Source organism: Myripristis murdjan, chromosome 15, assembly GCF_902150065.1.
Source record: "Myripristis murdjan chromosome 15, fMyrMur1.1, whole genome shotgun sequence".
In the NCBI taxonomy this organism is placed as follows: domain Eukaryota; kingdom Metazoa; phylum Chordata; class Actinopteri; order Holocentriformes; family Holocentridae; genus Myripristis; species Myripristis murdjan.
This window is the reverse complement of record NC_043994.1, coordinates 1,669,354-1,791,249: the sequence shown is the minus strand read 5'-3', so window position 1 is coordinate 1,791,249 and position 121,896 is coordinate 1,669,354. Positions and strand designations below refer to the sequence as shown.

Below are 121,896 nucleotides of genomic sequence, written 5' to 3'. Positions count from 1 at the left end.
TGGTGACAAAATGTGCTTTTGCTGCATGTTTGAAATGTTTTGTCATGGTAAGAGCCTTTTGCAAACAGAATGTGTTATTTTGGGAAGAGCGCCTCTCATTAGGCCGATGGATTTACTGTTTTGATACCAGCGTTTCTGAGTTGACAGAGGAGGTAAAGCGATTGAAAAAAACTGTAAAGGATAAAGAGGAGGTGAGGGCTAGCTGGTGCTGAGTCTGTGGGAGAGAGGCTGAGAATATGGAAGGACATCCAGAAGAGAGCTGACTGGCGGCTTGGTGAATGACAGGCTGGCTGGTGAAATGCAAAGAGAGAGAGTAGATGTCAGGCCTCCACATGGTAACAACTAAACACTGCTATTGATGAAGTCCAGCTCTGGCTGTTCTAGCTATTACATACGTTTGAATGAGTTGTTGTGGTTGTTTCATTTTCAGCGATGTTAATTTGTTGTGTCTGATCCTGAAATACAAAGAAGCAAGAATGAATCATATGATAATGACTATCATCAGTTCTCCCAAGCCCCCATGCCCAGTGTTGTGTGTTTGTGTTTGCGTGTGTGTGCGTGCGTGCATGCGTGCATGCGTGCGTGCGAACCTTAAATAATGTGAAACCAGATCTAATTACATAGTGACTATTATAAAACATTTGGAAAATTAAACCACGTGGTCAACATTCTCTTTTTTCTTCCAGATATTGAGTTTTTAATTTCAGTTTACAGTCCCCACTGCGTATTGCTGCAAAATTACTTGTTCTTTTATGTACCTATGTCATAATGACACAATATGTGTGTGCTGGATACATTTTCTCTGTGACAGTGGACAGCGCATTTAGGCGTCTAAACGCTGAGGTGAAGGAGAACATGGCAGTGAGTGTGATGCACTGGATGAACCTGTGTGCTGCTGTTGCCTCCAATGCAAATGAGGCAAAGTAAACATGTTGTCCAGCACACATGCTGCAGCCATCGTTTGGGCTCATCTTTGAAAATGATGTAATGTACATAGTCTGGTTGGGGGATTCATTTGTGCGCTGTCACATGCCATATCTCAAACACCACTGTGATGTGTTCGACAACACGGCATTTTGATGTCAAAATACACCACTCTTCCTAGTTTTGAGAAAAATCAGACAAGTGGTGGCTGAAATATCATAGCTGATGCTGACCTTAAGTAATGGGCCACACCTGGCCCACAGTGGCTAATCGGGAGGATGCAATTCCCGGTGGGCCGGTCTGATGTTTGGGCCGCGAGGGCCGGTGTTCACTTTTTTTATTTTTTATTTTTTTGGGGCCGGTGTTCAGTCCAGTCATGGCAGTGGGTTGATGTATGCTGCTTACCGCTGTCCCTTGGCCGCCTCTGCCTCCACTGGCAGCTCTTTTTTTTTTTTTTTTTTTTTTGCAGACGCACCCTGACGTATCACGTCTGTGCACTCGGTCAGTGGTGTTTGAAAGATGGAAAATAGAAAGAGCAAGGGTGGTGCAGAGAAGGCAAGAATTAAAAAGAGGAAAGCTCTGGAAACAGACGCAGCCAAATGTGCTAAAATTGGCAACTTTTTCACTAAAACGAGCTCGCCGTTTGAAACGACACATGAGGACGATGAAACGGGTAAGGCAAGATGTTGAACTTTGCCTGCAAACCACCGTTCAAGTTAATTAATTATCAAGTCAGTGAATTGTGTGGCGCTGTGGCATATAACATAACGTTATATAATTTAAATAACAGTATGATGCGACGCCACATAACTGGGAAACTTTGTCTTACAAGGCTTTACAGAACAGTGCTCTATTGTAGACTTAACATGTAAGGTTATAATTACATGATTTTAATAATAATAGGTGGTGATCTAAAGCGGGCCGGTCTGAGGTGTGAAACTCCAGGGCTCAAAATGAGGCCCATATTACCCCCTTTTTTTGCTTTTGTCATATTATGCGTGCTTCACAAATGCTTGAACCCAGTGCGTCAAACCTTGTGTTTTATTCCAACACTGCTGGAACTGCTTGTCACACGTGTCTTTACACCCCACATTTGCTTCACTGTAACATGTTCCTATTTGCTGCTCCGATGACCTTAAATATGACGTCTTTCAAGGACAGATGTCAGATTCCAGTGTCTCTCTATTTAGTGGTCATGACTTGTTGAAAATGTGAAGCTGGAGTTAGATTTTTTCTTCTTTTTTTTCTTTTTTTTTTTTTTTTGTTCATCCAGCGAGGCGGCAGGATGTGCAGGCAGTGTTTTTGTTTAGGGGGAGTTTTTTTTTAGAAGCTGAAACAGACAAAACAATGTGGACAACGTCACTAGAGTAGAGTAGAGAATGGGTTGACCCCCACACACATGCACACAGGAACAATACAAGAACAAACACACACACACACACACACACACACACACCACCCTCGTTGTGAACTGGCTATGCAATGCAGTGACGTTAGAATGTCATTGTTGTCAATGTTTCACTATAGTTTAACGAAAAAGAATAAGAGTAGGTATTTTTATGCATTTATCAATTTGTTTGTAAGTATTTTTGAGAAACACAGAGGAAGAGAGAGAGCGAGCGAGAGAGAGAGAGAGGTCTTCTTGCATGATTCGTTTGTCACCTTCAAAGATTATTAAAATGATTGGTCTACTTAGTCTGCTAGTCTGTTTATCTATTGACTAAATCATTCCTCAAAAGTAAGGAAAGGTGAAGGCCATGATGGGGGCAGCTTTTTATTTTCCAGTGCAGCCAGACATTGCAGGGATTTGAGATGGGAAGATACACAGAAACAAACATCAACGGGCACACAAACATATTGTGACACATTTCCTGCTCTGCTCTTTTCCACTTTACCTTGTGTGGTCCCCTATATTTAGCCCGGCCCAGGGAAACCTACCAGCACAGGCAGGAAAACTAAGTTGGGAAAGAATTGAAGGAAGTCTACTTGCCATTTAGACAAACAACACACACACACTGGATCCACAGCACTAAACTGAACAGCCACAGACAGAGCCAGACAAAAGAGAGCCCTCCACAGAGAAGGCTGACAGACACCCAGCACTGAGGAGCACACAGCTGTGTTGGGGTGTGCAGCACACATGTGGGTCAGCATGTGGATCAGATGAAAGGAGGCTGGGTTTTGATGTGGATTTGAACGAGCAGAAGGTGGATCTACAGACGATCATACATGAAAGGTGGATCCATGTGGTGGACTTGCGCACATGGACTGGAATCTTTGGGTTGATTCAAAGCCTTTGATAAGGTAAGGTGCTAATGTGGCCATTTAAGTGGATCTTGTGAAGTGATAGATTTGAGTTTTCATATTCCAGCATATATTTTTATGTTAAATAGACACTGACAGGAAAATGAAATCAAATTTGAGACAGTTGCCCTTTGCTGCTATCTGCACTGTTTTGTGAACATTATACTGCATTATATTGCATGGTTATCTCTGTCAGGACTTGTTTTGAGAGGGTTTAGTCATAACTGTTTGTGCTTAGTGGTATAATGAACCATATACACCATCTAGGTGTCATGTGTAATTCTTTTAAGAATTGTTAAAATATTATTCACAAAGAAAGAGGCCAGCAAACTTTGAATACTCTTGACCAGCTTTGATCCGCTCAGTAAACTGAGGTTAGAGAATCCCTGTTGACATGTCTTGTACATTTCAACATGTATGTGTCATGTGCGATCCACTCGCTTGAATGATGATCAGTCCCATAAATGTCAGCTGAGTATAAGAAATATCCCCCTGAAGAGAAACTGGACTTACACCAAATGATTCATGAGCAACAAAAGCAGCTGGCAGCAATTCATTTCCAATGCCATGGGCAGAAAGCAGCGTGGCTCTCTGCACAATGAAAACACTTTTTTAAATGAGTTGCCTTTTTGTACTGTAACTGGAAAGAAATTCTACCAGGTATAACACTGTCTGAACTAACTCCAGCCTTCAAATAAGCTCATATTCACAACTTTGTCATATAGTCTTTGTCATATAGTCCCAGCCCCAGCCACAGGGCTGGGACAGGCAGCCCACACTGAGCCATGCTGCCCATGATGCTGCTGCTGTGCTTCCAGCTGAAGCCTCACTGCATGCTGTTAGAGCAACAGAGGGCCCAACTGGGCTGTGCATTGTCACCACCATCCTATTGCTGCAGGACATTTATTATCAAGTATTCACAATGTGCCTTTTAAAGGGATAGTTCACCCATTTAAAAAAATATTGCTGTATTAATGTATATTACTGCCCTACAGGCTGTTATGAAGGACAGTAGTGGTGCTATCTCCTGCTCATCATTACTCAGGGCTGGATTCTAGCTGGATACTCCAAATGCTAACAGTTAGCCTCCAGCTATTGAGTTGGACTTACTTACCCCAGCTAACATTCTTAGAAATAACTACTTTAATCCACTTACAGAGGAAGCAAATCACTGTTTTTTTTTTTGTTGTTTTTTGTTTTTTCATTTTTTCCACCAGTTCAGGCTGTAAAAATCCTGTTGCACACCATTAAACTCAAATTTTATTTATTTAACAATGTGAAGTGTTTATTTTTCAGAATGTTAGCTGGGGGGGGAAGTCCAATGGCTTCAATGGCTAACAGTTAGCATTTGGATCATCCAGCCAGTATCCAGCACTCAGTAACAAGGCGAGGACGAGAGCAACACTACTGTCCTACAGAACAGCTGGGGGGAAGAGAAAGAATTCTACATAGATGAACTTTCCATTTAAAAAAAATTTAATTATCACCATGAAAATCTTTCTTTGTTCACTAGATTCTATCATAAACAAATAAGTTAGAAACATGAGGAACTCAAGGACTAGGTTATTTTAGATGAGAAAAACATTCTGACAATGCAAATATCTCAACAGATTATGGCCATTTGCATCAGCATGTGACGGGCTTCTTTAGGACTCCACCTCACAAAACACTGTTGTGTTTTGAGCACAACCTGTTGTGTGGACAAGCAGCAGCACAAGTTGCATGTGCAACACTTTATTAGCATAATTATTTCAGTGGCTATCACCTGGGCAACCGCACAGAATAGATCAGTGGTAATCTGACTCTTGCCTCTGTAAATGTATGAATCAGTTCCAGTTACCTTGCCAATTTGTGCATAACAGAATGCAATTACCACCGGGCCTGAGGAATAATCCCCACTGGTTGCTGCTGAGATTTAACTTCTGACTTCTCTCTCTCTCTCTCTCTGTCTCTCTCTCTCTCTCTCATGCGGTCACACACACACACACAAACACACACACACACACACATCAACACAAACCAGCCTGAGTAGAGGTTACTCTAAATGAAAGTGACATCTGCAGACGTGCACAGATGCATCATTTTGTGAAACCTGGCCTTTAACCTCTTTGTGCAGAATATACTGTTTGAAAATTCTAATTGCTGGTGAAGTCATATGAGTCTCCACTGTCCTGAAAGTTGAATATTATGTATAATTTAAGACCCCATGCTTTTTATATCATCTGAAAAAGATGTAGCACATGTTACTGGTCATTCTATTGGTTAAGTGATTGGTCATATGTTGACTTTATATGATATCTCTGACCATAGATGAAAACAGCATGATTCATGAGACCAATTGTGGACATCTGTGTCCATTTATCTGTTTGATTAATCCTGTTTGCTGTGACCCCCCAGTGAAGGCAGGGATGCTGAGGCATGAATAACATATTACATATGGACAGAAGTGTATAGCCTTCTGACATTTGACAAAGTGGGTTGGGGTTAAACATAAAATCTTAACCCTCCCAAACTGTGCCACATATCCCAGCTGACCTGGGAATGCCTCTGGACCCCCAGGAGCTGCTGGTGGATGTGGCTGGGGAAAAGGACAGGGATGCCTTCCTCTGCCTGCCACCACCTGGTCCATGATAATGGATGGAATATAACAATTTAAACTTTTCATCTCTCCCTCCTCCACGTATCCCCCCTTTTCCAAATATTCACAGATAAAGTCCTGCCTCTACCTCCTGAGAATGAGCTCAGACTCCGGCCTGTCCTGTGGCACTGGCTGACTGATGGTCAGTTGGGCCTCTAAGGGGCTGGCTCAGGCTGGGGCAAATAGCACAAATGGCTGATTGGATGGCTTATGTCCAACTGCCTCAACCATTGCTGCATACTGCTTACATGTGGTTGCTCTTCTCCCCTGTTTCATAGGGGATTCCAAGTCCCTCCAAATATGGCTGGTAAACTAGTGAAAATCTAAAAACTGTCATCTGCATGCACACCCTCATTGCCGTGCGCTTGTGTCTGTGTGCTAACAAGTGGTTAATGCACTCCGGTGGTTGACCACAAGCTCTTGCTACCATGCCATTGCTCATTTGTTTGGCTGAACAAAGCAACAGTGGAATACATGGTCAATGTGTAAAGTTGACATAGGCTAAGCTGGGGGTTTTCAGCGTCTGACACTGAGGGCCTCCCCTCAGACAAAGATTAAAGCTTCGCTCCGTTCCTGCATGTGGTCATGTAGCAGCTATTTGGTCCTGCACACATCCAGCTGTTAAGCTAAGCTCTATTTTTCAGAGTAGCCCGCCTCCCATTTGAAAACCTCTGGGCTAAACATTATCCCAACACTGGCTGTGTGTCTGGAGCAGTGGCAGCAGCTGCTGTTACGGAAGGAGACACAAGCTGAGCTATCTAACTAGCTGGTTAAGAGTTCACTGAATCCCACTCAAATATAAAGTCAGTTAAGCTTAACAGATAACTATTTACAATATTAAAAAGAACACAAGGCAAATCAGCAAATAACACAAGTACTTCTAATTATATTAAGCTGAGTTTAGTGCTGTCCAGCTCTGTGTGAAACATGCTCTACCACACAGTCCAGGCTGCTTCAACTCCTTTTCAGAGAGGCTGTCATGTATCATCTGATCGAGATCGAGCCATAGTGAACAGACTAGTGCGCATCACAGGTGGGCTTAAAAACACACCAACTATCTGAAGCCTGATTCACCATAATAATCCAACTGTGTATACCTACATGCAGTATTCATCATGTAGTCTATATAAATTAAAGTTTAAAGGAAAGTTAAACTGAACTTTGTTGTGTTTATCTTATTTAATCTTTATGAGGGAACATTCATCACTGATAATATAAGACCTGTTTTTTAAAAAACTGGAATACAGAGACATGGGTAGAAAACGGATACAAAATGCTTTACGGTTAGGAACACTCATTTAATGGTTAGACCAGCACAGCTGTAAGTACAATAATGCAACACCACAATACCACTGTGTGTCAGCTGACACAAACTTTCAAAATAGCCCTTCTGACAACGGCCATTTTTATTTGAAATACATGCAGTGGCACTATGAAAATGTGGGCCATGTTCTTCAGATATGGGATATATTGTGGGCTTCATTTTTTAAGGCTTTGTATCCTGTTATATTCACCATTTGTTTTAGTGTCCATGTGGTTATAATCCTCTTCAAAAAATAATGGTTGCATTTGTCTGGATTCTGAATCATTAAAGTTTCATGGTGGACGGAGGAAAACATATTCCCCTAATGCCTTCCTTCCTGTCTGAAGACAAGTCATGTACGTTTACATCCAAACAATCAATCAAATATTCATAGGAGCATACTGGAACAAGTCAAACATGAAAATACAAGGTTAAAGTATTATGCCATAAATTATGTAATGCCCCATCCATAAAGACTGTCATTAACTTTAAACATTTACTTTCTCTTAGATGAACAGTATGTGTCCAGTAACAAGGGTCCAGATCAATATTCTGTTGTATGACTGACCTATCTTACATTTGACTCAAAGGGGAGCCAAGCACTAGGCAAATGTCTTCACTAGTTTCCAATCAGTGCAGTTGTCCAGCGTCCACGTTGTGTAAATAGTAAAGTGTCTTGTGTCCATCTGAGCTCCATGGGCTGTTGCTCTGTAAATGAGCTGTGCTCAGCTGCAGTGTTGCTGCGTTGCTGTCTGGAGGCAGCTGAAAGTGACTGAGCAACAACCAGCAGCTCTGAGGTCAGTGCTGCAGGTCTCTCTGCTGTCTGAAGCTCATTATCAGACAGTGATTGTGGCCTCCATAGGGGGCGCCGGCGAGCGTCCGCTCTGGTTGTCCCACACACAGGGACGCTGCTTCACCTCAGGGAGCTCAGATGGAGTCCTGCTGTCGTCGTAGATGATCTGCTCGGGAGCTTTTGCTTGGTGCATGAGCAGATCCATTTCCTCTGCAGAGAAGCCTTCCTTCTCACCTGGAGAATCCTCCATTATAACAGCAACCCACCAAGGTGTGACACACCTGGCTTTTAAAGGGGATGGGAGACAGCGCTCTGATTGGTTTACTACATGTTACACCCAAAACACAGCCAGGATTAATGAAGAGACAGAGAACAACTCTTTTGAGCCAGCAGTACTTCCTCAATGTTTACAATAAGCTTTTAATTAATTTCCCATGAGCCTCATTCCTGTGTCTCAATTTGTGACATAAACACCTTATTTTGTGGTCTCTCATCACTCTAAATAAAATGCGCCATTGAATAAACATTTTCACAAATTGTCACCATGGAAACTAGACTTTGCACTTTACACCTACATTTGATGAAGTTTAAGATTTAGACCCACACAAAGCACTATATGCCTGGATGGTGCAAGAGGCATTATTCATTTCCTGTAGGGCTCAAAGCACATCCTGTGTCCTGTGTCTTTCAACTCAGTGTAATTTCACCAGGTGCATGTGGCCTCAGGTGGCTCACCAGAAACCTGTGGTATCGCACATGATCTCTGAAATGATGCTATATTCTAAGCACCAAACAGGGCACCTGAGCTATAGCTTGTTCCTTGAAGGAGAGAGGGTGTAATCTCACAGCAAAGCAAGGCAGTCAGTCATCTGCAACATTCTGAGGTAAAAGTGGTCATTTGCAAGATGATAATGGTTTAGGAGTATGTTTTTGCTGCTATGGTGCTTTTGCACTGCACTTCCCAGAGACCACCTATCAGTCAGACAGTGTGACGTCTTTTTCCTTTGATTTTCTGTTCTTCAAGTTTGGGTTTCTGTAGGTGGCGCTCTTTTCCTTGTCTGTTCTGCCATTGCACTAACTACCTAGTTATTCTTATGTGTATTCCAAACAAATTGGAATAACACTTCTATGTGCCAGAGGATTTTTCCTGGCTGCATATATATAATTCGTTGGAATACATGTAACCCCCCCTCAAGAACATGAAAACAGATGTCAACAGGTGGAGCTGGGGAGGGAGTGGGAAAAAGCAATGTTGTGACTCTCTAGAAGCAGCAGCAGAACAGCTTGCCAAGCAACCTGTCAAGGCAAGCTGACATCGTCATTTAGAGGCCTTGAATTTAGGCGGTGAGATGATGAGTGCTTACATACCCCCTCTGCTCAAAAATGTGGGTTAGGGTTAGGGTTAGGGTTTTTATGTCACCTAAAATGTCTCCTAAAAGTTTGTCACCAGAGAGGTATTTTCACTCTCCTCTATTAAAGGTGGAGGTGTGTTCGCACGGCCCTAAAATCTGAGATTCAGACGTACCCCAGGCCAGCTGGATTTGCTACATCACAAATCCCACAGCCAATCAGCCATCAGCTGACAGGGTGCTGCTTTGCATATCATTAGTACCAGCTCCACCTGTCATGGTGCTGCTGCTATCATACCTGGAACCATTTTTGTGACCTGATTTATGACAAGACAGAAAAGGTGGGATTTGATGATACAGAGGTACATAGCTAACAGATTACAGCTGATGCATGCATGGTCTTATCCATAAGCCATACCGTGTGTGATTTTGATCCTGTTGTTTACTAAAAGCAGCACAGTCTGGGCACTGTCAGAGTCAAACCATTTAACTAACTGTCCAATGAAAAGAACGTCACCAGAGCCTGGCAGCAACTGTTAAAGCGAAAGTGAGCAAGCATATTAGTAAGCTTATAGGGGAGCGAGGGGTACAACCTAACGTTTCAGGCCAAAGGCAAAAAAATGTAGGATATGTAGGAGTTAGAGAACTCATTTTTTAATACAAGCAACATACACATCTCTGCTACAAATGAACACTTTAACTTTGTTTCTAGAACCTACCATTTCCGTGGAATTTTACCCTAGGTGGAAGAAGAGAAATGTTACAATTTACCCCACAGGTGGGGTCAATTGTTACGAAGGGAGTCTTAGTTGTAACACTTATAGAAAGGTTTGGTTTAACACAGTTTAATACAATCTCATCTACATTCTACTGGGGCATACTGATTGTGTAGGCCATCAGTGGCGTAGCGGAGTCCCCCGCGGTGCAGGGGGGTGAATGAATGAATGAATTAAGACAATCAACCCATCCCACATGGGGTTATTCTGACACCACATAAATCATAACTCTGGCTTGTAAGCCTCACAGAAGAAAAAAATCTGTTAATACACTAGTTGGAGTATCTGTTTCAATATACACTAGCTACTAGAAAGAATACAGTAGAAATCCCATAATGACAGGGGCTCACATGTTATATCCACACACACATGCTCCACCTTGTGCACGCATGTGTGCGCACACACGTGCGCGCGCACACACACACAGCTACACTACATAGCTAACGTTACTCTTATGTTAGTGACAAATATGCAGTTGTTTTTATTGCAGCTTAGTTGTAACACTGAGTTACAACCAACCCCGCTGTGTAGTCACTGGTCTCAAACCTGTCTAGCACTCGCTATGAGTTAGCTAAATGTTTTGAATCAGTGCTATGTTTTAGGCAACATGATGCTTAATACGTTGATGTAAGATTGGATTCGGTAATGCACACACACAGTTCAGTAGTCAAAAAATTTGAAAGGTAAAGAAATTCACTTACTTGGTGGTAAAACACACTTTTACGCGTATCTCCTCAAAAATGCAGCCAATTCCCCCCAAAATTCGAGCTGGGCTCTCTTACGATCATGTGACGAACTAACAGGAAGCACTTGCCGGTTGACCTCGTGCAACTACCTAAAAAGTCTGTGTTACAACTGACCCCACGTCAGTTTCTACCCCACGCTCCCCTACTGCTGGCTTGTTAGCATGTTGGTACAGAGTGTCAGTTTTGTAGTTCAGCACAATGTAACTTCTTGTATTGCCATCAGTATCACCTTTAACTCATGTCACGTCAATGATTTACCAAAACTAATTTTTCTTATGCTGTCATCAAGTGACTTTTAGATCTTTAAAACTGGATCATGTACGATTTACTGATGTCACTGTACACAGTCATCAAAATTCAAACATGATGACACTGCAGGAATTATTGAGTTTTTGTGTGTGTCTGTGTATGCACACAGATACCTCATTTGTGGTATAGGTCTGTATGTGTTTATAAGTGTTTGTTGATTTACCAGGTAATGGAGGTGCAATCCATATATTGATCCAGCAGCTCGTCCAGAGTCAGGCAGAAGCAGAGCGTCACGTGACGAGCTTCGGGCACTTACCCCTCCACCAGCTGGGAGATGACATGACATGAATTGCATCAACTGTCTGAGCAAGAATTTCTTTTTCAATGCTGAGCATCTTTTAAAAATACAGCACTGAGCTGGTTTAGTTATAACTATGTTAAAGGTGAATGACAAACTTTATTGCATGACTGAATTGGCTTTGGCAATTCAACTCCATCAAGGAATTTGTGCTTAATTGTGATCATTTGAAGCTACAGAGATTAGGATTTAAATGTATTGCTCAGACTGGCTAGTGAGAATGTGTTTGCTGAGAGCTGATACTGGCTGGATGCTCCCTGCCACTGAGGTGGACCTCCCCCCAGCTAACATTCTTGTCTTCCACACTTCTAATTGCCAAATCAAGGTGAAACTGTCATTGGAGTACAATCACAATGCTTGCATGTAGCACATCGATGAGCTTGGCCTCCATGCATATCTAATAATAGTAAATGTTTTTAGTTTTAGTTAACTGATGATTTTCCTCAATTTCATAAAAAAGGAAAAAAGAAAAAAGAAAAGACTGTGGAACTACAACGTTAACCTCTGAAAGTAGCCATAAGTCACATGTATAACTGTAAAGGGCTCTGGAACAGAGCAGCTGCAGTTGACGTACTACATCAAGACCACCAGTGCCATGATGATAGCCGACACACTGAGACTTCAAAGCTCCCACCAGCCAGACAGGCCTATTTTGAAAATGCTGCAATGGAGTGGTAAGACAGTTGTCATCATAGTCCAATCAGAGTTATCAATAGACAAATGAAAGAAAGAAATGAACAAGTCCATTATCAAAATCAAATTCAAATATATTCATACAGCACATTTGACACAGTAATGCAACCAGAGTGGTTTTCAAACACATTTAAAAACAGTGCAGGGGTGTGAAAGACAGCAAGAGTCCACACAAAAGAAAATGACTGAGAAAAGAAAGGTTGAAAGGCAGGGAAAAATACTATTTAATGGAAGATTCTGCTTCACGTTAAGGGCTGTATTTTCAAGTGGGGGTTAACCTTGGATTAGACACTCACCAGGCTTAACGCAGGCAAGGTGCAAATTTCATCAGGCGTTAAACCAGTTTGATGCAAGACAAGTGGAGTGGTGCATTTCTTAGACCCGGGCCAGACTGGTTACCTCGACCTGTGTGTGACGGCTGCCTCAGTGAACTGCTGCAGCTCCATCACATGTGCTGTCCACCGAGGTACACTTTGAAAATACCCAGTGTATTTTTTATATCTCCAGTGTAAACAGCCTCAGCATCTCAAGTGTAAACAGTATTTTGAACTCTGAAAACATCATTGTGAAGAATTTATTGTGATTTGTCTCATCAGCAGCTTTTGGCATTATATCATTATTATCATTAATATCAGTAAGCTATTAATCCCATTCTTATTTGCCATCTGAATTTGATGTATAACTTCTCTGTCTACTGGATGGTTTTTGGAGGGAATTAAGTCTTAGAATTCATACATGAGAGCAAATTAAAGGACGAATCTGATTATTGGTGTTGCAGTAGTAATGATGTCTGCATATACTGTATACAATATCCATGTGTTTATGTTATGCCAGCATTAGGGCTTATTAGAGGCTAATGTACTACTATGTGTAGGATAAACCTACAGGCGATGGCGGAGGCTGATATCTGTTCACTGATCAGATGAAACACGTGACTGTCTGGGGGATACACACATACACACGCACGCACACACACACACACACACACACACTCACAGACAAACAAACACAGAGGCCATCTGCTTCAGTCCTGCTGCCAGTTTTCTGAGCCTGAGGTCGATGTAACATCTGTCTGTAGCAGTAGACCACTCTGTTTTTTTATTTCTACACAAATCTAACATGTATGATGTGGACATCATATTTATTTAAGCTTTATTTCTGCTCTGCTACCTATTGTGCGTGTGTGTGTGTGTGTAAGTGAGAAAGAGAGAGAGACAGAGACAGAGGGTATATGTGTTCTTGCTGTAAGGACACATTAAACTTGCACATAAGGTTTGAATAATAATGTTTTTACTGTCATCATTTGGTGTAGAAATCATGAAATTGGGAGAATCTGATCTGAAGTCCTTTTCATGAAGAGAAAGGTCTGTCAGATGAGTCAAACCAGTGGTGTTGCTGGGGATTAAACGTAAATGTAAGAGCGGAGCAATCCAGCCTCCCTTTTTATTCCTCTCATCCTTGTTTGATTGACGGCACCTGCTACCCTCCACTCGGCTCAACAGATGGTAACAGTAACAGTAGCCCTCCTTGACTTTGCTTTAATCATTAGCACTGTAAGAAACACAGAAATACATTTGGAATAAGATTAAAACGCTTTTTGTTGGTAGCATCTCCTTCCAGACCACAGGTGGTGCAGTGATCATCTGCATCCTCCACACTGCGTTTTACACTGTGTGCCGTCCGCTTGGATTTGGCGGGAAACCTGCTGGGTCGCTTCATGGCATAAAAGAGGAAATTCTTCCTGCACAACCACAGCGAAAAGCTTTCTGACTCTTTGGCAGTGGAACGTGGCAATGAAAAATATCCTTTTCAGGTAGGGGGAGGGGGCACAGAAACCTAAGACTTTTATGGGAAATGCAGTCTTCATTTGGAGAAACATTAAAGGGATAGTGTACCCATTTTGAAAAAAGAAAACATCATTATTCACTCACCCTGTAGCTGTTATGTAGGACATTAGCGGTGTTATCTTGAAGGCAAATATTTGAGGAGGCTAACAGTTAGCATTTGGAGCATGCAGCCAGTATCCAGCACTACACTGCAAAAAGTCCAAATCTTACCAAGATTATTTGTCTTATTTCAAGTAAAAATGTCTATTCACTATATTTCTAGTCAAAATATCTCATTACACTTAAAATAAGACATGATCACCTCAGAAATAACTTGTCTTTAGACAATTTTCACTTGTTTCAAGCGAAAATTTACTTAAAACAAGAAACAAATTTTGCCAATAGAACAAGCAAATTTTTACTTGTTCACTTGTGTCACAAGTAAAAATTTGCTTGTTCCATTGGCAAAATTTGTTTCTTGTTTCAAGCGAATTTTCACTTGAAACAAGTGAAAATTGTCTAAAGACAAGTTATTTCTGAGCTGATCATGTCTTATTTTAAGTGTAATGAGATATTTTGACTAGAAATAAGACATTTTTACTTGAAATAAGACAAATAATCTTGGTAAGATTTGGACTTTTTGCAGTGTACTGTCCTACAGAACAGCTGGGGGGGGGAGTGAAATAGTATACAGCTGGGGGGGGGAGTGAAATAATATAAAACCCTTCAAAATCAGTGAGCTGTCTCTTTAACTAACAGCACCACTGATGTTAGACAGAGATCAATCATCTCCACATAATTTGCTTACAGTAATTATAGTAAGATATAATGAACTTACTGGTGGTATATTGTTTGGGTCAGAGTCAGACATGCAGGGCTGATACGGTCGGGGGTCGTGCTTTGGGAATGCATGTTGTCTCTGGCCGGTACTCACAAGCGTAAGAAGCCATGTTTGCTTGTGTGTGTGTGTGTGTGTGTGTGTGTGCGCGCCTCAGAGCAGGGTCTGCTTTGATTCGCTGGAGAGTGAGAGGAGGTCACATGGCTGAGCTGCTGCTGCTCCAGGCTGCTATGTTTACCAACAGGAGGTGGAGGAGAGGATGGGGAGAGGGGAGGGCAGTGGGGGGGCAGCAGAACGGAGTGTGTACTCTACCATGGGAGTCTCTACTCAGCGGCCAGTAGCAGCCTGCAGCATCTCACAGCACTGTCTGAGGGAAGAGCTGATCCTGTAACCTGCATGGTGGTGACTCCAGCTCTGTTAGAGGGTAAGAATGTACTGGCTGTGCAGTCTGGGTGAAATTAGTTTGTGGTTCAATTGTCTTTATGAATTTTTGTGACAAGAATGGCATCACTAGGCTTGCTGTGCTCTTGCAATGGAACTGAACAGATTTTGAAACCTTAAAATGTATTTGTGGAATTGCTCTTTAGCCATCAGGGTTCGTTGTGTGTAATTGAAGCTGTCTGTGGGCTGAAAGAGCCTGTGTCAAAGTTGGGTCTTGTAAAACAACAACAAAACTGAACAGGTCAGAGGATGGCAGGGCTTTAAACACATTGTCGGGGTGTGTGTATTGTGTGTGTAAATGTGTTTGGAGTATATTTGTCTGGATATCCCTGCTCCTGTGAATGTGTGTGCGTGCACCAACAAGCAGTGTGTATCACTGAAGTAGGCACAAGTACACACTGACACATCCGCAAGCCAAAGGCGGAGACACAGTGACCCATTGTGGAAGCAGAAAGCACAAGTCATGCTAAAGGGCACAGCTGACCCTAACATGCACGACTGAATTGCAAAATGAGCCAAAAAGAGGGAAAAATAAGTATATGAGGTTGTTTCTTCCTGTAGCTATTGAGATATTAATGTTTGACATGCTATAAAAATAAGAGCTTGATGTCAGCGCAGAGAGAGTTCATGTTTTAGAATAGTCCGTTTGTTGCTCTGTGAGTCATTTGTGCTTCATCCTGTCAGAGGTGGAACTAATGAGACACATTTACTGACATACTGTAACTGCAAAGCCAGGCAGTAGGCTGGAGGGGATATCGTGGTTGGTTTTGTGTGTGTGTGTGTGTGTGTGTGTGTGTTAATCTAATCTCACATACTACTGGGCCTACCAGCTAAATAGTCTTTGTGCACAGTTCTGACTGTGTGATCAAGGACCTCTCATGGTTGTGGTGATTGAAAACCTTTGAACAACACTTGTTCTCGCTATTGCCACTCCCTCTCTCCATTCACTGTCTAGCTCACTCAACCACCGCTTCTCTCTCTCTCTCTCTCTCTCTATCTATCTCTCTCTTTTGGAGCATAAGCAGAGGCAGAGCTGCTACACTGTGACCAATATAGCTGCAAAGCAAACCTTACCTTTTTGGAAAGTGGAAGATCGTATTTGACTGGGTCACATCTGCCTAGGAGGGAGCACCTCCCCAGACTGACAGGCTAGACATTAGATAGATGTTAGGTAGATTTTTTAGATTGGATATTGCACATACTTTTCCATATTTCCTGTTCAATCACTGCATACACTGCAAAAACTCAAAATCTTACCAAGACTATTTGTTTTATTTCAAGTCAAAAATGTCTTATTTCTAGTCAAAATATCTCATTACACTTAAAATAAGACATGATCACCTCAGAAGTAACTTGTTTTTAGACAATTGTCTCTTGTTTCAAGTGAAAATTTGCTTGAAACAAGCGAAAATTTGCTTGTTTCATTGGCAAAATTTGTTTCTTGTTTCCAGCTAATTTTCACTTATTTCAAGTGAATTTTCACTTTTTCCACTGGCAAATTTTGCCAATGAAACAAGCAAATTTTTACTTGTTTCAAGTGAATTTTCACTTGAAACAAGTGAAAATTGTCTAAAAACAATTTACTTCTGATGTGATCATGTCTTATTTTAAGTGTAATGAGATATTTTGACTAGAAATAAGACATTTTTACTTGAAATAAGACAAATAATCTTGGTAAGATTTTGCGTTTTTGCAGTGTAAAAGTCTAATAAATCTTGTAATGGCCGGGGAAGCATTGTTTTTTTCTGTCCGTGTGTGCCTGTATCCGTCTGCAGCTAATCTCACTTACGACTGGGCCTAGCAGCCTAATATTTTTTGTGCACAGTTACAATTTGGGCCTAAATCCTCAGTTGTGTTTTTGCCAAAGTCTGAGCACCAGAGAAGGAAAGAAAAACCTGGTGGAGATCTGCACGAGGAGTGCACTCCTCTTGTTTTGTGGATTGTTCAATTTTCACTTTTATGGTTCTAGGACTGTTATACTTGACAAATTTTTCATCCATCCACTGCATCCACTACAGAGTACCAGTCATGAAGGCCACTCGCTAAGTAGAGAATGCATTAGCACTGAGCAGTCAGAAAGCCAAGAGGAGGAATCTGGATTGTTTTCTATATGGAATTTTATTCTGATTTTCCACTTTTTTGCCAGACTCCCCATGTGGAGCTGACCAACAATACACAATGTCCTTAACTGAGTCTGCCCGTACATGAGGGACAGCCGTTGTTGAAATGTGTGTGTGTGTGTGTGTGTGTGTGTGTGTGTGTGTGTGTGAAAATCCAGGTGGAACTTGAGTCAGCTGTGTTTGGCTAGCCAGGTGACACCTTGTAATTTCATCTAATCATTTGGTGAGCATGGTAGCTTGTATGAGCGAACGTGTAGGGATGGATTCATGTATAGATGACAGAACTTACAGTTATGAAGCAGCATATTCACTATCTGGAGCTTTGCTGTTAATTTCTACTTATACTAACTAGTTGGCTCATCGAGGGGCGCTGAAGGCAGACACAAGAAAAACATGCACTTCTTTATCCACATTTTACATTGCCTCACCAAAATCCCTTGACTTTTAAATAAGAATTTTTAGTTGAAACAGCCACCTTCTAATGTTCTGATCACCATCCCTAAACCACAGAGCTGATAACTGGTTGTGTCAAGCTTTTCCTTGAGCACATTTTTCCAGCAAAGAGACTGTTTCACTCCACCCAGTTTCAAGTGATTCCAGTCATCAAAACCCAACAGTGCTGCTGCTTTTAGGAAAACTAATGTGGACGACTTTGTTACAGTGAAGGAATACTGGTGTGAAGGAAGTCTGAAGTCTCTGAAAGTTCATTTTAATATCATAGTGGAATGAATGGAAACCAACGGCTGGAGAAAGGGGAGGAAAAATGATATCGGAGTTCAACGGCTTGCCTCATGAAAAGCTTATCAGAAATATGAAGTATGTACATTTTGTAGAAATCATTCATATGGTCTTTTAACAACAGCATTACTACAATCCAGACTGAACGCCCCCATCATCAGAATTAGTATGAGGTTAATTCTGCTGTCAGCGATCAGGGTGCAGTGGCTGCCCACTCCTCCTAATAAGTGGGATGGGTCAAATGCAGGGATGGAATAATAAAAGGATAACTGAATTTAAGTAGCAGCATAGGAAATTTCACCGATTGAAGCTCCAGTGGTGGTGTGGTTCCAGCTTGGCTTGCCTGATCATGTTTATTTGAAATATTCTCCTAAAAAAAAGTGAATCATATTTTAATCATTTTAATCATGTTAATCATGAGCAACAAACAACAAACAATACTATGAACACTGCAAAAACTCAAAATCTTACCAAGGTTATTTGTTTTATTTCAAGTCAAAAATGTCTTATTACTAGTCAAAATATCTCATTACACTTAAAATAAGACATGATCACCTCAGAAGTAACTTGTTTTTAGATAACTGTCTCTTGTTTCAAGTGAAAATTTGCTTGAAACAAGTGAAAATTCACTTGTTTCATTGGCAAAATTTGTTTCTTGTTTCTAGCTAATTTTCACTTATTTCAAGTGAATTTTCACTTTGTCCACTGGCAAATTTTGCCAATGAAACAAGCAAATTTTTACTTGTTTCAAGCAAATTTTCACTTGAAAGAAGTGAAAATTGTCTAAAAACAATTTACTTCTGAGGTGATCATGTTTTATTGTAAGTGTAAAGAGATATTTTCACTAGAAATAAGACAAATAATCTTGGTAAGATTTTGCGTTTTTGCAGTGAAGCTCTATATTTTGTATGTGTGTTTCACAGACAAACTCCACACTAAGTGTATGTTGTGCACACTTTGGTGATCCTCAGAACAACACATTACATAAACTCTGTCTGATTTCTCCAAAGTCATAACACTGGCCGCTGGTGCCTGTTTGTCTACATGGGTCAGAACCTCATGAATGGCTCAGAGCCAGTCAGTTAATTTTTTGTTCACGCAGTTTACCCGAGCCATGAACATTTCTCATACAATCTTTCATTCAGTCTATTTCTACTCCGAGTGTGACCAATGCATCATGACGCAATCCATGATCACAGTGTTCTGCACACACTTCTTTCTTTAGCTGTCCTGAATGACTGACTTCATTTCTGCACCAGTCAGGTCCAGGATCCCTCTCTCTGCTCCTACCTAACAAGGCTGTTCTCTCAAAGAGGGCTTAACCCCTCACATCCCAGGAGCCTGTGCAGGGCCTCTGTTTTTAGTCAATTTACCTCACCCTCTTAATTCTCTTGGGTGATTTTGGGGGGTAATTTGTAGTAATTTAATGTTAACTTTCTTGTAAGTTAATTGTAAACATATATTTTTAATAATTACATATAGTGTTCTTGTCCTTTTTTTAAAATATGTTTTTGAAAGTAAATGTTTCACTAATTTTCAGCTAATATAATTTGCCGATTATCTGCTAGTTTTGCTTTGTAAAACTGTTTTCACAAAAAGTTTTTAGTCATTTTCTGGTCATTTTCTGAAATTTTTTTTACTAGTTTCTTGCACATTTTCATTTCTAGCTAATCTGCTCATCACCTTTTTTTCTCTTGTTTTTGAACAAAATCAAGTGGATTTGCTCAGGTTTCAGGCTGTGTTCAGACACCTTTCAGAAGCATTTACCCTGACGCTGATCCAGCCTCACTCATCTGAACATTTCAATATATTATTCTAATAAATATAAATGTAGTTTTCTTGGAATTTATATCTATTCTGGTATATATTCTGGTCATTTTTGCTATTTTTTGAAAGAAATCAAGTAAATTTGCTGTGGTTTCAAAGGGTTTAGTAATTGTACACACTCTCTCGTAAGGAGAACTGCTGCCTCCCAGGTGGCTGGATGATTAGCAAGTGACCCCTCACTTTTGCTTCTATGCTTCTTTTTACAGGAAGCTAAATCCCTCATCGAGTACACCTGCCATTCATATTGTTCCACTACACTAGTCCAAAATATTTCTTCAAATGCTCCTGCCATACCTCAGTGTCAGCATTAGATAAGATCATGCTGGTCGTCTTAACTCTGTAATTGCTCTGTGTGCTTGGACAGAATTTGCTGCAGGCAAGTGTGTGGTCAGAGCCAACACATAGACCATGATTCTCTTCCTCAGGGTCTAGGCTGCTTTCGTAACTGTATTGTGTGCAACAGCTCTGACTTACAGTCACTGATGAAGCAGCCTTCAGAGATCATGCTTTTGTTTTTTGACGTATTTCTGCTTGAAACAGCATTGGTACTGTGGGGAGGGATCGCTCAAAAGCAGTGGACGAGGTGAAGCTATGGTTGGGGAGTTTGAGAAAGAAAAGCACTTAATTATATTTGAGTGGGGGGATGGAGAGGGACGACGGTCCAGAAATCTGTGATGGTTGTACTGGCTTTTAATTTTGCCCACTAGTACAACATGAGATAACCGCAAGATACAGTACATAATTTTTAGAACATGAATGGGATTTTTCCTAGTTATTATGTGGATCATAACATGGAAAGCTGACCAGGGTCATAAGGCCAATTTCATTTTATTGTGACTTTAAAGGAAAAAAAATCATCCTGGATGCTTTTACACCATTAGATATCAGCAATTTGTGTTATGTGCAATGTTTTATGTTTGGTGTGTTCAGTGCATTCCAGGAATTATTTTTGGAAAAAGTGTGGCAGTGCAGGGCAGAAGGGAAGGGGAATCCCTTCTGTTCTCTGTTCACCTCCTGCATGGTGTAGTGTAGTGCACCTCTGCTTCAAAATATTCATGTGTCAATGTCAGCTGCTGCTCAGATGATATTAAGCTACACCGCTACTGCGACTATCTTTAAATAGTGCTTTTTATACCTGTTTGTTGTTTCAGGTTGTTTTGTTTTCACCACCCACACGACAAAAGGAAAACTTTATAAGGAAACGTGTCTTTTACACGAGTGACTCAACAGGTGAGGCACCTGGAGCATGTTGGTTAATTCTAGCAGAACACTTTGGCAGGCAGCTGCTACGTTATGATGCTAATCAGTAAAGTGAAGCAGCCCCTCTGTTTCCTGCTCATCCCACATCTTAGCCCAGGACAGGAAATACATAGAAAGTAACACATTTAATACACAATTTTCACTGCAACCGCCTCATTTTTCTACAGCCATTACCCTATGCTACTGACATTACTTTGAGAATGATAATATCAAGGTAAATATTTTACATGTAATGACCTAAATCTTACCTTTACTTTACTTTAAAATTGAAATTACACAGCTCTTTTCTTGTTGTTTTCCTTTTTGAGTTAGAAAGTATATTTGCAGGTAACTTCTGCATTAGCAATCTTGTGCCAGGGAGAAACAACCTGATAATAAGTTCACAAATAATTGTAATTACACAAAGGAAATGGTGTCCATAAATATGGTGTCTGTATCAGTCTTTTGCTGCCTTACTAATTGCTGGGGAATAACATAACATATGTCACCATTGCCATTGTTACAAGCATTTAGATGTATTCATTCTTAAAACCTACCTACAGTACTTATTTAAATTCTTTGTGCACATCTTAAGAAGTATAACTGTAAGAGCAAAATACACATTTCTTTATATTAGTGCTTGTTTGCACTTTGTTAGTTACCAACTGGAGGTTGGTCATTCCAATTCTCCTTTATGTTTACCACCATGTCACTAAGTATTACAAATAAAAATCCTGCTTTTATCTATACTTCTGCGTACAATACACATTTATCAGTGAACTCATTACAGAGCTTGACATTTGGGGTCTTGACATAGCACATGTAATTTATTTTTAGCAATTAATCCAGGAGATAAATGTTGACTTGGAGAAATCTTAATTAAAATGCATGCCATCAATCAGGTCTATGGCGGGAGTCCATTATACAAATGAACATTCATCACACATCACTGACACACTGCTGCCACTTCACTGTTGTCTGTCATTTTTTAAGATCTTGCCCGTTTACACATAAATTGCTTACAGTCGAGGAACAATGGCTTGATTCATTCTGAGTGATTCCACACACATGCAAACGGTCACATACACACACATCAACTTTTAAATGCTTTATTTGAGCCCGCAAATCAACATTAGCAATGTGATGTACTCAGATATGATCAAGGCTAAAGGACTGGTAGAGCTAAAGGTGGAGGAAGCACCTTGTCCTCCACGTGGCGGCTGTGGCAGCAGATCCAGAGCAGTATCTTTCTTGCTGCCAGCTCTTTACTGCAGCAGGCCTACAGTTCCATCAGCTTTCTTTTTCCACATTGGTCCTCTGTCCACACGGAAACAGTGTTAGTCCCCAAAATAAAAAGAATGGAATAATTTGAAAACAGCGTCTTCCTTTCGTTACGTGGGTGGTGAGAACCAAACAGTCTGAAAGGGACCTTGGATCCTTTGCACATGCGTATGTTTTGTGCAGCGGGACCCTGAGCTCACAGTGTGACTGGTCATGCAGTTAACTTCAACAACTTGTATTCATTTGTGACTTTTAGGAGAATATAAGCCTCTGTCAGTATGAACCACTGAGCCTTGTCTTTTAGCATCTTACTTCATTTTCTGTAGTTTTGGACGTTGTTACGATGTTTTTCACCGTATTTGCACTTGGCATTTCTGGGATGTCAGCACTCCGCTGCAGTCTCTCCTCAGCTTCATTGCACATGTTCAGATTGCCAAGACAGATGTGTTTTTATATTTTCAACTGATTTTAAAGGGGGGAAATTAAAAAATTGTCTTTTCCCAAGACAACCCAAAATTATATCGGAACTGGGAGATGGCAGGTAAATCCCAGGCTCCTGATTAGAGCAACTACCACCTGATACATCAACCTTTTTGTCTATGAAAGCTTGTTCCATGTAAAGGTCTAATGAAGAGCCTACATCAGCCATATGAACTATCCAGGGCAAACTGGATGAGCCATCCACCACCCTGCATACCTAGGGCTGGGGAAAAATCAATAGAGCATAGTATCGCTATATTTTGTTTAGCAATATTGTATTGATACACAGACGATACACAGTACTGATACTACATCACCAAAGCCTCATGACTTTTAAATGTAACTATAGCTCATAATAAGCTGCTGTACAAATGACCTTTTTTCATTGCAGTTGAACCACTGAATCACACATGCATGTTTGTAGAGTTATACAGCCACTGGGACTACATTCTGTTTGTACAAGCCACTAGATTTATAATGTGGTTATGATGGGCAGTATATGGAACTGTTGATACATTACAGACAGCAGCTGTAGCCTGTCTTGTAGAATGTCTTTGTATCGTACCTATGAGCAACAAAATCAATCCCTGCAGCCTGAGCCCAGTCCAGTGCAGTCTCACATCTTGTGTAGCACTGAGGAGAGGTTGCCTTCATGTCTGAGGATGGAAAGTCAGCTGTGCTCCCCTGTAGCTGATGGCAGCCTCCACAGTGTCATACACTGTGACCACTGTTTCAGAATATCACTTTTCAACACTGGTGAGCTATCCTTTAAAAACAACAAACCAGCATTCAAGTACTTCAGCAAACACTGGGTGTTTAGGATTCATACAGACACACAGACACACACACAGACACACAAACACACACACACACACACACACACACGTACACACACACACACGTACACAGGAGACACACATCCATTGCTGATATTGACACGTGCCAGAAAGTAAATGATAAGGCTGGCTGGTGACGTCTTTTGTGCCTCACCAAGGTGACCGCAACTGATTACGCACACAGCTATTAACAGGTTCCAAATGACTAGAGGCTGGGTCGCCAGCTCCTACATTGAGCTCCTAATCTCCATTCAATAACATGAATGATCTGGCTAGCTGCTGACCCTCACACACTGGCCAATCCCCAACAATCCAGCTCCTTGACAACCCCACATGACATCAACTGTGTGGACACATTCAAATTTGATGCTACTAACAGATTTGTTAGTATTGCACTGTAAATGCAGGAAGGTGTTGATGGATGTACATATACAGATCTTCCCAAAGTGGCATTGAGTTCAATTTTACAGGTATTCGAAGACGTTTTGGTGAGGGAAGCAACATGAAACCAGATTTTAGTTGGTTAAATCATTTCATTCATTTACAGGAAACTTAGATTGTCACAAAAACAGAGGGGGGACACCACTAAGGAGAAAGGGCCTGGAGTGCTGCTGAAACCAACGACCAAATCTAACCAAAGGAGGTTTCTTTAACAAAAGCTTCAGCTAACTTGCCCTAAATGAGAAACTCAAATGGGAAATACAGGGTGTTCACATTTATTACAAAAGCAAATGAATAGACAAATCTGTGGAAATTATTACAAAATGAGGAGTAGATATTGAAGTTTTTTTGCCTCATTTCATACACCTCTATATGGGCACCATTAGCTGCACGAAGCACATCAAGATGGTACTCGATTTCTTGCCATGTTCGCTGTAGCAGAGCCTCATCAATGGTGGCAACGGCATCAGTGATCTTTTGCTTCAGGTCGTTTATGTCCATTGGGATTAAAACTTTAGAATAGAATAGAATAGAATAGAATAGAAAAATGCTTTATTGTCAACCTATTGCGTGCAGAAGGCAGAAATTTGTCTTTGACTTGCATTCATTAAAAACACATTTACATAAAACATGCTAAGTACATCATAACATCACAAGACACATTCACAATACATACACATTCACAAATCACAATAGAAGCAACATTAATAACCACTGAGTACACAGAACAAATGTGATTAACATATCTCATCAATTGCTTTTGTAATAGATTTTTGAAATTGTAAAGAGACTTTGTGGACACCCTGTATAAAACCTCTCTGTCTCTTATCTCCCCAACCAAAACCAAAATACAGTCAGCACTCCTATTCCTAATGTCTCTGACATAAAACAAAGCTACATGAGGTGATATCAGTGATGCACCAAACCATCCCTGGCCCAGTCCCCAGGCGGTCAAACTAGTGCCTCAGCTAACAAAGAAATCAAGCCTGTCTAAAACCATAAGGACCATTAGTAAGACACAGGCTGATGCCCAGATAGACAAACAAGACGTATTTGTAGCCTCAGTCCCTCAGCTGAACCATGTTAACTGGAGCACTGGACTGGGTGCTCCTCCAATCACAAACACCAACGGGAGTCATCCTGGAGGTAGGAGGAGCAGCAGCCAGATCCTGGTACCACAGAGCTTGATAGGCACATACTAAGAACTCTAGGAAGAGGTTACACACACTGTATATACAAACAGGAGTGGGCGGTGGTGTCAACAATTACTCAGAGACCTTGATTTGGCAGTCTGGTACTCTGTCTTGTAACACCAGGTCTGAAAACTGAATGATCCTTTCATTTTTAATATTCATCAGAGTTACCTGTACCCTATCATGAATCAAGACTCCCAGTAAGAGTAGTTGGTATATTTTGACAACACTTTAATTTTATTCCATCTTGCAGATATATTGACATGATCTTACTGGTAATTGTCTTTCTCCTCTTCCCAAGGAATCCCTGATTGGTCCAGAGTGGTGATTAGGAAGTGTTGACCTCTGACCTCCAGCCACGGAGGTGTGCCATGTGTTTCCCCTCAAAGCTGTCACCATGGGATCATCCACACTGGGAAAGGCAGCAACTCTTGATGCTCTCTTGGAGGAATGCATCCATGCCTTCGGTGAGTGCTAGTAAGGGACCAGAGCTTAGAAACTGGCCTCATTCAGTAGGTTTTCTATCACATCTACAGCACATCATAGGAACATTATAAGAGCATTCATGAAGCCTTATGAACATGCTTATAACAATGCAGTTGCTGCTGCATTATATAAGTTATAACTTGTAATGAGTTATATGAACAAGACCAATTTCTGTGTTTAGGGGTTGTTTGGCAGAGGTTATAACAGAGATAGCCCATACAGTCCAGACTGAAAACTCCACCAGGTCATTTCACTGATCACCTCACCTTACAGCAGAGAGGAGGGACTAATCAGTGAAGTCATCTGGTGGAGTTTTTGGTTGGAATGAAAACCTGCAGCCTCTCAGTCTCCATGGCACCACTTTGACACCCCTGAAGAGCATTAAATGGGGCTAAGTAGAGCCATAAAAGATTTTTTTTCATAAAATCATCTCTCTAATTGATAATATTTTTCTTACTGTGCGTTGGTGAAAATGACCAGATGCTAGTTAAGAAGATATGACTGAAAAACTGGAACCAGGGTTAGGTTAGGGTGCAGCTCTCTCTCTCTGTAGGTTTGGCTATAATGTACCATAAGACCCTGTATTTCACTAAGAGTTACCTCATGCTACACACACCCAACAAAGAATTAAAGGGGTTAAGAGTCTATTAGAATTACTAATGGAGCATTTGAAGCTATCATTATCATGTCAAAATTAAAACAGTGATGAATCACATCATTAATCTCAGTGACACTCAGTGATAAACAGGCAGCTTTAGCTGCAAACGTTGAAAGTTGTCTCACAACCTCTGATACACAGCTGTAAACATTCATAAAACACTTTGATTTATAATTCATTACAAGCTGGTTTCATGAGCACTGAAATAATGAAAACATTATTGTTTCATGTTGAAAACATGGTTCTAAGACATCACTAGTGAACTGCAATTCTTTTAGTACTGCTATAACACATTGTATATATGTTCATTCTATAACCACAAAAGTTCCAGTACATATGAGAAAATTGTCTAAGTGATACCACAAATATTTAATATAACAAATCATAGCACAGCTTGAACCAAGTGCACTATGGGCTCTAGTTTCGTAGACTGGGTGAGGCGGGGGTGCAGCGCAGCTACGCTTCGCCAACCGGGTATGGCCAGGTCGGGTTGGGTCACAGGTATAGCCTATCACAACAATAGCCACCCAATGCTGTTGGCCGTTGCGCTAGACTTTTTTCCCTTTCTTTTTCTTTTTCTTTTGCTTCTTCTTTGTCTCATGGCCCAGCCCACCAGCCCACCGGGGAAATCCCCGGTTTCCCCGTACAGCAGTCCGCCCTTGACTGTACTGGACACATTGCTTGGATTTCCATTACGCTGCCAAACGGTGCCAATCTCCTTTGATCTGACATCAGATGTGACGGGACAGTCGATATGGAGATACATTTATGTGCTGATTGAGATAGTAGCATTGAATAGTGGTTTTTGTCTGTATTTATTGCATTGTTAATGTGCCTGACATTCTGGACCCCTGCCTGTGAGGTTTTGATGACGTGTGCACACTGTGCACCGGTCAGCCAAACTTCCACTACACCGCCTGCGCTCCGCCTGCACTGACAGTAGACCTGGTTTCAGATTGCGAGCTTTGAGCGCACCTCAGCGAAACCTTTTGGCACAAAACTGTCACTACGCCAAGCTGAATCTGTCGACACCTCCTCCTGCTGCAACGCCACTCCCATCTCAGCGCACCTCGATCTGCCAAACTACCAAACTGTGCGCCCCTCGGGTTGCGCTGGTCCAAACTAGCTCTACGCGGGGTTCACCTCACTGCGCCACCCTGCGCTGCGCCGGGAAACTAGTGCCCTATAAGTGCAATTAAATCTGGGGCTCCAAAAGCAACATTGTACTTTACTGAAAGCACACTGGAGACCTAAAAGACCACACCAGTGGTTCTGCATGTTTAGCCTATATCTACAAAATGTATAAGCTTCATGTTTCAGCTTCTTTTCCTAATCTTTTCCCAAAGAAAGCAGTTGTATTTTAGAACTCTGATATCATTGGTTTCCATTCATTCCACTATGATATGGAAATGAACTTTCAGAGACTTCAAACTTTCTTCACAGCAGTATTCCATCACCATAATAGAGTCGTCCACATTAGTTTTCCTAAAAGCAGCAGCACTGTTGGGTTTTGATGACTTGAAATTTGGGTGGAGTGACACGGTCACTCTGCTAGAAAATAGTCCTTGAGGAAGCGTTGGCTTTACACAGCCATTTATCAGCTTTGTGGTTTATCAACCAAAAACACGTATTTAAAAATCAGGGGATTTTGATTATATAATCTTTCAATAAACTCCCACATGGTTTATTGCAATTTAAAATTCAGAATTTATTGCTATGGTGATTTTTCTTTCATCTGACTCCATCTTTGTTGTTAAGTGACTATTGGTGTAAAGTTTTTCAATTTCCCAATCCATATTCATTCATGAACCTTGTATACATTTCATTGTCATATAGTTAATTTTTAGAAATCATTTAATAACATTGTTGAATGTATGCATGTCTATCAAGGCCAAATTCACTTTTTTGTGTTCTGCAAAATAGATAATTAGGTAAAGAGGCAGTTTTAAACATACACTTTATGGCCCTCCAAATCATCCCTCCAACCTCGCTCCCATGGCAAATTAGTTGTATACCTTGCTGTAAGCCATCAGCTTATAGCTTGACTGATGAGCATAGTGGCAATTCAGTCAAATTCAATGAAAATTCAACAGAAAAACAAAAAATTTGCAATGTGGTGAGTACTGTTCATGAAAATGAAACCTGTTGCAAACTATGCAAGAAGTCAAATTTTGCACAGCGGGAATCAGAGCTTATTCAGTCAACTTTTTTCAGTAAATATTTGGGTAAAATTGCCCCTACATCCAATTAACCGGTGTTGTTCTGTGCTTCTTTAAAATATTGTGATACAGATCTTAAATCTCATTCTGAGTCCTATTAAAAAGACTTAACTTACCTGCAGATACCCTGCTGTTTAGCCACAGTGGCTACCACTGTTCATGTTTAATTTCCAGTTCTTCTTTTATTTATTACAAACTTAATGTGTAACATGCTTTTTTTCTTAGAAAAGACCTCCTCAGTACCAGGGCTTTAAAACAACAAATATAAAAGCTTTCTTGAACTGGCTGCAGGTCAAATCACTATTATATGGAGTTAATTTCTCAGCTGCACAAATCCACATCAGTGATCTTATGTTGCTTCTGCCCCCAGATGACAATGGGGATCTACAGAGCAATCTGCTTCCCCGCAGCCTGCTTCTGATGCACCGCTGGTACGTCACATCGACTGAACTCGCTGGGAAACTGCTGATGATATATCCTACATGGCAGAAAGCCTGCTGAGTATACAGCTGATACAGAACAGACTCAAAATGAAAGGCAATAGAAGTGCTAGGTGTAACATTTTAAAGTGATAGTTCAGACTCTTACCCATACAGTCATATTTGCTGCTCCGTGCAAGTGCAATACTTCCACCAAGTCTGGTCCATTAAATCCTTCTCTGGGACAGGAACTAGAGCTTTACCGGGAGTGTATCGCTGCAAAATGAGTGAAGTGGATATAAACTGGAAAACAACACTATCTTGACACAAAGGATGAAGGATGCACAAAAACAGCGTTTGAGTTGGTTTCACTCTCAGCGCTCTTTCTTGTCTGCTGGCTTCCAAAAGGGCAGGACTACATTCTGTCCTAGCACTGCCATTGAGTCACCACACAGTGGCTTTCTAGTCCCATACTCAACCTACAGGGTGATACAGTGGCAGTTTCTATGGCAGAAAACAGCCAACTATGTTTTGGGAGTAGCTGATGACAGCTGACATTCAGTAGTCATGAATGCACTAGCTGGGTCATAGACCAGGAAGCCAGCAGCCACAGCAAAGCTCCATTGCAATGGTTCCAAACTGCTGCAAACGTGGGCCAGCTCACTTGTTAGCACCTTGGTTCTAAGAATCCCAAATGTAGCAGGTTCAAGAACCAGAGCTGTTTTGGTCAAAAAGGTATACAAGGGCCACAATCCATAAGGTGAAAAGGCTCTAAGTTCACCCTAGTAAACCCTAGTGTTCCCTAATGTGATGTTAGCAGTTATTAAATTGTATTGCAGTAGGGGTATAATGATTTACCATTGTAGGCTTTGGGTAAAACCAGGAGATGCTTTGAAGGCCAGTGTCCTGGAATAGCAGTGCAATGAGCTACATAACCCCTTACTCACAAACACTCATTTATTAGTATTTGTGAGTGTCGTTTTTTTCTGCTGTTCAGTGGCTATCTGTCTTTTTTCTAAATGCTCTTGGTATAGCATGATAATTCATGTTTTCTTGGAGCTTGCACTGAGTGATTTGTTGTGTGGTGCAGACGTCAGACAGCTATTCACCAGGATAGGGCAGCACGCAATTCATTACTTCCTGGAAACACATTATCAGTCATCTACTGCTTTGGCAGCTTTGTTGTCGCTCTCTCTCTCTCTGTGTGTGTGTGTGTGTGTGTGTGTGTGTGTGTGTGTAACTGTTTGTTCCTTGCCTGGACAACATTTTCAGTAATGGCAAAGTGTCAGTTCAAGGTTTCCTCAGTATGCTCAGAAGCTCCAGTGGCTTAGGACGGAGACACTGCTCTGCCTTGTCTTCTCACACAAATACAGCAGACACCAGAAAGGACCAATTGCTTCCACTGCACTGTAGAAAACTATTAACTTAAATTTGATATTTCAGTTTTTATGTAGCCCTATTCAAACGTATTTACGTGCTCAGTTCTTAATGATCAGCATGACACTGGATGAGATGTGAGAACATGTTTTTGTCTGCAACTGTAAGTCAGGAAGGTCAGCTCACTGACTAAAGTCACAATATGTATTAATTTGCTATATTTATCAAAATGACAGTGTTGTGGATTCCTGTTTTACTATACTGTCTACTTTTTTCAAGATGTGTCTACAAAAATGAGAGCATGATGACATGTGTTGAGCCCTGTGTCCTAAAAATAATGTTCTTTTACAACCAAACTGCATTCTCAGTTTCATTTTGAGGGAAATGTACTTTGTTGCAAATTATGTATGTAACATATCACAACAATATTTGTAATCCCTTAGTCTGAAAGTCATGGTATGGTAGGAGGCACAAAGGGAGGCAGATGCATCAAACTATGGACTTGACCTGAGTTCAGGCCCAGCGCAAAGTAACTGTGGTCTTTGTTTTTTTGTATTTTTTGTATTTTTTGTATTTTTTTTTTTTTTGTATTTTTTTTTTTTTTTTTTTGCATTACGTTACACTATGATATGTTTTAAATTGTATTCCACTACAGATTACTGAATATATGCTCTAAAATTTAATTTGTGGGGCGCCCCAGTGGCTCACCAGTAAAGAGCGTGTGCCATGTACCAGGGCTTAGTCCCGATCGCAGCAACCGGGGTTTGAATCCGACCTCAGGTCCTTTGCTGCACGTCATTCCCTCTCTCTCCCCTGCCTTTCCTGTCTGTCTCCACTGTGACTGTCAAATAAAGCAGAAATGCCAAAAAAAAATATATAATAATCTTAAAAAAAAATGAATAAATACAATTTAATTTGTAATGTAGTCCATTAGATTACTCCAGCTGTGTAACATATACCAAATACTTTGGATTACTTGTGGAATACTTCAAAATTTGCCTGTTTGTCTGAGTCAGAATCAGTAGCAAAGTGACCATAAGCATCCCCCTTGTTAACCTGCCTGCCTAAACCTATCCTTTCCCTAATCTTCAGCATGTAGTTTTGGTGGCTAAAGGTAATGAAACTGGCTAGAAGGCCACCAAACATGATATACACGATATGTTGATAAGAAACATATTAGTGATAGGTATGAAACCACATAATCTGCAACAAAAAATAAGTATATGAGAATACAGTTCAGTTATATGGGAATAAAATAGGTTGATTAGAATCATATTTGTGATAAGTCATAAACAAACGTAATCCATGACAAAATATGTTTTCCCTAAGATAGAGTGCAGTTCAGTTGAATGGGAATGGAATTTTTGGGAGACAGGGTTGAGTTTGTCATATTCCAAATCTAAAAATAGTCCTTAGCACAGCTCTACTTACCGTGATTGCCAAGGTGACAACTGTCAAAGAACCAGGCTGAAGATTTGTTATCTAATGAGGTAAGACACCACATCCACACTCATCCATCCCATAACAAGAAAGACGCCTATTGCTATTCTTATAATCCTCTAAGAATATTGGCCTAAATGTTTGCAAAACTAATGATAATTTCTTTTCCCTTGAATAATACCAAGTTTTAGTTGTCATTTGTAGTAAATCAGAAATTGACACTGTGAATTCCAGTAACAAACCTGATGTGTGTCTATAAAGGGGCTTGGTAGACAACAACCAGTTCAGTCATGTTGGTTGAGTTGCAGAGAGGCAGTCTGGAATGCTGTGGCTTGTGTAGGGATTGTAGTCTTTACATTGTCATATGAAAATAAAAATAAAATAAATCTTTGAGACAGATCAGAAGAAAATCATAAAATTGCATCCAAATATATGAACCAGGAGTCGGTGGCAAACCTCAAATCTCTGGAAACAGTTTGAAAGTGAGTTCCAGAACTTGTTTGGGGATCAGTACCGGCAGTGTGACAGTAGTAACTGGGGGGATGGGACATTTAATTGGCCCACTCTTTTTTCTGAGCTGGTCATAGGATTTGCATCAACAACCTTCCTCAAGCATAGGACAGACAGCAACATATAGGAGGCAGCCAACACAAGCCTTAAGTGTAGGCCTCATGATGCTGAGGCTAAACATCAAAGAATAAATCAGTCATCAAAGCAGCAGATTTTTTTTTTTCACAATACATTATGACACTAAAATTTCATTGTTGTATTGTGTTGTATTAATGCATAGTTGTGGAAAGTGTTCGAAGGGTTAGGGTTAGTGTGCAAAATTTGAAGAAAATTCTTAGAATGATAATGTTTTCTAAGAATTTATCCTTATAGTTAAGACTATATTCTGGTAAAGATAAAAGCTATTCATAAAGCATCTTAGCCATTAAGAAAGCTCCAAAAGTGCTTAGGAGTCGTGAGGAGGAGGTTTAAGAGGCTTAAAAGTTTCTTAAGTAGAGGAGAAAATGGCAGAGACACAAACACGTAGGAGAAATATTCTCCAAATTCCAGATGAAAGCGAGTTAATGAAACGCTACAAGTTAGATCATACAGGAATAATGTTGGTCATTAATCTCATTAGAGATGCGCTCACATCTCCCGCCCAACACAATACTACTATAATGCCAGAAATGAAACTCATAACAACACTAAAGTATTTGGCAACTACAAAAATGCAACAGTGCAGTAGTGATAACTTGGGTCTGTTGCAGCCTTCCATCAGCAGACTGGTCACACAAACAATCACAGCGCTTCCACAGCCTCATATTCTGACTCAGATCATATCATTTCCACTGGATGTCCATAACTTGCAGAATCACACAAGGGCATTCATGACCTGCATTATCTGAGATCAGCCATTTTTCACCGGTTAATATCAAATTGATTAAGGTAAGGTAAGGTAAGGTTTAGCCATAAAAAATACTTGGTTAAGGTTAAGGAATGGTTAGATTTAGGCAACAAAATAGAAACTGGACACGGTCCCAATAGGTCCCACTGAAAACTGGAATCAAACTCAGGTGTCGTGTGTGAAAGTCCTGTGGCATCCACCTCAACCATCTATGTTGGTGGACTTTGTCACTCTGTATACTACATCATCATCCCCTGCATCTCACTCTGACACCAAACGATGCCTCTGGCTTCCAATGGATGCCTTGGATGGATGGCATCAGTATCAGATGCAGAAGGACGTGACAAAGCTGTGCTATTTGATGCCCTGGGAATGAGAATGGGTTTTAATAAACGTAAGCAAGTAAATATAACAGCTAACTGCATGTGAATTGGCTACTGCACATGTAAAACCATGTTGCCAAGCATTTTGTTGTCTAACAGAGGGGTTCATTACATAAAATGGTGATCTTAATAGAGACTAAATTCTATTATTACGCTGAGTGATTTCACTGTGCCTTCTATGCCCATTGTCAAGTGCATTTTTTCTCTTTTCTTGATCAACCAATCACACCTTTTAAAAGAATGTGTCACACCTGCAATGGGGTCAACCATATCCTGTCACTGTGAGCGAATTCTCAGAATGTTTGTGAATATGGCCCCTGGTTCTATAGAATGGTGCAGACAGCACCTACAGACAAATACAGACATCGTCTCACCTTTAATTTACACAGAATTTTCAGTGTTGGTGTGGAGTTTCATATCAGCATCTTTTCAGTGTCAAAATTCTGTCTCAGTGACATGCCAAAAATGTCATTGTCAATGTGTGTATCCAGGTACTGGATAGTTACATTCCCAGCAGAGTTCAATCTTGACTTGGGTCTTATCCGGATGACACAGGAGTTTAGAGATGTGGCTGCAGAGCTTGGCTGTGAGGAGCATTTCAAGCTCATCGACATCTCCACCATGTAAGAGTCAACAAAACAAATCACCACATATATAGCACATGCACTCACACTTAAACACAGTATATACCCCCAGTGGGCACTTTATTAGGTACACATGTACAATCTAATACAATCCAATAAAAATGTTCTGCAATGTAGTTTACTTTTATAATACATAATGCTCAGGTTGTCTTTTTGTCACAGTAATAGAGGTGTTAATTCAGTTCTGTGTTTGGCACTGAGCTCATAGTTAGTGCTGCTGTTGGACTGGATTGCATTTGATTGAGAGCTGTTTCTACTATTCTGTACCCCTCATGTATTATAAATAGGGAGGACAAAAAATGAGAAACACCTCTCAATATAATGCAGTCCAGTACAAGACCTCTGCAAACTACAACCTCAGTAATAAACATAGAATTGAATTGACACATTCTCCACAATGTCAACAAAAAGTGGACATTATAAACTTTGTTAAAAGGTAGAATAACCCCAAAACAACTCCCGACTTTAACTAACCCTACCCTTTACCCTAGAATAGCCTAACAGTAAACTCTTAAATGTTACCACTAAACTGACATCATTTTGTAAGAATGGCAGCACTCATAGGCTTTTATTTACAAGAACACAGAAGCACACCCACATTCTACCTGTGAACAGTGACATGATGAATTGCTTTCCCTGCAGTCCGTCATATGACTGGATGCGCAAGTTGACTCAGAGGAAGAAGCAGGCTAAGAAAGGCAAGGCCTCTCTGCTGTTTGACCACCTGGAGCCCATGGAGCTGGCAGAGCACCTCACCTTCCTGGAGTTCAAGTCCATCAGGAGGATATCAGTATGTACAGAAAAATCCACTCACCACTTTTTCTCACTTTCATTTATGATTCTTTTTATGATTTAAATAAATAAACTTTTTTCATGTCACACTTCACCAGAAAAATGGCTGAACTCCTATTCTGTCATGGCTGTTTATTGTACAGTTCTCATTTTTGGTCATGCAGGCATCCATGTGTGCAGTCAGTCCCTTAACTTTAGCTATGATTTCATTAAACCAACTGAATCCTCCACTCTGAGGACCATGTTTAACTGCTCTCTACTTTCTATTCAAGTAGAAAGCCTTACTCTTGAACATTTGTTAGCTTATCATGAAATTATTGTTTACAAGGTTTTAATTTTATCCCTAATTTTCAGGCTTCCCAGACATGTCCATGTTTGCATCATTGATTCAACTTCTGCCGTTACATTCTGTGACACTTTGAGTGCTGCTACAGTTAGTACTCCTGATCAGCCACCAAAGTGATCTCATAAAATTTTGTAAATGAGCAGGAAGATGGACACAGACTAAGGGTTGTGGGCACAAATTACATGGGGATTGTTTCTCCTCCACAAACCGCATTACATAACAACAGCACAAATTTGACCACCAGTATGATGACATGAAAAGATTGGTTAAAGGTTATATTTAAATTTAAATTTTATTGTTTGTTCATAATCCATAATCAGTTCATACTCAGTTGAGGCTTATTACTCTCATTTATTTTCTGTTGTATGACTAATATTTTATTGTATTTTATTGTGATGTTTTGTTCCATTTTATTGTTTGTGCATGTTTGTGCTGTTTGGGTTGAGGTTAGGCTTATCTCGATTTTACTTCCTTTTGTCTGTGAAGCACCCTGTAATTCTGTTTTGAAAAATGCCATATAAAAATGTTATTATTATAAATGGTATTAGATGCAAATACTATGCCATTACTGTGGCAAAGTCTCTGGTTTGATAAACTGATGCCTGAGTGGAGGAAAAGGTTTTAACCCCTACACTATCTCTTGGCACATAACGATTTTTCTGAAGTGAGAGCAGAACCTTATCCCCTAAACTTTCCATTCTTGTAATCACACTCTGTGTTAACAGTGGAAAATTTGTGGAGGGATGATGGTTTGGAAGGTTTTGTTTGAATCAATCATGGTTGAGAGTGTGTGAAAGAAGAACATCAGAGTGTAAACTCCACCATTTGAGTCAGTTATTGAGTGAAAAGCAGGCTGGGATCAAATCATGTAAATTGAATAGGTTACTAGAAACGCAACAGGTGACAGAGAATGTACTTCCCGTGACTTCTTAATAGCATAGATATGACTGTTCTGTTGTGCTAATTGTTTAATTATAATGCAGCAGCACTGATAGCACTGAACGCAGTGCTGGTGAAAAGTCATATGGAGGGTGCTGGGAAGCTGTACACCTGCTAGAGAGCTTTGATGTGAAGCTGGCCAGCCTCTGGGTGAACTTCCTTTTTATCCACTGAACAAACGGTCACTTTGTCAGGACACAGATGTCATCAAGGACATCAAAGTATATTTTCAGGTTCATTCTTGGACTGGTGATAAGAATATGAACAAAACTGCTGTATGTGTCTGTGTGCACAGGAGGTCTTGTCCTTGTACAAGTATAGGATGTGGAAAATTGCTGTTCCAGTTCCAGTAACTTCACTGGAAATCAGAAACATTTTTCCACACTTTGCCAAAGTGTGAGTTCGAAAGATAGTGTTCAGTTTACCAGCTGATATCTGCATGCCCCTTTTTATGTGCATCTTTAGGATAGTTAAGGGTAGTAGGGGAGTTCATGAACACATTTCCCCAATAAAACAAAACTGATAAATCTGTACATTTTCATTTATTAATACAAAGTATGATAGAGTAACTTAATGTGTGGATCCTTGATGTGGTTCATGGGATTTGCAGAACCTAGCTTTTTTAGTACTTAAAGGGATCGTTCACCTATTTAGAAAAATGTAAGAGAAATGTATATGTTATACAGGGCAGTAGTGGTGCTATCTTCATGTCAAACACTCTTTGAATAGATTAAGGCATTTATTTTTGAAAATGTTAGCTGGGGGGAAGTCCACCTCAGTAGCAGGAGGCTAACAGTTAGCATTTGGAGCATCCAGCCAGTATCCAGCACTCAGTAACAATGAGAGGAAGATAACACCACTACTGTCCTACAGAACAGCTGGGGGGAGTGAAATAATATCACATTTTTCAAAATGGGTGAAGTATCACATTAAAGGGGTCAGTAACTAAGGTTTTGGTGCCCTATAACACCAAATGAAAATAATATCTCAGTGGGGGTTTATATGGCTGTAGATCAATGCCTGTAGATCAAGTGATAGCACAATTATTACACAATTATTTGTTCAATTACTGAGATTTCAAAACTCACTTTCCTGCCCATTCTTTGCCTTGGAACCAATCAGTTGATCTTGATGCTAAAGAGTGAATTCTGTCCCCAGTTCACTGACTACCAGAGCTATGTGATCCACGGCTGCCTGGTAGACAACCCTACTCTGGAACGATCCATTGCCCTGTTCAACGGAGTTTCCCAGTGGGTCCAGCTTATGGTGCTCAGCAAGCTGACGCCTCAGCACCGGGCAGAGGTCATCACCAAATACATCAACGTAGCCCAGGTACGATGGGACAGAGGTGGCAGTGTGGTCCAGCACAGATGACATCCACCTCTCTATGTAGGACATTTACAGTATACCCATTTATCAAACTACTTATCTGCACCAGGTGGAAGCCTAGGGGAGATATTGTGTTTGGTCCTGTGTATGTGTGTGTGTGTGTGTGTCTGTCCATGGCTTATCTCGCATACTACTGTGTGGTTATAACTGTATAATGAAGAACCTCTTATAGTTGCGGTGATTCAAAAGCTTTGTAAAACGTTGGCTACTTCCGCTCTCTCTTTTCATTAACTGTCTACCTTGCTCAACCACTGCTTCTGTTTCTCTCTCTCTTCTAGGGTTACTACGCTGTTCCCTCTCTTCATTTACTGTCTAGCTTGCTCATTTTATGGTCTTATTTTGTCCATGTTCACTCCAATTGTGGCTGAAAAATATCCAGGATGTGTGTTGCATTTTTTGGGCAAGTTTACACACCACTGACAAGGATGTCAATAGAACAAAAAACACTTTGTCAGAGAGTGCAAAAGAGACACCTTTAGTATTCATTCATTCATTCATCTTCTAAACCGCTTATCCTCACTAGGGTTGCGGGGGGGTGCTGGAGGCTATCCCAGCGCTCATAGGGCGAAGGCATTGAAACACCCTGGACAGGTCGCCAGTCCATCGCACCTTTAGTAGTCATTTTGAATTTTGCTATTTTAATTTGTGTTCCTTTGACACACAGTTTCTGTCAAAAGCCACAAGACTTCTGGCAAACAGCCAGAAATGGCTCACAAGCCATTGAACTCTTGCCATAGTTGGTACCGGAGTGGAGATGCAAAGGTTGCTGCTCACTGCCATGATGTAAGGGGGCCCACAGGAGAGCCACCCTCAACCGCCCTAACCCTATTGGATGCTATATGCATATGATACATATGATGGATGTTATATGCAAATGTGCTGAAATAAGAATTACTGGGCTGGAAGTGAGGCAATACAGGTGAAGTGCAGAAACATTTTATGATTAATATTGACACAAATATTTTTTTGGTAGTATGTAGGGGTGGAGGAAAAAACATCCAGCATAAGAGTTTTTTTCTCACAATTCCCTGATACCCAAAATCAATCTTTTTGTTTACATTATGTGACTTCACTAACACAGCCATGTCAAGACTTTCTGAAGTAAGAGCTGGAGTCATGCAATCGCTGAGCAAAGACAAGATGGCTGCACATATATAGAATTGAAAATACAAAAAAGAAAAGCCAATGCTTTTTCAGTCAACCAGTTGTTCTAACACTGATCTGAGATTCAAATTATTTATTAAATAGAGGTAAAAAAAAAAAAAAAAAAAAAAAAAGTAGGACTGAATTGATTGATTTAAGTATTTTTTTTTATGTTTTGTTTTTTTGTTTTGTTTTTTTAAATTTTGGCCTTTATGACTGTAAACAGATACGCCAATTAGCCAGTTTAGCTAATAACTGAATCCTGATTAATCAAAGAATTGTGATTAGACCTTTTCGTTAGCTCACTGGAGATTCCAGCTCCCATTATGACATTTATTTATTTTATAAATATTTTCTGTTGTGTTCTGTTTCTACATAGTTGGTGTTTTTTTTTTTTTTTTTTTTTTTTTTTGGACAAATTAGTTACAAAATACTATGTTATATGTCAAAGTACTTTACACACTGGGATAATATCATTTTGAGAAAAGGACAAAGTTACTTATATTTGTGGTTGATATAGTCAACAGCTGGTATGAAAATTTAAAAGCAAAACAAAATAAGCAAAACATACTATCTCAAAATTGATCACTCTGACTTGTGCCTCATCTAATGTCTTAAAGACACAAATAAATCTGAAAATGAGAAAAAGAAGTGTTGGTGACAAAGAATGGAACGTCCCCTAATGTACTAATACTGTCTCTTCACTACTCAAGTTGGACACGACGTCCCTTGTAATTGTCCTTTGTATGTGTGTGTGTGTGTGTGTGTGTGTGCGTGTGTGTGTGTGTGTGTGTGTGTGTGTGTGTGTGTGTTTGTGCATGTCTGCTCATTTGTTTGTGTGTGCTCGTTTATCTTATCCAGCTCACATTAAAGACAACTGTATTAGGCATTTTTGTTGCTTATAAGAGGGCCAAAGAGCTTCTCCATTACTCGTTCTTCAGTATTGAAAGGGATGAATCAGTGGCCTAATGACAAGCTCTCATGGTGAGTCTGTCTCCTTTGTTACTGCAGACTAATGTGAAACAGTCTCCTTTGAACACACGGACACTCAATTCAAAAGACCTTTTTAGTGGGGCTGGAGGGTTAGAAGAAGGGGGTCAAGGATAAAAGCACTTACCCCACTCTGCTATTAGTCGAACAAGCACGCTGCATCACAGAATTATGTTGAATTAGTTTGTACGACTGTTTTGTTGAGGTAAAAATAGCATCATTTTACTGCCTTTATTATAGGCCTCCTGCTCTCACTGTCTTCTTGCCTTTCCCTCTCCCTTGTCTAAATTTTCTCTCAGTCATCGCATGTATTTGCCAAACCCTTTCTCTAAGAGTGTTGCATTATAAAAAAAAAAAAAAAATCATGTTAAAATATAAAGAATTTTATTATATGATCCCTATCACCTGATGCAGTGGCATTTAGCAAGCCTTTCTAGGCTCCATACTTTTGGAACAACAACAACATTTGTACAGAATATATGGGTGCCCATTTGATATGTGCTGCAATTCTGCAGTTATTGTGATTTTTTTTTTTTTTTTTTTTTTTTTTAGTTATTATTGTTTTGATATTGTGTCATTTTGGACTAAGTTAAGAAGTTTTTAATTTTACAGTTGCTATAATTCATGTATAAATATGATAAATAAAATTGTACAACAACAACAACAATAATAATAATAATAATAATAAGTGCATTAAATAAACAAAATAAATTATCATAAAAATGACCAAAGAAAAATATAATTAAAAATAAAACAGTTATAAGGAAATTCACACACCAAATGAATGATTATCTGTGCACTTTGATGCAACTAAGATATCGTAATTTAATTTAATTGTAATGTATTTTTATTTTTATTTTATTTTATTTTGTCCAAATTAAAACAACAACAACAGCAAAATATCATTTTTACTGAATCGATTTTCCCCCCATTCCTAATGTGGAGCTACAGAGGAAGAACATTGCCTTGTCAATGAGATAACAGTCATATCAATGTGATCAGCCCATGACAGACCACTATCAGTCATTAAACCCAGCAATTTAACCTGGTAAATCTGTTTTATGGCTTCATCAGACGAATGAAGGTTCAACTGAGGAGCAGCAGACAGTTTGTGATACTTAAGAGGATGATACTTTTTGTCTTTGAGATGTTAGAGCCAGCTTATTTAGCTTTCTCCATTCAAAGATAGATGTTAACATATTAGGCAAGACTGTAGTTCTTAGGTTGTTGTGGCTGTGTAGTACAGGGTGATGTCATCTGCATACATCATCATACTTGCATCCTCTATTTTGTTGTTTATGGCAATGTTTCTGTTTTACCCATGGGTAACTGGCAAAGGTTAGATAAAAGAACATTTTTCAACTAAACAAAACATGAACTGATATCAGATTTTGATGGCCCTCAGAATCAGAATTGGACATGTATACAGCGCATTTGGCCTCAGTTGGGGTTTTTACTGCAGTTTGAGACATACAGCTTCCTGTTTATGGTCAGGTCTGTGCATTGTAAACAAACCAATTAGCCACAAGTTTACAAGGCTTGGTTAGAGATGCATTCACAAAAGAAAAGCCCACATTTAGACATAGTCACTCATACCAGTTTCTCCAACAAATCCACCACTAGTTTATGTCCCATTGTCTTCATCAGAAACTTCTCCAGCTGCAGAACTTCAACACTCTGATGGCAGTGGTGGGGGGGCTGAGCCATAGCTCTATATCGCGACTGAAGGAGACACATTCCCATCTGGCCCCTGAGGTTACAAAGGCAAGTCTTTAGGCCCAGTATTTAATGTATTTGCTGTATTTTATTTGTTTGCATGCACAAGTAGCATGCTCATGCATGCCCAGAGTAGTGTAATAAAGCAATGACATAGTTAGTTATTGTCTCCAGTGACCAATAACCATTATATGGCAGTCCTTTACATATTTTTGTTTTATACTTATATTTTGTTTTGTTTATACTTGGCGGACCTATTTGCCCTGGGTTACCTGGATTTCAAAAGTTAAGACGAAAGTTCACCCCTTACAGGATTCCTATGGGGGAGGTTAGTTTAAGGGGATTACTGTCCTTAGACTTTGATTTCGTCTTTAGTCTACATAAGGTGGACCAGGGGGTAGCAATTTAGGGTGTGATCATTAAAAAATGGATATGGATATGGAGTCCCAAGAAGGACTTGTTGAGAGGGATAAAGTAATGCTAGAGGATCCACTCAGAAACTCCACCCAAGGACCAGGCTAGGCAACTGTTAGGTTGCTTTACTGGTTGCCCCTGGAGACCAGTGAAACCAAGTCAGATTACTCCAGTGAGACAGAGTCCCCCCAAAGGCTTAGGAATTCCATGAAACCTTAACCTGTGTCATGTCACACTCCAGCCTTCTATGGATCAAGAAGTCATAGACTCTGGGCTATCCCTGGTTCTCAGCCCACAAGGAGTAATATTGATTGCTGAGGAGTGCAGGGAGCCACATAGTTCAACTCCAGCTTCTACATGTTGAGGGGTCAGGGACCCCATGCTTGTTTAGGGTTAGGTCAGGGGTGTTTTGTATAAACTGTGGGCTTGTGAAGCCCTTTGAGACTGTACACACTGATTAAGGGTTCCAGATAACTTGAATTTGAATATATATGATAGAATTCTTAATCATCTTAATCAGTATTAATCCTTCAAGTATTGTCTTATGCTCCCCTCGCATGCACAACACTTCCTGATCCAGATCTGGAACGAGATGACAGAGCTAGTCTCCTCCAACAGCAACTACTGCGGCTACCGCAAAGCCTTCAGCGAGTGCCAGGGATTTAAAATCCCCATCCTGGGCGTGCACCTCAAGGACTTGATAGCGGTGCATGTGGTCTTCCCTGACTGGGTGGAAGATGGCAGCAAGGTGAACCTGGTGAAGATGCAGCAGCTCTACATGACCTTCAATGAGCTGGTGTCACTGCAAAGCGCCGTCGCCCAGGTGGAGCCCAACATGGACCTCATCTACCTGTTAACAGTGAGCTCCCACACCATGTGCATCTTGAAACTATGGATGATTTAAGGCAAAAGAGGTCTCAGTTTGAAATATTAAAAATAAATGTTATTGACCAAGGAAGTTTATACATATATAAGGAATTTGACTTGGTGGTTAATATAAAATATAAAAACTAGTACATAAAGTACGGATATAACTATTTTTTAGACCTATTACAGGAAATCTGAAAGTTCCATAAAGGCAAATTAAACTCTTTTAAGGCTAAACAAAATTAATTTTAAGAACATCAGTTAAAATAAAGATTCAAAACTGAGAGTCATTTTTCCAACTACACATACCTTATGAATGTACTGAAACTATAAATGGACAGATTTTTAGGAGGTGTATTTGATGAGTAACTGATAATCACATTCACTGCATCACATTGTCCTTCATATTGGAAGCAGATTGGGTGTTTTTAATGAAGTGTTAAAGAGCAAAAACTTGAACTCTGGTCATTTCATTTTGGATTTGGACAACATTTGTGTTAATGTTGTGTATCCTACATTGCTTTTATGTGTGCTAATGCACAGCTGCTGTAATTTTGTGCTGACAGTTAATTCCTCTGGCTTGGCTTTGAGGCTAGTAATATAATCTCGTAAAATAATCTAATCTAACCTCACCTACTCCAGGAAATCAAATATATAGATTAGTCTGAGTTTGAACTGAAAGATCAGAATTCATTTAATTTTTTTGGACAGATGACTGTCATCATAATTGTGCATCCATTTATCCAGAAAAACATGAAGAAAACAAACTCAAGCAATGAAGACAGAGAGATTGAAAATGTAATTTCTATTGTAGCTGATCACTATTTGAAACTGCAAGATAAATGGTCAAAGAGAACCTAAACAGCAGGCTGCAGTGTCTAATCTGGTGGAGCTTCCGCAGGATTAGATGAGACCATAACTTTGGTGGCTTCCCTGACAGACTGTCCAGACATGAAGTCTCTTGTTGTTGTTCATTTGCACACACAAGGTCATTTTTAAGCATTTTCACGTGATGACATATTTAATGTTTTCATTTCAATTTTTGGTGCAGAAATGACAGAATGACAGTAAGAACATGCTTTGATAATGCTGCTGTCACTTGCTTCCTGTTCTAATTATAACCTGAGCCTTCCGTTTTCTCAGCTTTCTTTAGACCTTTATTACACAGAAGATGAGATTTATGAGCTGTCATTGCTAAGGGAACCACGTAATCCCAAATCACTGGTAAGTTTTAGTTGAAAAGACTTTGAAATGGTTGGCATTATGTGGTGAAGTTTGGTGCAGCTATCAAAGAAGAAGGCGATCCAGGCATTCCAAATACAAGAAAACGTAACACCAAGGAAGCAAAAAGTAAAAAGCCTTTATTGCAGTAGCTAAATCATTAAAATCCCAACATGTTTTGACCACTGCAGGTCTTCGTCATGGCTTTAATAATAAGACACATGGGATGCAATCACATGACCCAGAGAATATCATGACAAAACAATGGGTTTGAAAGCTAAAAATTTCAGCATTTAGCCAAGTCGTTGTTTAATCACAGGTATCAGTCACCATTCCTATCAATCCCAATAGAAATATGATGTTAATACAGCGATGATTATACACCACCATTGTTATACACCTAATATATTACTTTATTATTTTTTTTTAAACATTACTGAAAATGTATTGAACAATACTCTTGTAAGCAATGAGAACCAAAAATCTTCCCCACAATATCATTGGGTTAAAAGTATGGCTAATAAACAGAAACACTGAAAATATAGTTTTTTAGAAAAAGTACAAGGTTACACAATTTTTATTTTTTGACTTTTGCATAGCATGAATGCATGTTTGAAGGCTCATTCACTGAAGGCTCAAACAATTTGTTTAAACTAGTTTGAAGCCACATGATTCTGCAAAATGACTTCTGATGGTCAGCTGTTCCAGTATTTAAGACAGAGGTGTCAAACTGGAGACTGAGAGGCCGCAGGTTTTCATTTCAACCAAAAACTCCACCAGCTGACTTCACTGATTAGTCCCTCCTCTGCGCTTGAAGGTGAGGTAACAATAGTCTTGTTCAATACTTTTTCACCAAAAAATTTTAAAGAAGTAATATATTAGGACCTGTTCTAGACAAAAATGGTGGTGTATAATCATCACTGCACACTACTGTATTTTGTCGGGGGATAATAAAAATCTTACTTTATCACCCCCTTTAAACTTGAAACTTGTGTGCTGTCTGGAACAGCGGTGTGATGGGCCATGTGCTCTTCTAAAACTTTCATTCCTTCTTCCACAGCCTACCTCACCAACGACTCCCAACAAGCCACTGGCCCCACTAGACTGGGCATCAGGTGTCACCACCAAACCAGACCCCTCCGTGGTCAATAAGCACATCAGAAAAGTGGTGGATGTGAGTGAGCTTTCCAGTCAATAGACTCCATCTTTCTGAACTGAACCATGTTAATTAGTTTTCCTTTATAAGGACAAATGACAAGACAAACGTTCCCAATAACACAATAACAAATCATCACATTAGCAATAATGAGTGGGGGTCATACACCATATAAACACAGCAAAACACACACACACACACACACACACACACACACACACACACACACACACACACACACACACACACAACTAATATATAGATATAGATAGATAGACAGATAGATAGACAGATAGATATAGATATATATATTGCCATCCAAACAACTCTCACCACACTGTAATCAAATATTAATAGATAAAAATAGCATTAAGAGCAAAGACTGAAGACTGATTATAAGAGTAGTTTTACATTCTAGTGTTTGTACCACTATTGGTTGTACATGCATTATTCACACATACCATTTAATGCTTGGTGAGATATAAATCACCAAACTAAAGTCTTTGAATTGGCAAAAAAAAAAAAAAGAGTATGTTGGTGATGAATTCAGCTCATTGCCCATTTCCAATATGTTTGTCCTGTTGCCCATCTGGTAGGCCCCAAATCATTCACTGATTGTCCTTTATTAGACAGATGTAGAGGTTTGCATGTAATATTATTGAAGTTATTTGTTTCTTATCTTGTCTAGTCTGTGTTCAGGAATTATGACCATGATCGTGATGGCTATATTTCTCAAGAGGACTTTGAGAGCATTGCTGCCAACTTTCCCTTCTTGGACTCCTTCTGCGTTTTGGACAAAGACCAGTGAGTGTAATGCTGCAAGTACTTGATGCATGTCAGACATTTACTAAGAGATTGTTCCAGAACTGAACCAAACTCACTGCATACAAACACTAAGTAGCACTGCCAGTCAACCATGCCTCTCGAAGAACGTCAGCAGGGAGGCGTTTTGAGGGACAGTTATTAGGGAGGACGTGTTCCTTTGTTATAAGCTGTCCTGTATTTGCTCTACTCTGGTAACAATTAAAAAAAATCTTGAGAATGGTTTTGAGATAACATTGAGACACACTCTAGCCAAGCTGACAAGGCTGGAACATTAAACAACTGAATGTCTCCTTTCTCTTTCATTCTCTCCCTTCTTTCACTCTTGATTTCTTCTCTTACTCCTTTTCTCTCCCTCCTCCCACTTCTCTTTCTCCCTTTTTCTGTCTTAGAGATGGATTGATCAGTAAAGATGAGATGATAGCATATTTCCTGCGTGCCAACCCACTCCTCCAGTGTAAGATGGGCCCGGGGTTCATCCATAACTTCCAAGAGATGACATACCTGAAGCCAACCTTCTGCGAACATTGTGCTGGATTTGTACGTATCTCTGAAAATCCCATCACTGCACATTCCTCTCAGTTTCATGAAAGCTGAAATTGAAAGTTTACATTGGCAATTATAAAATGAACTTTAAAAAAAAATGCCAGACAGCATTGTAAAATAAAAGTTTCAGCCAATCAGCCACAATTAGTTGTGAAAATGGTAGGTGATGAGCGACTAAGAATTATGTATTACTTAAAATTGCAGCTTAGCAGATGGCTATATTTGATAATCTGAAATATTTCAAGAAATAAACCTGGCCACACTGGCTACACTGAGTTGGTTAGTTTTACTTTTAAAAATCAAGAATCTAAAAACCACTGGCATTTTTATTACTGGCAGACTTCCTAAAGGGATAGTTCCCATTTTTGGACATGGGGTTGTTTGAAATCCTCCCAGCAGTGCAGTGCATGAAAAGGGATTTTTTTTTTTTTTTTTTTTTTTTTTACTTACAATGTCCCCTGGGCAAAGCCCTGGCCTCCTGAAGTATTGAAATACACTATATTACCAAAAGTATTCGCTCACCCATTCAAATGATCAGAATCAGGTGTCCTAATCACTTGGCCTGGCTACAGGTGTATAAAATCAAGCACTCAGGCATGCAGACTGTGAAACAAGACATTTGTGAAAGAATGGGCCGCTCTCAGGAGCTCAGTGAATTCCAGCATGGAACTGTCATAGGATGCCACCTGTGCAACAAATCCAGTCGTGAAATTTCCTCGCTCCTAAATATTCCACAGTCAACTGTCAGCTCTATTATAACAAAATGGAAGCGTTTGGGAACAACAGCAACTCAGCCACGAAGTGGTAGGCCACGTAAAGTGACGGAGAGGGGTCAGCGGATGCTGAAGCGCATAGTGCAAAGAGGTCGCCGACTTTCTGCACAGTCAATTGCTACAGAGCTACAAACTTCATGTGACCTTCAGATTAGCCCAAGTACAGTACGCAGAGAGCTTCATGGAATGGGTTTCCATGGCCGAGCAGCTGCAGCCAAGCCACACATCACCAAGTGCAATGCAAAGCGTCGGATGCAATGGTGTAAAGCACGCCGCCACTGGCCTCTAGAGCAGTGGAGACGCGTTCTCTGGAGTGATGAATCACGCTTTTCCATCTGGCAATCTGATGGACGAGTCTGGGTTTGGAGGTTGCCAGGAGAACGGTACATTTCAGACTGCATTGTGCCGACTGTGAAATTTGGTGGAGGAGGAATTATGGTGTGGGGTTGTTTTTCAGGAGCTGGGCTTGGCCCCTTAGTTCCAGTGAAAGGAACTTTGAATGCTTCAGGATACCAAAACATTTTGGACAATTCCATGCTCCCAACCTTGTGGGAACAGTTTGGAGCGGGCCCCTTCCTCTTCCAACATGACTGTGCACCAGTGCACAAAGCAAGGTCCATAAAGACATGGATGACAGAGTCTAGTGTGGATGAACTTGACTGGCCTGCACAGAGTCCTGACCTGAACCCGATAGAACACCTTTGGGATGAATTAGAGCGGAGACTGAGAGCCAGGCCTTCTCGACCAACATCAGTGTGTGACCTCACCAATGCGCTTTTGGAAGAATGGTCAAAAATTCCTATAAACACTCTCCTCAACCTTGTGGACAGTCTTCCCAGAAGAGTTGAAGCTGTAATAGCTGCAAAAGGTGGACCGACATCATATTGAACTCTATGGGTTAGGAATGGGATGGCACTTCAGTTCATAGTATGAGTAAAGGCAGGTGAGCGAATACTTTTGGTAATATAGTGTAGGTACTTCCGGCTAGTTTGCTGGGGTCACAAAAATAAAAAGTTTTGCTTCTCAAAACAACATGCATTCAAAATAGTAATACATTTCTGTCACAAAACCAACCCCAGGAAAAAACTCAGACTTCACAATCACTTGGCACCATTTTAACTCCTGAAGCAAATAATTTCACCACCATGTGGACTCATATCACATCCAGGTAACTGTACAACCCAACACTCTACCACAGTTCAGTACTGCTTCAATGGAATAGTCTGTTTTGTAGATAACATTCTGTCGGTAATAGAATACGCTACATTCTCACTTAATGGCTAAGGGCCAGTTTCCCATAAACTCAGTGTATTCCTTTGAAGGCAACATTACCAAATGGGTAAAACCCAAAATATATATCTTTATACATTTACATGTATATATGTTATATTTTTACATGTTCCTTAGTAAAAAAAATGTCCACTATATATCTGCTAAGAATAATTCTAATGAAGGTTGATTCAAACATTAAGGTGACCTTCCTGTGTTTGCATTATACACCAAAGAAAACAGATACTGCACGATGATGCTGAATGCATGCCTACATTATACATGTGAAATGTGCTGTGACAGATGGTTCAGTCATGGCTAGTCTTCAGTGGTAACCACATCTACAAATTATACACCATGTGTCAGTTTGGGTGTGTTTGTGCGTCTGTGAATGGCGCAGGGTTAAAGGAGGAGTACAGCCAATGAGTGCGTCCTACTCGGTCAGTGGTTATTTGTTCTGGGAGCATGCTTGAATTATTAATTGTCTGACATTGTTTTTTTGTTGTTGTTGTTTGTTTTGTTTTGTTTTGTTTTGTTTTGTTTGTTTGTTTTTTTCTGTACCTCCACCCCACCCCACCCCCCTCCACATTTCTGTAACTGTTCCTACAGCTCTGGGGAATCATCAAACAGGGCTTCAAGTGCAAAGGTACAAATTCAGTGGCTTCTTGCATAAATGCAATCAAAATCTGAATTTAACAGCTGGATACATTGTTATGTGCATCCAACATGTTTAGTGTGTATGCATCAATATTGCAGTTAGTGCCCCATGTAACTATATGCATTGTAGTTTTTTATTACCTACAGAAACTGCTGTAACAGCCAGGAGGTGAATGGCTTGATGCAGATACTGTGGATTTGAATTTAGAACATTAGCTCCCCTGTCTTTATTTGTGCTGCAGACTGTGGTGTGAACTGCCATAAACAGTGCCGGGAGCTGCTGGTGCTGGCATGTAGGAAGCTTCTCCGCTCCACCTCTTTAGGAAGTGTTTCTACTGCCCAGCTGACCCACAGCTCACTGCCCAGCAGTCCAGCAATGCCCACATGTAAAGGTAATTTTCTGTATTTTTTCAAGAATTATTAATGATAGGGGCTGGACAAAATAGCAGATGAAAGGCCAAATGAAAAAGGACTTTAATCACAATTACAAATTTAGCTAGAGAGGCCATTTGTATTTTTGGCTTTAAATGGAAGGGGTGGTCTCCCAGCCAACACTCTAAAGGGGTTGTTCACCAGTTTTGAAACCTTTGAGACAGTACTAGCGCTGTCTCCTCTCATCATTACTGATGTTGCGTTCACAACAACCTGGAGGTCAGAACTCCAACCAGTTTTCAGTTTTGAAATGCTTATAAACTGTGGGCTGGATCTAGAAAAGCCCAGAATTGTGTGGATTTGGAGGAGAAACAGAGGATGGCTGTTTCTCATCTGACAAACAGGAGTAACCTGAAGTTAAACCTGCTGCCTTGGACGTTTAGTTTAAACCTTCATTTCCTTCAGGACTTCAGACACAGAAAGTGAATCAGAGTTAATTAAAAGGGCATTTCATTCTAATGGTAGGATTAATCCCTGTCTGGGAAAGTGCCTCATGTATCAGACACTGATTGATCAGACAGAAATTAATTATTCTTGTTGTTAGTGCATTCAGTTTTGTACCATATACTTGTTCACATATCACATAAGACGACTCTCTGTGTCCGTCCTCCAGATGAGGATGAGGTATTTGAGTTCCCAGCAGTGACGTCAGCAGCTTCAACTCAGGACAGTCAGTCCATCACCCTGATGACTGGCTCAGCCCAGCGGATCTCTGTGCGCTTGCAGAGAGCCACCACCAGCCAGGCCACCCAGACAGAGCCCCTGTGGCCTGAACACACCTGGGGGGCCAGGGACGGCGGCTCTCACACCTTCCCCAAGATGAGGTACCGGACCCACCGGAAGACATCTAAGAATAAAGGCTTTTCCCACTGGGAAAACCATGACACTGGGCAGTACCAGGGGGTGTCATCCCAAGTTAGGACAGACTCCCAGGAAAGGCCGGAGGTCCAAGAAGAGGTGGTACAGAATGGGATTGCAACACACAAAGGGAAGGTAATGCAATGAGTGCAAAGTTGTCTATTTTGTAATGTTTTAACAGACTCTGAGCGGGTTTACTCACGGCGCGATGTGGTATCAACAGAAAGCAGCAACGCAGCCAACACTACCAAGCTAATGCTAACGTGCTAGCTAACGTTAGCTAATGCTAACAACACACTTTTTAGCCAGCATTTTTAGGGACACTAGCGTTAGCTTTAGCGGACGTTAGCTAACGCTAACAACACGCTTTTTTAACAACACGCATTTTGATGCCCCGGTCATGGTCGTGCAGCCGCCCGGTAACTTTACAGGAACCTTCCTCCTACTCGGCCCTCTCAGTCAGTGTTGCCAACTCCTCAGTAAGGAAAGTAGCTACTGGCTGTCCTAAAAGTCGCTAGAAGTCGCCAAATGATGCCATCGCCTAATTTGCATTATTGGCAATTTGCACGTGATTGTAATGGACGCTGTAGGAGAGGAATAATGCCGTGGGAGAGACAAAAAGTGAGTAAAAAACACCCTAAATATGTTTTAGAACTACAAATTTACTACAGTTTTTATTAACATATTATTATGATTGACATTTTCTGGAATTGTGTCAACGGCGGCTTTGCACATGCACGATTCATCTGCTGCCTGGACGTGGAGTGGTGAGGGTCTCCTCTCTGCTCCTCTCCTGACTGCAGCTGCCTGCGACTGGAGGCTGTGACCACCTGTGAGGACTTTGGGGCGGGGGAGGGGCTCGCGGCAGCACCCGCTGCTCGCTGAGAACAGGAACTGCAGAGGAACAATACGTGCTTTCATGTCAGTTTCCAAAATCCCAGAAGTCTCCAGTAACACCAGGAAAAGTCGCTAGATTTGTCGCTCGTCGCTTTTGACAAAAAAAAAGTCGCCATGGGGAGTTGGACAGTCGCCAGATTTAGCGAGAAAGTCGCCAAGTTGACAACACTGCAGTTGAGAGGGCAGAGCGAGAGGATGTTCCTGTAGTAGCTCCTGCTCCCCAAATACTACCAGGAACCTTTCGGTGGAAACGGGCCTTAAGATTACATTGTTTGGCTTTCTTACAAAATCTACTAAATAAGGGTCATGTCTTTTTTTCACAACTGGCATTGAGGTATTTCAGAAGTAACTAAAAGTAATCAGATTACAATACTTTAATATTGTGATACTTAGATAAGTTATTAAATATGGTTTTCAACAGGTAATTTGTAATTATAATGGAATACATTTCTAAAGCAACCCTCCCAAACCTGATGACAGCAAAAATGGGGCTAACGCTTTTGGAGTTTCTGGCAATGGCAAATGGTGGAAGGAGTGAAAGGTCAATGGAAAAATCACTTCCAGAATGTTCATCCCTTTACAAAAAGACAAAAATGCTAGAAATGTTAAGGAGGAACGGCGGAAACATGTGAAACTTACTTGGTTATGTTAATTATACATAATTACTATTATATCATTAGTATTGATGTTTACAAATGCTATATGTAGCATCTTCAACAGGGACTCTGGGCAATAACATCCTAAGGGCTGAGTGGCTACAGAGGCACCAGGGCCTGTTTGTAGCTCAGTGATGAAGCAAGTGATACAGTTTTGGTCAGAATTGTTTGACACAATGGGAAAAAAAAGAGGGTCTGGGTCAAAAATTGTTTAAGGCTGCTAAATATGAAGCATGTACAGACAGGCGACAAATTAAAGGAAAAACCAACAAAGTGTGTTAGTGAGGTGTTGGGCCAGCACCAGCTGCCACAACAGCTGCAGAGATTCTCCAAGTCTCTGGAAGAGCATTCTTCCAACAGATCCTCCACATAGACAGATGTATTTTAGTAGGGCTGCAATGGAGGAGGGTAGGACAACTCTAAGGGCCTGTGATTGATGGTGGCCCTAAAAAATCAGTAGAACATCAGGTACATTTTTTCGTCTTTTTTTTTTTTTTTTGCTAATTTGTTCATTTTTTCTTGTTGTTGTTGCTTTCGATTAAATATTTACGGAGGGCGTTAAGTATATTTCACAAGCATTTAAGCACAAGGAATCTGACAATTATTTTGCTCTATTATTTCATAATGATAAATATAGTTATCTTGCAATTACTTAATTATTATTTTATTGAAATGAACTGCATTACTTTAACCAGGAATTCATTTTTCAAAAATAAGGTAATAGAGACTCCCAGTGGAAACATTGAGCACAGCTAGACACAGGACAGAACTAATCTACTGGAGACTCCTAGTGGTGACAACTGAACAATGCTAGGGACTGGGGTCCACCACCACAGCCCTGGCTGTTCTAGTTTGTGTTCTTGTAAGGCCAGCATGCCAAACAGAGACTGAATTTGTTTTCTTTCCTCTTTTCTTACAGGACAGCTGACTTAATAAGCACGACACCCAGGGATCTGGAATGCCCCCAGCAGCTCCAACCAGAAAGCGATCCTCACTGGGTGAGGTGCTCAGCTGCCTGAGGCCCCCTTTTGGTGACCTAGAGTAGCACAGCCTGCCCTCTCTAGATGTAGATGTGGACAAAGCTCAGATTAGCTACATGTGGACAATGTAGCTGCATAGAGAAACACATGTGATCTCTGGAGAGGTATCTGAGGTCAAGGATAGGACATCGGTGGAAAATGGAATACATCAAGTGGCATCTCCATCCTTGCCAGCCCTGGAGTGTCTCTCTCTGAGGATCACTGTAGATCACTACGAGGTGACTCTGGCTAGTTTTTGTTCCAGGGTATATTCATATTTAAGGAAGTGAAAAGTTTTTAAGAAAGTGTCTGTGAGGGTGTGAGCATGTCTGTTAGCAGTTTGTGAACTATGAACTGTGTGTTGGTTGACACCTGCTCTACTGTTGATACTTAAGGAGAATCAGGTTCATGGGTACTTATTATCAGGACCGGGTCATAATGTGGGTGAGATGGGATACTTTTTTTCTCCTGCCCAAACACAATGGTTAGCTTTGATTGTCACCAGTAATGGAACAGGAGATCAAAGGGTACAAAGAGCATTAGGCTAGTCCTTTCTAGTGGCTTGTAATATGTCTAACTAGTGTAGGATAGGTTACTTATAGTAACAAAGAGCATAATGTTGAAATTAAGACTAGAAAAAATAGTGGTTGTTCTGCTTGCTCTTGAAGAAAAGGATGAAGAGCTCAGTCTGAATTGGAGGATGAAGGCACTAGTGGTGTGGCTGAGGGCCATCTTTCAGAGCTTAAGTTCCAGATGTTTTTAGATGGATCCTGAAGATGTAGTGATGAAAAAATGTATACAAGACGAGTTCAGCAGTTCAACATTCCTCTCAATACCATCGTGCTCCATTATGAGCACTGTCTCAAGAGTTTTGCATGGCATGTTTGATTTAGTGGTCAGAGCAAGTCAATTGTTTGTCATAAACCACCACAGAGGCTGTTCCCACCTGGTATTAACAACCGTCCTGACAAATCACACAACAAGTGGACAGCTGTCAATCCCTTAGTACACACCTGGTACTAACATGTGTCTCCAAATACATCTCACCTGCCCACTTGTGTTCTGATCTCACTTTCCTGCTCTACATGCAAATAAACACAAAAGAGAGAGAGAGAGAGAGAGAGAGAGAGAGAGAGAGAGAGAGATAGTCCTCCCACACAAAACATATAAAATAAAATGGCTCTTAACAGGCAACAGGTCTATAACAAAAGGGGTCACCCTCGCACACTCCAGCCTCATTTTAATGTGGCTGTCAATCACTGAGGACGAGTTTCACATCTGTTACAGGCTCAACTCAATCACATTCAGGCTCAGATTATTGAATTATTCCAGCTGAATTATTCCAGGGTCTGAGAGGGTTCTCGCTTAGGTGGATAAATTGACCTGTAATATTTCTTTGGTATTCCTGTAATAACTGCAACGCCACATACACACGGCTGCAACTGCTATATATATATATATAATATTTCTGTAGTATTCCTACAGTAACTCTCGCGTCTAGCACTAGAAATAATGTGTTGAATTGTGCCAGGCCATGAAATTTAAGAACTGCCGCCACTTCTAAATTTTATATGGAAGAAAAAAAAACTGCATACTGTTAATACATATTTTAGACACCCCCCACATTTCTTGCATCATGTCTTTAGGGGAGCTCATGTCTTATTAAGGGGAGTTTTTATTCATTAACCAGCTGCTTTATAGCCGACCTGCACTTCAGTTTGCTTTGAACCAATCAGCTGACAGTGCAGCTGCACTGGGCAGAGTCAGCTCAGATATTTTCTCTGTTGGAAAAGTGACAGTCTGGCGTTGGGGGTGTTGGGCTGGACAAGACAGAGGACATCAAGCTAGTAGGCGGTCCTTCAATGCGTCCTGGGACACCTGTCTGTTTACATCTCTAATGCGATGTGGACACCAGCGTCCCAGACCACCTCTGAATTCGTCCTGAGATCCAATCACTTAGGAGGTCTTTCTGCTGTTTACAGCTGAACTCAGAGGTGTCAGGCTGTATCCAGATTTCTCAGGACGGTTGTTAAGACCAGGTGGGAACAGCCTCTCAGTTTCAGGTAGGTTGAGGTACCTGCCAGGGCATGAACTGAGCTGGCCTGTCTACACTGCCTCTGAAAAAGCCCTGTTCATGCTCAAAGGGTGTCTTAAGTGACACCAGCCTTAAAGGAGTAGTTCACCCATTTTGAAAACTGTGATATTATTTCTGTGTTTGTAATTGTATTTGGCCCATTAAAAACATCAGGAAACATCTGGTAACTTTTGCACTTCCTATATCAGTCTGTGCCCGAGGAGCAGTGGCAACCACAGAGACAAAAGTAGACTGCTTGAGTTTGGTCTTGTTTTCTTCATTGAACACGTGCCAATGTTAGGGGACAAAAGTAACATCTCTCTCCGGATACTAAAAGATAGTTGGCAAGTAATGTTGTGGCTAGCTTCGTCTTTTACAGAATGGGTGAACTATCCCTTTAAACAAAACTATCAGAGAACCACTATGTGTCAGACCTTGCAGCCCATTCCTAACTGAATAATCTGTTATGTTTCAATGCATTGATAGTTGGTTGGTTCTCTCTGTTATATAAGTGACGAGGGCATGGAAAAGCCACCACAGCTGCTAGTAAATGTTCCTCCATATCACATGTGCAACTTGTTCAGCATTCCAACCAGCTGTGGGCGACATTGTGTTGGAGACGACGTTCATAGGTAACAGATTCAGTTGAGAATAAAGGAATTAAGGTGATGAGTTGTGTGTACTGTTCTGAAGAAATAAATATGAATGGGATTTTGAAATTGCAGTAGTCAATACTGTGATTTGTTTTTGTTCCGATTTATTGTGTATCACTACTTTCTATAATGATGTAGGTGGGCATTAGTGATGTGAGCAGGGAATGGGCAAAATGTACTAGGATAACACAGTGGGACATAAGGAGAGAGGAAGAGCCTCAGAAGCTTGCCTGTGTATCAGCGTCTTGACTTTGTAAAGTCCAAGCTAACTCTGACCCTCAGACACATATATCAGTGCTCCTTGTCAATATTACTCTCAACTACACTCATCAGTGGCTTTACTAAGGGACTGGATTACTGGCACTCTAACTATTTTTTATAATTAGATTCCAACAGGTTGTAATCATATTTATGACAATGTTGACTTACTACCTATAATACACATTATTATTATTATTATTATTATTATTATTGTGGTTATTATTTAAGAATAACTGGTCTACTTGAGGAGAATGTTCTGTTGCTCACTTGATTTTAGTCAATTCAGTGTTTGATGCTATTTTTTATTTCATGGAGAGCATTTTGTAGTGTTTTCTGCAGTTTGCCATTTTTTTTTTTTTTTTTTTTTTTTTTTTTTTCCATTTGTCATTTGCAAAATAACATCTTTATTTTTCCAGTTGTACAAAATATTGCTGTTGGGTCACAGAAAAACTTTGCAGCTTTGCAGACATGAATGCAACAGCTAAGGAGTTATTTCCCAACAGGACTGACATTTGTATGAGGTTAATATAGAAATATATGAAGAGTTTCATTTCAAATAAAAGGTCATTTTGAAAAATTACATTTGAAACATATTTTGGCAAATGATTGATTGAAAATAAAACAAACTATTTTCAAATAAATATTTTTACACACCTTTAAACTGATTATTGGAAGATAATATACTGGAGGATACATGTATTTGGAATGAAATTCTTCATATATACTCATATACTTAACATAGTTTATAGTTAATTTTTTCATATAATATATTCTGCTATGCTTCCAACTCTATAATAACTATGGTGTTGGATATGATTTTCCAGTGTTAGATACACATCAACCACATATACGTACTTGGTGGCAGTTTTCAGGTCTGATACATGTTGTGGCTCAACCTGGTGTAAATTCATTTTCTAAACTGATTTAATCATATTTGATTAATTGTCTTCCTTGGCTTCATTTGTCTGTTTCTGCACAGAGGTCTCCATCAAATCATAAAGGGTCAACCTGTCCATAAAACTTCAAGTGCTAAAAACACTTTCATTATTCAAGATTGTGGAGAACAATAAAAGTAAAAATCCTGATCTCTGGACTCTTCTGTATATTATTTGTTTTGTGCAATTTCATTCTATGTTTCTTTCTTTCTTTCCATTGGATCAAAATACCATTATAGTGTGGTACATTTACAAAAACATAGCATAAACAATAAGCTGAAAAGATGTGCTGTTAACATAGGCTATTGCTGCTACGCTAAAAAAGGGAGATCAGTGTCATTTTATTGAGACATTTTTCTTGTCATAATGAGATATATTCATTTTATAACAAGATTATGGGTAACAAAACCAAATTCTGAAGAATTAAGTACTCGTGCTACAACTGGTACCACTACCCCAACATTCATCACTTCATGGGGCTGTACCCACCTAGTGTTACCAACCGTCCTGACAAATCTGGATAGAAACTGCAACAGACAGCAGGACATTTTCTTTTGAGGTTCATCACTAACAGATAGCTTGTGTGCTGCACTGCCCTCCTGAGGCTGAAACGTTCAGGCACGATGGACCTCTGGCTGCCCCAGTCAGTGATGTGCATGTGGGTACTCTCTACCATTGACAGCTGCTAAATAACACCTGCTGCCACAGAACTGAATGCATATAGCCAACACTGACACATGTCTGACAGTTTAGTGTAGCATAAGGTTTCTTATGTGATTTAGCACTGCTCTTGCTTTAAGACTCCACACTATATCAATGGCAGCGTATCTATGACAGATACATTATAAATGCTTATAGGAACACCTAGTGGCATTTACAGGAACTGCAGCAAGTAAAAATAAGTAATATATATATATATATATATATATATATACACACACACACACACACACACACACACACACACACACACACACACACACACACACACACACACACACACACAAACTCCAAAAAATGAAAGTTGTGAATAAAAGTCTGCACACTTCTGTTTAGATTGTATTTGTGCAGGGGGGTTTTGGTCAGGGACCCTCTTGAACTAATAAGACAAACAAATGTACAATAGCAAGAGGATGGGCAGGTCACCATACAATAAGAATGTTTTTATATATGTTATATATTCTAATATAATGTATTTTACACTCATCACATTTTTATAATTATATATCATTTATTTAAGTATATTTTTATTCTATATATACTTACATCATCAGTGATAAGTGGCACAAGTTTTACCAGGTGAGTTACCAGGGTATCTCTGCCACATGGAAATTATACTTAAAATTATGTTACTTGTTGTGCTTGATTTTCTAAAGGAGATTCTAAGGATAGATAGATAGATAGATAGATAGATAGATAGATAGATAGATAGATAGATAGATAGATAGATAGATGTAGTGCAGTGTCTGGACAATCTGCTGCTGGAACACAAGATTTTCCCAAAGTACATCTATCTGAGTGTGTTGATCTGAAATAGATGGGCTAGCTCATATAGATATTAAACCATTGCATATGTTGCCAATAACATAAATTGGCAGGTGCATTCTTGCAGGTAGGCTGTCAAGATGGATTTCCTTTGGAAGGTCTACATGTTGAATTCCTGCATGTACCAGTGGCGCCATTAAGGGGCAAACAGTGCCCAACCTGTTATGGTGATTCGCAACGATGTATTTAACCATAATCAGACAATACATTATTAAACGGCCATTTTAATAATCTTCTTTTTTCACTCATAATGAACTCAATAAAGTCGCCACTAAGACTGTCAGCAGTTAGTTGGCAAAATGAATTTGAGTGAATTGAAACAGGCATTATTGCGGCCAGCCCAAGCACCGTTACAAAAAAGAAAAAAGAAAAAAAATCCGTGTGGACCTCAGTGTGCCAGCAGAGCAACAGCTGAGCTGGCTAAAGTAAAAAGAAAAAAAACATATTGCAACTATTCCATATTTATAGGGCTTGACAAGTTAAATTGCCGTCACTGGGATGGAGAATGACATTCTTGTCTCCCTTGAAGATTTAGGGTAAAGCAAACACTGGCTGCAGCTTTCTGTCGACGGGCAGGTTGTGCAAAACTGAGAATGAGCTGGAAGTGCTTTAGCTAGCTTACGTAGTGCATTAGCTTGTTTAGCTAAACCAATTGATAGGGTAGGGCAGTAACTATCTAGCTGTTGCATTCTTACTACAATACTGAGTTTAGTTTATTGTGTAATTTGCTTGCTACCCAATGTGACTTTAATCATGCTTGCGTTTGCAGAACCTGTCTATATCACAGCGGACATGACCGAGCTGGATTCGGCCGTACAACACTGATTCATGCTAGTCCCGTTGAATATGGAGATGTCTGTACAAACGCCATTAGAAACTGTAATATCCTAACTATCTTTGTTAACCCACAAACGGGCTCGCATGAGAGAATGTGTTAGGACGCTTAGCGAGTGTTAAGGAGCCGCTCCCCTCTTCGGTATCCAGCAGATAAAAGAAAAGCGACAATTTTGGGTACAGTGTCAGTGTTTAGAGTTGGCCCTGGCCTGTCCCCTCAGGTGGACAGGCCAGGGCGACAGCCAGGTTCATGTCTTTGTAAGTGCTGCCTGAATGCAGGATCATAAAAGGATAGGCGAGAGTCTGGCAGCTGTTTAGTCTTGTGAATGGTAAGCCAACTAAGACTTTTGACTGCAGCTCGGCCTGTGGTTCATACACGTTGGAGTTAGGCACAGCCAACAGGCCTTAACCAGACAGGAGTAGCTGACAGCTCACACTTCATTTGAAAGAAGTCATAATCCACTGCTTATGTCAGACTTCTTGGTATTCATCTCTGCCATGCTGTACGAGTATGAGGGGAAGCAAAGAAGTCTGGGCTGAGCCTGAATAACCCAAACATCTGTCCAGGAGGTCACGTTCCATGTCTGGTGTGTGTGATTGCAGGTACCAGGGCCCTCTGTTGGAGGATGGGGCCCTGGAGGCTGCTGTGAGTGGAGGAGCGGCGTCACCGGAGTTCACTAAGCTCTGCGCCTGGATTGTCTCCGAGCTCAGACTCTACTGCAGACTGGAGGAGAATGTCCAGGCCACTAACTGTAAGAAACTTGGATTTAATTCCATCTGTACTGTAAGAGACATTGAGACTGAAAGCTATGGAATTAACTGTACATCAATGCAGAGCAACTCTGCCTCTGACTGGGGTTATTGGCTTTATTTATTTAAAATAGTTTAATAACAGCCAAGGCCTGGATTCAATTTGCCGTCCAAAATTCAAGTCAAAACTGCTTCATTCACATTAACTTATATAATAAAACCCAACAGAAGAACTATAAGGCGAAAATCATCAGAGTTAATGTCTACAAAATATACATAGTTCATGTTTCTGCAAATCTTATACTGAAGTAAGCAGAAGTGTTGCATAAAAATATCAGTATCGCAATATCGAGTGAAGTGCGCACAAAGCATCCGGTGTGCTGATCACCTCTGCTTCTCATTCACTGGTTGCCTGTTATGTCATGGAGCACAGGTTCACCACATGAGCCTTCTCTATGTTAAGCTTGTCACATGACTTGTATGTGGGCATCATTTCACATTATTATTGTATTATTCTATAGGTCAGTGTCCCAACACGCTGTTGGGATACCAAATAAACATTTTTAGCAATTGTAGATTGAAAGATAAAGCATTTTCCCATAAGTTTATGAATATCAGCATTGAAATCTCAATACGCCTCAGAAATACCCCACTGTGATATTTACAGTGATATACCATGTGTGCCCTGTATTGTAGAACTCAATCATCATTTTTCCTCCCATTCATCCAGCCATTGGTTTCCATTCATTCCACTATGATATGAAAATGAACTTTCAGAGACTTCAAACATTCCTCACACCAGTATTGTAGTAAATGGACCAATCAGTCAAAATCAGTGGTATGATTCCCTCCTCCAGATTATTAAAGGCCACTTCAGACTTCAGGTAATGCTACACACCAGGGACACTAACAATCTCTGTCACCTTGCTTTATGAATTGTATTTATCACAGTGTTTGTAATCTGGCAGTGATGGATCAGTTAAATAGTGAAATCCTTACACAGCCATAGACAAAGTGGAACCACAAAGGCAGTTTTAAAATGCAACATTCAAAGTTGGCTCCTCCTCTCAGGCTGAGGTCACTGCCGGCAGTGAGTTTTTGTTTCCTGGGATGGCGACGGAATGAAATGAACACCCAAAATGTAAAACATTCCTTCGCCGTCACAGGAAAAAAAAATGGCCCACCAGCATCTACCTGTCCAACAGAAAGCAGGACAACACAGCGTCGCTCTTCACCCGCATCCTCCCCCTCAGTGCTCGCCAGCAGGTGAGAGCCAACTCCAGATCCACTCTCGTTGTGCAACGAGCTTTGTCTGCTTGGTGTTTCGCCTCGCTAGATGTCGACACACACACCAATACACACTGCTAGTATTCTTTGCTACACTGCTAGCGGCTCATGAATCAACATTGAGAGGGATTATTTTTGTATGAGTCTATACATTGTTTTTTTTTTAGGAAAATCCTACTCATTCTGCCTGTAAGGCTTCAATCCTGTGTCCATTCACCCATCGCAGGTCCGAGTGAGGCAGAGGGCTTCCAGCTAGAGATGAGTGGCCTGCTGTCAGAGCTGGCCTGTCCCTACTCTGTGCTGACCAGTGGAGATGTCACCCAGAGGCTTCTTAACAGGACCAACTGCCTGCTGCTCCTCAGTACGCCAGCTGCACACTACACACTCTCTCTATGATGACTACAATGCTAATACTTCACCATACACTGTACTGAGTCATAGTAGGCTCCATGTCAGTGACACTAATGGTGCACTGTATAGAAATGTTTTTCTTGTCATAAAATTATGTTTGATTATTTGCAAAAAAATTTCACAGTATTTTTGTTTTTCCCTTTTTGTGTTTTTGGTAATTTTCTGGTAACTTTTTAATAATCTCTTACTAATTTTTATGTCATTTCTTGCTAATTTGCGCACAACCTTTTTTGCCATGTTTTTGAAAGAAACCAAGTGAATTTGCTTTCCGCAGCCTGAGGCTTTTTTTTGGCTTTGTTTAATTTGCTTTCTAATTTTTGCTTTGTAAAGTCAAGCCCTAAAAAATGTGGCTCTCTGAAATCGAAAAGATACCAGAAACCAGAATTAAACAAAATACTGTTTTTATCTCAGCCTTTCTGGTGTCTGAGCTGGAGGCATCCAGGATGATCCTGATCAACAAGCCTCAGAAGAAGGCTCAGGAGTCAGAGGGCAGCCCAGTCTTCATGGAGCTGAAGGGCATCTGTGTTGCTCTGGGCATGTCCAAGCCCCCTGCCAACATAACCATGTTCCAGTTTTTCAGTGGAATTGAGAAAAAGGTGAGTTCTTGAGAGAGATGATCTGCACTCACAATAAAAACAAAATGGGTTCGACTGTTACAACAGGCCTTTTGTGAATATCAGGTCTCAGCCAGTCATTTTCTTCTGCCTCTAACATGACCACAGCCACAGAAAAAGAGTCTTGGAAAACTCACTCAAATATTTTCTTAGCACATTTCATTTATTTGTTTCATATCTGGCACCCTCATTTGCGTCATCTGCAGTGGGAGCCTTCAGACACCTATATTACATGAGCCCTAGTGTCTAGGTTTACATAGTAAGTGTTTTAGTGTGGGGAATGCTTTTACTCTTGTCCTGTCATTATCAGCATGGTCCTGTGTGATACATATTTTCCTCTTTTCATAGCTCAAAGAAGCCATAAGCAGAGTCCCAGCAACCCATGTAGGAGAACCTCTAATGAAGAAGGCTCTTGGACCTGTGCACATGGTAACTGCTTTAAGGGGAGGGGTCGCAAATATTTAGCTTGGTTTACAATGGCACACTTAAGTATCTGGCTTTGTGCACCAGGGTCAGGAAGAGAGAACCAACTGGGAAAGCAAAAGCTGCCTGTGTAAAGGGATGGTTTGGCCATTTTGAAAATTTTGATATTTCACTTCTCTGCTAGATGTTCTGTAAGACAGTAGTGGTGCTCTCTTCCTCTCATTGTTACTGAGTGCTGGATACTGGCTGGATGCTCCACATGCTAACAGGTGCTGGCAGGTGCCTGAAAGGTTCATGAAACGTGTGGGACACACGTGAGTGGAGAAAAAGAAGAAGCTAGCCGCATTATCACTTAGCAGCTATCTTTTAGTTCTCTGGAGAAAGTAGTTATTTTTGTGTACATGTCTTCAATGAAGAAAAAAAATGATGGCAAACTAGCAGTCTATTTCCATCCCTGTTGTGGCTGCTATTCCACTGGCATGGAGTGATACAGGAAGTGTAGAACTTACCAGATCTTTCTGGATGCTAATAATAAGAAAAATACTGCTTTAAACATCAGCGATAGCCCTAAAGAATATCCCTAAAATTTTGAAAAAGTCATGGACATTTTTAATAATGACTATAAAAGTTGAACTTGAAACTGAGAAGAGTGAACAATTAACATATTTTTATTTCCTCAAAATCAGCTGGCATGTCATTCAAGGAAACCAGCCAGTGAGAGTCAAGAGACGTGGTGCTTGCCATGAGACATAGTTTATTTGTATTGTTACACTGCTGTCTGGTTGTAAAGCTTGCCATACTAAATCCACAGAAATGTCTTGTGTGGTTAATGAAAAAGTGATGTAAGTGTTGAAACCCTGGAACAGTAACATGATCAAAACTATTAGTTAGTTTCAGAAATCAACACTTGTAAAGTTGTTGATGTTAACCCCTATTTGAGTGGAAAAAGGCGTTTTATTAAAGAATGAGAAGAACATAGCACTACTACTGTCCTACATAACAGGCACCTTGAAGTTTTTCAAAATGGGTGAACTATCCCTTTAACAGACCATGTTTTAATGTTGTTGTAGAATGGTTCAATGGATTATATTTTGGAAACAAATGACATGAGTTAAATGACTGTTTTCTTGTTTTGCTAGGAAAAAATTGAAGCTATCAACCAAGCACTTGTGAATGAGTATGAAGTAAGAAGGAAGATGCTGTTGAAACGTCTAGATGTGACCGTTCAGTCCTTTGGATGGTCTGACAGAGCCAAAGTATGTGGAAACATCTCATTCTGCTTGTCAGATTGTTACTCTTTAACCTCCTCAACTCCTCCAGTCCTATCAATGGGTTTGTCATTACAAATGCATGCTGTGCTGCTGAGTTTTGTAAATTGTATTCCAGGCAATTCGTGCTCTAGTGGAGATCCCAAGGTTTTCAAAGATCCCAAATATGTCCTGCTGAATTACTGGGAAATATGTAAATGATGCATAAGACATCTGCATACTTTGTATTTGATGTAATGCTGCAGTCATAAAACAATGGCATCTTGGCTTTGAATATTTCACTTAGTAGAAGTGTGATGGAGCATTAATGAAGCACTGCAACGAGCAGATACACAATATGGATGTGACATTTGCCCACAATGTGGAAAAAAAGGATTTTTCTAACTCGCAGTTTGCGAGAATCAGAGTTCAAGAGGTTAACAGTACAGTTTGTTGACTGTTGCATATGTTTTTGTAATACATTAATATTTATTTTTCATCTTTCCAAAAGTTGATTAATGAAATTCCCTTGTTTTTTCTGGTTCAGACGCATGCTGAAAAGATGGCCAAAATTTACCACCCATTGCGTGCAGCCCTTAGCATGAAGAGCAAGATCTCTGTCGCTCACCTTTTAGCTGCACGAGATGACCTTTCCAAAATCCTGCGCACAAGCAGCGGCAGGATAAGGGAGAAAACTGCCTGTGCCATTAACAAGGTGAGCATCCCTCAACATGACTCTGTTTTTACTATTGCAGATATGTGGCAGATGTGCACAAGTCCATTCTCTCACAATCAACTTTTCAGTGTATGGTCTAAAGAAACAAAAGTTATATACACAACACAGTCATATTAAAAGCATTGTGGGTAAGTTTCATGGTCATGAGGGACTTTGAAATAAAAAAAAAAATCAAATGTCCATGTGTTTCAGAACAAAACAGTGGTAGCATTAAGGAGGTTTGTCTGGTTTCTGCTGGCTTTGATTGATTCACTGTCACAACAGCTGTGACTTTTAAAAAATACGCAAGTTAAAACCGATTGTCTAAATTAAAAGTTGAAATGGTATAGCTAATCATATTGTAATATAGTTAATAGCAGAAACCATACATTGTCAGTCTGCTGACCTTTGGTTTATAGTTTTAATAGGAATCAGCAGGGACCTCCCAATACAATTTGATTCACATTACTGGTTCTGGTTCCCTATGTATTGTGATTCTGTACTTACTGCAATTCTGTAGGTACTGTGATTCAGTATTACGATTTCTTGTGATTTTTGATAACGTTTTGAAAACAATAAGCTATAATATGCTGAATCAACTAATGACAATCAAAAGGAAGTCAGTCAAATTCACTTTGAGCTTTTAGCGTTTCTTCCAGGATTTGCAAAGCGGTGTGATTTTTCACTTGTTTTCAATTCTGGTGATGATCTGGGTGATTCTCGGATTTTTGTTTGGAACATAACATAAACATAATTTATTTCCACCTCAAATAAAATAAATTTATACATTTAACTAAAGATGAAATATCAGGGGCAGCATGGCAATACAGAAGTCATCAAAGAAAAAAATCACAAATCATAACTAAATCTTTTTTTTTTATTGACATCCTTTGTTTACAGTAAAAACACACCTTGTTGTAGCAACTCCATACACAGCTTACCTGTGGGTTGTACACAGTGGCACAAAACTGAACCAGCCAACCTAAGTATACTTTGATATCAGTTCTGATCTTACACGTTTTTAAAAGGAAGCCCATTTAGTGTTGAGTATGTGGTTTTTAACACACATAAATTACAGCAGCTGGCCAAGTACGGCCAAGTCATCAATAAAGGTCAAAAGCCCTAACAGTCCCACTATAATGTACTGTGGCCATTTTGTCATATGGGGCAGTAAAATTGTAATTATTGTGCTATTTATGTCATATTTCTGCATTATAAAAAGATGTTAATGGCCAGATTTGGTCCTACCTTTTATTACTTGTCTTTTTCCTCAGGTTCTGATGGGCCGAGTTCCAGACAGGGGAGGCCGCCCTTGTGAGATTGAGCCTCCTCCTCCAGAGATGCCCTCTTGGCAGAAGCGTCAGGATGCTCCCCAGGGAGGAGGACACTATGGTGGGGGCGGGCGGGGAGGAGGTGGAGGAGGAGGCAATAGAGGGGGCTATGATCAGTACTCCCAAGGTGGCCGCGGAGGCTACGAGAGAGGAGGAGGGGGCTATGGAGACAGGGGAGGTAGAGGTGGAGGAGGTGGCAGAGGGGGTAAGGTGCAGGGAGGCTGGTCAGATGGAGGAGGGAGGGATGGTTACCACCAGGGTCACTATCAAGATGGAGGAGGTCACCACGGGGGAGGAGGGAGAGGTTACAGTGGAGGAAACTACCAAGGAGGCTTCCATGATCCTAGCTATCCTGGAGAGGGCCATCAAGGAGGAGGAGGAGGTGGCTACCATGACAACTACCACCAGGACGGTGGTCGGCATCAGGAGCGAGGAGGCGGCCGTGGAGGTCGAGGAGGCAGGGGAAGAGGAGGCCGAGGAGGAGGAGGACAAGGGGGAGGCTGGGGAGGAAGAGGCGGCCAGAATTTCCACCAAGGAGGACAGTTTGAACAATACTTCCAACATGGCGGGCAGCAGTACAGCCAAGCAGGCTTTGGTCAAGGCAGACATTACACTAGTTGAAGACGCAGAGTTCGTGCAAAGATTGGCCACATTTCAGATGGGAGCGAATGGAAAATGCCTTATCTAGAACACAAACAGAAAGCATGGTTAAAAACCACCAAAAGTTTGAATATGGAGGTGTTTATATGCGTGATATATACACTCAATATAGCCTTTTTGTGAATTATGGCTATACTACAGAATACGGTTCTAACGTGGTATTTTTTCTCTTACATACCTGGGTGTTAATATATGCATGTTTAGCTCTGCTTCCTCAATATTCAAATATTTAAGCCAACGATTTACAACGATTAAATTGTTTGAGTAGTTGGCGTCTGCTGTCTTGACCTCTTCTCAGCACTAAATTGGCCTTATCTTTGAGATTATTCAAGGGGACAGAATCACAGAACTAAGCGCTCATGCACCTACTGTATATCTGATGAAACAGTATCAGCTATTACACAAGTGGTTGTTGAAGTCCACCTTATAGTTTTATTGAATTTGAAGAATACTTGAAAACTGGATCAGTCTTTGAATTTGTTTCAGTTGGATTGACTGCGGGCTCCTTTATTACTTATTTAAAAGACACCACCTGTTTTTGCTCATGGAAAAATGTGTACATACAAATGTGGATGTTGGAAAGACTGCCTGGATGTGTGAATGAGATTAGCAATAAACTCTGACATGAGAGCACTGCCGATTCATTATTATTGTTATTATCATTTGGTAACATCTTTTGAAAACCTATGAAACTGCTTTTTTAATTGAATGTTTATCAGCAAATACAAAGTTTCACATACCACTAAAATCCTATAGTAAATAAATCTTGCATCAGCAGTATTAAATATGCCAGAAAAATAAAGATAATTTATTCAGTGTATTATGAAGTGTATCTATAATGTAAACAGTTCTGATGCCTTTGTGATTCTTGCAATGTGATTAAATATAATGACCATAAAGGCATTCAAATTTGGTTCCTCTTAGAACCATTTACTTTAATGAACATGAAATCATCATGAAGTCAATAATGGACATTAGGGTTATCAAGGCATCTGAAATACTAAAAGACATGACTTCCTTTCAAATATCTGCAATTAAGCAATTTTGCCTCCTTATTCAAAACTCTCACAAATACGATATTAACAGGACAGTTAAGTAATATCTGATAGAATACAGATTTGTTCTTGAGTTTGCTATCCCTGTTATTCCAAATACTGTATCAACCGTATGCAAATAATAAATTGTCATTAAGTGATAAGTTTTTTAGAAACCAGTTACCATAATGAGAGATGCTTTTTTTGAGAGTTTTATGTGAATCTTACATTTGAGTATAAATTTTAATTTCCCTAGCTGCTGAAAAGTTACTTTGGGAATATGGTCCAGATTTGTGTATTACTAAGAAATTGTTGCAACTACTTGTTTTTTTAACTTTGAAAATCAAACTTTCAGTCAAGGCCAACATATGTCTTTCCTCAAATATTGGGATTTGTTTTTCCATATGTGATTAACACATTGTGGAATATGCCACTGAACGGCTTGACTTAAACTTTTGACGTAACGTAAGGAGTATAATTGGCACTGAACTAGAAAACCGTTTGAGGGCTTTTATTTTGAATTAATCCGGATGTTATTGTGAAACGGTGCTGTACTTCCGGCGGTAGCTAGAACAACAAGCATGCAATGCATCCCTCAAAGTGGGTAACACCGTTACTTTGGAAGCACATTCTCTCTTAATTTGAACTTGCTTACTCGACATTAGCACGCTGTCCTGAACAAGAGTATGTTTCGCCGGTTTCCAGCCCCCGGCCAGCAATCACCCGGCCAGGCGCCGTACGGCCATCCCGGTGCTCCCCCTCTCAGAGGGCCGTTTGTACCGCGGCTCGGTGTTCCTCTTCCTGGACATTTGCCGCCTGGAGCTTGTGGACTATTTCCTTCTTATTCTGCAAGAGGGCACTTCAGCACTGTATGTACCTAATAACAAGACTAAAACCCCTTTCCAACTGAGGCTTAGCAAGCTAGATTGCACAGCAGAGCCAAGTTACAGTGATCCGTAGGCCATTTCTACCAGGAAAGCGACCGATATTTTAAAACTGTTTTGGGTGGTTATTTTGGTCTGTGGGTTAAGGTTGGGGTTAGGCATAAGTTGGTTATGGTTAGTATTAGGGAGAGGCTGTAGAGAATGAATTTACCGTATTCCACCAATTAATCGCCGGGCCGCAAATAGCCGCCTGGTTCTTTTAAACGCCTGGGGTCTGCACCCATTTTGCGTATTAAACGCCCACCCGAATAAACGCCGAGGCGATTATTTGCATTATATTGAGGTAAACCCCAAATAAGGCTATTCACCTTATTTTTGCAGAAGTAAACAGCCGCACAATAACTGTGCGGCACTTCCGTTTTCTGTCAAAATAAGAGAGCTAGCTAACGTTAGAAAAAAGGGTGTACCGTAATCTTAAATGACCGACTAACTCTTATTTTGACAGAAAACGGAAGTGTCATGGGAACGACTCGCAGCGCGCCAGTTTGACGGTTTGCGCTATGTTTGTATGTACAGATATGTTTACTTTATGCCTTACTTACATTTGTACTAAAAATTATGTTGGACAGTAACTGTCATCACAATAATGGCCTGGTGCAGGTCTGTGTAAAAATAAATAAAGGCCTGCAGTGAATAGCCGCCTGGTTCTTTTAAACGCCTGGGGTCCAAGTTGATTTTGCATATTAAACACCCGGGCTATTAATTGGGGAAATACGATAAGTCAATTAATTTCCTTCCCCTCCTAGAAAAAAAAAAACTGACCACAGTGAACCACAAGCAGTAAGAAATCGGACTCCCCAAATAGGCTGCTTCTGTTTCATAAATCTATGCTGAATATTCTAGCAATAAGGTACAGTACGACATGAAGACATGTATAGGAGCTTCTTTAAAGTAGAACAGAGGTCTGGGCAAGATACATCCACAAGCACTGTGATTGGGCATAAAATTCCAGTTGTTGTCCATTTGCTAAAATAGTTTTGATTTAAACCCTAAGCCAACTATAACCCTAATTTAAAAAAATATAGACAAAAATAGAACAATGAAAAATATTTCATTTTACAAATAAAAACGTTTGGCATCTCCAACCATAAAATGCCTGGTAATCAAACAACCAACAGCAACAAGCTGGCCACACAGCAAATACACTCCTGTCTCAGTGATCTGTTCTACTAGATGTGAGCAGTAGTCCCTCGTCTATCAGTGAAGTTACCTCATGTACTCTGTTGACAGTTCTGTTTGCTAGTAAATGTGGCTTCTTAGTTATCTCTGCTAAGGTGCCAATCAGCCGAAATCATGGTCCATATTGATGCATTTATGACATGATGGGTGATAAGCCATAACACTGTCTCAAAGCTCAAACAAAGATAGGGATGTAGGTGGATGTTATTACCTCTCACTTTACTCTGAAGCTGGTCTGTATTTTTAGAGAATTCTGCGCACAGAAAGCAATACACAAGTTTGGCTTGCTACAGTCATAAAACCAGAAATTCCACACAAAGGTATTTTTGTGCTGTATTTCATTTTAAAATGTCACTCTCACTTTATTGCACGGTCTCTGGTTTTGCACATCAAATAAAGCGCTTCTTCTTTATCTACCTGTCAGTAGAGTGGTCTGCGCCGCTCTAGAAAATAGTTCTTGGGGAAATATTTGCTTTATATAGCCAAGGATTAGCTGAGGTTTATGAATGTTGACAACTTTGTTACCCACAGGAACAGAACATTATAAGGTGGCTGTTTAAACCAAAACTTCATATTAGAAAATGGAGGGATTTTAATTATATGTTATGAAATATTTAGTACACCCACATTATTTGGAAAATGGTCTGTTGCAATGTAATGTATGTAAATAGTAGTAATTGGGTCTAACATTCAAAATCCCTGGTATGGTCCTTTTAATTTCAGCTGGAGAGAAACATAATGGAGCAGGCGCCATGTTTGCCAAATATACTGTAACATTACTTCATTTACTTCATTTCACTAGTGCCAAATGTGATACATGGTCGCAGAGTTGAAAGCACAGTAAAATCAGTATTTTGCAAAGTCACCGAATAATCGTGTTAAATAATTGTGATCTCGTTATTGATTTAAAAAAAAAAAAAGCGTGATTTTAATTTTTGCCATAGTTGTCAGCTATAGAATGAACCCTTCTGATTTTGGTTAGCCCATGTCCCAGTCCATCTCTGCATGTAATCAAAACACCAACATTAAAATTTCTCCCACAAAGACGAATCCTAACACTTCATGTCATACTCACTATGTCAAGTTTGTTAAGCTTGAAGTTGTAACATTTTTGGCCCTTTTTCACTAGTACCTACTCGGCTCGACTCTACTCGGTTTGAGAGCTTTTCCGTTAGGCAGTAGTACCTGGTAGCAGGTCCCATTTTAGGACCTACTCAGCCGGGGTTCCAAGCGAGCTGAGTCGAGCTGAGTCGAGCCGAAATGTGACGTAAACGCCGTGTAGGCCACTGATTGGACAGTGAGTGACGAGAGCGACTCCTGCACGAAAACCAAACCCGACATTAAAAAAAAAACAAAAAAAAACTCAGAGACAGATGGCAAGCAAACCGCGACCGTGGTCAAATGAAGAGGTGGAGACTTTTCTGAGCTTGGTGGCGGCCCAAAGAATCCAGAGGGAGCTGGACGGTGCGCCACCTTGCTATGACGACTCCACCCACGGCGAGGTGCTACTCAATTGTAGTGGAAAACCACCTAAACCGTGTCGAGGCGAGTAGAGTCGAGCTGAGTAGATACTAGTGGAAAAGGCCCATTTGTCTTGCGCCAACCACAACCAAATATCCATACCCACTTTTTCCACAACTTGTCCACCATCGTAGCTTATTTTCTTAGGTATCAATCAACTGCACAGAACCCATAGACAGTATTCACTCAGTAGCCATTTTGCTCTGTTCATCAATCGGAACGTGGTGAAATGACAACAATTTGTCAGATTCCCCACATTTATACGACATGCAACCTGGAACACAGCAACACCACATGCTACCAGCATTTGAGCTTTCCAACTTGAGCGTGACGACAGAGGAAGATGGCTGCCATGTGAATATGGTCTGTGGCCAAGTATTGAATCAGTAGTGTTTTTTGAACATACAAGCACAAAAATTGCAGTATCATTAACACAGAAACTTGATATTTTCTAAGCAGCTGATGTATTAATTGTGCAGAGTGAGCTACTCCTGCCATAGATGTATTTGCAACTGTTACTGTAAGATTTGAAAAAAAAATGCATAGTGGGAATCACAACCTGTCTGCATACATATTGAATATTCATTTAAATACCACAACATATATTTGCACATTGTGTTTTGCATATGTTACTTGTGCATGTTCTTACCTTGTCCCCTTCATTTAGAATGTGAAAGAACCTCAGGGCCGTAGAAATGCCCCTTTCATATAAATTACAAATTTACCACATCGAGAAATAAAAAATGGCAAGAAAAATGGTATTGCTCTTCTGTAGAAAGTACTGTAACATGAATTCTTAATACTCTCAGGCCCACTGTAGCAGCTTCTCCATAGACTCTAGTAAAGTGAATACTTTGGGCACCCAACAGATCGTCCCTCCTGCAGACACACAGCAACTTCAGATCCCACAGTGGAAACCCATACCTCCGGCAGACAACAGGTGTGTATGTTTCTGTGTGAATGTTTTTTGCTGAACATTCAGTATTTTTGGCATGGATAATATTTATGTATAGGTCTCTGTAACAATGAGCTAAGTTGCTAATCATATACTTAGTATTTGAAGTTTTGATCATGACTGAGAGTTAAATGTCTTATGTTATTTTTTATGCGGCCAGGCCGGTGCACTCTGATAAACATTGTTCACTTTGTTGGTTGCAGTCAGAAGTTTTATACATGTGTATTTCCATTAACAGTGAGAGAGCTAGTGAGGAATTCCTGAGGTGTATTGCAGCCAACAAGCCTCTCCCAGGCTATCTCAAAGGGAATATGGCATACAACCTGGCTGATGCATTTAAGTCAGCAAATGCCCTGAAGGCATCAGTTAAATCAGACCCTGAGCTCCAGAAGCATATGACCAGAAGGAAAAGCCGTAGCAGAAGCCGAAGTCCTGCCAGAAGCCATGATAAGAGTGAAACCAAGAGCCGTGCACGAAGTACAAGCCGAGGACACAGCCGAAGCAAGGAAAGGAGCAGTAAAAGTCGTGCTCCAAGCCGCAGTCGCGGAAAGAGCAGGGCGAGAAGCAGAAGCAGGGCGAGAAGCAGAAGCAGGGTGAGAAGCAAAAGCAGATCGAGAAGCAAAAGCAGATCGAGAAGCAAAAGCAGAGCGAGAAGCAGAAGCAGAGCGAGAAGCAGAAGCAGGGCGAGAAGCAAAAGCAGAGCGAGAAGCAAAAGCAGGGCAAGAAGCAAGACCAGAGCAAGAAGCAAAAGCAGGGCGAGAAGCAGGAGCAAGACCCCCAGAAAGAGTCGAGCACGGAGCAAGAGCCGGGCCAGAAGTCGAAGTCGCAGTTGCAGTCGTGAAAAGACCAGATCCAAGGACCACAGGAAAAAGAGGAGCCCTAGCCAGAGCTGCAGTGGAAGTAGCGTCAGCAGCAGTCATAAACCCACAGGAAGTAGTCTGTTGCAAGGACTGCAGCTGTTAATGAACAGCAAAGAACTGGAAGACCAGTTGCCCACTCTCAAGGATGCTATCCTTACTATTCAGGTAATGGATACAATTTTTATTTGTGTCACAGAACATTTGCAAGACAGGAGTTAGAAGGGATAATTTAATAATAACAATAATAATAATAATTTAATAACTCCTACGAGTTTTAGTTTGTTTTAGTTTTAAAATATTTCTTACTCAGGTACTCATCGTAGACTGGTTGACCAGTTGACTGATTGTGAAATTATTCTGAATTAACATTGTGCAAGCCTCAACAATTATTTCTTTCCCAGTGGAATTACAGTGCAAGTGGATCATGGCTGTTAAATGGCTGTAGAAGGAAGCGCTATTAATAGAAATCATTAATTTTCAATTATTAATTCAACATTTAATCACCTATTGATTCATGTACCTTATGCAAGCAGTAATGAAAAATGTTTTTCATGGTATATCATGTATTTATTGAATACATTCTTTGAGAACAAGACATCAGATATGCATAGAGTTTAGTAGACAGGTTACTGCTGACAGTCATGTAGACCCTCATTAGTTAATCCTATAATCTCAGGGGTAAATTCTGATGATCTCTTTCTGTTGTACAGACCTCCAATCAAGATGAGAAAGTGCACTGTGTCACCAGTGAGGACAGTCAAGAGATTACAACACCGGTGGACAATGACAGCACGGTCCTTCCCCATGACAGAGTGGGTGGTGACTTCTCCTGGCTCCAGACACAAAATCAAGATGACTCTTTGGATGCCCAGAAAGCTGATGACCTTGAAGACGAGGAGTCATTCCTCTATGGGAATGAAGACATCGGACAAAAACAACACAATAAATCCATCCCTTACACAACTTTTTCACAAATTCTAGAACCCCAGCATAGCCAAACGGGGAGTTGCCCTACTGGAAGTCAGCAACATTTTCAGAACAAATCCATGTTTGGTAGCCTTGGGGATTCATCGAGTTTAAGCGCTGCCAGTGCGGAACTGAAGCCTAAGCAGGAGCTTGTGTCCTCAACCCCTGACACTGCCGAGTATGAGAGGATTAAAAACATGCTGAAAAACATTGGCCTTAACTTGGGTACAGCAGAGATCAGCAAGATGGTGGTGAAGATGCAGGAACAGGAGCGGAAAGAGGGGAAGCAGCTGCCCTTGGCACAGCTTCCTGGTTCAGAGATAGCAGCACCAGTATTTCCATTGGCAGCACTGGGCAACACAAATGTACGGCAAGCATTAGAATCTCTACAGTCATTGATCAAAGGTGAGAATCTGTCTTGAGTCAAGAGTAGAGCTTACCGATTATGTCTCCTAAGTTCATGTTCACATTAGCTAACAACTTTGTTGATGGGGCTCTCTGCTGATTGATAGACCTTTTTCACAGAAGCCATTGACATGAACTAAACACAGGTGTTACTAATGACATTAATTAAGGTTCTACCCCTTTTAAGGCTTTGTTCAGACTGCAAGCAAATCAGATTTGTTTCTCAAGTCAGACTGTCCACACTTATTTACAAGTGATCAGATTGGATTTGTGTCTCCAGACATCACCAACCTGTCTGCACGGGTTTCTATGGTAACGACGTAGGTGTCAGTAACTACGTATGCTGGTGGCACTGTTTTCCAACACAGACGCAGGAGAAATGTACAGAGGCCTCCAAACCAATGTGCCAGCAGAAAATATATTTAAGCGTCTGTCCACAAACTGTTGTTTTCTGTGTTGTAGTAGCAGCAGGGATTATTTAATTCTACTTAGCTGTCCTGATGCACCCCTGTCACTCTGGATTTGACATTGTCCTTGTGTGTCGTGTTGCAAGTGACATGAAAGACAGTTTGAAATCCTGTTTGAATATAGACATGATGCACCAAGCAGGTAGAAGCAAATAATAGTACAGCTGCAGCAGTCTGTTAAGATCAGAAAACTGCATCAATTTACTGTAATGCAGCTTTTCAACCAGGAAAGACAACACAAACAACATGACATAACAATATCCAGATAATATCTGCTTATGCCCCAATACTGGCATAATATCAATAGCCCCAGTCAGGGGCACAGATTGCATTTGTATATTGGTGTCATGCAATTAAGATTTCTTTACAGGCCTGTAATGTTTTTGGTGTTACCTTTTCAACATAACACCATTTTGATGGGACAACACAGATAACACAAAAGCTAATTTTCTAGCATTAATAAAATTTCCTAGGAAATAAATGGATTTCTGGTGACTTGTGTTGCTTGCTGTGTGAATGCGTAGCTTATGTCTAAATAGCAAACACAATGTTTTATTTATTTATTTATTTTATTGCTTTTGGGAAGCAGGGGCCTATATGTCATGGCTTCAGTCAGTCAGCAGTGAGGTCCAGAGGGATATGGTAACATTGATGTTGGCTAGAGGATGAAACCAGTGACCCAATGGCCTCTCCATTTTTCCACTATAAAGCAGGGGGTTTCAAACTGATTTCAAATGGATATTCTGGACCTTGCACATTTATCTCTGTTTGTATCGTTTGATGCATTTAATTTTTGTGCTGGTATGCTTTCTCCCTTAAGCAACAAAGGAGAAGCGGGCAAAAACTGAACCACATGGCAGTAGCGTATCTCAGATATCAGTCGACAAACACAAGGTATTACCAGTTACTCCTGACAAAGGTCTGACAAAGGTCAAAAATGATAAAAATGCTGCCTTTTGAATTTCTGTCATTCATGTTCCCCAGGCAGGTAATGATGCAGACAGTAGAAGAAAAGAGAAACAAGCCAGAATAAACCAGATGGAGATCTTGATGAAAGAATTTGAAGCACTGCTGAAAGATGATGGTAGTGTATTTTTCTCTGTGACATGCTTCTGCTTTGTGACTTGCATATTTTCCTCATTAAATACCTCTAGGTGCTTAAATTAGGATGCACCAATACCAGTACATAACAGATCCAATCCAGATATAATACACAGATTGGATATCAGACTGATATCGGACTGTTGCTGATCCTCATACCAATAAGAAATAAGATGCACACACACAATCCTCCCAGTGGGATTTCTATAATATTTCTGCAGTTAATCTACCACTAATACCTCCACAACAGTCTGTTAGCCTGGCTGTAGCTAGTGAACACAGGGTTTTTTTTTCTTCTTTGGCAGTGCCTTTCCACATGCATTGAGGTATATGGTATAGCACAACAGTGTGTGTGTTGGTACTGCAGTCAAATTAGAACATTCTACTGTAGTGTTTATTACTCTGAGCAAATTGTACCTACTAGTAGTTGATAATGCATTGTTGTGCACTTGCACATTTGTGCAAGTTTTTCAAAACATGAAGGAGTTGTCATAGCAACTAATATACACTATATTGCCAAAAGTTTTCACTCAGCTATCCAAATCATTGAATTCAGGTGTTCCAATCACTTCCATGGCCACAGGTGTATAAAATATAGTACATAGGCATGCAGACTACTTCCACAAACATTTGTGAAAGAATGGGTCGCTCTCAGGAGCTCAGTGAATTCCAGCATGGTACCGTGATAGGATGCCACCTGTGCAATAAGTCCAGTTGTGAAATTTCCTCGCTACTAAATATTCCACAATCAACTGTTAGTGGGACTATAACAAAGTGGAACGACAGCAACTCAGCCACAGAGTGGTAGGCCACATAAAATCACAGAGCGGGGTCAGCGGATGCTGAGGCGCATAGTGTGCAGAGGACACCAACTTTCTGCAGAGTCAATAGCTACAGACCTCCAAACTTCTGATCTTCAGATTAGCTCAAGAACAGTGCGCAGAGAGCTTCATGGAATGGGTTTCCCGTGGCCGAGCAGCTGCATCCAAGCCTTACATCACCAAGCGCAATGCAAAGCGTCAGATGCAGTGGTGTAAAGCATGCCACCACTGGTTGCCAGGAGAACGGTACTTGTCTGACTGCATTGTGCCAAGTGTAAAGTTTGGTGGAGGGGGGATTATGGTGTGGGGTTGTTTTTCGGGAGTTGGGCTCGGCCCCTTAGTTCCAGTGAAAGGAACTCTTAATGCTTCAGCATACCAAGACATTTTGGACAATTTCATGCTCCCAACTTTGTGGGAACAGTTTGGAGATGGCCCCTTCCTGTTCCAACATGACTGTGCACCAGTGCACAAAGCAAGGTCCATAAAGACATGGATGAGCGAGTTTGGTGTGGTAGAACTTGACTGGCCTGCACAGAGTCCTGACCTCAACCCGATAGAACACCTTTGGGATGAATTAGAGCGGAGACTGCGAGCCAGGCCTTCTTGTCCAACATCAGTGTCTGACCTCACAAATGCACTTCTGGAAGAATGGTCAAAAATTCCCATAAACACACTCCTAAACCTTGTGGAAAGCCTTCCTATTAGAGTTGAAGCTGTTATAGCTGCAACAGGTGGGCCGACATCATATTAAATCCTATGGTTTAAGAATGGGATGTCACTCACATTCATATGCGTGTGAAGGCAGACGAGCGAATACTTTTGGCAATATAGTTTATATATAAAGTCTACTTTACCTCAAGTTGAAATAAATTGATGTAGAATACATTTAAATTTAATGCATTTTTGGAAGTTCTTTCAAAAAAATTGTGTGGTTTACTACAGGCTGGTGTAACCTTGGATATAATACCAACAATAAATAAATACATAAATACAATATAAAAATAATGATAATAATAAGAGCTATGTTACCAGATCGGTACTCCATATTGGCCAATACCCAAAGCCCAGGTATGAGAATCGGATCAAGAATGAAAAAAAAGTGGATCAGTGCAATCCTATAATCCTATAATAATGGCACATACATGTTTTGGGCATTCAGTGCTTTTTTCTCATATTTGCAGGATCGGATTTTCTGACACCAGTGATTGGATTCTACTGTCAGAAATGTGAAGAGTTCATTGGAGATTTGAGCAACGCTGAAAGTCATGCAGACACCCATCACCATAATGATTCTAGCAGTGTAAGTACTCATGTTAACCCTACCGTAACCCAAAACTGCTTTCACAGTTGAAATATCATTATTAATTATCATCTCTCCTTGACAAATACTAATACACACAAAAAACATATCACTAATAAACAAGACCAAAATGGCAAAAATACTCTGACTAAAAGTAACAATGGATTATTATGACAAATGGACAAGGCAAAAGGAAGAGAACAAGTTTGCGATCATTTCACAAGAAAAGACAAAGAGGCTGATTGTAAACTGCACAATGCAGTGCTAAAATACAGCAGCACAGCGCCTAAGACTTTTTGCAATGGTTTGTGGGGCAGTCCCTCTATAGAGCCTGTTTTTGTGCCAGGACTTCACAGCCTTCGGCAGTTGCAGCCTTCTGCCTGAAGGAAGCGGGGTGAAGGGGCCATGACCAGGGTGGTGGTGTCGGCCATGTTCTTTCTTGCCCTCCTCAGCGCCCTCATGTTGTACAGGGACTTGAGGGAGGGCAAGGGGCAGCCGATCACCCTCGCCACTGAGCGAATCACCCGCTGCAGTTTGATGAGGTCCCTGTTAGCTGCAGCAGGGAACCAGGTGATGATGGAGTGGGTGAGGATGGACTCAATAATGGCAGTGTACGGCAGCCTGAATTTCTTCAGCTGCCGGAGGAAGAACATCCTCTTCTGGGCCTTCTTCAGGAGAGCCACGCTGTTAAGATCCCACTTCAGGTCCTGACTGACGGTCATGCCAAGGAAACGGCATAACTCCACCCTACCAGGGTGGTGTCATCTGCAAATTCATCAAATGTCATCTGGACGGATCCCTGGCCCTGCTGGGGTGCAGAGGTGATGGTGGTAGTGGCCCAGAGGGGTAGAGGAGGGGGGGCCGGGGGGAACTCCTTCTCGAACCTGCAGTAGAAGTCATTGAGCTCATTGGCGAGGGAGGTGCTATCAGGCAGCTGTGGATGCTTTAGTTTGTGGTTGGTGATCTTCTTGAGGCCTTTCCACACGGAGGAGGGATTACCCTCAAAGAGCTGCTGCTGCAGTTTCTCTGAGAAGTGATGTTTTGCCTCCTTCACCGCTTTTGCGAACCTGTACTTGGCCTCCTTGAACCGGTCGCGACCCCCACCTGGCCGTCTCCTTCTCCATTCGCAGGCGCCTGAGTTGGGCTGAAAACCAGGGCTTGTCGTTATTGTAGGTCTTCCTGGACACCTCCTCACAGAAACTGACGAATGATGAGAGAGTGTCAGTGTACTCATCAAAGTCATTTCTGGCCTCCGGCCCCGCCCACTCAACAAACTCCTGGTCACAGCCTGTCTTCTCCAGCATGGTGTGGAGTCGCTCTCATGCCTCGCTGGACCACACCTGAGTGAATAACCTTGACCGTGATCACATGATCATGACTGCAGATATTGTCATGGTTTTTGTAAAATCGCACGTTCATTGAAAATAAACTGAACTGGTTATCTGGGCCAAAAATCTTGATTTCTGCCAAATTTGTACACTATTTTGACCTTTACAGTCTGGACTAGAAGGCTAAGTTGAACACAGAATCCATCTTACAAAGCTTCTCAAATTTACTTGGCATTTCTCAAAACCATCTTGACTAAGGACAGTCTTGAAAATGCTTGTAGATCCATGATTACTCCTGACCACTTGCTAACTCTACATTGCATTGTCATCCAAGATGGTTGTTAAAATGGTGAACAAAGTGTGAATGGGGTCTTCATGCCTTCACACCGCAAAAATAATGTTTTTTCATATCTTTCTGCAGCAACATGGCTCAGTGGATAAGACCGCTGGAGATAGCAAAGGACACTCCCGCTATTATAGCAGCAGTAGCAAGCACCCCCACCCCTCAGACTTGAGAGATCAGAGGGTTTCCAGTTACTTCAGGGATAAAGGAGACCACAGGAATCACAGAGACATGAGGGACGAGAAAGACCAAACCAAACCAAACCAGACCAGACACAAACCTGACAATGACCCCAGAAGCCACAGGAGCGACCAGGAAAAGAACTCCTCAAAGGAGGGAATGATGAAAGAGAAGGTGCCGATAACAGTGTCCCGTAAACCGACGCCTCCTCCTAACACGAGGCTCAAGGAGGAGGTGGATAAGGTCCAGGCCATGGGAAAGCATGGCAGGATCAAACAAGAGGAAACAAATGGTAAAGGACAATCTTCCAGGTGTGACAGAGACAAATCAGAAAAATCAGAAAGTACTGATAGTAGTGATGATGACAGAGAAAAATCACATAAAGCCAAGTCACCGAAAAGGAAGAAGAAGAAGAAGGAGAAAAAGAAGAAGAAGGAGAAAGAGAAGGAGAAAGAGAAGGAGAGGGAGAAGGAGAGGGAGAAAGAGAAGCAGAGGGAGAAGGAGAGGGAGAAAGAGAAGGAGAGGGAGAAAGAGAAGCAGAGGGAGAAGGAGAGGGAGAAAGAGAAGGAGAGGGAGAAAGAGAAGGAGAAGGGGAAGGGGAATAAGTATAAGAATAAGTGATCTACTATACTTCGTTAGCTTGTCTGAACTGGACATGTCCATAGTTTCATGCAGACAGCTTGTTTCTGCTGAACTCTCTTCAATTGCAATTGAGTCAAGGATCTGTACACAAGGACAGTCTTCCCTTTTTTCAGTAAACTCATGCTTGCTATTTTTTGTTAGCCTTCACATGACTGACAGTTGATGTGGGATTGTAGGCCTCAAAATAAATCAAGTAATTATAAAAGATACACTTGTGTACTTGCAAACCTAAGTAGAGATGTACAACTAAAATATTGTACATTTCTACTTAAAAACTTGTTCATGTTCATAATTTATTTGTCAGCATTTGGCAAATCTCAAGTATGTCCTCATGCCCTGATTTTATTGTTTTAAGGGAAATATTTTTTGAGGGCCCTGACATTTTTGGCCATAACATTATATTTGAGTGTATTTTTCAAAAGGACCAATAAGAGTGTAGTGTTAGCAATATGTGATCTGTTTTTACAGTTGAATTTTCATTTCCCTCTTAACCTGTCTGCAATGTCATTTAAAATACAGAATGACACAGATGATTGTCTACTGTGATGACTTTACGTGGGGCAAGGAAAACAGCAAAATATTTTGTCCAGCAGAAGTATTATAACAAGCTCTTGTGTTAACAAGCAAGGCAGTAACCTGTTATCGACTAATTTTATTTTATGTATTAACATTTTATCATTTGAAATTGTTAATATTTTATCCTTATGTTGCGCATTGGCCATACCACACTTCAGATTTTGAGTATATGGAAAGACCAAATTGACCAAAGTACCTAAAATGTATGACAATTGCAGAGTAACATTGATAGCTGTTATAGATACTGATTGTAGTTATTAATTAGAGAACGACCGATTAGGCCTATCAGAGCCGATAGTATCGGCTCTGATACACTATCGGCACTATCGGCCCCACCGATAGTATTGGCCCGACCGATTGTATCGGTCCAATAAACATTACGAGCAATAGTAAACATTACTGAAATGAGCTGAGCACGTGCCTGATCCTCTCCTGGATCTAATAAAAATGCATGCGGGCCGCCGTGGACTCTTATAGCCCGAACACCTGGGAAGGAAACGAGTCAGAGGTAAGTTAGCGACACAGTTCAATATACTGTAGCTCCAGTCGTCCCTCTATACACATTATCTTAATGCAGTATTCAATGACAAATCACTGTGCGCTTCCTTTCATTACAGGAGGATGACGAGGTGGAACGGCCCAGCCTCCCTGCTGTGCACAACTGACTATGTTGGCTGACATACGCAAACATTCAATAAACAAAATACATTTATGAAACAACCATGTGTGTTTCTGTTCCCCATTACAGATATTGTGCCAGTTTATCAGTTAATCCATTATATCAAGTAATACAAGTTACTGTTAACTGTATCTCATAAAGGCAGCCCACCGTGCATTCCAAAAAATAAAGTTTAAGTCAAATCTAATATTTACATTTTACAGATTAAGATTTTCATCACCAGGATGTAGCATAATCTTTTACATGGTTCCATTCTCATAGAATCATACCCAAATGACTTCTAAGAATGACAGAGGTGGTCAGATAATTTAAGTGAAATCTAGTACTGCTAATTTGTATACATTCATTCAATATACAACAAGCATGAAATTGCTTTATTTGCCAAGCATGTTACAGGGAATTTTGCTAGGAAGATTCAGACAGAAGGTCCAGGATAAACTAGAGTGTGGATTGGACAGCATATTTTAGTCCAAACCTAACCTCAGCCACTGAGCCCAACCCAAACTGAAGAGGCAATCTTGTTTTTGTGTCCAAACCCAACCCGAGCCCCAGATTTTGCTTGTCCTCCATCGGTAGGTTACATCTATTGCCTGAAATGTGTTGCGTTCAGTGTCGTCACGTACACTCCAGCACTATACAGGAAGTTACCCAGAGCAGACAGTAGGTCCATCATTATTATTTTCACTAAAATAATGCTGACATGACCAAACCCGACCCGAGCTCGAACATAATTTCTAAATTTTTGTCTGAACTCAGCCCAACCCCATCCCGAAGGGTTCAGGTCAGGTATCCACACTCTCACAAAAACACAAAACACAAAAGCTGCAGAGCAAAATGTAGGGAATGGGAATATGTTGTAATAGGAAAAGGAGAAATAATATGTTTTTATATCCGTTTAGAACTGGAAGATGCTCAATTGGATTAATAAACTGGTGGATTGCAGAGGATAGTATTCTACTTAAGCCCATGGTCACTCTTACAGCCTTACTGTCACAGGATATAAATGCTTTTTTTTTTTTTTGTCAGCCACTCTGCCCATAATCAGTATGAAAACAGTCTATGCCACATGTGCAAACTCAATTCATATTTAACATGATGATGAAATGAAGCAGAATTTCCAACAGGGACATATTAGTAAACTTCTAAGAAGCATTGCATTCTTGTGTTTTATTAGATAACCATTCCCTGAGGAGAAACTTTAGTGAGAGAACTGGCAGTGGTGGGGATCCAACTCACAACGGGACAGGGGGACCCATACAAGGCAGTTAAAGCACACAGCACACAAGTGGTGCTGTGAACAGTAGAAACACTAATGTTTTTTGTTCTTGTCAGTTCAATGCATGGTTAGAGGTATAGAGACTATGGACTCATTTTATAGTCTCTAAACTGTAGAGACTACAGTTTAGAGAGGTTAAAATTAAAATAACCGTTTTTCTCGTGTCGTAGCGTTTTACCCTATGGAGCCACCAAGAGTTAGTGTGGCTGCACAAATGTCATGACACCCGGAATTTGAACTCTCAGCACCCTCTAATGCTTAGTGGTCCAAAATAGTTTAGGGCAGCTTTAAATAACTGCGCTGAAACCTCAGTGGATGTACTAATAGTCTGCTTATGTCTTTTTTTGTCCATGATGCGCTGGCCTATTGGACTATTACTGTTCTTGTGACATTTGTGAGAAAATGGACATTAGCCATGTTTTTTGATGAAGGATGGGATGTTTTTTGTTTTTTTTTTTCTAATTCATTTTCATCACAAAGCCTAAGGTAAGACCACCAACTGTTTTAATGTCCATTGCAGTCTTTTTGGTACCTTGTGTTTGGCCAGTCAGGTTGTTAAAATGTCAGCTTTTCTTTACTGTATTGCTGGAACTAATATGTAATATAATACTGATAATCAAGAAAACGAAAAGTGTTGGACATTCATTTGCAAAGATGATAATCAGTGACAATAGACAACGCTAACAAAAGTATAATACAATGGATTTAAATAAAAAGGTATTAGAACTAACATTTTCAAAGTAACACATAACTGATTACTAAGTTTGAATAACTGAAGAATTACTCATCACTGCAAAAGTAACAGAAGTAAGAAATCTGATTACTGTGAGTAAAATAAAATGATTACTGAAACTCATTTTCTTTGAAGCATATTTATATAAAAGGTAGTAGAGAGCACAGGAAAGAGTGCAGCCAAGAATCGTGATCACCCAGGATTGTGGTTCACTTAAATCCTCAGTACTTCCTCTGTACCTACCTCCTGAACTCATAACACATACACTTTATAACAGTCCACAACATCATGCCCCACCTACATGCAGTATCAGACAGCGCAGCACCTTACTATCCCCTGCTGTCTGATGCTCACACGCTCACTTGAATCTTGCAAGCTGTCTGGAAGCAGCTGTGGTGAAGGACCCGGATGTCCAGGAAGATGGTGCATTGGAGGCAGCTAACCAGCAGGCATTTCAAAACCCTTTTGTCGGTCGCTTGACAGCTGCCAAGCTGATTAATGTAAGTGACTTCATGAGATTTTAAATTCACATTCAGAGTTTCTTCTTTGAAGCAAGCACTTTGCCTGCTATTCATCTCACTTTGCTATATTAAACTTTTCCAGTACCACAACTTCCTGGCCTTTATGGACAAAGCAAAGCTGCCAAGAACATTTTGTTATAGCAGTGACATGCCAGTGAAGAAGAACACTACAAACTGCAGAGGCTGATATGAGAATGTTAAAAGTCAGTGTTGTACACGCCACGGCCGAGCCAGCAATGTTTGACAGCATGCTTAAACACCTGCAATGAAGTTGGCAGAATGGCAGTGGGATGGTTTTCAGAAGCCTAGGTCCCAGCTGATAGACATCATCAGTGCTGTAGCCTTCCACAAGGTTAGACATTAAATGGCACTAAAATATTGTATTGCATGAAGTATACAGCCACAATGAACTGAAATGAACAATAAGAAGGATTTCATGGTCATGTTCCACCTCTCTCTAGGTAATCTTGTGATTGGAGACAAACAGCATGCTTGTTAAGTGCTAGTCTGCACATGGCGGCATGTGAAGATTTATGTGGAGATGTCCATCTATCCACTGGATTTCAAACAGGTACAAAAAGTTGCTGCTTTGTTGCTGGTTGTGTTCCAATGAAGCAAGAGAAGAAGGGACAGTCATTGTCCAGAAGACAGTAAGTCCAGCAGATGGTCATTGATAGGTTTGAGACTTATTGTACCAGCCGTTCACGTGATTGCTTTGTCAAATAATTTTAAATATGTAATGGAGGTATAGTGGATGCAGTTTGACTTGCTGTTAAATGACCATACCAGTGATTTTGCATGCAGTAGTACAAATGTGTATACTTTTCATTTCTGCTAGTTTTTTCCCAAAGTAAGCAGTCGTATTATAGAACTCCTGTATCATCTTTCCTCCCTTTTATCCAGCCATTGGATTCCATTATTACTGACATGAAAATGAACTTTCAGAGACTTCAAACTTTATTCACACCAGTATTCCATCAGTGTTACATTCTGATCATCAAGCCACGACCCAAGTGCTTGCAGAAATTAGAGTTTGCATTGGTTCTTGCAGACTGTTCTGGCAATCAACAGTTGCATCTTCAGTCCATGTTCAAGTCTTGCACATTCGTTTTCTGAAAAGCAGCAGCACTGTGGCGTTTTGATGACTTGAAGTTGGGCAGAGTGAAACGGTCCCTCTGACAGAAAAATAGTCCCTAAGGAAACGTTTGCTTTTCACAGCTAATTATGAGTTCTGTGGTTTATTAATGGTGATGACTTTGTTAGCCACAGAAGCAGAACAGTAAGGTGCATGTTTCAACCAATAATTACAATTTGAAAATTGAGTGATGTTGATTATATGCTGTGAAATCTGTGAAAGTACCCCTACATGATTTGGAAAATGGGTTGTACAGTGTAAAATGTCATAATGGGTCAAACATTCAAAATCACAGGTATGGTCCTTTAAGCAGAGTGATGCCATTTTATTATGAGTATAATCTGACTGAAAACTCAAGGGTGGGGTGTCTGCATGTCATTAGGGTGGAGACACACCAACTCGACATGAAAGAACTAGTGCTGACCAAAGGCCAATGGTCTGATAGCTTTGCATTGTCTCACACCGCCTCATATTGCATGCTAGAATTTGTTCATGAGTCCACTGCACAGACTACAACTGATAGCAGAGAAGCACGTTTTGCACCTACGAGAGGTAATAACTCTCCAGACCAGGTGGGGGCAGTAGTTTTCAAAATAAGAAACTTCTGGATCAGAAAGATAAATACGCTGTTGCCAATTTATATACACCGTCCCTGACAAAGAAATGAATAAATAATATGGTGCAGTTTGTCAGCTGAAAAGAAATTGTTGGAAGGCTAAGAGACAACGGAGTAAAAGCAAACTACATGTTCATTTTGACATTTTTGATCAAGATCAAATTATAATTTACGATAATGCAGTCAGGAAAGAAAAGCAAGCCGAATGCTCAAAGGTTAATTCAGACAACCAAAATAATCCCAAAGTGCTTTTTTCCACAACTGACAGTCTTCTTCCCTTACCCGCTTTTCATAATAACTTTTAAAAGTAAAGAATTTGCCTCAATATTTAAAGAAAAAAATGTTTATATTAGAGCCAACATTGTAAATGCAGACATCTCCATACTCCCTGGGATCTCCCTGCGCATGGGCCTCAACATCATGGATCGGCTGGTGGGCAGCTGGTGAGAGCTGACGGTGTGGGAGACGCCACACAAACCATGGGCAGTCATCGGCCACAGACAGCCAAGGACGGCCTGACAGGCCTACAGCTGACTGTTGGCTTGATGTGGCATGGGCTTTCTCAAACTCCTCTGTGCTGAGAATGTGATGTCATCACACATTGTTTGCAATTACTGCTTGATATTTTTGTATTTTCCTGTATAGATGACCATACTCCATAGTCATACATACAGAGAATTCTGGATGAGGAAGCATGGATGTCCACCCTCGGCTACCAAGCTACCAAGAGGTGACAGGAAAGAGGGAGTAGAACTCATAAAATGTTTTTGAAAGAGCTCTTAAACCTGCACTATGCAGTGTTGGAACCTATTAACAATCCTGAAAGAAACGTGTGCTTTGTAGAGACTTTGAGACGTTTTGATATTAATTATATTTCATTACATTCTGTCATCTCGTTGGTGCCTTTGTAAGAGACCTAAATCATCAAACCAACCTAAATCATATGGCAGCCTTGTTAAGCTAAGCCATCAAGAGTAACAGGAATGATCAGTGGGTCATAATCACGTGGGTTTATCTCCCAGACATGACTAAAACCAGCCTTGCCACAGCCCATGTCCATACCAAATATTGAACACATCAGTCAATAAATATAACCTTGGGAGCATTCACAATAAGTAGCACTTGAAGATTTATTGTTTTATATATGTGTGTGTGTGTGTGTCTGTGTGTCTGTGTGTATTTGTAATTTATTCGTAGGGAAGGAGGGTCTTTTATGAGAGGTGATGCAGGTGGGGTGCAGTAGATAGTGCAGACATGAGTCTTCAGTCTAGGGTGATTGAGCCAGTCTGGGGGAGTCTGACAGATTGGGGAAAGCTCATGCCACCATTGTGGTTCAAGGAGTGAGAAGCGGTGCAACTGTGATGAACAAAGTCCATGTAGCGGTGGAGGGGCAAGGCGACATGTAAAGGCAGGGAAGTGAACAAGCAGGAGTTTGGAACCTGACGAGACAGTGAATATAGAGGGTTAGGGTCAATTTGATGCACGGTGATGTGGCTGGCCGGTGAAGTGAGTGGAAGAGGCAAGTGAAAGAAGTGAATTTCGGCTGGTTAAACACCGGACCGCCTGCATCATTCTGGATGGCAAGGATACATGGAGACCAGCGTGCATGTCGCTGTTCTCAGCCCTTTTCTGCTCCTCTCCAGTGTTGAGAAAATCCATGCCGCTTCTTCCCCGACGGTTTAAAAGTCCTCTCCCCCTCCCATTCCTGAAAATTCACAATGGAAGAGCAACTTCAGCAACCAAGTGGCTCAGTGAAAAGTCGATGTCAGGGGACCTAAAGGCATTGTTTATTCAAGTCCTTTTATTGAATATCATCATCCTGCTTTGTAAATAGAATGCCCAGAAGATTGTATGCTAAATGTTTAACTTAAATGTATGCATGTCTGTGTGTGTAATACATAGATAGATATAGATATAGATATAGATATATGATCTTTGAGTGTGCGTGTGTGTGTGTATTTTACTTTTTCTGACCAAGATTTTGTAGTTTGTGTTCTATGTTAAGTACTCGTATGGAAGTCAAAATATATTTGTAGAATTGTATGTGAAAATGTAAAATTAAAAATAAATATACTTTTGAGTATTCAGCCCCTGTGTCTCATTCTGGCTAAGCTGCCATAAAGTCATGTTGTGAGGCCAAGACACGTCTCCACACTGGATCAGCTGCACATCGTTGTGTTCCATAGACAGGCCCGCCTTTCTCCAGTCCCGGGTCTCAAACCTGTGCACAAATTTATCTTGTCAAACACACCAGTTGGTATAGAGTGTATAAATATTATAAAAGTTTGTGCCAGAATTGCAAACAAAAATTCAGGCAGCGCAAATGAGAGAGCACAGATAATTTGTTTGCAAGTTATACGTTTTCCTTTTGAGATGCCTTTTTTTTTTCTTTTTTTTTTTGCTTCATTGTTTGTTTTTTGTCTCAAACTTGTGTTTTTGATTGATACTGTGAAAGTTTTGTTTGATCTTTTGGCACAAATTAATTCCATAACTTCCACTATTTTGCCACCCACTTGCAATCACTTCCATGAGCAATAAACAATAAATGAAAGCATATGGCCCCAAAAAATACATTTTTAGCCCTCAGAGGGCAACCATAATTGATAAACAAGTCTTTTGTGATTATCAAAGTAGAGGAGGGATTTTTATCAGTGTTTAAAAAAATAAATGATGTGTTGACCGCATTGCTCCTGGCTCTGGGAGTTTCAGTGCTATCGTCGGCTCCTCAGCGACAGGATGCTGATGTCCTGCAGATACTGCTTTGTTATCTGCTGCTGGATTTCATCTGACTTACTTGTTAGGAACTTTTCCTCAGTGCAGGCTTCTTCCTCCCTTGGTGTACTCTGAGGCTCTTTCTTGTCATCTTTTCCAAAAAGACACTTTGAGCCTCTTTCTCTTAGCCTCAGCTGGATTCTGCTGTAGTTCTCTGTTGTTCTTGTTGTCAAGCTCAGTGTAGAGCCTCCAGCTGTAGTTTCTGCCTGTGAGTCTTCCTCCACCATCACTCAATCAGCGTTTGCTCTACAGCCCTGGTGGTTGACTGCAGTCCAGACTGAATCTTAAGCCTTTTCACCAGAATTCATTCGGGGATTGCCCAGAGAGCAGAGGTGCAACTGGGTAAGTTCATAAAACAATAATTCAACAATGGGCCTGACTGAAACAATCACATGGCACAAGACAATAGACTGAACACACCAACAGAGTGGAAGAGAACACTGTAAAAAGTCCAAATCTTACCAAGATTATTTGTCTTATTTCAAGTAAAAAATGTCTTATTTCTAGTCAAAATATCTCATTACACTTAAAATAAGACATGATCAGCTCAGAAATAACTTGTCTTTAGACAATTTTCACTTGTTTCAAGTGAAAATCTACTTGAAACAAGTGAAAATTAGCTTGAAACAAGAAACAAATTTTGCCAATGGAACAAGCAAATTTTTACTTGTGACACAAGTGAACAAGTAAAAATTTGCTTGTTCTATTGGCAAAATTTGTTTCTTGTTTCAAGTAAATTTTCACTTGAAACAAGTGAAAATTGTCTAAAGACAAGTTATTTCTGAGCTGATCATGTCTTATTTTAAGTGTAATGAGATATTTTGACTAGAAATAAGACATTTTGACTTGAAATAAGACAAATAATCTTGGTAAGATTTGGACTTTTTGCAGTTCGCTGACACAATAAAAGGAGTCATATTTTAGGTCTGAAAATGGTTACACAAAGTTGTGCGTAAAATACTTAAGTACTAATACAATCAGATGTATTTGTATTTGATGTCTATTACGGTTTGACTGGAGACTTGACAGTGTGCTAGGACTGAAACGTGTGTTTATGAAGGTGTGGAGAAATACTGACAGCAAATTTTAGGCCTTTAGGAAGTAATCCACCCACCCACCTTCCACCTACAGGCAGAAGTCAGCCTAGAGGAAGCACACATAGGGACAACATGAACTGTGTTATCAGATAACAGTGCAACATACTGTGCTTATTATGACAAAAGAAACCTGATTCAAAGTAAAAGGCTGAAGTGTGAAGTACAAGCTTGTGACCTGCGTGCCTGAGGCAAACCAAAGGGCAGCTCACCCCAGCAAATTATTCTCAACATTGCTATTCAGTTTTACCAATCAGTTTTCTGATTGTTTAGCAGAACTGCCTGGGTGAAAAAGCCAACAAGATATCTATGTCTTGCATGCATTGATAGTATTACTTGCATAGTTACTTGGCCAGTGTGTTATATAAGTCAAGCAGCCTCTTTTGTTCTTGTTTCCATAGACGTGGCTCTGTGAGATCTGGCATCACTGAGCTCCACAGCAGGACGCTGCTGGGCAGCTCGTGCAGCATCCAGCCACCATGGCTGAGCAGACTAACAACAAAGTGCCACCCACAGAAATCCAACCTCCACAAAGCAGAGAATCCAAGAAAGAGGCTGCAGTAGTGGCTACACTGTGCAGTGATCTGTGGGAGGTGCAGTGTGCAGTCACAACAATGACTATTTAGCAACACAGATGCACAGAAAATAAAAAAATAAAAAGCAGGAACTTGAGGATTACCAGTTTTAGAGTTAATGAAAAAGGAACAGCTGTGCACACATGCAGTGCACATAGACAGCAATTTATGTTAACAGTAATACATGTGAATTGCATGGAAACAAATAACACACACACACACACACACACCATCAGAGTTACTGTGCTGCTCCAACACAATCTAAGCTTTAATCTGAGGACAGCTGTCAATCCCCTGCCTGCCTGCCTGCACATCTGCAGATGTTTCCTGTTCTTAAACACAGTCTTGCTCCTCATATTAACCTCCAGCTACACACACACACACACACACACACACACAAACACACACACACACACACAGCATGAGATAAAGTCTGTTTCACACCCTAATACACACAGAGTATCACACTCCTAAATCCTGATGCCTGATAGAGTAACTTGAACTGAAATTAAGGTAACTGAAATTTATGATTATAATAATTGGGGAAATACAGTATTCTTGTAATTTTCCACAAATGCTTTTGTTAATTTTCTGGTGTTTCTGTTTTCTTTGGTTTTGTTTTGTTTTGTTTTTGTTTTATTTGCTTTTTTTTCATAACATAATTTTTTCTTGTAACTTTTTTAAATTAACTTTGTACTAATTTTCTCATTATTTTCTTGACATTTTTTTCTAAGGCAGACGAGGCAGTCTCAAAGGGGAGGGCTAAAGGGGCGTGTGGTAAAAAAAAAAAAAAAAAAAAAAAAGATGAATGTCACTCATTTCTCCAGAAAACTGAACTCTTTGACCACATGACAAAAATAATTACATTTCATTAAGAACATTTCAGTCTGGACCCTCCGTGGCTCCAGGTTGTCTCCTCTGTCTTAAATCCTGGAACAGCTGACCATCAGAGGTCATTCTGCAGAATCATGTAGCTTCAAACCAGTTGAAATAAATAGTCCAACATTAACAATCATGGAATGAGCCTTCAAACATGCATTCATGCTATGCAAATGTCAAAAAATAAGCACTGTGACACCTTTTAATTTTTCTAAAAAAAAAAAATGTTTTCAGTGTTTCTGTTTATTAGCCATACTTTTACCCCAATATTATTGTGGGGATGATTTTTTTTTTCTCATTGCCAACAATAGTATTGTTCAATACATTTTCACCAAAAATTTTGAAAGAACTAATATATTAGGACCTATATTAGACAAAAATGCTGGTGTGTAATCATCACTGCACACTACTGTATATCTAGGATTTAGGTGTTCTGTAGTAGTGGTGCTATCTTGGGTAGATCTTTCCTGAGAGGGATGGGGTGAAATTGGGTTAAAAAAAAAAAAAAAAAAAAAGTCAAAATGGGAGAACTATCCCTTTAAATTGAAAGTCTAAACCATACATACAAAATATGACAATAGCTGGCATACATGTGACATTGTAGCTGCCATGCTGCTTTGCCCCTGCAGTGACAGCTCAGGGTGGGATTTTGGAGCATCCTGGTGATCTGCAAGATCTTTCAAGATCTTTTAGTCCAGTCACAAAGCACCCCACCCCCGGCAGTCCAAATCTCTCAGGAAAAAATACAACTGATATGCAGACTGATGTGTGCCATGCCATCATGCTGTCATCTGTCACTGTCATGTTAGGAAACGCACAGAAAACGAACAGCAGTGATGACACACGTGACACACAAGAACATCATATGGCCGTGGATATGGCCATCTCTCAGCTGATTTGTTTTGGCTATCTGTTGTCTCACTGCAGCACGAAAAAAGGAACATTCAACACAGTCCCATTGAGTATTGCAGTTTCCATAGCAACAGGGATACAGTGATGGAGAGTGTGTGGGGGGAGAGAGGGAGAGAGAAAGAGAGAGTGTTGAACCAAAGCACTAGGTAAGGTCAGAGTGGAGGTGGAGGTGTGTGTGTGTGTGTGTGTGTGTGTGTGTGTGTTTCCATGTGCACACACACAAGGACAGAGATGAAACGTCGAACCCAGAAAAAAGAAGCGGTGACATTTTCCTTGTTTTATTTGTCTCTAGAGCACACATTCATTGAAGCACTTCCCTCCTCCCCTCCTCTCTCTCTCCACCTCTCTCTCTCTCTCTCCCTCCCTGGTGGAGGGACAGCGATGCTTGCCATCTGACAATCCCCTCTTATTTCAATTCCCCCTCCCCCCTCTGCCTGTTTCCCACCACAGCTAAATAAGCCAACCACCAGCAAACTCCTCACTGTTCCGAAGTGGGGATTTGAAGATTGCAGCCTCACATTTGTAATCAGATGTAGGAGGGGATTATCTCAAGGTCTCCATCTTGTGCACGGCTGGGGGGTTGGAAAGAGAGGAGGGAAGGAAGAGGAGGTTACGGAGGAGACGGGAGAGCGGATATGGTGAGCAGAGTATTCTTGAGGAGAGAATGAGAGGAGGTCACCTGTAGATGTGAGGAGGAGGGCGAGGGTTCCTCAGGAAGCAGTGCCCGCTCCCAGCCCCTGACCGAGGGAAAGAGGAAGACACAACCTCAAACCATCAGCTTATTGGAAAAGGTAAGCTGGCCGCTGAAAAATATTTTTTGAAAAAAATGGAGGTTTAGAGGATGGGAACCACTCGGACTGTGTGTATGTGCATACATTTGCCATGGAAATCCCATTGTGCAAATCCCTGTGTATGTGTGCTTTTGAAACGGCTAATGTATAAGTTGATTTCTGGTTCAAGGGGGTTCAGTCCATCTATCATCCATTTATACTTTTAGCACCCAACAGAGAAAAGCTGCATGCAGGCTCTGAATGACTCATTACCTGCAGTCGCTGCCATCCCAGCCCTCGTGCACACCGTCTCTCTTTGGAGAATATTCCCTCTGCACGCTTCCCGAGGCTCCTGTGTCATTTGACAACCAAATTAAAGTCTGGTCTTGGCATCCGCAGCACTGCTTCTTGTATATTCTGTCAGGACCGAGACGCAGGGCTCAAGCCTGTCAGCAAAGGCAAAAGCAAAAGTTGAATGTCCTTTAAATCACCTCACTGCTGGGATTCGTGTGATTTTAGAATGCTTTTGAATGTTTGGCCCTTTTGCTAGAATTTACCCACATTTTACATTGCAACAAACCATTTTGTCAAATCAAATATTTCACAACATACATTTAAAATCCCTAGTATTTGTGGTTTGAAACATCAGCCTTATAATGTTCTGCTTCTTCAGCTAACAAAGTCATTACCATTCATAAAGCATGAAACTGATCATTTGCTGTGTACATTTTGTGTTGATTTGTGTGATGGCTTCCACGAGGACTATTTTCTGTGCTGCTGCTTTTTGGAGAACTAATGTGGACGACTTTATTACGGTGATGGAGTACTGCTGTGAAGACAGTCTGAAGTCAGATGGTCCTGTAAATGTGGAACATGTTGGTTAGAGCCCTCAAAGGAAGAAGAGAAGTTCTTTCAGGTGGATTGTCAAACAGCTCCAGTACCTATGAGGATTAAGTGCACAGCAGCATTTCTGTAAGCTTTCCTCTTTGTCTTCATTGCCTGAGCACAGGATGGAACTGTGCCCACATCACTCCCAAACCATGGAGATACTGGTCGATTTTGGCTCCATCAATGATCCAGCTCTTAACTCCAGAGGGAAACTCCAGTCTGTCTGTCTGTCTGTCTGTCCATCAGATAGATAGATAGATAGATAGATAGATAGATAGATAGATAGATAGATAGATATTTGGGGTGTAAACTGCTAACCATTCTTGTGATATTTGGAGCTCCAGGGCAACTGAGAGTTACCTGACCGTGACTCCCTCTCAGCCACACACTGAGCGGATGAACTAATGAATCTGCTGAAAATATTTCTCTTCCTTTTTTTAAATAGCTGAAGTAGACTATTGAATTAAACAGAATATTTGTTGATTTCATAGATTGTTATTAAAAAAATATAGTTTTGCAAATAAAATGAAATACAGTGAACAGTGGAAATGGTAGTGTTTCTTTCTGCCTCATGTACAAACCAAACTGAACCACAGCTGAACCGCAATTCAAACCCAACTGTGGCTTTATTGAACTGTTACACCCGTGTATATATATGACCCATGTTGACAAAATGTTGTCAGCATCAACTTTTTAAAAACGACAGCTAATAAAAGAATCGCCATCTAACAGGGTGTCACACAGTTCCCACATCCTGACAGACACACAGCCTGGGAGCCTCAGAGCCCACACACATGTACAGGAGAGTCTCCCTGAAGACATTTCAAACACCTACCACACTGAGGAATTGTATCTTGACTGTAATCAAATTTGTGCCATCAGTCTATACTGAATTAAATGCAACTTTTCATTAGCACTAATGTCATGTGACATGAAGCACAATACACAAACACTCTCACAGGACCGGACCAGTGATTTTATATGTTTAGCATCATATCTACAAAATCTATATACTTCATGTTTCTGTTTACCAAAGCAAGCAATTCTATGTTAGAGCTCTGATATCATTTTTCCTACCCTTTCTTCAGTCATTGGTTATCATGCATTCCACTGTGATATGAAAATGAGTGTTGAGACAATGAGCAACCTCTTTAAGGACTAATTATTATTTTCAGGCTGTTCTTTATTCCTGTAGTTTTAGTCACTAAAGTATGACAACTGATTGTATTCATAATTTAATCCTTTATTCCACTTGATAGCTTTATGTACCTCCAAACAGCTGGGAGTGCTGCTCTCTGCTAGGCGAGAATGGGGTTGATTGTCCCATTTTTTACTTTCATCATAATTTAGCAAAAAACTGCTTCATCAACTTCATTGATTATGTTTCAAGATGTTATAGTTGCCTAAGCTGTGAGGGAGGATTGGAGCTCCATTGCTCTCAGTCAGCTTATTCTGATCATTCTGGTGATGCTAGGCCAACAACAGGCTAGCCATGGAAACTTACTCGCTGGACCAGGGCTAGAATTAGACCAACTTTGGCAATATAAAGCTCTTACATCTGTTACAACACCTTTAACCTTCACATTGACTTGGCATAAAGGGCACAAAGCATCAAAACTGACGGACATTTTTGTAGGTGGCTAAAGTTGCTCAGACAGATTTGCAATAGTGCTGTAAAGTGACTAAAGCAGCTGATGTGTGGACTGAAAGCTCTGTGACAGCAGTGGGACATGTCAGTCACTATTGATTGGTTAGGAGGATCAAATCCCTCCGCCCACAGAAAAACAGCTAACAGCTAGGAAACGTAACGGTCACTCAGTCTGAGTATCAGACTAGCTGTCAATGGCAAAGTGCCTGAGGCCACATCACTGATTGGGTGTGGCAAGAAGTGCAACATGCCTGAAAGTTGCAGGGCCTGGAGAGCACTGCAGCACAAGTTTAAAGCTCGTGCTGAGTTACCTTTTAAAGACAGACTGTGCACTTTCAAATGGGAGGGCACATCATTTTGTTTACCAATGTTAGGGATGAGGCTGAGGAAGGAGAAAACCCTCAGGTTCATGCCAACACTGATAACCCAGAGGATTAATGGAACGTTTTTAAATGCATGTTTTGAATTGAGTGTATTAATATCAAATGTTTGCACAAACATGAACAGTGCAGTGAAATGCTCTTATATTTTGGGTTATGATTGGGTAATAGAGTTGTCCTGGCATTGTGAGGCATTTCTAAGCTCTATTCTTTTGAGAATTGAGAGGTATTTGTCTTTCTGTACCACATCATAACAAGGTGAGGTGCCCTCCCTTTTGAAACTGCAAAGTCTGCCTTTAAGTTAAATTACTAACTGTAAAAATATGCAAAAAAGTACAAGTGCGCAAAAAAGCTACTCAATTACAGTAAAATGAGTAATTTGTTACATTCACCCCGACACCTTTTAATAATGGCTCATTTTATGTCAATTTCCATTTGTCCTAGTGTGTCCTTTGAAAATGTAGTACACGCCACATATAGTGGTGATGCAAATCATCTTAAAAAGAATTTGACATCTTTCTTTATTTTGGTCTTTGTTTCAGCTGAGTGATTGCATGTGCTGTTTAAATGGTGTTAAGGCAGCAGCAGAAGCCCACACTGTGTGGGTGGAATCCTTTCTTCTCTATGTCCGTTTGCTGGTCTGACGTGGTTGATTCTGCAGAGTATGACATAATGGTTACACTCTTCTCCTTCCCAGACCCACATGAGTGAAAAATATGAGCTTACAGAAGCCGTCATATACCAGCCTGTAATGGAGAGAGGAAAAGCAAACCAGTTTGGAAGATGGGAAAGTGGCTTGGGGCAAAAAGTGAGGAGGGATGGAAGGAAGTTGGAAATGGAGAGAGAAGGAATTTCTATAGTATGGAGTTTCATATCAGTCAACACTGCACCCACATCAAGTTGTTTGTTTCAAAAAGTTGCTGTAGTCATTTCTGTAAATGAATAATGCAGTTTTTGATGAGGTGTTTGACAGCACTTTATTGTTGATGTTGTTACATAACGGTATAATACTACTCTGTGATTACACCAGTTAAACATTTGGAGCGCCGAAAACACTTGATAGATCACATCTTGAAGAAAGCTTCAATCTAAAAGAGTGGTCAAGCTGTGAAACTGCAGGTAAGAAGATCAGAGGTATTCCCAGTCTGCACTGTGCAGATGAGTTCATAAATCCATAAGACAGTTCATAAGTATTCAAAGCAATGTCCAACAAACTGACAAGGTTCTCTCTCTCTCTCTCTCTCTTTTTTTTTTTTTTTTTTTTTAATTATCATTATATACACATACAATAGTCTCAGTTGAGTAGTGAAGGTTAGTCACATGTACCCATATACACTCCTGATCAAAATTTTAAGACCAGTTGAGAAATTGCAAGAATTTACATTTTGCACTGTTGGATCTTAAGAAGGTTCTAAGTAGAGCTTCAAAATGCAAAAAGAAGAAATGGGAGTGGGACAAAAAAAAATTTGAGTAAGCAATTTATTGCAAACAACCATTAAACTGAAATAGGCTGTTCATCAGCTGGTCAAAAGTTTAAGACCACAGCCTTTAAAAGCCCAAATCTTGGCAAAAATGTGGATTCAGTGTCATTTTCTGTCAGGTATCCACACTGTCATGACCTCCTGATGGCAGCATTGGTCAACACTGGTCTTGGAAAAATACATTTGATCTCTGGACATGGTTGTACACCTACATACTACAAATGACACTGATCAGAAATAAAGGCACATTGTATGTGAAGTGTTTCCAGACTGGAGTTTCCCTCTGGAGTTAAGAGCTGGATCATTGATGGAGCCAAAATCGACCAGTATCTCCATGGTTTGGGAGTGATGTGGGCACAGTTCCATCCTGTGCTCAGGCTCATGTGAAGACAAAGAGGAAAGCTTACAGAAATGCTACTGTGCACTTAATCCTCATAGGTACTGTGGCTGTTTGACAATCCACCTGAAATAACTTCTCTTCTTCCTTTGAGGGCTCTAACCAACATGTTCCACATTTACAGGACCATCCCAGTGAATTTGCATGTTTAGCCTATATATTGACAAAATGTATATACGTGACGTTTCTGTGAATCTTTTCCCAAAGCAAGCAGTCATTTTTTAGAAGTCAGATATCATTTTACCTCTCTTGTATCCAGCCATTGTTTTCCTTTCATTCCACTACGATAGAAAAATGAGCTTTCAGAGACTTCAGACTTTCTTCACAGCAGTATTCCATCACTGTAATAAAGTCGTCCACATTAGTTTTCCAAAAAGCAGCAACACTGTTGTGTTTTGATGACTTGAAATTGGGTGGAGGGATACTGTCTAAAATAGTCCCCATGGAATATTTGTTTTACACAATATGATATTCACAATATCATTTCTGTGGTTTATGAATGTTGATGGCATTGTTAGACACAGAGGCAGAACATTATCAGGTGGATGTTTCAACCAAAAATTTGACTAATTTTCATTATAAGTTGCAAAATCGTTAGTCCCCCTGCATGATTTTCAGAATGGTTTGTTGCAATGTAAAATGTCAGAAAATTACAGTAAATAGGCCAAACATTAAAATCACTGGTATCGTCCTATAATGCTGTGTCTGTTCTTTAAGGTCTTCCATGGCAGAGGGTGGGCATCCCGCGTCAGTGCTGTACACACCAGGGGGGGCTGTCTCATCTGATTCGGCCCTCTCCACTAAGCCCATCGTGCCCACTTCCAAGAGCTCTGTGGAGGTGCTGACATCTTCTCAAAACACAGATCTGCCCAAAGAACCAGGTCATATCTGCCAGGAGGGCCTCAAGCAGGCCATCAGTAAGACTTCTAATGAACATCCCATCAGACAAACTGACAGTCAGAGGGTCAGTGGAGAGAATGGTGTACAGGTTGCAGTGCCAACCCTCCAAAACAGTGTCTCAGGACACCCACCTGAACGCTGTGCATCTCCCCGGACTTTGGTCCGCCCCCACAGCATAGCTGAACCCTATACAACCCCACATCATCATGAGGAAGAGGTGAGTGTAACCAGTCACAGCCCCCAAGCTAGCAGAAGAACGGTACAGAGACTACAGCCAGCATCCCTGCCTGTTCAGAGGAGTCATTCAGATAGCATTCCTCTTGTTAAACAAGGCCCCCAGGCTTCACATAGTGAGGCTTGTGGGCTTGCTTATGGGGGAGATTACAGTATCCAAGAGGCTCAGGGTCACTCCATACTAGCCTGTAAGCAACCCATGCAGCTGCAGCACTGCAACATCGTGACCACGGCTTGCCGAGGGCCAAACAGCGGAGGAGGCAGTCCAACGCAGCAGCCTCAGGGTAGCTGTGTCCACCCTTGTGCAGTCCAGGCTGCCAACAAAGTCGGAGATTTCGAAGGAGAGGGCTGCCGTCACCCTCAATGCAAAGAGGCACTTTGCTGCGACTCTTACATCCACCATGGCAATCTGGAGGATACATTTGCCGCCTACTGCCACCCTCAACCCATCCCAGCCCCTGCCCAGCTGCTGCCGCACATGGCAAGCATGGAGGCTGGCTGCAGGGTCCAGTGTGCCGTGCTACCTCATTCAACGACAAACATGATCGCCCTGCCTCGCCTGATGTCATCCGTCAGCGAGACGGGCCTGGATGCCAAACGTCTGCTTCGCTGCTGCAACCTCAGTTGCTCTTGGATCAGCTCTCTTCACCCTGGTGGCATGCTGCAAACCCAGAAGCACAGCGGGGTAGAGGAGTGCTGTAGCAGCCCTGTCGGCAGGACCACCACCACCACCACCAGGGACATGGGAACTATGACAGCCCACAAAGAGCTGAGGGATGTTGGGGTGCAGACAAGCCGGACTATCTCAGAGCCTGCTCCCCTCCAACTCCAGCCCCATGTGTTCCCTCAGATCTGCTTAGTGGAGGAGAACGGAAGCGAGGCGACATGTAACCAGAGCACATCCATGGAGGCTGATGGTGGCAGCCGGCAGGGTGGAGCCCAGAAGACCCCGGTGAAAGAGGTGAAGTGGGATGCAGAAGGGATGACGTGGGAGGTGTACGGGGCCTCTTTGGATCCTGAGGAGCTGGGCCTGGCTATTCAGAAGCACCTGGAGCTGCAGATCAAGGAGACGGCAAGTCGAGCCACCAAACTCACCCGCCAGGACACCAACACCTCCTGGCAGAGCGGTAAAACCCGCTGCCAGAGAAAGAGGAGCAGGATGATGAGCTCCATCCGAACCCCGGCCTGCTGTGCTCGCAATTCTACTGCTGTTGACTGACCAACCAACTGATGACAGACAGGACTGAACCTGAATACTGTGCTCAGTAGTCGACATGGCTACTGGTATCCTCAGCCTCAAATGTCTCCCAGCTCAAAGAGTGTTCAAAGGTTAAAAGGACACATAAGGAAAATGGCCTGCATACCAGAATCAATGGACATTTGCACTGGATTCATATAAACATTAAACACATGAATGTTTATGTTCAAATTATAGTTTGCTCATGTGAAGAATTGCTCCAAGCAACCATGACAGAAAGCACTGAAAGGGAAACAAATGATAAACAACAGACTTGTGTCCACTGTAAATCAAGGCTTAGGTTATCCTCTCTTGTCTATGGTTCAGTGTTTGTGTGTTGATTTCAATAGTAAGGCTGTGCAATGCATTCAGCTGTGTGCTAGCAGTGTTCTGAGAGTCATAGCAAATATATAGTCCAATCAGGTTTATTTTAGTATATGACTAAATTGAAGTCAGAGCAATGACAATTTTAACTGACAATAGGGTGTGATAGACGGGTCGAAATGCAACTGGAATGATATTTAAGCCTCTGAAAATCAAACAATTTCCACTGTGAAGCATAAGCTAATACCATAATAGGGAATAATGGGGGAAAGGGGGAGAGGGGGGAGGTGGATCACAAAGGGTTAGAAACTTTGCCAGATAACTCTGAGAAGGATTGTGTTACAATTTGGTGATCTCTGACTCCTATACAGAGGCATTATGCATTCACTTGAAGAAAAAAAAAATCTGCCTGTTTTTCAGTATTAGCTAGATAATTATTTCAGAAATCTGAGACAAATTTTCCCGAGGGAAAAATCTGCTGTTTTTATGAATTACCAAAATATGTACTTAATTCTGAGAAAACAATATGGGGATCAAATGCTCTGTTTTTGTTTTTGTTTTTTTTCTCAATTAAAAACACAATTATCTCAGAATTCTGAGAAATGGTTTATGGGGGTTTAGAAATGGTTTTTCCATGATAACTTTCCTCAGAATTCTGAGATAATTATCTTGTTAATTAAAAAAAAAAAAAAAAAAAAACACCAACAGTTTTTTTTTTTTTTTTCATGAGCATTACACCTCTTTAGAATCATTCAAGTATAAGGGTTAGAAATATGACTGGGGCCTCTGAAATGTTAATTAGTAGTAATAAACATAATTTCAGAAGATATTATAACATTTTTTGAAGTTATCTGGGTAATATGACCGTCCTGCTTTTGGAAATACCCACAATTTCTGGGCATCTTATTGCTGTTTGTTACTCCACTTTCTGTGATTTTCATGTTTTATCTTTAATTGAAGAACTGAGGAATTCAATTATGGGATTAGAAAACGCTACAGTCCTTGAATTTATGTAAGTGTTTTCAAAGCCATTTGATACATTGAAAAATAAACAGCAGGCAAGTTGAAAATAATTCATTTTGGAGAAACAAGGTTTTCATCTGAAAGATGTTGCTGTATTTAAGGATGATTTTGAATGACATTCCTTTTTTCTGCATTAATAATCTCTCTCTCTCTCTCTCTCTCTCTCTCTCTCTCTCTCTCCCTCTCTCTCTCTCTCTCCCCCTCTCTCTCTGTCATATCTTATTTGAAGTCAAACTCTTTGCCAAAGAATATTTTAAGTTGTCAGCCAGCCGGGGGTTAATGGAATGTGTGTGTAACCCAGCTGCTTTAGTGTTGTGGACAATGTGAGTGGACAGACATCCAGCGTGTTGGTGTGATGTTTGACATCACTGTAACACCATCACAACCAGGGTACTATGCTCTATTAACAATATACTATCAGTTTTTGTGATTGTTTTTTTGTTTTGTTTTGTTTTGTTTTGTTTTTTTGCATCAGGTTCACTGTTTGACCTTTCAGTGGTTTCTTGATATGAGGTGGGATATACATAGCCACCAACCACATGTTCTATATTATATACAGTGCAGTCCAGAAGTATTTGGACTGTTGCACACTTTTTGTTTTAGCTCAGTGTTCCCGCAAATTGGATCTGAAATAAACAATAACTATGAAGTTAAAGAGCCGTCAGCTTCAGTTTTCAGCGTGTGTACATCAGTGGTGGAAACCTGGTATACTTATTCAAGTGCTGTGCTGAAGTACAGTTTTAAGGTATTTGTTCTTACTTAAGTATTTCCATTTTCTGCTACTTTACACTTCCATTCCACTACATTTCAGAGGGTAATATTACACTTTCTGCTCCACTACATTCATATGACAGCTTTGGTAACTTTTCAGATTAGGATTTGACACTAATGGAATAAAATGGACTTTTACTTTCTTGACTTTATGCAGTTCCTGTTGGGCGGAATATGGTGCAGGCAGGGACGGTTTTTCCTATGGGCAATGTGGGCAACCGCCCAGGGCGCAATCTACTTGGGGGCGCACAAGCGCCGTCCAAAAAAAAAAAAAAAAAAAAAAAGTGCGTCCGCAAAGAAAAAAAAAAAAAAAATCGTTTCTAGACTAATATCGCTCATTTCCATGTCAAGTTGGTGCAGTGGGCGCTGAGGCGCCCCTACTATCACGTCAACTTGCTGCTGAGAGTCATGTATACAGGTCGTGTGTGTCAGAAGAAAAGGCAAGGGGGAGGGGGGCGCGGGGGATCAACTTGCGACTGCAGAGGCTGTGCACAGGTTGTGAGTCTCAGGAAAAGCAAAGGGGAGGGGGGCGGGGGATAGACTAACCTCTTATATGAAAGATCCCAGGCCAAACAACACAAACTGCTGCTTCCAAATAAATTGTATTTCATTCATAAAATTAATATAGACCCCTTATAGCTACATGTAATTTATTGGGTTATGTGAAAATGCCAAACAACAACAACAACAACAAAAAGTCAATGGAGTATCATGGACAAAAGGCCAAAAAAAACATCAGGTGCCCAGTTCAGAAAGAGAAGGAGAGAAGAAGAGGAGAAACGTTCAAAAGATAAAGGTATGCAAGTCTCTATGCGTGACGTTAATTGTGCATGTAATGAAACAGTAGCCTATACCCTATTTATTAGCCTCTTGCTAATATGTTGCCACTTAGCCACAGAATTTTTTTTTTTTTTTTTTTTTTTTTTTTTGGTTTTTAGTTTTGCTGAACTAGCAACTATTAAAATTTTAGGCATCATGTCATGGAATTAATTTCACCCATAGGTTAGTTTGTGTTTGCAACACAGCAAGTGCAAGTTCACATTGGCCTGTTAGTCTGTGGATTTGGTAAACAATACGTCCTGACTGTGGAATTTTTATTTTTTTTTGCTATACGTGGGTCTATGGTAACCTAAATAACTTCCTATACACTGACATGAAATTTTGTAAGCTATATGTGATATAGCTTTATGAGTAATTTCTAGTGTGTTATTCTTAGTTAATAGGATGTTAACAAATGATAGGCCTGATGTGGTGGGGGGGGGTGGGGGATGGTTCGCCCAGGGCGCAAAACTAGCCAGGACCGCCTCTGGGTGCAGGGAAGCATCACTGACAAGAGGAAACCAACATAGATCTCAGTTTGTAAGAGAAACATAGTTTTATTCAAAGGGATTGGTGGATGAGAGAGGAAGTTTAAAGATTTGTGAAGGTTTCATTGGTTGTAACTTTAATGTACATCCACTAGTGCAGGATGATCACTATCATTATTTAAGATACAATCAATCAATCAGTCATACTTTATTTGTCCCACAGGGGGAAATTCAGTACTACTATACTATACTATATTTTACAGAGAGTAGAAATCATGTGAAGTCATTTCCTGGGGACAGCACATTGCTAAACAGCAGTGGTTGTTAAAAACCAGTGATTTCTAAGCTTTTTGGCTTTTGACATCTTACAAAGAGTGGTGTGTATTCAGGTCACGTTTGAGATGTCTATGGGCCTTTTCACACTTGAATGCTACCACAGCCCATATCTCTCCTTTTTCAAATTCTGAGGATAGCCAGCCAGGCTTCCTGTGATTGGTCTGAAAGTCCAAAACATCCAAAAAATGTTTTCACACTAAAAGCAAATGATGTTGTTTTCCCCAGACTGAGACCACCTCTTTTAGTCTGACCAAGGTTGGCCTATTTGGTCCGGGAGAGGTTCCACACCTGTAATTTTGGGTTGGATCAAACTGATAAGTTCAAACATCCAGACCAAATGAGGCAGGTGTGAAAGCCCTGCATGAGTTGTTAACATCTTCACCAAATAGTGATTTTTTTCCCCCCTCAACCTCCCACATGGTTTCATGGTGCTCTCTTCTCTTCCATCTTCCTCCTCTTACTATTCTTGCTATCATTGTTCTGACTACTACTACTACTTTTTTTTTCTTTTTCTTTTTCTTTTTTTTTTTTTTAGACATGTAGCCGGCCAAGCCAATCAGCTGTCAGGCCAGTCTGGTCCGTCCAGCCTGACTTTTTTTTTTTTAAGTCAGAGCAATAGGCCAGGCCAATCAGAGGCCAGCAACCTGTGAAGAGATCAAGACGTGATTGGTTTGTTTTGATTAACATCCGCCCCAACAGTCTGAGTACGTTGTAAACACAGGCAGTATGTTGGGGAGGGGGTGTCGTGACTCGCGTGTGTGTGTCTGACTGTGTCCAAAATCACTCACTCATTCACTACTCCCTACTCGCTATATAGGGAATTCAATGTAGTGGACTATATAGTGAACTCATTTTTCCTTCACGACTGCTTGTCTGCAATGCATGACGGGATATATTGCCTGGTTAGTGACCATCGGATGTTCACTACATTTCGTGGTGGATTGTGGGATACATCCAGTGGACTATATAGTGAACATTAACAATCACTAAACATTCGGACACCCCTACAAAATGGCGTAATCACCATATAGTGCACTATATAGTGATTAGGGAGTGATTTTGGACACAGCCTCTGACTATGGAGGAGAGGAGAGGAGGTGGAAGAAAAGGTTGCATGATTGAATTGAAGTTAATACATTAATTCCCCAAATCCAGGGAAAAAAGAGTAAAGGTGTGGAAAGGGAGAAAGGGAAAAAAAAGGTGCTCAAGGAAGAGGCGGTCCTGCAGTGCACCTGACTTGGCCCGCACTTTATGTCCACCCCCATTTAAGCACAATACTGGAGGTAGAACATGACTGATGACTGACTTAACCCTATAAAGCCATTTGTATCATATATGATACACATTTTCAATTCCGTTTTTTGTTTTCAGTTTCATCAATACTTGACAAAAATACTGTTGTATACCTTTGAACACTTCCCCTGTTCACCCTGGACCATACCATTGGCACTTCAAGTACATATCATATATCATACACCAGAAAGGTCGTGTAATAACATATTTTTTTTATTTATATATATATATATATATATATATATATATATATATATATATATATATATATATATATATATATATTGTTATAGGACTAAATAAAGGGTTCAGTTTCAAAAAATTGGAAATTTCTGCCAATTCTTTCATAGTTCAGGCTTTATAGGGTTAAAAAAAAAAAAAAAAAAACTGGAAAAAAGAATACAAAAAAAGCATACATCTATTCAGTTTAATGTTGATACATCAAAGAGAAACAACATTGGCCTTGATATATGGGCAGCATTTTCAGGAAATATAAATAGTTTATTTATTTTTTTATTTATTTTTAAATTACACTAATTACTCATAGCCATAATGGCTTCTACATTGATTTTGGCCCATTTTACAATTCCCCCCTCCGTTAGAATCAGTAATTCCTATCTCCAAACCTTCACAATGTTGCTTGTGTGTGTACCTGGCCTGTGTTACCTGCCACAGTGTATCACAGTTAAGAACCTGCCAACACACTGGCCAAGTCAAAACACAGCTGTAAACATCTGCTAACATGTTGTCTGGTAAAAAGACTTTGCTCTGTGATTCCTACTTGATCTCTGTCGCTCAAGTTGCCCAGACATTTTCTCTGCTGATCTCAGCCTGAGCAGCAGAACCAAACAGAATCTGTGTGTCATAAAGAGCCGAGTTCTACTGCCTGTGACTCAACAACAGGTCCGTTCTGTCTCCTGTGGCAACGCACAGCAAACTTCACTGCTTCCCTTGTGCCTAACGGATCAACCGCGTTTGGCTGCTCTTTTGACTGCTCTGCAGTTATGATCATTTTGTTGGATATTGATTTGTTTTTGTTGCTGCTGTACATTTGAATTGTCCTGCAGCAAAACCACAACCATGGACTGGATAGAAGGCAGGGCCATCTACAGGCCCATTGAGGTATGTGAAGATTTTGTGTTGCAGTTAAGTTGTAGATATTTTGTACTGTAGTGAAAACACTGAGTAAGAAATAATTACTGACAATATTACCTTGTTTCCTTTTAAGGAACTGTTCAATGTCCCAGTCTACAGACAGACCATATAGTCCGGCGGCTATGCGAAAAATCGTGCACTTCACGATACAAGCATGAAATTTGGCACACTGTTAGAGCATGCCCTAAGGATCATTTCTGGCTATAGGGCCATTGCAGATTTGTCCCGTGATAACCATGGCAACCATTTTTCAAAATGGCTGCCACCTGCTGTGATTTTACCTGTAACTCAGGTTCTAGACCACCTAGGATCTTGATCCTGGTGGCTAATCCTACATTTTCAAGGATGAGGAATACAGTGGTACTACAACATGCTAGTAACTTCCTAACTACATATTTCCAGCATTCAGTTAATTAAATAATAGAAAAAACCATCAAAATATGTATTTCGGTAGAGTACTGTACATGTTTTCTAAGATGTTGACAGATATGCCATGAAATGCATGTGTGTTATGGCAATGGCCAAAGTGGAACTATACAGCAGTACAGAAACAGGATACCATTTAGCCTAAAGGCATTTTTAATAAAGCCAAAGAGGAAAGAAAGTGTGACAACACAAAGTTGTGTATGATGACACAGTCCACCACAGTAGCAAAGGGCAGTGCACTGAAGTGCTGCCTCAGCACATTTGCATCTTCCACAACTCCCCTTTTTGCAACCACAGTGGAGGAGGTCGCGACATGCCAGGCTTGCTTCTGGTAGTCTGGTCCAGTGAACTTCCCATCCATCTGTCAGAATCAGAATCAACTTTGTTGTCACATGACACATTTTACAGGTGTAAACAAGTGGGTTAAATTATTCATTTATTCATTCATTCATTCTGTGTCCTTCCTCTTCCACCCCCAGTCACCTGGGGAGGGGAGTTCAGGGACTGCAACCATAGCCTGTCCCCAGCAGTGACCAGCTTGGTAGGCTGCCTTTTTTGTATGTTGTGCTGCTTGTGTTGGGGGGGAGTCCACCAACCGTTCTACCTTTTTGGGTGAACAGCTGCTTCCGTGGTATGTAACACAAGTTGCCAGGAAGGAGAACAGCTCAGCTTTGTTCTCATCAATTCATAGATACTCCGGCCAATTCCCAGGAATGGCACTCGATGGCTCAATGTGTCAACGAATTCTCTTCCCTCTCTTGCTGCATGTTTCAGCCTTCAGCGTTTCTAGTTAACCAGACAATACCCCACAAAATTTCCCATCAAGAGAAAAAAAACCTGCCTCTAATTGGCTGGCCTCCAGTCCAAGAAAAATCCAAGTCTCAACAAGAAAATATCATCCCTGAAGAATGACTGTTCCTTGTTCTCGAGGCTCAACATTGTATCACAGACATGTGATGGAAATCTGGATCAATTCTTTGAGCATGAAAACCAGGCATGTCCACCAGCACTGTCACAAATGGACAGGCTGAGAACTGGTACCAAGTCGGACTTGGTGGGCTGTTTGATGGACCTGGTTCCTTCACATGAAAATGCATCCATTCCCACTGGCTCAGCCTGTCCATTTGTGACAGTGCTGGTGGACATGCCTGGTTTTCATGCTCAAAGAACTCAACCAGATTTCCATCACATGTCTGTGATACAATGTTGAGCCTCGAGAACAAGGAACAGTCATTCTTCAGGGATGATATTTTCTTGTTGAGACTTGGATTTTTCTTGGACTGGAGGCCAGCCAATTAGAGGCAGGTTTTTTTTCTCTTGATGGGAAATTTTGTGGGGTATTGTCTGGTTAACTAGAAACGCTGAAGGCTGAAACATGCAGCAAGAGAGGGAAGAGAATTCGTTGACACATTGAGCCATCGAGTGCCATTCCTGGGAATTGGCCGGAGTATCTACGAATTGATGAGAACAAAGCTGAGCTGTTCTCCTTCCTGGCAACTTGTGTTACATACCACGGAAGCAGCTGTTCACCCAAAAAGGTAGAACGATTGGTGGACTCCCCCCCAACACAAGCAGCACAACATACAAAGAGGGCAGCCTCCCAAGCTGGTCACTGCTGGGGAAAGGCTATGGTTGCAGTCCCTGAACTCCCCTCCCCAGGTGACTGAGGGTGGAAGAGGAAGGACACAGAATGAATGAATGAATGGATGGATAATTTAACCCACTTGTTTACACCTGTAAAATGTGTCATGTGACAACAAAGTTGATTCTGATTCTGACAGATGGATGGGAAGTTCACTGGACCAGACTACCAGAAGCAAGCCTGGCATGTCGCGACCTCCTCCACTGTGGTTGCAAAAAGGGGAGTTGTGGAAGATGTAAATGTGCTGAGGCAGCACTTCAGTGCACTGCCCTTTGCTACTGTGGTGGACTGTGTCATCATACATAACTTTGTGTTGTCACTTTCTTTCCTCTTTGGCTTTATTAAAAATGCCTTTAGGCTAAATGGTATCCTGTCTCTGTACTGCTGTATAGTTCCACTTTGGCCATTGCCATAACACACATGCATTTCATGGCATATCTGTCAACATCTTAGAAAACATGTACAGTATACTCTATACCGAAATACATATTTTGATGGTTTTTACTATTATTTAATTAACTGAATGCTGGAAATATGTAGTTAGGAAGTTGCTAGCATGTTGTAGTACCACTGTATTCCTCATCCTTGAAAATGTAGGATTAGCCACCAGGATCAAGATCCTCGGTGGTCTAGAACCTGAGTTACAGGTAAAATCACAGCAGGTGGCAGCCATTGTGAAAAATGGTTGCCACGGTTACCACGGGACAAATCTGCAATGGCCCTATAGCCAAAAATGATCCTTAGGGCATGCTCTAACAGTGTGCCAAATTTCATGCTTGTATCGTGAAGTGCACGATTCCATCAAAATATTGCGCATAGCTGCTGGACTAATAGAGATCTGCTGGGAGAAAAAATATTATCTCTCACAGGTAAGAACCACTTCTTGTTTTCAAGCTCACACCAAAAAATAAAACACTTGATAATTTCAGTCAAGTGTCTCTCATACTTATGTGTAAACCCTCTGATTTCTTCTATTTTCTTGTAGAGAAAACTGATGGTGGAGATGCTGAGGCTTCAGCAGCAAAACCAGCTCCTGTCTCAGTTGACGGCTGAAGACATGACCGAGTGGCTGGTGGAGCGGGGCAAGAAGACCCTCAGGGAGCGGTGAGACATACACACAGTCCACCACTCGATCTGTCATCAACTCTGCTCATCTTGACTTATTGTGTTTCTAATGAGCAGGCAGTAGAGCAAAAGTAAAGAAAACCTGTCTGTTTGGTTTCTATTTGAAGCTTGTGGAGGTTCTCACTTGAGGACCATGATGCAGAGATCATCCAGCCTGTCCTCATTCTGGTAAGACATTATCATGATAGGTTAGGAGTAAATAATTACATAATACTCTATTTATACTGTAAGAAGCTCAAATCTGAATGATGAATTTCATTTGTGTTTCAGACATGGCAGGTGAACCTCTGCATGAAAATGAGGGACATTGAATTTGAAGCCTACATGGAGCTCAGTTCACCGGGAGCTGACAGTCACTGTTATCAGTCACATTTAGCACTTACACTACACAGTGACAGCATGAGGTGATGTCTGTGTGATACAATGAAATGTATTGCAACTTATTTCAAATGTGTGTATCCTGCAGAGAGCCTCACATCCAGTGGCTGGCTGCAGAAGCCATGAGCAGCCTGGTGGAGAAGCAGCAGGAGCCCGGCTCGCGTTTCCTCGGCCCCCAGGAGGTGGTGATGGAGGTCGTCCCCAAAGTGGTGCAGGGCTTCTGGCTGCATCCACCAACCCTCTCCTTCACCATGCCGTCCCTGCAGCTCAGCCCCCTGGCTGTAGGCGTGACAAAAGCCGTTCTGGACCAGCTCAGTTCCACCCTGCCCTCCATGGAGCTTCAGGTCCCATTCTCCCGCTCCATTCGGGACGAAAAGGCTCTCTTCATTTAGGAGAAAATAAGACAAAATTACGCCCCTGACGTTCTGGTGGCTGAGCTAAACAGTTTCAGCTCAAATGTGCTCCTCACCATCATTGCCACTGCAGTGGGGGAAATTTCTACAATGTTTGAGCCCCCAAAACACGCAGACGAATTGATGACCACAGAGGTAAGAGGACCTGCTCACATGAATCACAGAGTAGCAGTCAAGGACACTATAAAGTATACAAAATATCTTTTAATTAACTTTAATTTTTAATTTAATTTTCCAAAATTAAAACATTTTCTCTTCTGCTCTAGGTGGAACTACATTCTTCCTCCCTGCCAGCTGTAGAGGATGCTGCTGACAATTCCACCACTTCCCACAACGGAGGTTTGAACAAGGAACCAGACTTTGAGAATACTACAGCCATCACAGAGATGGACAACTCCACCACCAGTGATGCAGCTGATGCAACCACATCCACCACAGAGATGGACTACAATGATGGTGGTTTGAGTCAGAAGCCCAGCCTGAAGGAGGACACTGAGAACAAAACCTTCATCCCAGAGCTGGACTTTCCCAACACTGACAACTCCACTGCCAGTGAAGGAGTTTTGAGTGAGGCACCCAGCCTGGAGGAGAGCACCTCAGAGATGGATTCCTCTGGGGCTTCAGCTCCTCTGGAGCCTCTGACCCTCCCTGCTGAAGCTGCTGCCATCACTGCAGGGCAGGAGGACTTGAGCATCTGTCTGGCTGACAACGAGGAGCTTGAGCTCTCCCCCGACACCACATCAGGTAGGGGTTCTTCTCTCTGACTTGTGTCTGAGTCATCAGGCCCGTTCACTCTGTAGCTCATGGTTACTTCCATCAACAAGAGTTCAGGCACTGACTTTGCTCTTTGTTCTTTAACTTTTTAGACGTCAAAAAGACCAAGAGATCAAGAATCCAACGCTTCTGCTGTTGGCTGCGAACAGTCTTCTACTGATGCTGCTGTCTGCCCAAGGACACAGAGGAAGACTAAATTGCTCATGAAAAAAATAAATGCAGTGCTGCACTGCAGTCAGTCGATATTAGTTGACTTTTGTTTCATTTATGTGAATTGATTCAATGTAAAGGAACCAGATATTAATTAAACCAGATATTGTCTCTCTGCTTCAGGGTCTATAACAGTTGTCCCCAACCCAGTCCTCAAGGACTCCCTTCAGGTTTTGGTTTCAGCTCTTGCACACCTGACCCAATTAAGGTCCACAAACCTCCATGCACACACTCTTCAGGTAGATCTGTTTCAGCCAATCAGCATGAAGCCCTTAAATGGATCAGGTGTGAAAGAGTAGAGCTGAAACAAAAACCTGCAGGACAGGGGGTCCTTGAGGACTGGGTTGGGGACTGCTGGTTTTTAACAGATATACACGTTACTACATGTCATCACTTATATGTATATCAGTGATATGTAAAAAAAAAAAAAAAAAAAAAAAAAAAGTAATTCAAACATAATTGATCTTATTGTTTCAACTTCAGCTGAAGAATCACATGTTTCTTTATGGGTTCAGAAAAAATAATCGTTCACCTCTGTGTTCAATACCCGTTTCAAAATCCATTAGAATTATGTAAAATGTATTTTTGTCAACATGGCTGTTTGTCTGAGTTCCTGCAAAGATATTGGAGGTACATGAATGATGTAAATTATAATTCACATGAAAGGTTTGCCGTGGTTAAACATGACTAAAGAGCATTTTAAGGTATTCTCTCACAATGTGATGTGGGCACTTTTTATTGTGGAGACTTAAGTGAATATTTATTTGGATGTGTTTTTGCACTGAACTGTGATCTTGAATTGAGCTGTAAGCCCCTAAGAGCATCTGGAAAAGTGCTGTCCTCATTAGGATCAAGCAATCAGTATATAAAAAAAATAAATAAATAAATAAATAAAAAACCAGCAACAACGATATCAGGTCTAATATGAAATATGAAATTTGTCCAGAAACCAGTCTAGTGTTAAGTGTTGAAGTGTGGGCTGATTCCAGGAATGTCCTGTTCATTCCACAACATATAGAAACCCTAATAACACTGGCTGAGGGAGTCACAGTGGCTTGCATGCACAAATTCATGGCTCTTGTCACTTGTTACAACCTCATTCTGTACAGAAAAATGGCCTATTTGGCTTGAAATTTTATATGATTTTACATAATTTGCTCATCATTGATGCATATACGTAATTTGAAGGGAAAGATGCAAGATCTGAGAAAAAAATAAAAATGATCGTCCTCTGGTGTCCACGCTGACAGCATTACAGCCAAAGACTTCTTTACACTCTGCGGTTTCCAGTGTAAGTTTGACAACAGTTAGCCAACCTGCAGAGAATGAAAACTGACATTTATAATCGCAGGAAAACAAAAGTGGATCTGTGTGCTGTTTGTGTGTGCACATGTGTGTGTGCATGCATCTTGCTTCAACCATTATATCAGAATAGATCATTGTATGACATGTGGTTAATGTGTTGCATAGCCACTCCATATATTTATCAGTGTCTGCAACCATTTGACCTGGTAACATGGTCACTGCCAAACAGCCAACAAGTAGAGGCTTGTATGGGTGTGTGCAACATGATGGTGACCCTCAGGGAAGGAAGACTCTTCAAGAGTGGCAATGTAGTGTTAGAACCCTATTCTTTTGTTGAAAGCCCAAGAACAAACCGGAGTAAATCTTCAGCTCTCAGATGAAATATTTATTATGGTCACATATAAAGCAAGGCAGCGCTGGGCTCAGAGTGACAGAGCTGTCGCAGGATCTCAGTCAGAATGAGCCCCGATATCAGGAAATGATGCACATTTATGTTCTTGGGCTTGGCCTGCCCCGTACAGAGGTTGGACTGACACGCAACTGAGAATAATTGGCCAGTTACCCGGACATGGACAGTCCAACCACTGTCCACGCCTTGTTTCTAGAATGTGTGATGCTATGTGTGTGAATGTTGACTCGGCGTGTATCTAATGCAACAGACCTAAACTAGAACTAACAAGATAGAGAAGGTACATCTGGCTCCTGTTTTATCTGTTCTCTGTTATGCTGAGCCAGCTCCAAGCGGACAAGCTGTTCTATAGATATGAACTATATGATACACTGGATAATACAAAAAGACATTGAGCTATAAGGCCAATTATAACAATTCCCCCTTTTGACATAATTTTATTATGTCAACAAAAACAAGGTGAGAATGTTTATTCTGTATTGCACTACCTCTGTTGGCAGAAATCAGCTGAACAGCCCCCCCACCCCACCCCACCCCCCCCAGACTGCCAGTGACCTCCAGCCTAAAGAAGGAACACAGTCAAATAGGAGATTTTTGATGTCCCCCTTTTGATATAATTTTATTATATCAATAACAAAAATCACATTATATAAGTCCTAAGCAGAAGCATGTCTTCCTTGCAGTGAGCAACCTACATGTCAGCGGATATGTGTAAGCTGGTCTTCATTGCAACTGTCGGCAGCAAGCGATTCTTCTTGCACAGGCTATGGAAAACAGTAAACATAACTATGAAACCTATAAGTAGCACGCCCCTACATGTATGTGAATGTACACTACCAGTCAAAAGTTTGGACCCACCTTCTCATTCAATGTGTTTTTATGTATTCTTATTTTCATGACTATTTACATTGTAGATTCTCACTGAAGGAATCAAAACTATGAATGAACACATATGGAATTATGTAGTAAACAAAAAAGTGTGAAATAACTCAAAACATGTTTTATATTCTAGTTTCTTCAAAATAGCCACCCTTTGCTCTGATTACTGCTTTGCACACTCTTGACATTCTCTCGACGAGCTTCATGAGGTAGTGTCCCCGGCCTGATGACTGATTCGTGGCCTGAAAAAGTCTCCCAGTCCAGCCCTGTCCTCCTCTCTCTCTCTCTCTCTCTCTCTCTCTCTCTCTCTCTCTCTCTCTCTCTCTCTCTCTCTCTCTCCATCTCTCAACCCTTCCCAGAAATCAAAGATTAGAGAAAAAAATTTGTGTCACAACCCCTCTCGTTCATCTGATGACCCTGTGTAGGGGCCCAACCCCTAGGTTTGGGAACCACTGGATTAAATTAGCAAAATATATATACAGGAGCTCCCCCTCCAGCAGCTTAAATAGTGCCACTAGTGACATATGTGTTTACACTGCTATTTCATGTCAAAGTGATGTGGATCAGTCACTTTGACTCCAGGCCAGTTGGTGGCGCTAATGTACCATGAAGCTGCTTTGCCAAGAAGAAGACGAGGAAGACGAGGAAGCAAAATGGCTGCGAACATGAGCAACGTGGAAGACATTAGGAGCCGAGTATTATTAGGGGAATTTGGTGTGAAAAATGTAAGTCGTTTATTTTAACTTTGTTACCAAACTCTCCCTCTGGTTCGCATGTGTTGGGGTTTCCTGCGGGGCCGCTGGTGGGACTTGCTTTGCAAACGTCAAGTCATGTTTAACGAAGTAGACCTCGCTATATGGACATAAACCGTTTGTTGCAGTAAATAATATCAGCAATACAATCCTCTGGGTCAGAGTGACGGTGACGAGCTGGACTGTTATATGGACTGGATATGGTGTGAGCAGAGCCAGCTTGTTAGTCCAGTCATTTTATGAAAAAACCTAGGACAAACTGCAAGAGAAGCAAACTCAACTGATTTTGTATCCTCAGTTTGTCCTGAGTGAGGGGAAAAAAGTCCCAAGGAATCCCATTGGTGGAAAGTTTTGAAAATCACCTCTATATGACCACATATTACCAAAAAAACACTGTTTTTAACACACAGGGGAAAGGGGTTCAACATTTTACTTTCAGATATCACTATAAAAATTCACAAGTTGATTACACACACAAAGACAATTCACTGTTACATAGTAACCTTTTAATTCAAGATTACTATATATATATAGTAACCTTTTAATTCACTTTTTAAATGTCTCTTCTGGCATTTATTCCTTATATTCCTTATTAGTGCATATCAAATCAGATAATGTGTGATATGCATGTGTAAACAGAATAATTCCAAGAACTTGTAATTGACTTTTTTTCTTGTCTTTGTGTGTGTAATCATCTTGTGAATTTTTATAGTGATATCTGAAAGTAAAATTTTGAACCCTTTCTCCTGTGTGTTAGAAAGGGTGTTTTTTGGTATTATATGGTCATATAGAGGTGATTTTCAAAACTTTCCACCAATGGGATTTCTTTTAATGTTTTTCCCCTCACTGAGGACAAACTGAGGATACAAAATCAGTTGAGTTTGCTTCTCTTGCAGTTTGTCCAAGGTTGACCCCAGTTTTGGCCTAAAATTACTGGACTATCTCAACCCTCCCCAGAAATCAAAGATTAGAGAAAAAATTTGTGTCACAACCCCTCTCGTTCATCTGATGACCCTATGTAGGGGCCCAACCCCTAAGTTTGGGAACCACTGGATTAAACTAGAGCGCTAACAGCAGCAGCCAGCTCTGAGCTCCGTGCAGCGGCTGCCCAGCTCTCACAGCACACACACACACACACACACACACACACACACACACACACACACACACACACACACACACACACACACAACTTGTAAAGATGTAGAAATTTAGACCCACAAACGCATAGAAATAAATAAAAAAGCAATACCACTTTTGTCGTGTGGTTCTTCACTAAGAAACCAGCCCTGTGCATCCTAAAGCTGAGCATGTGTGATGACACTAAGGTCATAAAGTTGTTACCTGTCCATCCACACCTTACGTGTGATTGGCTGACTTGACTTCCTGTCGGCCCCTGGGTCAGCCGCTGCTGGGAGCTAGACCTGTGCTCCACTGGAATAACATGAGCTGCAGTCACAGACCCAGCCTGTAAATCACAATGAAATCATAATGTGCCTTGTGTGTTAAGAGGTGTTACCTGTCATTATTGTTCCTATGCCTTATTGTTTGTAAAGGATTCATCTTTTGTTTAAAAAAAAAAAAAAAAAAAAAAAAAAGCATTACTGTTCACTTCTTTTTCTTCACGACAGACATGATCCCATACAAGTTGTGTTGTTGGGAATTTTCCAGCTCCTGCCATCCTTCCCATATGACATGAATGTGGCAAAAGTTGTGATAAAAATATTGAGAGGTTGCTAAGTGTCCTATATACTGGGTTGACAGTTAAAATAATATTGCCAACAAAATGTTAGCATTAACATTAACGATCTCAGGACCATTTTGTATCTTTATGTGCGTTTAGGTTCATACAACTGATTTCCCTGGGAACTACCCAGGCTATGACGACACCTGGGACATGCAGAGGTTTCAGAAGGTGAGTGCTGGAGTGTCTGGACTGAGTTGATTGCGTCTGTATAGATAATTTCTGGTAGTTTGCTCGAGCTCTCACCCTCTTTACAGAATTTCACAATGGATATTGTGGATCTGGATGAGAACTGCATGGAGTTTGACATGGTAGGGATCGATGCTGCCATCGCCAATGCCTTCCGGAGGATATTACTTGCAGAGGTATGTTTTGCTCTCCAGCCTTAGAACAAGATTGTGTGAGCCAGTCAAAATGTATCAGCTGATACACACATGTGAGATGGTTGGGCAAGAGTGACAAGGCCAGGGAATGCTATAGGTAAGGCGAAATAAGAGTTTTAAATGCATAGTTCACTCATTTCAAATAAGTAATATTTCACTTCCCCCAGCTGTTCTGTAGGACAGTAGTGGCTCTATCTTCCTCTCAGTGTTACTGAGTGCTGGATACTGACTGGATGCTCCAAATGCTAACTGTTAGCCTCCTGCCATTGAGCTGGACTTCCCCTGGCTAGTATTCACTTTAAGATGGGATTTATACTGTTTCCAGTTCCTCTGTGTTGTGATCAGCTGTGAAGGTAATCTGATATTAGTCATCACTCACACACGTTCCTTTGAAAGACCAGTCATTTGCTGTTATCATCTCATGGGTCTTTGGAACACTTGTGGATCCTTTTCATTTTCCCCTGTGGCAAAAATTTGTTTTTAGATGATCTACCCCAATCACTCTGGTGAGTTATATAGTTTGAAGTCACATATCGTGGTTATTACATATTGTAGCATTTTAATGAGTTCTGAAAAATAATTGAGTAAAAAGTTTGTGGATGTTGCATCACTTGGCTATGAGAACACACTCTTTGATGTGCTGTTTTTCCACTGGCACTTGTGGCCACACTGAGTGGAACTGTGCTGCTCTGATTTGCTCTTCCATTACCAGTTAAAGTGTTTTGAGTTGTGCTGAGCTGCACTCTAGATGGACCGTCACCAGAGAAGGGCCAAAGTGTGCCCGACTTGCCCTCAGGCGGGTTGTGGTGACATCAGAGAGCTTTGTCCTCATTCATTGGTCAGAGGAAAGTTGAACAGCTGTGAGACCGAGGCACAAAGGCCCTGTTTAGGCTGCAGGCAAATTAGATTTGTCTCTCAAATCACATCTTCAAGACAGACTGTCCACACTGTCCTTTGCAAGTCATCAGCTCAGACTGGTGTGTCCAGACATCACCAACCTGTCCGCTGCGTTGCATCAATGTAGGCATCAGTAATTACGCAGGCTGGTAACACGGCTTCCCAACACGCTAGCAGGAGAAATGGATATCCATCATCTCGACCTCCAAACAACAGCACTGTCAGGTGGACTGTTTTCACTGAGCTGTCCTCCATACTGCTCAGACAGATGTGCATCAGCGTGGACTCTGATGCACATCTGTCTGAACAAGGCCTTACAGTCTGGAATTATGAAGGCAAGACTGGTGAAGTCGATGTCTTCACTGGTAATCTATCCATAAAAAAAAAAAAAAAAAAAAAAAAATTCAGCGAGTCTCGTTGTTACACTAATATTGTTCATGTGAAGCAACCGTTTTGAGTTGGTCTTGTTGATTTTTTTCAGAATAAAACACTTGTGTGGGGCGCTGGTAGAGAAGCGAGGACAAACTAGTCAACACACCCACAGGCAGCTGGTTGGGCTTTGCCGTTTAAAGACACACCTTTAAGCCGGTAGCCATGTTGTCGTGGAAATGCAAATCCCAGCCACAAATGGAGTAGAGCCAGGCCAGCACATAAAAAACGGCATTAGTTTTGCAGCCTTGAGTATAACATATCCAATGTCCAGTCTGGTGATGCAGTGTCAAAACTGAACCAAGTTCACTTCAGTTAATCTGGAGATGAACAAGAGCGCAGCCGTCAAAAGAGACGAGTCAGCGTTGGTGTGAGACATAGACAACATAGAGGACACAGGAGACATCAAATGAAATTTTGCACACAACATTTATTTTCGCATTGGACTGGAATCAGGATGGACCCAGAAAACATTATTTGGGCATACCAATGACATCACCCTTCACAGGTCTGTTTCAGAATTGGAGTGTGCAGTTTTCCAAGATAACTGTGTGTTCAAGTTGAACAAATCTGTCCACCTCCTGGATTCAGGGAGCCCAGCTAGTCAGATGAGGATTAGCCAGATAAACTGAATTGGCCACAATCAAGTGGATTGATCCTGTGAAGTACAGCATGTCAGGCAGTCACCACGCCTTGTTTGGAATCAGAGTTGTTGCTAATTCTAGTGCTAATGATTGACTAATGTTGATGTAGTGAATAAAGCAAAATATACCATCAGGTGTGAATAATGTTAGTTAGCCTAAGTAACACTAACAGTGTAGCATTGCTCATATGACTAACTGTACTGATCAGCTGCCTAAAGTGCACCATAACATCAGCTGACCTGTCAAGAAGCCATTTGGCCAGCTGCATAGGTCTAGATCTTTTTTCAAAGCCTTGAGCTTTCTCCAGTGATCAGATAGTGTTCCTGTGTTGATCCTCATTCTGCCACAAGCTTCCTCATCGACGACTAGAATAAAGGTCTTTTGAGCTTTACTGGGTTTTCCTGTGTCCCTGGTTTAGATGGGTGCTCATGAGCTGCCTCACTCTTTGCTAGCTGGCAACAGACATTGTGTTTAAATTTTTGTGACCATAAAGTTTTTCAAAAATTATAAATTGCTTTGTTGGATTTAGTCCCTGGCTTTGTGGACTAGGTTGTTTGATACTTACATTTGATAGTTATTTTATGGTGTTTATATTGACCATCTCTCCTCTGTGTTATAGCCATTTTACGTAGGGTATGTTCTAAAAACTTTTCATGGTTTGTTCCCTCCAGGTGCCCACTATGGCTGTTGAGAAGGTATTCATCTACAATAACACGTCCATCATCCAGGATGAAGTCCTTGCCCACAGATTAGGCCTCATCCCCATTAAAGCTGACCCTCGCCTGTTTGAGTATAGAAATGCTGGTAAAATAGTGCACTTTTACACTTGGACAAAAAGAATGCACATTAAATCATAAAGCAGAACTTCCGCTTTATTCTGGTTCAGTTTATCACATAGAAACACACTAGTAGATTGTACTTTGTTGTAATGGATTTTGATGTTGTGGTAAATACTTCATTAATTTTTTTTCTTTTTTAAATTTCTAGTCTTAGTTATAGGGTTAATTACTCTCCTTAAGTAGTATGCTTTTGTTCATTCCAGGTGAAGAGTCTGGAGAGGACGCCGGTTCAGAAATAGACACTATTCAACTTCAGCTTAAAGTCAAATGCAGCAGAAACCCCAGAGCCAGCAAAGACTCCTCAGACCCACAGGAACTGTATCTAAACCACATGGGTAGGCTTGATTTGCACAGTGAAGCTTTAGCACACATTTAGACCAGTGTTATGAAAAAAGTCATTGAAGAACACCCTAAAGTGTCTTGTCTCTCTACCCCATGCTGCAAGAGATATGTAAGAGAAACACTATATGGACAAAAGTTTTGGGACACACCTCTTAATATTTCAATTCAGATGTGTCATTCTGAAGAGCTCACTTAATTCCTTTATAGTGCCTTAATAGTAATGCAATGTACCATAGCAACTCAGCCACCAGGGTGCAGCACCACGTAAAGTTACAGATACCCCTTTTCCACCAAAGAGGTTCCAGGGCTGGTTCAGAGCCAGTGCCTGACTTAGCACCATGCTGTGGAAGTGGCCCAATGCTTTTGTCCATGTAGTGTCTATTAAGTTAATGTAAAATAGCATAGCCTGCAGGTGCAAAGAAGAATGACAACTCTAAATAAAAACAAAGGCAACACTACCGCCTAAACAGCACTAAATAGAAGCAATCAAACCGCATGTAGTGATTGCAATAACTTCGATGTGGACAAAAAAATTCACAAACCAGGTGATTTTCATCCAAAGCAAGGCTAGGCAGATCTAAAGTGACCAAACCATCTGCAGACCAGTATGTCAAATAAACATCAATTCGAGACAGAACAGCATCTCTAAGACAACAAAACAAAGTATGCCCTATACTTTGTCCTTGTAGTACAAGTACAATCAAAAAAATACAATCAAAATGTAAGTGGCAATCTGAAATAGCACATTTAGCTGATTTGCAAATGTGCCCTAATTTGCAAAAGTGTCCTGTAAATCAGCAGTGCAGCAACAGAAAGCGTTAATTCAAAGCTTACCTTATAGATCAATGTCTGCAGTTTCACACATTTTGAAATTGTTTTTACAACCACTTGCCTAAAGAGTCAGCATGGAGCTCCTTAGAGCTAGTGGCTCTGGTCCAAACTATGAAAGAGCCTGGAGTCCCTGGCTGTTGCACTTTGCAGTCATCCTGTCTGAGGAAGAGCACTGAGTTCCAAACCTGTTGCATATCTTTTTTTTTTTTTTTTTTTTTTTTTAAATAGATATTGTATGTTCATAATTGGTGATGATGTGCTGTTTATTTTTGGTGCTGTAAGGATTAAAATCCATCTTTCATTTCACATGGTGCTTCCAGTTTTTTTCATTGTGATTCTGGGCACTTTGGAAGCCCTCCTCCCACTCTTTTTATGTGGATATCAGATTCAAACTCTAAACACTGTCCCCACAGATGCAGTTGTCAATATCTGAATTTTGTGATATGCATCCACACGGTG

At 40.9% G+C, this 121,896-nt stretch overlaps 5 protein-coding genes and 1 long non-coding RNA gene across 8 annotated transcripts in view; all 6 read left to right on the top strand.

The window, feature by feature from the left end:
- The first annotated feature begins 3,163 nt into the window (after positions 1-3,163).
- Positions 3,164-56,676, top strand: rasgrp3 (RAS guanyl releasing protein 3 (calcium and DAG-regulated)). Its single transcript, XM_030069982.1, has 17 exons — positions 3,164-3,228; positions 25,695-25,860; positions 29,127-29,229; positions 31,980-32,042; positions 34,263-34,394; positions 35,058-35,205; positions 37,651-37,824; positions 41,662-41,778; positions 42,725-43,003; positions 44,155-44,235; positions 45,293-45,406; positions 46,077-46,192; positions 46,603-46,750; positions 49,408-49,444; positions 49,698-49,847; positions 50,501-50,880; positions 53,218-56,676. The coding sequence occupies exons 2-17, from the start codon at positions 25,791-25,793 to the stop codon at positions 53,224-53,226; spliced, it is 2,121 nt and encodes a 706-aa protein (XP_029925842.1). The 5' UTR covers positions 3,164-3,228; positions 25,695-25,790; the 3' UTR covers positions 53,227-56,676.
- Positions 56,677-59,161: 2,485 nt separating this feature from the next.
- On the top strand, positions 59,162-67,687 carry fam98a (family with sequence similarity 98 member A). Its single transcript, XM_030069981.1, has 8 exons — positions 59,162-59,321; positions 60,223-60,371; positions 61,883-62,017; positions 62,479-62,663; positions 63,030-63,110; positions 64,244-64,360; positions 64,899-65,066; positions 66,341-67,687. The coding sequence occupies exons 1-8, from the start codon at positions 59,284-59,286 to the stop codon at positions 67,016-67,018; spliced, it is 1,551 nt and encodes a 516-aa protein (XP_029925841.1). The 5' UTR covers positions 59,162-59,283; the 3' UTR covers positions 67,019-67,687.
- Positions 67,688-68,612: 925 nt separating this feature from the next.
- LOC115372258 (zinc finger protein 318) lies at positions 68,613-81,634 on the top strand. 3 transcript variants are annotated; one of them, XM_030069980.1, is made up of 9 exons: positions 68,613-68,960; positions 72,545-72,675; positions 72,929-73,715; positions 74,261-74,921; positions 76,209-76,282; positions 76,373-76,472; positions 78,492-78,610; positions 80,360-80,900; positions 81,048-81,634. In XM_030069980.1, the coding sequence occupies exons 1-9, from the start codon at positions 68,778-68,780 to the stop codon at positions 81,080-81,082; spliced, it is 2,631 nt and encodes an 876-aa protein (XP_029925840.1). In that variant the 5' UTR covers positions 68,613-68,777; the 3' UTR covers positions 81,083-81,634. The 3 variants fall into 3 exon arrangements, with proteins under 3 accessions (XP_029925840.1, XP_029925839.1, XP_029925838.1); XM_030069978.1 differs by having other exon boundaries at positions 68,658-68,691; positions 68,797-68,960; positions 80,360-81,634; XM_030069979.1 differs by having other exon boundaries at positions 72,605-72,675; positions 80,360-81,634.
- LOC115372261 (uncharacterized) lies at positions 74,963-75,853 on the top strand. Its single transcript, XR_003929439.1, has 2 exons — positions 74,963-75,762; positions 75,819-75,853. It is a non-coding gene; the product is annotated as an uncharacterized LOC115372261 (long non-coding RNA).
- An 11,683-nt stretch (positions 81,635-93,317) lies between the features above and the next one.
- Positions 93,318-102,231, top strand: si:dkey-191g9.7 (uncharacterized). The gene is made up of 2 exons (XM_030069952.1): positions 93,318-93,662; positions 99,153-102,231. Exon 2 carries the CDS (start codon positions 99,160-99,162, stop codon positions 100,786-100,788), a length of 1,629 nt encoding a protein of 542 aa, XP_029925812.1. The 5' UTR covers positions 93,318-93,662; positions 99,153-99,159; the 3' UTR covers positions 100,789-102,231.
- Positions 102,232-115,168: 12,937 nt separating this feature from the next.
- The window catches only part of polr1c (RNA polymerase I and III subunit C), an 8,738-nt gene continuing 2,010 nt past the window's right edge, over positions 115,169-121,896 (top strand). Inside the window, exons 1-5 of the mRNA XM_030071323.1 lie at positions 115,169-115,301; positions 117,172-117,243; positions 117,330-117,437; positions 120,097-120,229; positions 120,468-120,599. Of these exons, the coding sequence (XP_029927183.1) occupies positions 115,176-115,301; positions 117,172-117,243; positions 117,330-117,437; positions 120,097-120,229; positions 120,468-120,599 (571 nt within the window). The 5' untranslated portion in view covers positions 115,169-115,175. The remainder of the gene's footprint in view (positions 115,302-117,171; positions 117,244-117,329; positions 117,438-120,096; positions 120,230-120,467; positions 120,600-121,896) is intronic.

Excerpts from the sequence above, each read along its gene's own strand:
- fam98a (XM_030069981.1), top strand. The coding sequence starts at position 59,284 with ATGGAGAATGACATTCTTGTCTCCCTTGAAGATTTAGG. Across the intron at positions 62,018-62,478 it reads CAACTGCCTGCTGCTCCTCA|CCTTTCTGGTGTCTGAGCTG; the intron begins GTACGCCAGCTG and ends TTTTTATCTCAG. Across the intron at positions 63,111-64,243 it reads CTCTTGGACCTGTGCACATG|GAAAAAATTGAAGCTATCAA; the intron begins GTAACTGCTTTA and ends TTGTTTTGCTAG.
- si:dkey-191g9.7 (XM_030069952.1), top strand. The coding sequence starts at position 99,160 with ATGGCAGAGGGTGGGCATCCCGCGTCAGTGCTGTACACACCAGGGGGG.
- LOC115372258 (XM_030069978.1), top strand. Across the intron at positions 68,961-72,544 it reads CAAGAGGGCACTTCAGCACT|GCCCACTGTAGCAGCTTCTC; the intron begins GTATGTACCTAA and ends TAATACTCTCAG. Across the intron at positions 73,716-74,260 it reads ATGCTATCCTTACTATTCAG|ACCTCCAATCAAGATGAGAA; the intron begins GTAATGGATACA and ends TCTGTTGTACAG.
- rasgrp3 (XM_030069982.1), top strand. The coding sequence starts at position 25,791 with ATGGGATCATCCACACTGGGAAAGGCAGCAACTCTTGATGCTCTCTTG. Across the intron at positions 32,043-34,262 it reads AAGATTTGTTATCTAATGAG|GTACTGGATAGTTACATTCC; the intron begins GTAAGACACCAC and ends GTGTGTATCCAG. Across the intron at positions 44,236-45,292 it reads CACGTAATCCCAAATCACTG|CCTACCTCACCAACGACTCC; the intron begins GTAAGTTTTAGT and ends CTTCTTCCACAG.